Raw genomic sequence first — 144,179 nt, forward strand, 5'->3', positions numbered from 1 at the left:
GAATTCAAAAAGCTCCACCTGGAGATCCGCTTCCCACTGAAGTTGCATTTTAGACTTGGGTGAGTCATTTTGCATTTGTAAGATATTACGCCAAGTAGTTATGCTAGCTCTATTGCTCCCCTTCGTCAGTTTAGAGTAGTACAATACAGGGGGCGGGCCAATTGGTAGATCCCTAAGTGGCGGAGTTGCTAGCCAATATCTAATTTGTAAATATTTATAGAAGTCTCCTCTAGGTAGTTGATATAAGTCACAAAGGTGAGTAAAAGAGGGGAGATTCCCCACTTCAAATAAGTGACCCAGTGTCTGGATTCCTCTAGCTGTCCAAGTCGACAAGTTCAAATCTACAATCTGTTTAACCAATCCCTCAGTATCCCTACACAGTCGGTCCCATATTGTTAGGGCATCTCTAGTGAGAACCGGCAAGCTGTTAGCAGAGGGTCTCCATTCCCTGGGCACCCACAGGAGATCTACCAGGGGGAAATCAGTATTGCAATCTGACTCCAGGTCCATCCATGGCTTCTCACACCTAGGAAGATACCAATCTATCACCTGGGATAGCAGACATGCTTCATGATAATTTCTCAGGTTGGGAAGAGCCAAACCCCCTTGAAATTTCCCACGGGTCATACGTTGCATTGCCATACGTGGAGGCTTAGCTCTCCATATATACGACTTCATAATAGAAATTGGCTTACTCATCAGGCACCCAGGAAGGCAGAACGGCAACATGAGGAACAGGTACATTAGTTTTGTGAGGAGCTTCATTTTGAATGCTGAGATTCTGCCCAACCAGGAGACTTCGTAGCACATCCATGTAGTTGTTAGTGATATCAGTTGGGCTTGAAGTAAAGAGAATTTTTTTTTATCAATGACTGTATCCAACTGTGGAGTTAACTGAATACCGAGGTACGATAGCTCAGTAGCTTTCCATGTGTACTTAAATTTTTCTTTCAAGCTCTGCAATCTATCAATATTAATTGGAAGTGACTCTGTTTTAGAGGTGTTACGTTTATAAAAAGAGGCCCTGCTAAACTGGGAAAATACATTATGAATCACTGGCAGTGAGGTCTCCAGGTCTGTAACAAACAACACGACGTCGTCAGCAAACAGACATAATTTATGAGCCACTCCGCCAAAACCACACCTCTACATTTCTGCTCCGACCTCACCCACGCAGCCAATGGTTCTATCACTAGGAGGTATATTAGGGGGGACAGGGGGCACCCCTGACGTGTACCATCAGAGATGCAAAAATTTGAGACAGGAACCAATCACTAAATACCCTTGCTGTAGGATTAGAATAAGGTGCCAAAATGGCTTTCAGAACATCCCCCAATAAACCCAAACTGTTCGAGAACCACTTTCATATAAGGCCAATGCAGTCTGCCGAACGCTTTTTCAGTGTCCAATGAAAGCAAGAGCATAGCTTCTTTAGTTTTATGGGTCTGTTCTAGAAGATGAAAAATACATCTCAAATTGTCCAGGGCCTGTCTGCCTATTACGAAACCCATTTGATCCATATGGATCAATTTAGGTATAACCAACGAAAGCCTATTAGCTATGAGTTTCGCAAAAATCTTACCATCTGTATTTAATAAGGCTATGGGCCGGTAGTTCTTACAATCCAAGGGGTCTTTCCCAGGTTTAGGAATTATTATAAATGTGAGATTCCAACATCTCGGATGGAAAACTTCCCAGTTCAGTGCCAGTATAGTTAAGTTTTTCTAGTATGGGTAACAGTTCCTCATGAAAGGAACTAAAAACTTTATTTATGGAACCATCTGGACCTGGCGCTTTAACCCTGGGGAGCTGTTTAATAACCTGTCTAATTTCTTCCTGGAACCATGGGGCATTCAATACTTCTCTAGTGGCGGGGTCTATAGAAGGGAAGGGGAGTCCCTCCAGAAAGGAGAAAGCATCACCCATACTCAGATAGTGTATAGAAGGATCAGCCTGCAAATTATATAAGCTTGCATAAAAGGACGGAAAGATGTCTACTATCCCCTTCGGGTTGGAGCATTCGGAACCCTTAGGGTCTATAATTGATTTAATCCGGTTGCGAGCCTGCACTCCCCTTAATTTCCTTGCCAACAGCCCAACTGCTCTGTTCCCCGCCACATAAAACTTTTGGCGTAGTTTTGAAAGAGCAACAAAGGTGCGAACCATAAACAATTTTTGCAGTTCTGCTTTAACTAAGGAGATCTCAGTGCTCATAGTCTTAGAAGGGTTCTTTTTGTTCTCAGTTTGCAAAATTTTAAGCTTCGATTCTAACTCCAATTGCTGATGCAAGTTTGCTCTGCGCAATCTGGAGGCCATCTGGATTATCGTCCCCCTAACTATTGCTTTGAGAGCACACCAATATGTGAAGATAGAGGTATTTTTAGGATCATTAGTTTGTACATATGAGCAAAGAGACTCTTTAATTGCCAGCTTCAATTGTAAAGAAGACAGCAGATGGTCAGGCAAACGCCATGGTCTTAACGGAGGAGGCGGGCCAGTGGGCCTCCACGTCCAACCACTGGTGAATGGTCCGACCATATCATGGGAAGGATTTTAACTCTATGAGTGTTCTGTAATACCCACTTATCTGCAAGAATAAGGTCGATCCGGGAATATGTATTGTGGACTGATGAAAAGTAAGTAAAATCTCTTGCGTTAGGATTAGCAACCCTCCATATATCATGCAAACCATGCTCTGCCAAGAGTTCTTCCAAAGATCAATGAGGAATGGGCAAATAAATAAGGCAATGTACTAGATTTAACTGATTTATGAAAACCTTGGATCAACCACTAGGTTAAAATCTCCCATTATGATTACGCTACCTCTTTTGACTTTATCGACTATGGCCAGTGTGTATTTCAGGAACAGTATCTGTCTAGAGTTGGGGGCATATAATGACACCAGTGTGACCCACTTCCCTTCCAATTGGCCAATAACAATCAGGAATCTACCATTCTTGTCTTCCACTTTCGTGGAGAATTGGAAGGGCATTTAGAGCTGTACCCCACATTTTTTATGAGGACCATTATCGGTAACAATTAGGATATTGGTAATTTCTAAAAACTGGGGGGGGGGGCTTTAGAAGCAAAATGGATTTCTTGGAGGGCCACAGTGTCAGCCTTGGGCTTATGAAAGGAGGTTAATGCCATTCTCCGCTTGTTGGGGGAATTTAGGCCTCTGGCGTTCAATGATAAGAAGTTAACCATCTTTAAAGAGTGAGGACCAAATATGACTCAGAGTATTACAGGTTAAATGCCTACAAGAGACAAAAAAAATACATAGAGCTAGAGATGTTGTGTTACAGGGAAAGGGGGGGGAGGCAATAAAGGGAGGGGAGGAGGGGCACCTGTGGCTCCCCTCCAGGGGTAGGGAAACAAAAATAACCCTATATATAGGCTTAAAGCTTTTGCCGGAAAGAACAAGAGTCGGCAAAATACCTAAAGCGGGGTGCATGGCCAGGGCCACCCCACAAGACAACCCACATGCAAACTCTCAGAAACCAAAACTAAGATAAACATGAGTACAGAACTTGAATGAAAACCTGTAAAGGCAAAACGTTTTCAACCCATTTTAATGGCAGTAAAATTGGCCAATACGAGAAAGTCCCCATAGTAGCCAATTAACAGAACCACAAGATGTGACCTGAATAACCTGATGAACCCAAATCAGCTTAATTTAACAACCAGCAGCCTGGTAACCAAACCCAGACTGGCTTAATATATGCAGACTTAACCACGACCGATGAATAACCCTCTCCTGTGCCTCAATATATAGAAAACAGATACATACATGCATCCTCCAGATTATGTCGATAAAACCTTTTAACAAGACAAATGAAATATCTAAACAAATAATTGTATACATTCTTTTCCTGGGATCAGCTTAAACAGTGTGAAGCGCTGAAGAGGAACAGAGGGAGTAAAAGGAGGGGAAGGGGAAAGGGGATTGGAAAGGGAAAAGAGGTACAGCAGTGTACAAGACTCCTCGGAAACCAAATAATGCGAACTATATAACTTTCCACATAAGTTCAGCAAGTCTTAAATGAGACAGCAAATCATATCCAAACTGGGTATATGGTGGTTCATACTTGCAACTTTTCATAGCAGTAACTCAGAGGAATGTAGAAGAGTGAAAGTAGAGACCTTGAAAGTTATGCGGTAGTAGCCTTGCCTTTATGCAGACTGTGTTTCCTGGATGAAGAGTCAGTCAGGACCAAAGCCAGTCGTAACTTGTGAATCCAAGCCTCTCATACTAAGATGTCGCCTCTCGGATTTCGGAACTTCCCTGTGTAGACCAGTCCTTCTTAATATGAGCTCTAGATTTGGGGTCAGGTTTAGGGGTCTGGATACTCCAGGTCACCAGAAGCTTAGTACCTGCTTCCACCAAAGAAATGACACGTAGAACACTGTTCCGATGGACAAGAAGCTTTACTGGGAAACCCCATCTATACGGGATATTGTTATCTCTCAAAAGCTTTGTTACCGGATGAAATGAGCGGCGTTTTGTGACTGTAGCTTGAGAAAGGTCTGGTAACAGTTGATAACCCTGTAAAGGGCCTGAGTCGTCCGTCTCTCTAGCCGCCCGCAGGATGCGTTCTTTAATGTGGAAGAAATGGATGCGTAATAAAGTATCTAGGTAGGGTATCAGACGTGTTCCTTCCCCTGGGTAAACGATGAATGCGATCAATAAGTAGCTCCTTCATAGATGCTGCTGGTAGAAGCTTCTGGAAAAGATTGGTAGCAAAAGAGTAAAGTTCTGCATTCGAAACTTGATCTGGGATTCCCCGAATTTTAAATTTTTTTAGGCGAGATCTGTCTTCTAAATCTGTCATTTTAACTCTAGGGCTGCATCTTAAAACAAAAGCATTGGGGCCATCTCCTACAGATAGGAGGTTATAGTGGAGTGATAAAATGGCCTCCTCAGGACGACTGGAGAAAGCAGGTAGGTAACGTAGGGGCTGTATCCAACCCACCACATATAGTGGTCCTCCTGCACTGACCTGGCTCCTTTGTGCCTGATGGTAAAAGCCACTCCGATTTCCCCCCTGACACTTGCTCCGGCAGTCCGCTGCGTGTGGGTAGTGATGGCCGGAAGTTCGGCCAGACTGTCGGCCCAGCACTTCCAGTTTAGCACTTTACAGTATCCGCGATGTTTCAACTCACCAGCCGATCAAGCATTGCAGGGGGTCTCCTGCGTATCAAGTAGGCAGTGGAGGTGATCGTCGGGTCTTCACGGGCCCGGTCCCGACAGTTATCCACGCTCCGGCAATTAGATTACCAGTTCCTATTCCTTCTTCGGGCGCAGACCACTCACACCACCGTGAGTAGTGTGCCCTCTATTTCAGTGCTGTTTCAGAGCCCTCAAAAAGATTTTAAGTCTCGATGGCCGCCAATAATACAGCCGTACGTGTAGAGCAGCCAGAATCTCCGTCCTGCTTGAATGGCTGCCAGATCACGCCCCCCAAACACTACAATTTTTTTTATTGTATGTTACAATATGTATTTAAAGTATAAACATGTTATGCTAGTAATAAGAAGTTATTTTAGAGCCCACCCATCACTACCTTTTCTAGTAGGCTCCTTATACCCCCTCTGATACTGGGTTTGAGTGGTTTGCAAATTATAAACCAGAAGGATGTCATATCTTTATGACATATTTTCACTTTTTCATGAAAATTTTATTACGTGTGAACTAACAAGCAGTATCTTGTTACTTTTTTCCTTCTGTGTCACCTTAAATAAGCTACCAATTTGAGCTTTCCAGTGGATACTTTTCCGATTTTTCTGTATTTGTATCCTGCTCTATTTGTATCCAGACAGGAGTTCTTCACAAAACAAAAACATGTTAGACAATTTATTAAAAGTATGCCATCACTAAAATAAGTCACATACATCTAAGTAATCATGCTTTACTGTCCTGTTTTACTTTGTAAGAGTAGCTATAAAAAAAAAAAACATATGTTACTCAAAAAACCCAGAAATTGCCAACTCACATATGTCACTATGATTTGGGACCATGTCACACAGACCCCAGTGAAGGATGGTCATCATTTAGCAAGCTCCCCCTCACTGAGCAAAAAAAAAATACAGTACACAGAGACAGGTGCCACTGCAACAGAGAAGTAATGTCATTGCTAGAATCTAAGTTTTTTGCTCCAAGTAAACACTAGCAAATCTGAGTTCACTAGAAAAATAAATCTTTGGATGAACCAGTACTCTACAACAGCAGCCTCTGTCAGTGCCTCTCTAACGTTTAATTCTCCTATCATCAATGGCAGGAGAATTCTAAAATACAGCGCTTCCAAGGCATATGGGCTTGTAATGTGACCAGAGAACTGACCAATTTTTGATCTGGACACATAATAAGCTGCTAAGTACATAAGATCTAAGAAGTTTGGGAGCACCCGGCTGGGGGCCGTAAGAGAAGGCTCGACAGGCCGCCTGTTGCCGACTGCTTGTCTTGGGAGTAGGACCACTGCTGGTCTCAAATCTGGGATGTGGGAAGGAGTTTGTTATTATAAAGTGTTTTGGCTGACATCAATTTTAATTGAGAACATATATTTCATTTTGTCCATGGACTATTCAACTAAAGGTCATCAGTATGAATTTTAGAGTGTAATACAGTAGGGCCACTGGAGATTAGAAGTTGATTTTGGTATAAGCAATATTTTAGCATTAAACACAGCTAGAAAACAAAGCACTGTCCTTTCAACTACAGGAAACCAAATGACTGGATATCCTCTGTACACACCACAAAAAATACAAAGTAATAAATGATAAAGACTTAAACAGAATGAATATGGTTATGAATATAAAAATAGCAGTCCAGAAGCAATACAGTGAGTAATGGCATACAATCAAGTGTTTAAGGAAACAACTTTAGAGCCAGACAAGTATGGCTCAAAGATATAGGAGAGTAGATGATAAAGCCTAGGTAGTGTTGCATAAAGAAGCAACCACAGTATGCCAGTAAAGGGCGTGTCATGCAGGTAAAAAGTAAATACAAAGTTCATTGCCATTAGGTGTTCCAGTCAGCTAAGTATTGAGCCCTAGGTAGGTAGTACAAGTAACTGCTGCCATCTAGTGACAACAGAAAATAATGCAGAATCCTGACAGGCAACAGGACACTGTATTATGAAAGACTGCTGAAAAGGCGGTTTCATGTATACCACAGAAGAAAAAACAGTTATCAAAACAAGATGTCAGGGAGACGAGATCCACAGAGAATGGCACTGAACAAATAAGCAGGTATGACAAGTGTCAGCACTGACGGAGGGTGTATTGGTAATAGGTGGAGATACCACCTGGTCCATACACCCAGAACTTGACATCTAATGAGGTATGGAAGTGAAGAGGGGCAAATAAGAGCAGAGGAGTGAAAAACGTTAGCCATAACAAAGGAGTGTGGACGGGGGTGGAGTGAGTAATGCAAGGGGTAGGGCACACAAGGCAAGTACTGGAAGGTGCAGTGGTCAAACTGAGTAGAAAGTAGAGATGAGCGGGTCCAGATTTGGCAAATCAGAACACCCCCGAACAGTGCCGATCCGAGCCTGATCCGAGCACTGTTCGGGTATTCCCGCCGATCGCAAAACTCAGAACGAGGCAAAACCTCATCATCCCGCCGTCGGATCTCGCGAGATCCGGATTCATATTATTCCCCCGCTTGCCGCCTCCATCTTCACTCGGGCATTGGAGGGAAGAGGGAGGGTGTGTTAGTGGTGTCCTCTGTCCTGCTCATTAGTGGTGCTGTCCTGTGCTCTGTCCTGCTCAGTCCAGTGGTGGTGTCCTGTGCTCTGTCCTGCTCAGCCCAGTGGTGCTGTCCTGTGCTCTGTCCTGCTCAGTCCAGTGGTGCTGTCCTGCTCAGTCCAGTGGTGCTGTCCTGCTCAGTCCAGTGGTGCTGTCCTGTGCTCTGTCCTGCTCAGTCCAGTGGTGGTGTCCTGTGCTCTGTCCTGCTCAGTCCTGTGCTCTGTCCTGCTCAGTCCAGTGGTGGTGCTGCCGTAATTCCAGTGGTGCTGTCCTGTGTCCAGTCCAGTGGTACAGCCATTTAAATCCAGTGGTGCTGTCCTGTGCTGTGCTGCTGTATAAGTCCACTGATCCTGCCGTATAAGTCCAGTGGTACTGCTATATAAGTTCACTGATCCTGCCGTATAAGTCCAGTGGTACTGCTATATAAGTCCACTGATCCTGCCGTATAAGTCCAGTGGTACTGATGTTTAAGTCCACTGATCCTGCCGAATAAGTCCAGTGGTACTGCTATATAAGTTCACTGATCCTGCCGTATAAGTCCAGTGGTACTGCTGTTTAAGTCCACTGATCCTGCCATATAAGTCCAGTGGTACTGCTGTTTAAGTCCACTGATCCTGCCGTATAAGTCCAGTGGTACTGCTGTATAACTCCAGTCCAGTGGTACTCTCCTGTGCCGCATATAATTTTTAAAGCCTTTGCCGAGTGTGTGTGGTTTAGGGGTACGCTCTCTTGTGCTGCATAAAATGGAGAACAAAAATTTGGAGGATAAAGTAGGGAAAGATCAAGAACCACTTCCTCCTAATGCTGAAGCTGCTGCCACTAGTCATGACATAGACGATGAAATGGCATCAACGTCGTCTGCCAAGGCTGATGCCCAATGTGATAGTAGAGGGCATGTAAAATCCAAAAAGCCAAAGTTCACTAAAATGATCAAAAAAAAGAAATTAAATCTGAGGAGAAACGTAAACTTGCCAATAATAGCGTAGGAGTGAAAAAAAAAAAAAAATCTGGATTTTTGCAGTTTTTATGCTTTTTTTAAAAAAAAATCAGAACCCAAAACCTTGAGGGGGGTGTTTTGGCAAAACCCATTAGAACCCAAAACCTGAAGGTAATCAGAACCCAAAACCCAAAACGTAAAAAAGTGGCCGGTGCACATCCCTAGTAGAAAGGCACAGACTACCTCTTTGCAAACGTAAGAGGCATAGGGGCACATTTATCAACAGCCACATAAAATGAAAAATAGTTTTCAATCCTTATCGCATTGATAAGAATTTAACTATTTCTCAAATTTATTAAAAAATCTCCACAGGAGCAGCAGTCACGAAAAAATGCTGTTCCTGTTAAGTTAAAAACTTGCCTTTTCACTGTCTCATTCCCAAAGCTGCTGTGCGATCCATAGAAGTCTTGTGCGCATGCTCCGTCTGAAAACTTCTCTGCACTTCACTGTTGCAGAGAGCGGTGTGTGACAGGAAGGGATCCATGTGATCCCTCTACACATGCGCTGTAAAGCTCTGCTCTTTGGACATCAGTCTGAGCTGGCGCACATTACCGTATGTGTTAAACCATTTCTATTCATTGTTAAATTGCATAGACATCTATGGGGACTGCTATGTATTACGAAAAAAAAAGTGCAAAGCACTGTTGATAGATGAGGCAAATACTTCAATTGGCGTCTATTGCCCGAAAACTGCTGGTTTCAGGGAATAGACGCCAATTGAAGGTTTAATAAATAGGCCCCATAATGAGCCAATACAGGCCTCTTAGTTAAACTATATGGTGATATGTGGCTATATTGTGGCATTTTATGTCTGGGCATGGTGAAGTACTGTACCATTTTATGCACAGTATTTACTTTTTTGACATATCTCACTAGTTAAACGTTAATGACTGGAGGAGTTTCCCCACAATGACTAGACCACTTTTACATTAAAGATGCATGGCTTTTACTGGTAATAAATGTTCTACTTTTTAATCTATTCAAGCTCATTTTATAATAATTCTCAGGAACAAATAGGGTTCTTTTCAGAACATATTGCAATAAATATATTCAGATTTTAGGGACTATATAAAAATTGACAAAAAATGAATTTCTTATAACGTACTAAATGTATGATAGAGTGCGTCTATATATTATTATAGTATGTGCTATAGAACTTTGTAGTATTTACAGCTGTGTATAGTAAGGTGCGTTTTTATAATATGTATTGGAAAATCTGCATAAGGTGCATAGCAGTACTAGTGAACAGAAGGCTATTTGATCTTTCCTAACAAAATCTAAGTGTTTCTCTTTGTCAATAGACAAAATTAGAAGGTATAGCTACAGCAGTAAGTGTCATGGAACACCTGGGACTTCATATTAATTTCAAGCCTTAAACTTTTGGGATATTATTTTTAGTTGTCGAAATCTTCAGTATAAAAGGTAGCACATAGAACAGTGATGGCTAACCTGTGACACTCCAGGTGTTGTGAAACTACAAGCCCCAGCATGCTTTATCAGTAGATAACTAGCTGATAACTGGCAAAACATGCTAGGGGCTAGATTTACTAAGCTGCGGGTTTGAAAAAGTGGGGATGTTGCCTATAGCAACCAATCAGATTCTAGCTGTCATTTTGTAGACGGTACTAAATAAATGAAAGCTAGAATCTGATTGGTTGCTATAGGCAAAATCCCCACTTTTTCAAACCCGCAGCTTAGTAAATCTAGCCCTAGGTCTTGTAGTTTTAGAACACCTGGAGTGTCACAGGTTAGCCATCACTGACATAGCATGTATGTGTATCATTTTGTTAATGATCTAATTAATTTGCTAAATGTCCAATTCTGCAAAACATGTAGGCATCATTGGGCTTGTTAATGCAGTCAGAAAACAATAGCGTACACACAGGCGGATAGTGGTCACCTGCCGACTGTATTTACCAACATGGCCAATAATGATCCAATCAATTTTAGGCATAGCAGTTGTCTTTAACCCTCGTCTCAGTGATGGGAATGCATGTCTAACATGGTGATTTCAATTGCTTTACATACAATTTCCCTAATGGGATAAAACAGGGAAAGTAGATATGTGCCATATTTCCACATATGCAAATATCTTGTTTTATGTCAAACTAAAAATACCCCCCATCTACAACCTGCTGCCCATACACTTTTGTTTCCTTCCATTGCATCTTTTTTTATCATCTATTCCTTCAATTATCTATATTTATTTCATCAGTAATTATTTTTATTTAATAGAAAAGAAAATGATCAAAAAAAAATGTGCAGAAAACAATTCAGTAGTAAAGGTCACTACTTGGATAGGAATTCCGAAGGAAAAGTATAACTAAAAGTGGCCAAGTGGACTAAAATTCAGGTCTCCTGTCAGATAATAAAGTCTAATGTTGAATACCCAACAGGCCTAAAATGATATTATCACTTTATCTGCACATATATGCATATATATAGTCAAATATAACCAAATATCTCTAAATGAAAAATAAATAGTGGTATTGCTAAATAAACATGAAGTCTAGCTAAATGTATTACATGCACAATGAATTGCCATCTATCAGATGACACCCCCAAATGCATGTACATTTATTTCACCTCACTGGTTTTAAGGCCAATCCACTCTCTTCTAACTACAAGGCTGAATCTGAAAATACTTCTACTAGCACCAGACACTTAGCCAACCAGTCTCATGCCATAAACTCCACAGAACTCATAGATGTCCCATCTTGTCCATCACCCTCATAGAGAAGGTTATCTATCGCAGTCCTTCGGGTGACCAATCACAGCTCTTCTCTCATATTCCGTTGCAGTCTAAGAGGCTAGCAGCTGCGATACGATTGGTGGGTTGGCCGTGTGGGAGGTGGAGTCTATCAGTAGTGGAAGTGTTGGTGCCCTACTTCCGGTATAGCACAGGTCCTGAGCCGGCTCTTACTCACAGGTATGCGGCGCCCACACTCAGTGTCTGTGCTTATTATGTGCTAGTATCACTCTACATAGCATGGCTGGAAGGCTGCTGGTAAGGGAAAATGCAGGGAGCATCAGGCTCAAGCAATATCTGCCTACAGCATGTGCCACAGTCATGTGTTATCATAAGTCCTGCTCACTGGTATATGGCAGCGGCATCTGTCTGTTACACATTAAACTCAATGTTTTGGATGTGTAATGTGTATATTATAGTCAGAGCCGTAACTAGGGTGGTGCGGGCGGTGCCGTCGCCCAGGGCGCAAGCCCGAGAGGGCGCAGCAGCCGCCCGCTACTCTCCCCTTTGTGGCACATTAAAAGGGAAAAAAAAAATAATATTTTTTTTTGGCCCCTCCCCCGACTCGCGGCACCCCCCCGCGACTCGTGCGGGGGGGGGGGGGGTGTAGAGTAAGAAGGGAGGGAGGTTGGCACTTGAGCGGGGGGGGGGTAGGTGGTGATGGAAGGATCAAATCCTATTGCTGACTGGGAGAGAGCTATGCGTCCATCTGTGATGACATCACCGCAGCTGCAGATCCAATGTGACAGCGCAGGGGGGTGGGATGAGTGGAGGACAGCTCCTCTGACTTCCTGACTGACTCACATGAAGAAGTTGTGCAGTAAATAGCAGGTATTTTAACACTCACAGAATCACATATTCACTAGCACCATATGTACACTATAAATGCAGATTATATACAAACCTCTACTTCCTCTCTGAATATCCAGTGTCAGCCTAAGTAATCACTTGATAAGTGAAGAAAAAAAAAACCCCCAATATTGTCACTACACAAACTGTTGCAGATACAGACTTTTATGCTCTCTCTACCTCAATAAAATAATTGTTAGTCCTGTACTTCAACATATAGTTGATGAGTAAACACACAGGGCGCACTCATACAGGGGCAGACACACAGGGCGCACTCATACAGGGGCAGACACACAGGGCGCACTCATACAGGGGCAGACACACAGGGCGGCACTCATACAGGGGCAGACACACAGGGCGGCACTCATACAGGGGCAGACACACAGGGCGCACTCATACAGGGGCAGACACACAGGGCGGCACTCATACAGGGGCAGACACACAGGGCGGCACTCATACAGGGGCAGACACACAGGGCGCACTCATACAGGGGCAGACACACAGGGCGGCACTCATACAGGGGCAGACACACAGGGCGGCACTCATACAGGGGCAGACACACAGGGGGCACTCATACAGGGGCAGACACACAGGGCGGCACTCATACAGGGGCAGACACACAGGGCGCACTCATACAGGGGCAGACACACAGGGCGCACTCATACAGGGGCAGACACACAGGGCGCACTCATACAGGGGCAGACACACAGGGCGCACTCATACAGGGGCAGACACACAGGGCGCACTCATACAGGGGCAGACACACAGGGCGCACTCATACAGGGGCAGACACACAGGGCGGCACTCATACCAGGGGCAGACACACAGGGCGGCACTCATACAGGGGCAGACACACAGGGCGGCACTCATACAGGGGCAGACACACAGGGCGGCACTCATACCAGGGGCAGACACACAGGGCACTTTATATAGTGTCATTAAGATGCTCTCTGTATTGCAGACACAAGAATGCCCTCTGCATTGTATGGCTGACATAAGAATGCTCTCTCTATTGCATGACGTTTGCTAGTATACTCTTTGCATTGTATGATGGTCACTAGAATTCACTTATGTATTGTATGGCGGTCACTAGGATGCTCTTTGTATTGTATGGCGATCCCTAGGATGATGTTTATTTTGTATGGCGGTCACTAGGAGGCTGTTTATATTGTATTTGTATCACTAATACTGGCTAAATTATCATGCAGAACAGTATAAACCTTGCAATTCAATATGTATGATGCATCCATGGGAGTATTTTAATTTAATCTGAAAAAGAAAAATGTTTTAATTGTTCATGCTTGTGTGTATAAGTAATCACAGTTTTATTTAAAAGTATGTGGTTTTTATCTTTGAAATCCCTAACTCCAAGAAGAGGGGATTGGGAGGAATAGAGGACATTGGGAGGTTGGAACCTCTTCTTCGGGGTTAAGGCACACACCAGCATGGTTTCGACATGCTACAGTTTTGCATACAGGTATGCAGAAGCAGTGTGATTTACTTTTTATTTTCTTTAATTTGATATTGTTACTGAGACTTTTTGATCCGGTGGGTGACCCAACTATTATTACATTAATGCTAACCCTGTGAACTCCCTGCTGCTGGATTAAGCTGCTCCACTTACATAACTAATGTGTATACACCATCCACTGGTGTGTTGACTGTCTACTTGTGACTGCTCCACCTACATGTGCAATGCTTTGCCTACTTGTGTGTTAGCTTCGTCAACTGTGATAGACGGACTCTGCTTACCATAGCGTATTGCATTTGCCTTGTATAAAAACCAATGTGGCTCGAGCTAATGGAGTGCTAACTCCGCCTACAATTTGCCCCGCCTACCATTTATTGGTCCCGCCTACATGAGGCCACTTTCAGAATTTTTCCAGGGCCACTTTAAGTTCCCAATCCGCCCCTGGTATTATGTGTGTGTGAGGGGCCACTGTGTGTGTGTGTGTGTGTATTATGTGTGTGTGAGGGGCCACTGTGTGTGTGTGTATTATGTGTATGTGAGGGGCCACTGTGTGTGTGTGTGAGGGGCCACTGTGTGTGTGAAGGGGGGGGGGCAAACCAATATCTTGCCTAGGGCCCCATGAGGTGTAAATCCGGCTCTGATAGATATATATATCATGCATTTGCAAATATGTGTAGCAGAATTCTTTAAAGTGCTAGCCACACCCCCACATTAGGTTGGCCACACCCACTTGGCAAATGTCACTCCCACTTTGATGGGGGGCGCCGGTGCCCTGTCTCGCCCAGGGCACTGAAATGTCTAGTTACGGCACTGATTATAGTATACTGTACAGAAAGTAACTGTTATATGTGAAATGTTGATCAATGACAGTTGATGATTTTATTGTTGCATTTCTGAATATATTTGTCAATACTGAATAGGTTTCTCTTGCTCTAACTTGTAGGCATTTGAGGAACACTGGGATTTAGTAAACAGTTGGGGAAAATCCTCAAAGTATATTCGACTCCCATTTTGACTACATGACAGGGTTAATTGGGTGACACCCAGTTTGCATAGGACCATTTAAATTCATGTTGTATATGGAATCAATTATCATGTGGCTGGGTACCTTTCATTTCAGAATGGTCTTTATTATAGATTTTTTTTATGTCATTATAATCGGCAGAATTATTTTCACTTTGTTTAAGAAAAAGCAAAAGGTAAGATTATTAAACTAATGTTGGTATGTGATTTACACAAACATGATATTTTCAACTTGTATTGTGATTAATTTCACGTTTACAAAGCTAATGGGCCTTACACAAAGTTTCAGAGTTATCTTAATAGCTCTTATATCATAATATAAGGCCTTTTCTGACAATTACTACAGTTTAATCAAAACATTTACTTTAGCCATCATTGTCCTTGTTTACATTTTTCTCCTCACATTTAGGATTAAAAGGGTGGAGATTTGAAAGTAGGAACTCGGGAGGAGGTGAAAATAAAAATAGTGTGCAATATAGTGTAGACAGGTAACTGGGCTTAGTCTAGGGAAATGGGGGGTACGTTTGAAGAGGTAATATATCTAATGTATAGTAACAGATGCTAGATGTCATCCTGAGAAAAAGACGAACTAGAATGATGTTGGAAGAAAAACTATTAGGTATAGCTGAGACTTGCCTGGATGAAAATCATGACTGGTTAATGAATTTCGAAGGATATAGCATGTTAAGGAAACATAGAAGGGATGAGATTGATGAAGATTATGATAATTTGGAGTCCTTGTTTGCTATAGGTTGCCTAATTGTACTGTTCAATTATTATTGCTAATTCATCATCACCATTTATTTATATAGCTCCAACATTACCACAACGTTGTACAATTGAAAGAGCAGCAAAGAAAACTGTGGTTCTACACATGCGTGATTTGTAACTGTTTATATTTAAACTAGGACCATAAAACTCGGAAAGGAAACTAATTATATCTATTTTAAAACTACCTTTCATAACTAATTGAAGAACCAAGAGAAGGAAGTCTGCTGGCTAGGTTTTATCTAAAATAACATATATGATATCTAATAAATAGGTGAGGCCAATGTTCTCATATGAAAATTTTGGCATTAAGAATTACCCGGGTGGGAACAGTTGTAGTATTTTGCAATAATATTGAAACATTTTGGCGGTTATTGCCCACACCTGCCAGGACTGGTGGTCAGTGGTCTAACACACACTGCTGGCTGCAGTGCTCACATAGTGCCTGTCCTAGTAGGAGAAACAATGCTTTAGTCTATTTTAATAGACTCCCAAGAGCCGGGTGGAAAGTAAAACCAGCCGGGTGGAGCACCTGGGAAATAGTTGCTGGGGAGAACACTGGAGGCGTTTAGAAAATGTCGATCACAACATGGTAACTTTTGACTTGAGTTTAAATCAAATATTTTTAAAATGAACTGCATAATTAATACAATTCAGAAAGGCAAAGCTTAATCAGCTGGGAAAAACATTGACAGTTGTAGACTGATAAACCAAACCACAGAGACCTAATGGGGAATGTTTAAAAATATACTGGAGCAAATACATTCCATGTGGGAACAACATTTCTAAGAATAAAATGCAACCAATACGCTTAAATAAGAAAGAATTGGAGGTATTAAGAAAAAAGAGAGGACATTTAAAACATGTCATTAATACATGGATATGCAAAATATAAAAAAAAAAAAAGGAAATCATGTTAGCAAATATTGAAACTGATAACAGATTGGTAAAGATATTTATTTTTTATTTTTTTTACTTTACTTTTATTTTCTATTCCGACGATTGAAATAGTAGCATGCATTGGATGTGTAACATTTAAACACAGGACAGTCAACATAACAAGATGGTGAGATTGCAGGTCCAATGCAATCAACAGGTACCTAAGAGTGCAAAAGGTATAAGAAAATGCTGGTGTGCATTGAAAGTGAGAACAAAAGGTTAATAATGAGGGAGATGAGGAAAAGGGAACTGAGACCACTGCCCAGGACCCCAGCTAGGCCAGGAAGGAGAAACGCAATAATAGGTGCAAGTTACCATTTTGTTCGCCTGGTGGTGTGGGGGGGGCCTTTTTCGACTGATTTGCTATTAACCATCTAGCCGCACTGAGGATCTGGTGGCCAGTTTGTCAGAGGATTTATCCAGGCCATCAATCTGTAGGCCCAAGAGGAAGGACTATGGGTCTTTAGTGATGTTAGAGTAACATTGGATATGACAGTTGCTATATTGTCCCAAATTTTGGCAATTATTGTCCCAAATTTTGGCAAATTTTTCGACCAGACATGAAGGCAGGAACCCAGTTCACCACAATGCCGCTAACACAGACGTGCCACCCATCCTCTGGAGTCTGGATCATCATCAGCTATTTATAAAGCACCACTAATTCCACATTGCTGTACATTGTACTAAATGCCACCAATAGTACATTTTACAGGGATTTCCTTTGATATGGTTCCTCCTTCCTTGACTGCTAACCATGCATCTTTGTCTGGAGGCCTGCCCAAATACCTTACCCAGCTAATTTCATGTTTAGTGATAGGAGGCTGTTTAGTGTTGTAAAGAGAAATCATATCTTTTGCAAGGGGAGCTTGATAGCAATAAGACTCAAGTAGAGTCAGGGTCTAGCAATGTGTGTCTTGGGAAGGGCCTGAGTCATTAAGGAGAGCAAAGCATAAAAAAGCAGTAACTTTGCAGCTGGTTAAAAACCATATTAGAAGGGGTGGTAAATTTAAAATGCAGGCATAGATTTATAGTTGAAATAGGGCATGTCCTAGATCAACATTACATTTCAGTGTAAAAATAAAGCTATCAAGTATTTGTGTGCTACATTAAAAAGCAGCCAGTATTTAACTTATGTGCATAATAATAAACTAATTTGTACCCTATGGTTTGTCCAGGAACAAACTTACTCCTTTTTTTTTTGCTCTCCTTAATGACTCATCTCCAACAGAGTGCAATTGCCATTGTACCGTTTTGGACCAATGAAAGAAATAGAAAGATTGGCTTGGCTTGCACTTGAAATTGTCCCACAGTCTGTTAAGAGAAGAAGGTGCCGAGATGGTGCTAAAGTTTTTCGTTTGCTTTTTTTTTTTTACAGTGTTCCCAAATTTGCCAGGAAAAGATAACTGTTGGGCCTTTCTCTAGCTAGGACAACCGTGCTTAAGTAGGCGGCCTCCAAAGATATCCATCTGGGAGCAAGATTGGTTGCAAACCAGGTTATTGTCCGGCTCATGTAGGACTTCGGATAGTAAAGGCAGATATCTGGATAGCTTGTCCATTTCAAGTTTATAAAGCTGGCTATCTGGGGTTAATGAATTGGATGAATTATTTGTGTAGTTGGATCAAGATGCATCTGAGCACTTCAATGGGGAGGGTCCTGAAGAGGTAAAGTAGTCAAGGCAGAATATTAACTTTAAGGGCCACAATTTTGTCAAGTCAGGAGATAAACAGCTTCTGCCTTCTGAATACGTCCCATTTAATGGATCTTGAGGGAAATTCTCCTTGTATTGACTGTAATAAATGTGGGTGTAGTATACCCTTAGATTTTTTATTTTATTATGCTTTCATGAACAATTGTAGTTAAGGAGTTCAAGGGTAGGAGGGAGGGAGTTTAGGGGGAGAGCTTCTCTTCTGGAGTAATTCATTTTATACCGATAGGTGGCTATGTAAAGATCAGATCTAGAAAAGGTTAGGGATTTATGTGTGTGATGATGTTAAGGTGAGTAGGACTTCATCAAAAACAAGGGAATTTTGTATTCTTTCAAGCCCACCGAGATACTTTTAATGGCTGGGGACATACAGATTCTTGTAAGCAGGGGCTCAATAACAAGCATGAAAATCAGGTGTGAAAGAGGACACTCCTGTCCTGTGCCAATAGTAATATCAGAGAGTTCTGAACGAACATCATTCGCTGAGACCCTGGCCAAGGTAGAAAAGAGGTCGGATAACCTGCAGGAAGTCTCCCCTGAAGCCGAATTGACGCAAAGTGTTTAGCATAAAGGGACGGCTAATTCTACTGAATACTTTCTCCATGCCGAGAGAAAGCACTAGTATTTTGAGTCTGATTGTGAATATGACTGACAACCTGTCTGCTGCTGTTGTGAACCTGCCTACTGGGGACAAAATCCACCTGGTTGCAGTGTACTAATTTGGGAAGTATTCTTTTCAGCAGTCCACTAGAATTTTTGCATATATTTTATGTGTTCAACCATGAGATTGGGCGGTAGTGGACACAGTTAGATGGGTCTTTGCCCTCTTTTGGAATTACATTTTTGTGAGGCTCTTATGGAAAAGGGTTACCTTTTAAGATACTGTTGGACAAGGAGGTCAGGTAAGGGGTATTTATTTGTTTTATAATTTTTTATGGCATCTGACACTTCTTTTTCTGTGATCTTGGCACCCAGCACTTACAGTAAGCCTGCTGTGAGCTTAGGTAAATGGCATATTAGGTAAATATAACATTCATTAGCATGAATAGCCCACGGAGTTGGAACCAGGGAGGGGAATGGCAAAGACACCAAAAGTGTCAGAGACTGGTCAAATCCACCAGGAGGAGGTAATGTGGAACTGACATCTGCCACGTCAGATAATTACTAGAATTAAGGGGCCAATGTACATTGTGTATGGGTGAACATCTTTGTGTAGGTATAAAAAAAAAAGTATATGTTTAGTAGTGTGGAGCATTAGCTTAGGTAGATAAAAGAATATATTTTGTGTGTGCAATTGAGGGCAAAGGAGTCATTAAATATGATGTCAACCCATTTCAAACATATCATATACAAGTTGCCTCATAGAGGTAGGTGCCCATGATGTGGTAACAGATTCATAAGCCAATTTCTTGAATTGGGGCCCATCAACGGCAGGCCACGCCTGGACAAAGATCTAGAAATAGAGGGAGAGAACATGCAAAAAAAAAAAAAAAATTAATACTTGTATGTTGGCTAAGTTCAGGAAACCTAGCTGTAGGCTGCACTTGTGGCTGTGACATGAGGTGCAAGTCCACATTTGCTGTGATGTAAGAATGAATACTGGAATGTGCCAAAAAGTTCTAAGATGGATTTAAACAAGGGGAACTTAATGTTCAAAGATTCCTTAAGGAGTCTACTTATAAAAACATGTATAGGACATACCAGGAACTGGACTTCTGCCTTGAAAACAGTAGGTAGGGCAACCGAGACTCCAGGGTGGGTGGTGGGCAGATTTGTGGGGCTCTGAAAATTTAGTTTCCCAAGCATGGAAAGAGCCTCGTCAGCGGTTTTTGCCTTCAACATATTGCCCTTTGCTTGAATTTGGAGGGAAAAGGGGAATACCAGTCTATAATTTATTTTATTTTCATGCAGAGTTTGTGTTTTATCCTTCGTCTCTCTCCATTTTAGTAAGGTCGCAGAAGCCAGAGCTCAGCACGCCCACTTACCTTTCCTTTGTAGTAAAGTAGGCTGTATTTGTTCCTATTCTTTGTAGTAAGGTAGGCACATGATTACATCCCTTGGAACCTTTGAATCCTGGGGTCTAGGCAGAAGGGGACAATGGACTCTAATAAGGATTAGCATATTATCCGAAAATTGTTGGCGCTTGTAGATGAAAAAACAGTAGGAGTTAGTCCTCCAACTGGGAGCCTTCACCTGTATCTGGTATATTGAGGATCCTGAGGTTATTTTGCCTACACCGGTTCTATGCATCCTCTTGTTTATTAACCAGTGACTGGAGAAAATTGTTGCAACTTGATGATTTCGTCCTGCAAGTTCTCATGCACATCAAAACTGTTTCCAATATTAACAATACTTCTGTAGATAGGCCGGATACCACTTTGGCTACTTCATATTTGATGATTTGCTTCATGTTTTTCATTTTCCAAGAGTATAGTAGTGTGAAGATCCCGGGTTTATCTGGCGCAAATCTACCCACTTCACACTGGCTGGACACCCACGGGTGTCTTATTATGCCAGGGAAGCCTACCCAGTACCTTCTAGGGTTCGTATAGTCACTCAGGAAAATGCAGTTAGATAAGTACAACAGTACATTTATTGTAATAAAAATAATCACTAGAATATTATATACACGCACAGTAAATAAATGCCAGGCAGGTTCACCACATACTAGCTTAAGGAGTTACAGTCACCTGGCTGTCCTGAATTGCAGAATCCAAATCCATGGATCTCTCTCAGCTGCATATATAGTCTGGTAGAGAAAGGCAACTCTACACCAGACCTTGCACCTTCCAGGAATCAAATCACAGAATGAACATCACCTCCCCCCTGGAGTGGATCCTTATCTAGGGTCAAATTTCCACAGTATTTTCCCTTCCCTGGCAAACCCCTGGGTCTCTCCTTCTTAACCATTGGTGGGTGCTGGACTAGGGGGTTGGAGATGAGCTGTTATTCCACAGTAGCGCCCCTGCGGTTTCGCAGACAGAATGTCTCAGGAAGTCCCGTGGAGGACAGTGTGTTTTAATTGGCCTTCCCACCTCCAAATATCAGATAACAGTTAACCCCTCCTGAATTTAACCCCTTACACTACTACTGTAATGACATAGGGTCCCCAGCTGTTCCATGCTTCCTGTAGAGAAAGAAGGGGGGGGGGGGAGAATGAATGCAACTCCAGCCCCCTGTATCCTGGACACTACCTGATCCTTACCCATAACCCCCCTGGCTTCACTTTAAGGACAATGAATAATGGCTTCACTGCAATATCAACAAAAAGTATACATATTTGCAATGAGCTATAATGTCCCCTTATCCACATGTAATTAGACACTGCTGTTGTACTCTGTTGGCCTGGGGAATAAAGGCAAGGGCTATAAAAAGTACATGCTATAATACACTTTTTGTGAGAAACGAGAGACAGGCTGGTCAAGGTGTTATCAAACGCGTTACATCACAAGTCGCAACATCGTCTTTAGTTGAGATTCGACCCCTAGGGGTGAAACCAGCTGTGCTTTTTGAGATTAATTCGGCTGACCTGATGTAAGGTATCTCACCAATGTCTGTGTGCTAGTTCTTCTTTTTTTTTTTGCACATTTTTGCAGGCTGTGAAGAGAGAGTAGGGTAGAAGGCACAATATCTATGCTAGGTAATATTCCAGGAACAGATGGTGCACACACAGAACTAGAAGAAGAGAATTACATTGTCTTAAAAATTCACAGCAAAGTAGCAGAAATTATTTTTTTTACGTCTGAAAGGTACGTATGAGCTGGTCAGTTCAGGAAGCAGATTATGCAGGAAACGGTCAGAAAATGAGTAGAACACGCATATATAGCTGCAATGTTCTTCACAACGTTGTTGCTGTGTATGTTTTCTGGTACTATGGTACCTTAGCATCGCAGATTTCTCCTCGCACCCCTATAGGGGTCAAAGAGAAATCTGCAATTTTATATCCCTGCGGAGTTCCTTTGCAACCATTGCGGAGGCACTCTGCGGCTAACTGAATATGCCACTAAGATTGATTCAGTGATGTGATGTAGAACAGGCAGATGTTACTTTTGTCCAAAGGGGTGCTGTATTACCACAGATGAACACCTGGTGTTAGCAAAGTCACAGTTGCTCACTCAATAGAACCTGTAGCTACATGGCATCCTAATAGTGGAAGTTAACTGCAATGGATGGGGATTTAAGAATTCAACTCGCAGAGCTCAGTGATATGCGACTGTCGCCAATGGCTGCCAGGCCACTACTCCAACCAAACCCTCCCCCACCACAAAAGAGTTTTATTTTTGTTGTTGTATTGATAGTATTGTTCCACTAAATTATAAGCAGGGAACAGTGGTTGTACAAGATGAAGAATAAAGCTGATCTTTTAAATATGTTTTTTGTCTGTATTCACAAAGTAAGAAAACATACCAGTAAATAGGTTGTGTAGTAATAGCCTATACACAACATTAAGGGGCAGATTCAATTAGGCACGATGTCCAGAGGAAACTCGCGGTTGTGCAGTTTCACCGTTTATATGGTAAAGAGTACCACTCACTTTTGCTTGCCCCTCTTTGGGGCACGAGCAAAAATGAGCGATACTTTCACTAAAAAAATGTTTTTTTTTCAGAATTGAATCTGCCCCTATATATTACTTGTCTAACAGGAAGAAGATATGGTTACTCCTAGACTAAAATCAAGACAAAGACCCAGATGACATTCACCTACGTATGCTAAAGGAACTAGGTTAATTCCTTGATTAACCACTGTTTTTTTAATATTATTAGTCAGTGCTTAAAGATTGTCGTAAAACAGATGTGGTACCAGTCTTTAAAGAAGGAATTACTGAAATAAATTGTAGAAAATATTTTGATAACCATGATAGGATCGTTTCATTAAGCACTCACTACTTTTTTATGAAGTTTTACATTTTTGACTGGCTCTTGATTGTGCAATTGATGTAATCTATTTAGATTTTGTGATCGTACTCAATTTCGTTCCACATTAGCCTAGTGAGGGTACTAGGTCTATAGAAAAAGTATGTACATGGGTAGGGAACCGGTGGAGGCATAGAACACAGATGGTAGTTATAAGTAGAGATGCTCGGTTTTCTGAAAACCGAACCCACCCAGACTTAGGGATTCCGAGTAGGCACGCGGGCCGGTTCGGTACTTCCGCACGTCTTCGGATTTGAATCAAGGCAAAATGTCATAGTTGCGTTGTCGGATCTCGCGAGTTTTGGATTCCATAAGTACCTCCCTCCCCAGGAGATCCAGCGCCATTGCTCATACAGAAATAGGGATAGCAATGTTCTTGTCACTTGACAAAAATTGACTGGAAATTAATGTTATTGAGGTTAATAATAATGTAGGAACAAAACAAAAGTCATTAAGGAGAGCAAAGCATAAAAAAGCAGTAACTTTGCAGCTGGTTAAAAACCATATTAGAAGGGGTGGTAAATTTAAAATGCAGGCATAGATTTATAGTTGAAATAGGGCATGTCCTAGATCAACATTACATTTCAGTGTAAAAATAAAGCTATCAAGTATTTGTGTGCTACATTAAAAAGCAGCCAGTATTTAACTTATGTGCATAATAATAAACTAATTTGTACCCTATGGTTTGTCCAGGAACAAACTTACTCCTTTTTTTTTTGCTCTCCTTAATGACTCATCTCCAACAGAGTGCAATTGCCATTGTACCGTTTTGGACCAATGAAAGAAATAGAAAGATTGGCTTGGTTTGCACTTGAAATTGTCCCACAGTCTGTTAAGAGAAGAAGGTGCCGAGATGGTGCTAAAGTTTTTCGTTTGCTTTTTTTTTTTTTACAGTGTTCCCAAATTTACCAGGAAAAGATAACTGTTGGGCCTTTCTCTAGCTAGGACAACCGTGCTTAAGTAGGCGGCCTCCAAAGATATCCATCTGGGAGCAAGATTGGTTGCAAACCAGGTTATTGTCCGGCTCATGTAGGACTTCGGATAGTAAAGGCAGATATCTGGATAGCTTGTCCATTTCAAGTTTATAAAGCTGGCTATCTGGGGTTAATGAATTGGATGAATTATTTGTGTAGTTGGATCAAGATGCATCTGAGCACTTCAATGGGGAGGGTCCTGAAGAGGTAAAGTAGTCAAGGCAGAATATTAACTTTAAGGGCCACAATTTTGTCAAGTCAGGAGATAAACAGCTTCTGCCTTCTGAATACGTTCCATTTAATGGATCTTGAGGGAAATTCTCCTTGTATTGACTGTAATAAATGTGGGTGTAGTATACCCTTAGATTTTTTATTTTATTATGCTTTCATGAACAATTGTAGTTAAGGAGTTCAAGGGTAGGAGGGAGGGAGTTTAGGGGGAGAGCTTCTCTTCTGGAGTAATTCATTTTATACCGATAGGTGGCTATGTAAAGATCAGATCTAGAAAAGGTTCGGGATTTATGTGTGTGATGATGTTAAGGTGAGTAGGACTTCATCAAAAACAAGGGAATTTTGTATTCTTTCAAGCCCACCGAGATACTTTTAATGGCTGGGGACATACAGATTCTTGTAAGCAGGGGCTCAATAACAAGCATGAAAATCAGGTGTGAAAGAGGACACTCCTGTCCTGTGCCAATAGTAATATCAGAGAGTTCTGAACGAACATCATTCGCTGAGACCCTGGCCAAGGTAGAAAAGAGGTCGGATAACCTGCAGGAAGTCTCCCCTGAAGCCGAATTGACGCAAAGTGTTTAGCATAAAGGGACAGCTAATTCTACTGAATACTTTATCTGCGCCGAGAGAAAGCACTAGTATTATGAGTCTGATTGTGAATATGACTGACAACCTGTCTGCTGCTGTTGTGAACCTGCCTGCTGGGGACAAAATCCACCTGGTTGCAGTGTATTAATTTGGGAAGTATTCTTTTCAGCAGTCCACTAGAATTTTTGCATAGATTTTATGTGTTCAACCATGAGATTGGGCGGTAGTGGACACAGTTAGATGGGTCTTTGCCCTCTTTTGGAATTACATTTTTGTGAGGCTCTTTTGGAAAAGGGTTACCTTTTAAGATACTGTTGGACAAGGAGGTCAGGTAAGGGGTATTTATTTGTTTTATAATTTTTTATGGCATCTGACACTTCTTTTTCTGTGATCTTGGCACCCAGCACTTACAGTAAGCCTGCTGTGAGCTTAGGTAAATGGCATATTAGGTAAATATAACATTCATTAGCATGAATAGCCCACGGAGTTGGAACCAGGGAGGGGAATGGCAAAGACACCAAAAGTGTCAGAGACTGGTCAAATCCACCAGGAGGAGGTAATGTGGAACTGACATCTGCCACGTCAGATAATTACTAGAATTAAGGGGCCAATGTACATTGTGTATGGGTGAACATCTTTGTGTAGGTATAAAAAAAAAAGTATATGTTTAGTAGTGTGGAGCATTAGCTTAGGTAGATAAAAGAATATATTTTGTGTGTGCAATTGAGGGCAAAGGAGTCATTAAATATGATGTCAACCCATTTCAAACATATCATATACAAGTTGCCTCATAGAGGTAGGTGCCCATGATGTGGTAACAGATTCATAAGCCAATTTCTTGAATTGGGGCCCATCAACGGCAGGCCACGCCTGGACAAAGATCTAGAAATAGAGGGAGAGAACATGCAAAAAAAAAAAAAAAATTAATACTTGTATGTTGGCTAAGTTCAGGAAACCTAGCTGTAGGCTGCACTTGTGACTGTGACATGAGGTGCAAGTCCACATTTGCTGTGATGTAAGAATGAATACTGGAATGTGCCAAAAAGTTCTAAGATGGATTTAAACAAGGGGAACTTAATGTTCAAAGATTCCTTAAGGAGTCTACTTATAAAAACATGTATAGGACATACCAGGAACTGGACTTCTGCCTTGAAAACAGTAGGTAGGGCAACCGAGACTCCAGGGTGGGTGGTGGGCAGATTTGTGGGGCTCTGAAAATTTAGTTTCCCAAGCATGGAAAGAGCCTCGTCAGCGGTTTTTGCCTTCAACATATTGCCCTTTGCTTGAATTTGGAGGGAAAAGGGGAATACCAGTCTATAATTTATTTTATTTTCATGCAGAGTTTGTGTTTTATCCTTCGTCTCTCTCCATTTTAGTAAGGTCGCAGAAGCCAGAGCTCAGCACGCCCACTTACCTTTCCTTTGTAGTAAAGTAGGCTGTATTTGTTCCTATTCTTTGTAGTAAGGTAGGCACATGATTACATCCCTTGGAACCTTTGAATCCTGGGGTCTAGGCAGAAGGGGACAATGGACTCTAATAAGGATTAGCATATTATCCGAAAATTGTTGGCGCTTGTAGATGAAAAAACAGTAGGAGTTAGTCCTCCAACTGGGAGCCTTCACCTGTATCTGGTATATTGAGGATCCTGAGGTTATTTTGCCTACACCGGTTCTATGCATCCTCTTGTTTATTAACCAGTGACTGGAGAAAATTGTTGAAACTTGATGATTTCGTCCTGCAAGTTCTCATGCACATCAAAACTGTTTCCAATATTAACAATACTTCTGTAGATAGGCCGGATACCACTTTGGCTACTTCATATTTGATGATTTGCTTCATGTTTTTCATTTTCCAAGAGTATAGTAGTGTGAAGATCCCGGGTTTATCTGGCGCAAATCTACCCACTTCACACTGGCTGGACACCCACGGGTGTCTTATTATGCCAGGGAAGCCTACCCAGTACCTTCTAGGGTTCGTATAGTCACTCAGGAAAATGCAGTTAGATAAGTACAACAGTACATTTATTGTAATAAAAATAATCACTAGAATATTATATACACGCACAGTAAATAAATGCCAGGCAGGTTCACCACATACTAGCTTAAGGAGTTACAGTCACCTGGCTGTCCTGAATTGCAGAATCCAAATCCATGGATCTCTCTCAGCTGCATATATAGTCTGGTAGAGAAAGGCAACTCTACACCAGACCTTGCACCTTCCAGGAATCAAATCACAGAATGAACATCACCTCCCCCCTGGAGTGGATCCTTATCTAGGGTCAAATTTCCACAGTATTTTCCCTTCCCTGGCAAACCCCTGGGTCTCTCCTTCTTAACCATTGGTGGGTGCTGGACTAGGGGGTTGGAGATGAGCTGTTATTCCACAGTAGCGCCCCTGCGGTTTCGCAGACAGAATGTCTCAGGAAGTCCCGTGGAGGACAGTGTGTTTTAATTGGCCTTCCCACCTCCAAATATCAGATAACAGTTAACCCCTCCTGAATTTAACCCCTTACACTACTACTGTAATGACATAGGGTCCCCAGCTGTTCCATGCTTCCTGTAGAGAAAGAAGGGGGGGGGGGGGAGAATGAATGCAACTCCAGCCCCCTGTATCCTGGACACTACCTGATCCTTACCCATAACCCCCCTGGCTTCACTTTAAGGACAATGAATAATGGCTTCACTGCAATATCAACAAAAATTATACATATTTGCAATGAGCTATAATGTCCCCTTATCCACATGTAATTAGACACTGCTGTTGTACTCTGTTGGCCTGGGGAATAAAGGCAAGGGCTATAAAAAGTACATGCTATAATACACTTTTTGTGAGAAACGAGAGACAGGCTGGTCAAGGTGTTATCAAACGCGTTACATCACAAGTCGCAACATCGTCTTTAGTTGAGATTCGACCCCTAGGGGTGAAACCAGCTGTGCTTTTTGAGATTAATTCGGCTGACCTGATGTAAGGTATCTCACCAATGTCTGTGTGCTAGTTCTTCTTTTTTTTTTTGCACATTTTTGCAGGCTGTGAAGAGAGAGTAGGGTAGAAGGCACAATATCTATGCTAGGTAATATTCCAGGAACAGATGGTGCACACACAGAACTAGAAGAAGAGAATTACATTGTCTTAAAAATTCACAGCAAAGTAGCAGAAATTATTTTTTTTACGTCTGAAAGGTACGTATGAGCTGGTCAGTTCAGGAAGCAGATTATGCAGGAAACGGTCAGAAAATGAGTAGAACACGCATATATAGCTGCAATGTTCTTCACAACGTTGTTGCTGTGTATGTTTTCTGGTACTATGGTACCTTAGCATCGCAGATTTCTCCTCGCACCCCTATAGGGGTCAAAGAGAAATCTGCAATTTTATATCCCTGCGGAGTTCCTTTGCAACCATTGCGGAGGCACTCTGCGGCTAACTGAATATGCCACTAAGATTGATTCAGTGATGTGATGTAGAACAGGCAGATGTTACTTTTGTCCAAAGGGGTGCTGTATTACCACAGATGAACACCTGGTGTTAGCAAAGTCACAGTTGCTCACTCAATAGAACCTGTAGCTACATGGCATCCTAATAGTGGAAGTTAACTGCAATGGATGGGGATTTAAGAATTCAACTCGCAGAGCTCAGTGATATGCGACTGTCGCCAATGGCTGCCAGGCCACTACTCCAACCAAACCCTCCCCCACCACAAAAGAGTTTTATTTTTGTTGTTGTATTGATAGTATTGTTCCACTAAATTATAAGCAGGGAACAGTGGTTGTACAAGATGAAGAATAAAGCTGATCTTTTAAATATGTTTTTTGTCTGTATTCACAAAGTAAGAAAACATACCAGTAAATAGGTTGTGTAGTAATAGCCTATACACAACATTAAGGGGCAGATTCAATTAGGCACGATGTCCAGAGGAAACTCGCGGTTGTGCAGTTTCACCGTTTATATGGTAAAGAGTACCACTCACTTTTGCTTGCCCCTCTTTGGGACACGAGCAAAAATGAGCGATACTTTCACTTAAAAAATGTTTTTTTTCAGAATTGAATCTGCCCCTATATATTACTTGTCTAATAGGAAGAAGATATGGTTACACCTAGACTAAAATCAAGACAAAGACCCAGGTGACATCCACCTACGTATGCTAAAGGAACTAGGTTAATTCATTGATAAACCACTGTTTTCTTATATTATGAGTCCGTGCTTAAAGATTGTCGTAAAACAGATGTGGTACCAGTCTTTAAAGAAGGAATTACTGAAATAAATTGTAGAAAATATTTTGATAACCATGATAGGATCGTTTCATTAAGCACTCACTACTTTTTATGAAGTTTTACATTTTTGACTGGCTCTTGATTGTGCAATTGATGTAATCTATTTAGATTTTGTGATCGTACTCAATTTCGTTCCACATTAGTCTAGTGAGGGTACTAGGTCTATAGAAAAAGTATGTACATGGGTAGGGAACCGGTGGAGGCATAGAACACAGATGGTAGTTATAAGTAGAGATGCTCGGTTTTCTGAAAACCGAACCCACCCAGACTTAGGGATTCCGAGTAGGCACGCGGGCCGGTTCGGTACTTCCGCACGTCTTCGGATTTGAATCAAGGCAAAATGTCATAGTTGCGTTGTCGGATCTCGCGGGTTTTGGATTCCATAAGTACCTCCCTCCCCAGGAGATCCAGCGCCATTGCTCACACAGAAACAGGGATAGCAATGTTCTTGTCACATGACAAAAATTGACTGGAAATTAATGTTATTGAGGTTAATAATAATGTAGGAACAAAACAAGAGTCTAATTATGATTTTAGCAAAAAAAATAAAATAGGGATTTTAGGAAAAACTAAAATAAAAAAATGCGCGAGGGCGGTTTTGCCAAAACACGAAGTTAATCCAGATCCATAACCAAAACACGGGGGTCAGTGAACATCTCTAGTTATAAGCAGAACATAGTCTGACTGGGATTACTATTGGACCTTGTCCTTTTCAAGATTATTATTAAATAAATTGTAAAAGCTCTTTAAATTAAGGTATTTCATCTTTGCTTATGACGCTAAGTTAGACAAAATGGCAAACTGCAAGAAATTAAAAAGGATTTAGGATATTAATAGACAGAAAGCTTAGTAGCAGCACACTGTGCCAGGCTGCAACTGCAAAGGCAAATACTATTCTGGGATAAATCAACATGTTGCAAATACAGAATTACCATTGTATGAGTCAATAGTTAGACCACAACTTAAATGTGGTGTAGAGTTGTGGGCATCTCGCTGTAAGTTTTACAATGCTTGGGAACAGCAGGCAGTGTTACTCTGCAATTGAAATTTAGGATTTTTAGTCGCCGTATAGAGCATGTAAAGCTTTGTGTGGAAGATCATCTTGCTTCTGCATAATTTATCAATTCACAAAATGAAACCGATTTAAAAACAACACGAAACTTGAAAGGCCCTCATTTGTAAAGCTGACATGTTTGCCAAGTGTGTCTTTAGGTAGAGCGCTCGAGGATGTTTCTTGCTGTACCTTTTCCCTGAGGAAGCTATTGCATTACTTTTCTGTGCTTCATTACCATTGGCATGATCAGTGCTTCTACAATGTACTTGGATATGTGGATTTGTTTATTACATCACAGTACCACTCTCTCATTTCTTTCATTCTCAAGCTGCTGAAAATGGTCCCTGTACATTTTATTGTAATTTGTGCTTTGTTTTTGCCACTGCTAGAACAATAAGTTTGAACCACAATTTGATAAAGGGGTAGTGATTATTATAATCTCATACATCTAAATTTTTTAAGTTGGGTAATCTGACCAGCATGCTTGTGCCACCACTGTGCATGGTGTACGCCCTAGACAGGGGAATAGTAAGCACTTCCCAAAGCGCTGGGCTGTCCACTGGTCCATTCACTTCCCCATAAAATACTCCTTAAATGCCACGTGCACTACTAGACATACCTCACAGCCCCCCGGCACGTGGGACAGTGCTGTCAAAATCAGTAAAGTGGGACGCAGTCCTCAAGTCAGGACTGTCTCACGTAAATCGGGGCATTTGTGGGGTATGTCTGAACTGCCAAAAAGGGGGAGCAAATTCATAATGTCATGTTTATGACTTGAATTATAAATCCAACGCTTTGGCTTAATGGACGTTTGTCACATTTTTTTGTGTAGGTACCTGTCTTCACGCAAGTCATCATTCTCTTTAAAGAATCTGACAGTCAATACAATAAACTTCATGACCGGGTCTAGTTAGAGGCGATGGATAGACCGATTAATGAAAGTGACGCGTACAGATAAAATTGGGGGCTTGCATAGTGCTTAGTTAAAACTATACCAGTTGAGATAGCAAGCAATGTATTGTCTGAGCATTTGAAAACCTGTAGACACAATCATAAATGGCAGAATTCTTTTTTTTTTACCTAGAAACCGGATCTGTATCTGCTAATTTCAGATATTATGCACGGATACGTCAATGTCTACTATTTGGTATATTTGATTATTTAATGTATTTAAGTATAGACGTTTAACTAGTTTTCAATAAATGTATCAATTTTTTTTACCAAACTGTTTTTGTTTCTGAGCATTACTACAAAGCAGTCTGCCATAGTTAGACCATTTCAAAATATTTTAATTTGTTTCATGGCAGTATTTGTTGAGACTTTAACGCTGTATAGTCTTTTTTTATACATATTACAAAGATGTTGAGGACCAACAGGCAAAGTACAAGACATTCAAGAAGCATAATACTGTACATAGACAAGGTGTATAACAAACAAGTGTTATGAAAAAACATGCAAGAGGCATCATTATTGGTTGTTTGTAAGTGGCCACAAAACTCTGCAGCGCCAGACATCATACAAATACAAATCATACATAAACGAAGTTGACATAGGAGGTGCAGAAGTGAAGACAAAGGATAGAGAGGGCCGTGCTCATGAGAGCTTAGAGGGTGAGGGCAATGTTGAGACAATAAGAGCTAGAGGGCCTCACAGTGGACATGGGACTGGACCTGGTAGAGCATGCAGAAGGAGTAGTATCAGGTGTGGCCAAGATTTAGTGATATCTATATGAAGAGGTGGGTTTTGATAGGGTGGTTGAAAGTCTGGTCAGGCAGTGTATGGAGTGCCATAATTGGGGAGCAGCACAGGAGAAGTCTTGGAGGCGGGAGTGAGAGGTGCTTACCAGCAAGGAGGAGAGGAATAGGTCAGAGATTGACCAAAGAGGGCATGAGGGAGTGTATTTTGTGACAAGGTCAGAGATGTAGGACGGGGGTGAGTTGGTGAGGGTGAGAATTGAATTCTGGAAGAAATGGGGAGTCAATGCAGGGATTTGCAGAGTTGTGTGAGTTCTTTCCTGCTACACGGAGACCAGTCTGCACAAAAGGTAATCACCCAAGGTGCTGACAAAATGTTAAGTGCCAGGGCCCTGCTAATTACAGCATAAGCTAGAGACACCTCCTCTGTGACTTTTATTGGGATGAAAGGGGATTTAGTAAAACTCATACTTAAAATGGAAAGACAGATATAATTTAAGTTCAGATTCCATTTTATGCAAAAAGAATTTTGTATTTTAGTGACACAGTTTTGGTTGGCTTGCTTATTATCATATTTGCACAGACAGTAACCATTAGTAATTAGTGTAATATGTGTTTTGATAGTGTAGCTCACATATTTTTACTATCTGGTAAGCACACCTAGCAGAGCTTTGCGAAATCCCCCAAGGTCAATGTCTGAGTTAGGGGAAAGATATCTTATCTTATTTCTGAAGATTGACATCAAAACTAGTTAAAACAACAACTTCTTATTCTGACATAACACACCCCATGTCTGGCCAGAGAATCAAGAAGTGTAAAGATGGTTTCTTTCTCATTTGCCCTATGTTACAGCCTTGATATAAATAATAATACATGCAATTTAGACATCAAATTATTTTGTGGATATCGTGTTGTGAACAGCATGTGTATTTGAATATGCATAGTTTTATTAATTTATATATTTTTTGTTGGTATATAATGAATATCTTGCCTAATTGAATGACATATCAGAAACGTTTTCTTCCTTACCCAATAACCTGGCAAACCCAGTTCCCACACATATAAAGCTCTCTCTGTTGCCACAGTAGAACTGTCTGGCTTTCATTCAGTGCACTCACCACACTGGAACACAGTGAATCAAGCCATCTAGTAAAATACACAGTCAATGTATATTAAGCAGTGGTAAATCTGTCTACTGTAAAACAAAAAAGTTTCTACTGTGTAACATAAATATCCTTGTTTACTCATTTCTGTTGCCTGGTTTTGCATTCTAATTATTTCTATTTACATTTGTTGTAAATGAAAAGTTATTTTTTTACCATGTAATTTTCAAACCCAAAAGTGTCTCCCATTTGGAACATTTTAAGACTAACTGTATATTATCTCAACTCTCGCTCACAATCTATCCAGTTTATATGATGTTGCAGAAACATGATGGGGTAGAATCGTTTTAAAATGTTATTCCCAATCTCCTGACTCAGTTAAATGACTTGTTCTATTGCAGGTCTGCTGTCCTTATTACCTGGAACACAATGGTATGTCTAAATTCTATATATATGTATATATTCTATTGTAAGTAATATACTTCTCTGTATCCACTTTGAAAGAACTGTCCATCGACATTAAACATTTGTATTGCAGTGATGGCAGGATAATAATTTATTGCATATGCACTGTTTTTGGGTTAGTATCTTCCAAATATCAGGTACCCTAAACTATTGTGCTGGTTGGAATTGGAAGACTAACCTTAATATCTTTACCTAAGTCAACCATAATCTAGGTAAGTGCAACCCAAGCTTTTGTGGAAAGTACACTATGAGGTATATTTACGAAACTGCGAGATTGAAAAAGCGGAGATGTTGCCTACAGCAACCAATCAGAATCTAGCTGTCATTTTGTAGAATGTACTAAATAAATGATAACTAGAATCTGATTGGTCGCTATAGGCAACATCTCCACTTTTTCAAACTCGCAGTTTTATAAATTTAGCCTTATGTCTTGTAAAATAGGGTTGTCCATTTAGCAGGCCACATTTCCATAATAGGCTTTTATAAGTGAATAGGATTCAGCCAATGAGAACTTTGAACATCTGCGTTATTATTACACGCTTTTGTGCTGTATCCTACGCGGCAGATTATGTCCTCAAGGACCATTTGAAAATCTTGGAGAGCTCTTGGTTGCATTGACCTAGTGTATGTGTTTAGGAATGGAATATGATCATGTAAACAGTGATCCTTGTGCTAACAGTATCTGATCTTTTACCTTCAGCATGGGCGGGTTAAAGTTAAGACTACTTTGGAACAACAAGAAGTAAAGCGCAAGGAGAGAGAAAAAAAGCTACAATTGTATGTGAGTGTCACACAGACTGCATTGCATAAGGTAAGAACAATTTTAAATCCCTAGTTTTTTCTTTGGTTTCACCACTCCAACCCTAGTGAAATGCTATCCTCAAAATATCTATCATGAGTTTTAGGTGAATTATTACAGAATCATTCAGCGGCTATTATTCCTATACAGTGACTATGTACCTCTCATGCTACCCTCTAGGATATGGAAGAGGGACAGCCGTTTCACACTGTCAGCCTTGCAAACTGTACACATGAAGATGAGGACAGTGTTTCTTTGTGAAGCCCTGCCTATTCATGAGGGTGGGGTGCAGGAATAGGATACATGATTTAGCATTGGGGGCTTAAATAAAAAGTGTAAATTTATGTTTAGTGACTCATCAGACAACCTAGTACCTGAACGAAGCACAAACTGCCATCTTAGTTCTGCATTACCACCTAAATTGATGAACATGTTTGTTTGGTACTTTAAAATATCTCCAGGGTGTGGTGTGAACGGGAGACCAATTAAATGTCCTTTATTTCAGCTTCACGTTGGTCCTCGCGCTCATACAGCCCTGGTTTTCAGCTGGGCTGTGAGACTAAACATGGAGCCCATGTAAGTTAGCTGCATTGAGTATTCTCACAGGCACTAGTGAGGGGGTGGAGCTATAATGCTCTGGTCCTTTTCTGACCAGAATGGCGATGGCTGCAAAGTGTAGCCTTTTTACAGGGCTATGGGATGTTTTGGAGATTAGAAGGGTATGATTGGTAGGGGGCGGTCACAACTGAAAATGCATGGCTTGTAATTGAACCTCTCTCTCATTTTAAAGTGGCAAACAAAATTGAATTGCTAGTTCTGTATTATAAAATCTTCTGTGTGATATTTAAAGACTGCCTCCACCCAAAACAGTGCAGGTAACAGTCTGTGCAGGAGATCTCCATCCTGCTCTAGCGGGCCTTGTTTGATGTTGTGAATGCCCCTCCCTTTTGCAGTAAATAAAAACTTATGAGCTCAACGACTCCTCTATTCCATTCAACTTGAGGCTTGCCCACACATCTCAAAGTTGAAAGCAAACCCTACATATGTTGATGCACTATTTATCATCTCTGGTCACCAAATGAGCTTCTTGTTTTTGTTTTGATTTTTTTTTTCCCTCTTATTTATCTTTTTACTCTTATTTCCTTGTTTCTTCCAGCGTGAAGTAGGGGAGCTGGATAAAGAAGCCCTGGAATTGACTACCCAAATATTAGCATTAAACCCAGATTTCGCTTCCTTATGGAACATGAGGCGGGAAGTTTTTCTTGCACTTGGGGCTGACAGGTGAATTTTTCTAGCAAATATATCATTTTCATGCAAGAAAAGAGGTTTGGGTTTGTTTTGTATTTTTTTAGAGAACAAAAATGTTTCTTTAAAATTTAGGTTCTGTATGATTCTAGTTTTGGGGAAAAATGCTTCTACAAATGAAGTCCCGTGCCATTATGAGGACTAAATGAGTATCATTTATTTATAAGGCGCCACAAAACTGCATTGGACAGTCTTTGTACTAAATCTTACAAAAAGAAAATCTGCATATAAACAGAACAAGGACGTTTGAGGTTGTCCGAGAGGGCCCTGCTAATGAGAGCTTACAATCTATTATGTGTAAAAATTTGAATCACACCTTCTTTGAAATAAGCTTTAGAAATGTGCCTTGCTAATGTCGATCTCTCACTCACTGAGACTATGCCTTTTGCCAAATGCTCAAACACCAACAAAGAGGTATGAGTTAGATTTTCTTTTTTTCCTACTCGAGGTCAGATGAGGAGATGCGGCCCCTGTATTTGGGGGAGCTCTCCTTCCTAGAGAGCTGCTTACGTGTTAACCCAAAGTCTTACGGGACCTGGTATCATCGTTGTTGGACCATGCAGCACATGCCAGAACCAGATTGGTCAAGGGAATTGACACTATGTAATCGTTTTCTGGAGCTTGATGAAAGGAACTGTAAGTAATAATTGACAGTGAAATCGTCTCCTTAAACTTTATAAAGTAACTCCTAATATTCTCTTGTGCCGCTAGCCATATCTGTCTTGTTTTAACTACTGCAGTTCACTGCTGGGATTACCGAAGATTTGTAACTCAGACATCACGTGTTAAGCTCACAGATGAACTTGAATTTACTAGCAGCCTTATCGCCAAAAACTTCTCCAACTACTCCTCTTGGCATTATCGCAGCAAACTTCTCCCAGAAATCCACCCTGACCCACTGCGGCTTGGCAGAGTGACTGAAAATGTTCTATTATCTGGTGAGACAAGCATTTTTTTGTCTTAGCAGCATATGTGAGAAAAGAGTGATGTTATAATCAATGTTCTATTCAGTTGTAATGCAGGATAATTTATCTACATAGATACATAATCACTCCTATAATTAAATATAATATAGGACCAATGACAACCTAAATAATGATGGTTTTCATTTTGAGAAACGTTGGAACTTTGTGTTGGCATGTTAACATGCACCAGAATAACGATTGACACTCTCCTGAACACTAATCCTCTCCACTTATGACCATGTCTCCTGCCTCTCGTTCAAGGGTGTTAATTTGCCAGTAGCAAATAACGCAGAGTTCAGTTTGTGATTGTTGCCTACCTTTTTAATAGCCTGTCCCACTGATATGTGTGTTGCTTACAGACCATAACATATTAAACGCAGAGGACTAAATATCCCTGAAAAGATCCAATCCCCTCGGAGCCTTACGGCCCGATAAAGGCCGTGAAACTAATTTCAAACACTGGATCTTGTCCCCTACATTAAGCAGCCACTATTATCCCAATGGGTTTTACAGCAATAATTTCCAAGGAAAGCGATAAGGGGTAGCTGTTCTATTCGCCATACACCTCCCATTACCAGACATCATGACCCACAGGTAAGAAGTAGGTAGGCCTCTTGGTAAAATGTAAAATTTATGACCACCAGTTCGCAATTGTCAACCTTTACACCCCAAATCAAGGTCAACCTGCCTTCTATACGAATATGTTGGAGCAAGTGGAACATCTGCTTGACGACCTCATGATAGGAGGCAATCTAATTTGGTCCCTTGACCCCATTCATCATACATCTAATAGAGCTCATAAACACCCTGATAGAAAACATCGGAGGGTGAGACGTACCTTTCATGAGCACCAGTTGGTTGACTCCTTCAGACTCTTGCACAAACTTATGTTTGCGATTACACATTTTACTCGCATCCACACAGCATGTATTCCAGAATAGACTATATTTTTATCAGCACAGGCATAAACACTAACTCTTTCAGAGGGCTGAGATAAGTTCAGTAATTTAGTCTGATCATGCCACCACTTTTGTCACCATTCAGTTACCTCACCCTTCCTTTGAATAGTGGACCTAGAGACCCAACGAATGTTTATAACAAGATAACTATTGTAAAACGCGCATGGAGTCCTCTCTTGAGGAATATGTAGACAACAATGATACATCACTTGCCTTTTATTTTCTTTCTGGGAAGTTCACAGAAGTGTAATTAGAGGTAAATGCATTCAGCTAAGGGCGTTTGTCACGATTGTCCAGGCTGTCCCAATCTGAACAACTGGCTGTGACTGGTCTCACCTTAGTCACTTAGCGATTAATACAACTTTTCTGCCACCACAAAGGATTTATTACGGTGTCCGTACGTTCACCAAAACCACTTATTAATGTTTCACACTTAAATCACATACACGTGTAGCATGAGCCTCCCTGGGCTTCGCAAACTCACAAAGAATCACAGAGAACACACTAGATTAAATGTATTTAATCTGAAAAATGTTTCCAAGGCATAGTTACAAAAAGTTAATAACAAGACATACAATAAGTTGCAGAAATAAGTTTCCGTAACAAAATAGGAAATATAACCAGAGTCACTACTTACTAGTTAAGACTTGGTGTGTGTGAGGGAACACAAGTGAGAAAAATAAGACATTTCAATCTTGATAGACCCCATCATGAAAATGGATACGTTATTGTCTAAGGCAGAAGACTTTAACCTTTCTCCACATAGTTCTCATCCCCACCCTTTGGAGTTTAGCTGTCAATAAGGACAGATTGATCTCCCAAATGTCACAGGGCTTTCGAAGTGAGCTAGGGATGTCCTGGGTTCTGGAATGTTCACAGGGCCTGAGTTCTCGCCTCTGATCGTTCGGCTTGGCTGGTCAGGTCGACATCCTCTCCATACCAAAAAAACTCCTCAGAGATGCTTATCTATCTCTTTCTAGCTAATTTCAAAAGATTATTGAGACTTGCATATGTTCAGACTTGTGTCATTTAGCAAAGCACACCTTGAGATTACATTACATTACAAGGTTACATACAATATACATTGCTTTTTCAGAAACTCTGTGACTATTATGTATTATTGTTATTTTTCCTTAATAATCAGGTATGACAGAGACAAGCACAGAGAGATGCCTTACTACAATATATACCACTATAAATCTATTAGAAACAAACTACAAGACCTCCCTATCCAGAGATCTCTGTACTAAACTGGTGGAAGCCAGAACGGCATTGAACACTTTAATGAACAATAAAATAAAACTAACATATTGTAAATGCCGTAACAGCTTCGTCCAATGGGTAATAAAATGCTCGTCAGGGCCTTGCATGCACAGAGAATTACCTCATATATAAAATCTATAAAGGCAATACGCATTTTGAAACTGGGGGCATAGCATCCACATTCCGATCTTATTACTCTAAACTTTACAACATTGCCGGACATCCTGGAGTGGGATAAACGGGGAGATAGCCAGCTATCTGCAGTCAATTGACTTTCCTGGTCTTTCAGCGGATGATAAAGATTTCTTAGAATAGCCCTTTATACCTGGTGCAAGCAATATCCCCAGCTCCTTCTGGTAAAAGCCAGATTTGCAGTGGCTTTGCCATCTCCTATTTTAAAGATAAACTTGTCCTTCTACTTCTCCAGGCGTTTAATGCAGTTTCCAATAAGACAAAATTCGATAAACAAGCCCTAGAAGCTCAAGTTATAATTTTCCCTAAAGAGGGAAAGGACCCCTCCCTATGCCCAATTATAGGCCCATCTCACTTTTGAACATACATTAATCTGTATGCTAAATTGATTGCTAACCGCTTCAATATTTTTCTTCCTGAGCTAATCCATGGTGATCCAAGTCTGCTTTGTCATTGGATGTGAAGCATGTGACAACACAACCAAATTGATTAATCGGATCCCACTTATCTTGCAGCAAGATATCTAATCGATTTTGTTGTCAACTGATGCTGAGAAGGCCTTCAACAGTGTTGATTGGGATTTTATGTCGGGCCTTCTGAGACACATGGGATTACGGCCAAAACGTCTCCATAGAATTTTGGCTCTTTGATTCTCCCTCAGCTAAGATGAAGGTCAACAGTTCCCTGTTTGAGCCTTTCAACATTATGAATGCCACCAGACAGGGCTGTCCACTATAACCGTTGATTTTTGTTTAATATGTGGAAGCCCTTGCACTGTCCATTAGAGCTAACTCTAATATAATGGGGATAAAGGTGGGTGACCAGGTATTCAAGTTGGCCCTATTCGACTATGATTTACTGGTGACTATCTCCCACCGTGTTAATTTTGCTCCCCAGCTTGGTAGCGGAGTTTTAAAAAAATTGGGAGACTTTCAAACTTCTAAATAAACTATTCACAATTTATAGCTTTGAACATCACTACACCTCCCTTTATAGTTGACGGCCTATGGCACGGGTTCCCCTTTGAGTGACACCCCTCCCAACTCCTATATCTAATAGTTCTAGGGATCTCTCAAAGCTCTTTCAAGCTAATTTTGAAACTATATTATCCACTCTGAGTGGACTACAAGAATTAGCTTTATAAGCATTTATCATAGATTGGGAAGAGTCATTGTGATCAAAATGAACACACTACCTAAGATTCTTTACATTGCCAATACATATTCCTCCTAGATGGCTCCAAGATGTCAAGGAGTGATAAGACGATTTATCTGGGGTAAGACTGGATATTCTTTATAGGCGTAAACATTTAGGTGGTCTCCAGCTTCACCTAATTGCTAGCTACTCCCAGGCTATAATGTTGCATAGAAATTTAGAATGAACGTGACCTAAAGACAGTAAACAGTGGGTCTCTATTGAACAATTTGTTCAACTCCCCTCAGAGAATGATCCTTGGTTGCTGATGATCTCACCTACCCTGTTTGCTGAAAAAATCAAGAGTAGTATCCTATATTTTTTATGGTTTATATATCTATAACCTATATCTATGGTTTCCTCCTCATACCTCTTTCTTAACTAATCCAGAATTTTCTCCGGGAACTTGCCCCACCCAGAATTTTCAAAATACTTGCAGATTTGACACTTTCTGAGGTCCGTTTACCGAACTCAGGTGGTCCAGCAAAAATAGGCATTTAAATGCATATCTGGTGGGATTGCCCAAAAATAAAATTATTCTAGACAAAGGTAGTCCGAATCACTAAAATGATCTAAAACTTAGAGGTTCGTATGGACTATGGTTTTTGGAATTTAAACTTGTTTAAAATTCCCTTCAGCAAATACAAAAAATCCTTATTAAGTCACTAAGTAATGCTGCAAAGTCTTTAATTCCACTACGCTGGAAATGTCCGTCTCCCTTCAATTATGGATTGGTATACTCTGATAGCGTATTACTTGACTATGGACGAGTAATTACTTCTGCAAATGACAACTCATCAGAATTTATAGCCACATGGCTTCAATGGTTAGAATTCAAAGATACAGACTGCTACAAAGAAAACACTTGACTCTCTGTAAACTCTAAGCCCCCATTCCCCATTCTATCCCTCATATTTTCCTTATTGACCCCATATGTTCAAACATGCTCTTCTTTTATTGTGATGTTGTGAATATACTGGAAATTCTGTGTAAGTTTGTCAATGTTTCTGACCCTGTTTTCCTTTACATACCCTCAATAAAAACAGTTTAAACAAAATAACACCCATGAAATGCACAGCTCAGGGATACTTACTTCCACCATATATGCCTTGTTTATCTGTGCTAGAACTGGAACTTGTACAGAATGCTTTCTTCACTGACCCAAATGACCAGAGTGCCTGGTTTTATCATCGTTGGCTTCTCGGGAGAGGTGAGCATTTTGGAATTGGTTAGATTCTGCTATCAGTCCTATCACATTCCTTAAAATGCTTATTATTTTACGTTCCAGCGGATCACCCTCTTTCCATCCGATGTCTCACAATTCATATGAATGGACCTTCAATGTCGGTAACTGTTTCTCATCCAGTTCTGGTAAGGTAACATAATTGAAATTAGACATATATTTTGAAAATCAAGATAAATAATTTAATTTTTACTCCTTTAGTTACGTCACTTGTCATGCTGATAAACTTAGGGCATATAGGAATCAATGGTAGAGTTCACATCACTGGTTTGTTAAAACTTAATGCTGTATTTAAGGTTTCAGTAAACAGCATGCACTAATGCAGATTACCAATACAGTTAAATCTATTGACAAAATCACACCGCATGAAAAGCACAGAAAAAAATGCACATATATTTTTATACATTTTCAACTGAACGAGCATTGCAGTGTCATTATAATAACATACAAAAACATGTGGCACTACAAAAAAAAATTTTTATTTAGAGAGGCAACACTCTTACGTACTGGAATAATACTGCAAATTGGAGAAGAATGTATCCATAATCATGCACTTTTAACATTGATTGTTATAAGTATATTACTGAGATGTACTCTGATTTTGCTGGCAGTATATAAACGTTTTGATCTTTTTAGACTAGTAACACATGGACTTTTCAAACCATCATTTCCAGAGGGAGATAACCAGCTTAGGCTGGTAAATTTCCATTGGCTGCCAACGTTTCAGTGTCAAAAATTGTGGGTGGGCAGTGGCACTAATGAATCCTTCTCCTGAAGGGTTTGTTTGGTTCTCCCTGCTGGCCATGGATTGATGACATGTGGTTACATGACTGCTCAGGCTGCCAGTCAGGAAAAGAGTGGAAACAGCAGCCCATTTCATAGTGTCCCGTCAGAGGATTGAAATTCCAAGAAGATCTGGAAGGGAATGAGAGTCACACTCCATTCAAATTTACTTGGAACATTCAAATACTTCCTTATGTCTATAGAGCAATGGTTTCTAAGGTGGGGGACCTGTGATAGATCTGAACAGAATAGTTTTTAAGTTGAGGGTAAGGCAAGTTTAAAGCGAGCAAAATAAACTCCACTTCTTATAAAATAATAGCAATAAAATATAGTAATAGGCTTCTTAAACAGAAGATATTCAAAAAATAGGACTCACAAAAGTCAATGAGGGACTTAAACCAGCCATTTCTGAGGGCACAGATGACCAGAAGGAACATTTATAGCTTATGGGTATCCTTCGCCAAATTGCAATATTTATCACAAAATTGGCCGGGTGTCTCTGCAGCATTGGGGTGTATTTGTCCAAAAAGGGTAAAAAATATTGCTATATGGGCGCAATTTGTATGTCTTCAATACGAATTACATTTTTAATTTTGTGGTTTTGTGATGAATAACAGGGGCATGCAAATTTCTTTTGTGTGTTTTTTAAGTTATTGTCATTAATATGAACATTACACCTAACGTAGAAAACCAGTCTGCCACTCTCTTCTCTAAATTAGAAACCACTTGAGAGGCTGGCAGTGCATGTGTTGCCTTATCACTTTATGTATAGAGTGGAAAGATTGCCAGGCACCTTTGGAAAGAAATGTGCGTTAAGTGATTGTCATGAAAGAAGATAGTCAGGACTGACAGTTTGCAGTTTTTACTGTTGGCACTGGATGAGCTGTCAAAGTATTAAATGTGCATACCACAGGCGCAAAAAATGTCACATACAGTTGGAACCAAATTGAACATGCTTGCACCAATAATCATGTAAGGCGTACTTAACAAGTCCTTATTCCTATTTAGTCCTTTTTCATGTTCTTTTTCTGTTCCACAAATCCTGTTCTCTTCTGAAATATGCAGCTGTCATATATGTTAGGAATAAACAAAACTGGATGAGCTGTGTCATCGTACACAGAAGGAAGGTTTTTCTCCATAGTTGGACATTCCACAACAACCTTGCACAGCGTTTTCCTCCTCCGTTTTTTTTTTTTTTTTTACATTTGTTGTGTGAAATATCGGTTTGCAATTTAATTATTCACCTTTTTTGTGATACAAACTAAAAAGACCCATTATTGCCGTTGTTGTTTTGCCTGTCTTTCTATAGTAGTAGCTATAATCATTTATGCTTTCTCTTGCGTTACTGCATTTAGCTGTGGACAAAAAGGGCACAGAAATAAAAAGCACTTATGTATCCATTAATCTTTAATGGTTTGTCTGTTATTCAAAAGTAATACATCTGTAAATGTTTCACTAACATGTTAGAGATAAATACATTTGGGATATAGGATGTAATTCACGGGGGAATTGTTTTTTTGTTTTTTTTTGTCTTCTTGTAAACACATCCGATATCCTGGCTGCATGTTTAATGGAGAACAAATGATATTGCTGAAAAACCAGCTTGGGCTCATAAAAATTATCACGGCACATGCAAGTTTAAAATGTTAATTAAGTTGATTATGTGAAATATTAGATTACATGTGCAGGGAAATATTGCATTAAAGTTGGGCAACCCTCTCTCTATGGGTTGTGGTCACATATCTGACACTGTTGACATGAAAATGTCGGCAGATTAAATGCAGACACTTCCATTCTGGGGACAGCTTGAAATTCTCGACCGTGTGATTGTTGACATTCACTACCCGCCTGCATTGGTCCTTTACTGTCTGCATTGTGATTGTCGCCACTTTCCCCTTAGTGGAGCCCCAGAAACAGCTGTTCAAGGGCAACACATTTCTGTAGTACAGTATTGGCAAAAGCAGGTGCTGCATACTCTGTCTGTGGGGGGTGAGATAACATTGTTCAATAGGTCTGTGGGGTCACACCTCCACCTGGCAAACATTTCACAGAAACAAAAGGATCTCTGGGAATAACTACTTCATTGTCCAGTTCCCAGGGCTAAGGTAAGGGGAAGAAGCAGCTCCATTAAACTTTAATGTTAACTGTGAGTGCTTCTTTAACGTGAATTTTAGTGCCATTGTTCATAAATTTAAACTTGTTTTGTGGATGAAACCAATTTCACTTGTACAAAATATACCTGTATGAGTCGGGTACATTTTTAAATTTAGCTCTTTCTGTTCCGTGTTTTAGGTTGAAGACGATTTGATACTGTTTATTAATGATAAACCAATTATGGTCACCTGGAAAACTCCTGATGGAAAACAAAAGCCAAGTTTACTCTGGGTACTCCAAGCATCCATTATCTTACGCACTATGTCACTCTGTTTATCTCTTGTTTGCTTATCTTTCATTTCCTATGTCTGTGCTACCCTGTTAAATTTCTGTCATGTCGTATGACTGCGCTTTTAGCATGTTCTTTGTTCAACTTTTTTTAAAATTCTATTTATTTTTGTGTCTTTGTCATTGTGTGATCTATGTTGTTTTCGATCTCATTGTCAGGTCTGTGATATCCCCAAGCACCATTTAAGTGACCATTGTCAACATAACTTCAAGGTTATCTGGAAGGATGGAGAAGCCCAGAAGGAGTGTCTCTTGTATCCAAGTGAGTGATATTGGATGTTTTTTGATGGGTAAAAAATACTTTACCTCTAAAGTGAATATTTCTCCATTGTAGAATTTTTTTTATCTATCTAGGGAGAAAAGAGAGCTGGCATCGAGATTCTGCATTAGAAGATAAATTCTTCAGGTAGTTATTATGTGTGTTTGCTACTTTTGCTGTTGGGGACGAGATCAGGGGCATCTGTGTCAATTCATTGCTGCAAGATGCCTGTTTTATGTTCTGCAAAATATGCTGCAATTACTGCATTATAGGTATAGCTAGCTCTGTGAGTTTGTCAAAAAAATCTGGAATTGAAATGTGTCTACAAACTGTTTTCTCTTCTAGTTTGGAGCTGTCGGAGGGCAAGAGCAGTGTATTACAGAGGGAGCTACAGTCTTGCAAGGAGCTGCAGGAGCTGGAGCCTGATAATAAGTGTAAGTTTGTGCACTAAACTTCTATGATTAATCACTAGTAAAATAAATATATCCCAGCAGTATTTCATTACCCCAACAGGTCATGTTTTCAAGATTTTTATCTGTGGGATAAATTAATGACCCATCCACTTAGAGTAACATGATTAAGAAAATCCTCAAAAGATGTCCTGTTGGGGTTACTTGCGGACTGGGGTTCAGAAACCCTGGCTTAAATGTTAGCAAATGTAAGTTAAACATGAACACAATGGCAAGGCTGAACAGGTAGAAGCTGGACAGTATTGAAATTGGTTGGTAGGAAACTTTCCATAAACTGTAATTTCCCTGGAAAGAAATAGAATCATATTATGTGTACAGTGTATGTTTCATTCTTCCATTAACCCTATGTTCATCAATAACAAGTCATAGTTTGGCTTGGTCTGCCATTAGGCTATACAAAGGGTATTGCTAAGGTCAGTCCTTACTCGCAACAGCCAATCACCTGTCCATAGTTTCCAACACAATACTGTCATGCTTTTTTCTACAAATGAGTTTGTATATACACTATTACAATGTACTGCAGTAACTTGTCCAAGGCTCACACATAGTATGTTCTTTGCCTGTACTTCCAGGCAGATTTCCTATGCACTGCATGTGTTACCTTCCTTTGCAGCTCCCCTTTCAGGGGAGCTGCAGAATGTGCCATGCACATTCTATTAGTGCAAACTGGTGCAAATAATGCTGACAGGTAAGAAAATACATTCCTACGATTATTTTACCAAAATGATTTGGTGATTTAATATGAACAACTGGTAACCGTCCAAGACTCCATAGTTATAGATTTATAGATTTTAAAGCCGACAAAAAGGTGACATATCTCACGTAGATATCTAGTATTCTAGGACCCAACCCACCTGCGCACTCGTACCTGTGTAAATGTATATAGCCCAGGAATTTATGACCTAATAAATACTTGTGATCCTAGGTTTTCAGGTGAATGATCCACAAAGCTGACTATGTACTTTCAAGGGTGAAGGAAATAGTTTGTGTTTGCGTGACATAAGTCTGTGTCTCATGAGCAGCCTGTATAGCTGTGCTTCACACAGTTTTCCAGGGTGCCTCTGTACCCCCCTCCCTGAAGCCAGGCTCCTAATGATAGCCAGGTGTTCGGGTTATGGAGCCAGGTACCATTTAACGTGGTTCCTGACATCTGATCCTTTGACTTTTATAGTTCAGCTCCTTTCAAGACAGATTTGTATTAACAAACAACAAACAAAATTGTTGGCTATTAAAAGTAGAAGATGCACTGGTAAGAAATAGCTTCAAAAATATCCTTTTTAAATATGTAATTTAAGAAAATACACCTTATAATTTCTCATAAACATTTGTAAAGTAAACCTTTTTGGTTTTCAAAGAAAAAGTAAAAATAACTGAATACATTTTGGTGCACCTGTTTGGAAATGCACTAATTATATGAAAATAGTCATGGCTACAATTACATTTTTGTCCTTTTTCCCACTATGCGTGCCACATAAAATTTGTTAGCATTTATTCCACAATGCTTCCCAAAGAATGCCATCTGTCCCCCAGATACAAAAATATAAATATTTATATGTGAAAATGAATTTGTAAAAGGATGAAATACCTGATTCCACAACTCATTGAAAATCATACCAACGGCAAAAAAAAACCAAAGCATTGTGCTTTATAGATGTGACCCATCAAAGTTTCAGTCCTGCCACAGTGATCTTTCTCAAGATTTAAGACATAAAGTCCCAATTGTAAAGCATTACGGAATATGCTGGGCGCTATATAAATAAAGGGTAGGTCATGGTAGTAGGGCTGAAACCTCACACAGCCACCTTCTAACAAAAATTAAGAATTGTTTAGTTGAGGCATAGCAAAAATGGGAAAGTATACTTATATTTCCCTGGTCATTAAAAGGTTAATTATTTTAAAAAAAATATTGCAGCTTTTATTAGAAAAGAAACAGCTCTGATTGTATTTTATGCCCTGTTTCAGTAGTACAGTCTAATAACCTGCAGATGTCGCCATCAATAAAGAAGTATAGTCAATTGCGTGTAATATCTTGCAGCAAGCACTTTTAAAGTTTGTGTGCGTGTGTGTGTGCGCGCTCAACAGAGCTTGGAAAAATGTCTACCTACTTTTAGTGGACTTTATTGTTTTACATACAATATTACTAAATTAGATGCTCAGTTGGATTCACAGTTACAGGACCTTGCTATGTTTAATATAGCACTCAAAACCCAAAAAATGACCCTTTCTGTTTGGTTCAGCCATGGATGACCACACTCAGCTTGCTGTCTGTCCCTACCTGCAAGCCTCCTGCACCACACCAGAATTTTGTCACTGGTTAAGAATTGGAGCAGGGTGAAGGCAGTGGGCTTGATTTAGCATGTTAACTTTTCATGCAAGCCTTAAAGAGATTTAATGGAGATTAAAGTATAACAGAGTACTAATAGAGATACAAATCCAGATAAGTCACTGATCCTAAGGTAATACAAGAAATATATGAGTGACTTGACTGTGATATTAGTAGGCCAGTTTGTCATTTTTACAACCTATGTATGGTATGTTATTGACTACTGGCAGAGACATCTAGATCAGAATATCACTTGAGGGGAACATAAAATAAAATTAAGATGCAATAACTCTTCATTTCTGACCTAAAATGATTATAATTAATTGATCGGAGTTCACACACAGCAATAATAGAGTCGCACAAAAAATATTTTATTCACCTTATCACTTACACATTTCGCTGCTTTTAATGCAAAATAATTTTAATTATAACAATCAATAAAAGTTATATTTTACTTAACTTTGGGCTACATGCAAAACACAGAGTAACATATTTCAGTAAGGACTGTTTGAGCATCAGATTTTAAATCTGCTTCTTTCTCTCTTTTCTTCTTTATTATTTAGCATCTTAGGGTTGATTTTAGATTGCTTAAATAACCTGATGGGCATGCTAATCGCTGGAGCCACTGAGCCTCTCTGTGCTCGCCCCACACCAAAGACGACATGAGCTGATTAATTACAAAACGGAGAGGAGGGCAGAAAAATTGGTGCCTGCTGCAAATCATACAGAAGCTTAGGCTGTATGATCATTTTTACCAGATTTATTCTCCCTTACACTGAAAGAGGTAGTTTCCGCTAGGTGTGAACTTTAGATTTCAGAAAGTCAATTTGGGGTTTAATGTTCAGAGGCACATAATCCCATACATAATTAGAGATCCAAATACCTAAATATTTAAATCTGAAGGTACACTTTAGGGGAAAACAGCTATGGGGAAATTTCGGACAGGGACGTTCCAATGGAAAAGTACTTGATTTGCCCCAGTTGATCTTCAGACTGGTGGAATAGGAGCCAAGTATATTTACAACTTATAGTCCAGAAGACTATCTATGGAGCCATGTATGTCAGATTGGAAAAGCAACATATTCAAGTAAAGAGCTACCATGTCCTCTCTAGCAGTAGTCCCAAGACCCTAGTGGAGGCAGCGTGACAAATTGAACAGGCAAGAGGTTCGATAGCCAGAGCAAATAAGGTAGGGAAAAGAGGATGCCTTACCGGGTTCTCCTGCCTAGTTTGAAAGACCTGGACGCATGCACGTTAACTCAGACTCTGGTGACCGGGTTAGAATAGCGGAACTTAGCCAAGTTTACGTAAACAGGGCCCATTCCAAATCTTTTCATCACTTCCCATAAATAAGACTACTCAACTCAATCATGGGAAACTAACACTGATTCCTGGACACTCAAATCAGTCACCTGCATGAGAGTAAATAAGCTCTGTAAATTTAGACAGGTGGACTTTCAGAGCATAAAGCCCGTTTGATCTGGATCGATCAGTTTCAAAATGATTATGTTAAGTCTAAGGGCCAACAATTTAGATATAATCTATAGGCCTATATGAATCTGGATATACAGGACCATGACCAGCGCCTCAGCCATTGATTGAGACAAAATACCAGAGTCAAATAGAGCATTAAAGATCTCCAGTAACTTAGGGACTAAAAAAGCTCTGTGTTATTTATAAAGTTCAATAAGGAGATCGTCCATGCCCAGAACCTTCCAATCAGGGAAGGACATAATGGCATCGTCCACCTCTTCCACTGTGTTTTTGAATTCTCCATTTAATCTACTGTCTTCTGATAGAGTAGGAAGACAGATTGTGTCTCAATAGCAAGCTAGATCCCTCTCAGTGTAACGTGCCCAAGATGTATACACCTCCTGGTAGAAATCATGAAAGATTCCACCAAAATTAGGTATTATTAGCACCCTCCATGTGTGCCAAATATGCCAGAAAGCTCTCAGTCCAGTCTGCCTCCACATAATTGCCATGTTTGCTGAAACGCAGCTTACACTTGGATCAGTCCACTCTTTTTGAGCAGAAAGCCATTAGTGATGGGTATCAGTGGAGCAATCTACCAAATAGACAGATTCCTAGTCCCTACAAGTCTGTTCTAATTCTTGTTCTTTATCTCTAGAAACATTTTTAAGAGCTGCAACTCTATTTACCAAAGTACCCCTGAGATGAGCTTTAAAGGAGTCCCAAACAACTTGGGGTCTTGTCGTGTGAATGTTTACAGCAAAAAAGCCTTTCCACAGAGCAACCAGCTCAGATCCAGCCCCCATGAGATACATCCAAAACGGGTTGTATTTCCAGAGGGCTTGACCCTTGGTAATATTATATGTAATAGAATAGGGGAGTGGTCAGGAATCCCTCACAGCTTATATTCTGCCACACGCACAGCAGACTTAAAAGAAGTGCTAAATTGATTATGGAGAACGCATTGTCTCAAATGCCACACATTAAGATCCATTTCGGTGACCAGGTCCTTAAAGGTCAAGATACCAAGGAGGTAAAAGTACGGGACCTACCGCAATCTGTCACAGTTTTTGTCCATTGCGTTATTGAAGTTACCTATGCAAACAGCAGGGGAGTCGAGAATAATGCCATAAACTCACCACAGTATTTCAGGACATCACCACTATATGGGGAGGTATATATACAGCTAAAAGCAGTAAAGGAGCAGAATTGTGTCTTTTAAAAACCCAAATCTGCCATGATGATCGATGGACTTTGTTTAATACAGAAGGGAGACTCCTATGTATAAGAATAGAGACACCTCTGGAGTTGGTAATATGAGTAGCATGATATTCTTGACCAATCCAAGGCGTTTTCAGCAAGAGAATCTTACTTCCCTCCAAATGCATTTCCAGAAAACAGACAATATCATATATTACCTAAACACCAGCGATCACTTTATTTTATTATTTAACACTCTAATATTCCAGGATACAAGACAGAGGTCCTTAGTTACAGTGTGTCCTGTTACCATTGTGAAAGGGATAGAGATTGTAATGGGAGCTAAGCGAACAGCCCTCGAGCTGACCTAGAAGATAAAGGACCCACGTGCACCCAAGAAACATAATTATGATGTGGCTCATAAACAATGCAAATGAATGTGATGCACTAACATACATGGGGAAAAACATTCCCATCCCCCACACTCAAACACAACCAAGTCATACCTGAAACCCAAACATTTACTAAATAACACCTTCACTAAAAGCTTTCACGGGGCCAGTCGACTTATATAAACAACAAAACACTAGTACTATAATAAATAACTAAAGAAGAGAGGAAGGAAATGTATTTGGTCTTGGCATTATGGTCTTTCCATCCATAGATGGAAGACAGTGAGTAGGATGATATGGAGCAAGGAATCCCAGTGAAAACAATGGGTCTGGCATTACTAAACAAAAACAGGGAATAGCAGCGGCTAGCAGTGAGCATAGAACAAGGTTACATAAATTATTCACATTCTCTTGGGAGCAAGTGAGCATAAGGCAGTCCAGATCAGGATCAACAATGGGCATTGTGATTAGAGAGTCTTGAGCAGCAGGGTTCTTCATCATCATCTTCATTTATTTATATAGCGCCACTAATTCCGCAGCGCTGTACAGAGAACTCGCTCACATCGGTTCCTGCCCCATTGAGTCTAAATTCCCTAACACACACAAAGGCAGACACAAACTAGGGTCAATTTGTTAGCAGCCAATTAACCTACCAGTATGTTTTTGGAGTGTGGGAGGAAACCGAAACACCTGGAGGAAACCCACGCAAACACGGGGAGAACATACAAACTCCTTACAGATCAGGCCATGGTTGGGAATTGAACTCATGACCACAGTGCTGTAAGACAGAAGTGCAAACAACTACACCACCGTGCTGCCCTTGGCAGTTTTCAGTCCAGTTGGGCAGCGAGATTAATGAAAGAGAAAGAGGAGGGCTGGCAGTGTTCTTAAAAGTCTGCAGTGACATTCTACTGTGCCATAGCTCGCTCACCCAGAAACAGGAGAGGTTGCAGCTTTCAGTGCTGAAACAGAAATAATAGGGCTGGCAGTGTTCTTTAAAGTTTACAGTCACGTTGTACTGTCATCAAAATTGATTTATATCAGTCCACAGAAAACCAGAAGTACCAAGCGGCTGCTGGCACCAGTCATGATGCTAGTAATCCCACTACGTCATCTGCTAAAGCCTATGTTAAAGTGCATAGTGTTTTTAAGTCAGGTAAACGAAAATATAAAAAAACACATTTTACCTTGGTCAATAAAAAACACCGGTAATCAAGGCAAAGTTAACTGCAGAAACAAATAAAATTGTCAAAATGCCATTCTACACATGCAGTGCAAGGAAAGAATCAGGCCTTCGCCTTTCTCTGAGTGCTAATTCTACAACTGTCAGTGAGGCATCTTCTTGTGAGGTCAGTCATGATGATGCAAGATCTTGTCATTATCACTCAAAAAGTGGTGCCCAAATACTTTTACGTGTAAAAGCCGAGCTTTAAGAAAACAGTAAGGCATTAGAAGAAACTGTGTATTCAGATTCAGGAATAACACAAATCCCTGAGGAGAGTCTATCCCCGAGTACTATGTGTAAACATGACCTTTCTGATACTGTACTCGTAAAAAAAGCCTCCTTCCAGCATTTCTGCACATGTGTGGATGAGCAGCCCAAGTGTAGCCGAATTGCAACAGGATGAGGGGGATATTTGTGTAGTTGATGACGATGACGTTGATTGTGTGAGTTCTGCACCTGTGGAAGCAGTTCTTGCCAGTGATGAGAAGAAGGCCATTGTCATGCCTTGGCATAAGACCAAATAATCCACCTCTCGTGTGGAATTATTTTTACCCAAATCCTGACAACTGTTGTCTAGCCATTTGTAGCGTTTGTGAACATCATCCATGTTGCACCATTTGAAGTGAGTTCATGGCAAGCTGTTGGTAAAATCTGAAACTTATGCTAAAAAAAATAACAAGCAGTCCAGAATCAGCTGGGTCCCTTCTCTTAGCTAGACCCTGGCAACTGCAATCTACACCCACAACACCTTCCTCATCAATATCCTCAGTAGCGATCGGAGTTGGTCCTGCTTCCAAGTTGCTAAGGCTAGATGACTCCTCCACTATCCAGGATTCCTCAGAAGAATTCTTGAGCGTTAGTCCTGCTGCTGCTAGGGGTGGATCTTCATCCCAGAAGCAGACCCAGAAGAAGACTACTAGTAGTTTATAACAATTGACTGTTAAACAATCCTTTGCAAGAGGAAGCAAGTATGAAAGCTGTCACCCAGTCGCAAAGCGGATCACAGGCGCCATGGCAACTATGCTAGTATTAGATCTGCGTCCAATATCCACTATTAATGCAGCTGGTTTTAGACAGTTACTTGAGGTCTTGTTGTCCCTGTTACCAAACTCCATCACAACACCATTTTACTAGGAAAGCTGTTCATCTGTACAAGAAGGTTTGTAAAAATGTAATTATTGGACTACAAAATGCCATTCTAGCTACTGTGCATTTAACCACAGATATGTGGACAAGCGGAACTCGGCAAACTAAAGATTATATTATTGTGACAGCCCACTGGGTTGGTGATTCGCCTTCATCAGCAGGAACAGCAGCAGCATGTACCCAACTATGTCACATTTTTCAGAGACAGGCTACTCTGTGTATCACTGGCTTCACGTAGAGGCATACAGCTGACAATCTGTTACAAAAACTAAGGGATGTCATTGCAACATGGCTTATCCCGCTTGGACTCTCCTGAGGATATATCATTTCTGATAACGCCATCAATATTGGGAGAGCATTACAGCGGGGTGAATTCCATCTCATTCTTTGTTTTGCTCACACAATAAACTTGGTGGTGCAGAGCTTCTTGAAAAATGACAGGGATGTGCAGACAATGCTGTCTGTGGCCCGTAAAATATCTGGACATCATCTGACATTCTGCAACAGCATGTAGGAGATTGCAGCAACTACAAGGACAATTTAATTTTCCCTGGTAGAGTACGTTAAAACATCACTGGTAACCCCGACATTGTTTTAAACGACAGGGGAATCACGATGGCTCTAATCCCTACAGTACTGAAATTCCTACTTACCAGATGTTAGACCTGCAGTTTTTCCGGACTTTGAAATCGTCGTCCAGTGTGCAATCCGAATGAGCTAAACATCTACACTATGAAATTACGTCTTTTACTATGGACAGACTGAAAATGATGGTTTTAAAGTGCCAATATCCGGACCCCACAACTGGATAATATAATACAGACGTGTAGTATGTTGTGTAGTCAAGAATATTTATTTATTTTCATAAACAATATAATATGCAAGTTTCTAAAAACATCAAACTAATGAACAATTTATATAACCATGTATAGATGTCCAAATGATTAAATCAAAGAAATCACTTGACATAAATTGATGGATTTATCACAGCTGACTCTGAGGACTCCAAAATGATACAGTATAAAACCGTTGAATAGCTCTTCACTAGTTTCAAACAGTTCTGTGTCTTTCCAAATCTTTTATACACCTTAGTTGTCTTATAGAAACTAAAAAAGTGGGTGGCCAGTCCACTTTTATGGAGAAATAAGCATATATTGTATATGTTACTTAGCATTCAAGTCTTGTTCCGTATTTTGCAATTTCTAAATGAGCACTATGCATCTGTGTTGTTAGCTCGTTTTGAAGATGTTAGTCTGAATCAATCTCATCCAATGGAGCATGGTGGCTGTTAGGGAAAACCTCCCCCTCCTGAACTCTGTGCAGCCTGTGTTTGTTCCACAGTCCAAATCACTTAGTGGTATGCTTTGCGGTTAACAAGCACTTCTAAAACAGACAGAGCTCCAGAATGTTGGTATTCCAGTGATCTTTGAAACTCGGCTTGAAAGAAAAAGGTTCTCTGCTGGTCCTGCAGCTAAATGACCACTGTCAAATGTGAAGCAATCTGACTAGTTTTGTCAGTGAAATCCTGATTATTTTTTTTTTGACCATATACATACACTCCTCCATACTTTGTCCGAAAGTGGATGAAAATAATATTGTGATCTGTGAGGTGGTCAAAATTGACTGGAGATTAATGTTATTGAGGTTAATAATGATGTAGGAACAGAAAAAGAGCAAAATTATGCAATTTTTTATTTTTTTTTTAGCTTATTTAAGCAATTTTTCAAAACTATACAGGTTATACCAAAACATGAACTTAATCCAGATCCAAAACCAAAACACGGGGGTCAGTGAACATCACTAATTGTGATCCAGCCAGGTAATAGACTAATTGCCACACCCGAATGTTTGTTCATTTTAGACAATTTGTTTTACTATTTTGGCCCATATCTGCCCACATGTATGCAGCTTGCTTCTGTCCATTTTCACAGTCTGAGTCTCCTTGCGTTAACTGTCTTGAAAGTGAAATGTTAAAGTACTACATAGATATTATAAGTTGTGTACATTAGGAACTTTCCATCCTTATTTTAACCTAACCTAGCAAATGTGGTCTGCTAGATGTAGTCTCAGGCCACATTTGGTTGTGGACATCCTAATGTATGAATTAAAAGCTAATAGACTTTCCAGCCCAGCCAAATTTCCATCTAGGTAAATATAGAATGTCCAATACTGATAGCAAGAAACGTCAGGATGTACATAAGTATTTTTGTATGTATTGTACAGCTCACAGTATCTGTGTATATGTTGTATAGTTCCCTAATGAAACCAATGCTGTACATAAGTTGAGGTTTGCCCAATATCTCTAATCATTTCCTGTCTCTCTTCTAGGGTGCCTACTGACTATAATTCTGTTAATGCGAGCTCTGGATCCACTACTTTATGAGACTGAGTCTCTCTGCTATTTTGACATGCTGAAGGTATGACACAATCAGTATAGACATTGCCTGTCTGAGCCTACTGGGAAATATGTATTTGTAATTATCATTTTTTGAAAGAATAGTGGGAAGGAAAAATTATTTTGTAAGTACTTTTTATTGAAACCTGTTAAAGGACCACTAAATCTCAAAGGCAGAATACTAAAATATGATACCGTAAAGGTAAAATAAGTTGTTCTGTGTCCCCCTGATGTTCATTGGCACCTCTATAAAGATAGTATTACCTCCCCATACCATTATTAGGACTGTGTCCTCATGAAAAACCACTAATTCCACAGCGCTGTACAGAGAACTCATTCACATCAGCCCCTGCCCCATTGGAGCTTACAATCTGAATTCCCTAACATACACACACAGAGAGAGAGAGAGCGAGACTAGGGTCAATTTTGATAGCAGCCAATTAACCTACTATATAATTTTCTAGCTCACTAATACACAACTGTTGGTATATATTGATATCAAATAATGGCTTTACTTCCCTCCTAAGTTTAATAATCGTATTTGCTGTTTAAATGCTTAAAACTATATCCAATTGGCAATAAAACACACACAAAAACTGACACTATTAGTCTGTCAACTAATATATTGACATGAACAATCTTATGTGTAGCAGTAAGTATCTTCTTATATTTTAGTTATAAAAATCTAATAAGTTGTATTTCATGTTGATGCCCTGTACTAAATTCACTTCCAAACCTAGGATCAAATTTGTAAAAGTTCAGGGATTCCAGTGCAGTGCACAGTGGTTGCTAATGAGGAGAGAGGTTTCAGAATACTTAGTTAAGGAACTATGTAGATCATTGGATAATTACATAAAAGGACCAATTAATCGTACTTTGTTCCCCCTTGAGAGGGAAGCATTACTAAGTGCATGGTCAAGCGGAAACAAACATTTTTCTTTCATCACAGGTAGTGGACCCAATGCGTTCTGGTTACTATGATGACCTGCGTAGCAAGTTCCAGATGGAAAATGCCATATTAAAAATGGAATATGCAGATACAAACCTGATCACTCTTTCAAATAAGGTATTTTGTGGAACCACCCCTTTAAAAGCATGGAGGGATAATTTATTGTCGTTATATAAAATATCCTATTCTTCTCTCAGGGGCTGACAAGACTATGTCACCTAGACCAGTTGGTATTGCTCAGTCATATGTGTCTTTCGAATAATCGGCTCCGCTCCCTGCCGAGTGACGTGTCCATGTTGAGATATATTGAGGTATGTGTCTATTACTGTATTTCAGGGTGGAGGCACTATTGAGAAGTATATGTATGAAGCAAGAGGAAGCAGCTTTGTTAAGAGCATGAGAGAAGGTTGTCATTTTAGGCGTGCTTATGGGGAAGGAATTTTCTAGGGCTGTGTGGGTGAATATAAATACTGCATCACAGTGAATGGTTATGAGGGGGAAGTAAAATAAAGGCCATCCCTGAGGTTTGTGCAAAAAGCAAGAGTGTTATGAACTAAAGAAAAAAAAACAGTAAGTATTGACAATAAACTCTTCTTTTGCTTGTTAAAAAATGTGCTTTTGCACTATGTGACATAAGCCACATCATATAGCAAAAAGAATCCAAAAAAAAAATAAAAAAAATATATATATATTTATATTTATAGCAGATATAAAATCCAAACCAGAACCCAGGAGTACTAACTCAACAGAGGAAGTGGTACAGAGGAAATCCCATCCAGGATCCTCAGATATTGGCAATTTTATCAGGACACCAATTGGGTAGTGAAGTGGTTGAACATGCCACCCCCCTGAGCCTAACAATTCGGAGGGGAGCTTTGTGGAAGGGAGTAAATACTTGCTTAGACAATTGATCTTTTTCTGGCCAAAACTGTCAAATTACCTGCCAGAACCATACTACAGTACATATAGGAAAGTACCTTAACAGGCCGTAACTAGGGCTGTGCAATAGGGGCAACCGCTCAGGACGCATCGCTGAAGGGGGATTCAGTTTAGGAATGTTTTAGGTTTGTTTGGTTAAAATTGAGGGCTAGGGGGCAGCACTTTTGTTTCTTGCTCAAGGCGCTAACATTTTAAGTTATAGCTCTGTATCTTAATTCCTAAAACACTTGCACCAGAATAGAATACCAATTTGAATGATTAAATAAAATAAGCTAAATTCAGGCATGAAAAACAGGTTTTGTCTGTCTTCCAATGCGAGCCTCAAACTAATTATACTTTATTATTTAAAAATATTATTTAAATAGTATTTAAAACTAAAAAATATTTTAAAATACTAATATTAACCAGAACAAGAATGACAAATTTGGGCTGCAAATTTCAAACCAAAAAAATCCCTCAATATATATTGAAGATAGTACTTGGAACATGAATGCCTGCGCCTCACCACTTTATGCACCATGATAGTGGGCACTAAACAGGACAATATGAGCATGCCAAGAACTTCTGGGGTTTTTACAAATTACAGTGTCAGATGTGTTTGCAAATGGGTCACCACTGAAGTAGCCTCATGGTTGCTTAGTCAGAAACTGACCATGTAAGGGCCCACCATGTTCACAGTAAAAGACCAGTTTGACAGCCAGCTAACAGATGAGTACAAGAGTACTAATAGAGGCATAACAGAATGGACAACACATGGGGTAAGGCAGGCAATGTCTCAGCTCCCCCACTCCCACCCGAGTTAAACAAGAAGAAGGAAAATAATTAAATAACAAGTGAACATTAGATGTGCAAAATATTGGACACACTTCCAACTGATTCATTACTCTCACTTTTTTTTTCTTTTCTTTTTAAGACCCACAAAGTTGTAACTCAATAGGCCAGAGACTTACAACCCCTATGTTGGGACACATCTTAGGCTAGATTAATTGCTAAAATTAAGGTGTGATAGATGAGGAGTCTTAAAATAAAATCTGTTTATATGCATTGAAGATGAAATGTAGTTTAAACGATAAGTAAATCATAAATGCTAAATATTACCTGCATTGTCACAAACCACCTGATCTGACCGGTCCCCCATAGTCTGTCGCAGTCAGGAAAGGTTTTCTCTCTCCCGCTGGTGCTTTTGTCAACACGTTGCCAGTATGAAGAAAGGCTGTTTTGTTGGGTGTGCGGAGGTTTGGCCTTTTAAGTTTTACTTTCTTTTTTTTTTAAACAAGTGTTTATTGACGGTCTTAAAGAGTTAACAATGCGAAATGGATACATAATATATCAAACAGAATATAATCAAAACAAAGAGTAGATAAGCAGAGCTCTCCGTGTGTTGGAAAGAAAATACGTCAGATTCTATGAGTAAGAGGACCGGTACATTTTTATGTTTGAAAGAGAAGAAAGAAAAGAGATGAAGAAGGAAGAAATAGAAAAGGATGAATGAGAAAATGAGAGATGAAGGGGGGAGATGGGGAGGTGTGGGAAAGAACACTCTTAAGTCAAAGACAATGAATTAAGAGGGGGGGGGATTACAAATAAGAAGGGGGGTATGATTAGGTGAAGGGGGAGCTGTATTGGAAGTAAGACATCCAGGGATCCCAAACCTTATTAAAAGATTTGGCATAATACTAGTCATGTATTCCATCCTATACGTTTGCCAAATCCTGTTAGTTACAGCGGAAAATGAAGGAGAGGCAACCTGTTTCCAATCTATGGCAATTTGACAAGTGGCCGCTGAAATAATGTGACGAGCAAGTTTATTTTGGTGTCTAGTGGCCATGGGAAACCCGAGGGGTAGAAGAAAAAATTTAGGGGTAAGGGAATTTGAATTAACATTTCTATCAAAGCTTTAATTTCACGCCAGAAGGGAATCAATTTCGGACAATCCCACCATATATGTAGGAAAGAGCCCGCGCTAGAGCATAGACGCCAACATCTATCGGAGGAATCAGCCAGTATCTTTTGTAATCGGGTGGGAACATAGTACCACCGAAAGAGGAGTTTGTAGACATTTTCCTTTATTCGGACACAAATTGAGCTGGAGGCAGCATTGTCTCGAATTTCCAACCACTCCTCCTCGTCAAGAGGGGAGCCCAGATCATGTTCCCATGCCAACTCATGAGGGTCACGAGGAGGAATAGAGGGAGAAACTAATTCAGAGTAGATATTAGATATTGGCGCAGGCACAATGTTTCGATTGTTGTGCGAGGACGAGATATAATACGTAATTTGGTGAAGGAATGAAAATTGCGAATTTGCAGGAATTGATAAAATATCCGTGTGGGGAGGCCAATTGTGGCTTGAATGTCCGCGAATAGGGGAAATGATATATCGCGAGTTATGTCATTTAGGAAACGTATCCCTCGGAAATGCCACGGAAGGAACGCGGAATGGTGTAGACCTGGAGGGAAGTCTGGGTTATTAAAAAGGGGGATTATTGGTGATGGATGCGGAGAGAGACCATAGAGCCTGATGGATGTGTCCCATATAGCCAGAGAGTGGGAGATTATGGGATGAGACAAAGCCTTTTTGGGGCGACGTGCCCTTGGAATCCACAGAAGGGAGGCAGGAGTAAGCATTCCCAGACTTTCAGCTTCTAATGTCACCCAGACCCTAGCAGAAGTAGGACCGTTCCATAACACACACTGAGCGATTTGGGCCGATAGGTATTATTTTTTAAAGTTAGGTATACCCAAACCACCACCCCGCGAAGACCTCTGCAAGACCCCGAGTTGTACTCGTGGATGCTTACCTGCCCAAATGAATTTAGATGACTCAAATTGAAGGAACTTAAATACATAAGGGGGAATTCGGATAGGTAAGGTTTGAAAGAGATATAGTAATCTGGGAAAGATATTCATTTTAACTGAGTTTATGCGGCCTATCCAGGAGATAAATTGGAGAGACCAGGTGTTAAAATCTTTCTTAATTTGGGAGAGGGTATGAGGAAAGTTAGCTTGGAATAGGTGGGAGAGATTTTTGGTCAGAAAGACGCCCAAGTATTTTATTTTATGGCGGTGCCAAGTAAAGGGGAATGTTTGGTCTAGAATTATCTTATCTGTTTTAGAGATATAGAAATCTAAAGTTTCAGTTTTACCGGGTTAATTTTATAGCCCGAGAAGTGCCCATATGTATCTAATTCAGAAAGGAGGGGGGGAAGGGGGAGGTAATAGGGTTGGACACGCTAATGAGGACATCATCTGCATACAAAGCAATTTTCTTTCCGTAGAACCGACTTTTATACCGGAAATGGATTGGTTGCTACGAATTCTGGCTGCTAACGGCTCGATTATAAGGGCGAAGATCAAGGGGGAGAGGGGGCATCCTTGGCGGGTGCCATTGGAGATTGTAAATGGTTTGGAGGTTAGGCCATTGGCCGATACCGTGGCAGAAGGATTTCGGTAAAGAGCCAAAATACCAGTCCGAAACCTACCAGAAAAGCACATCGATTTGAGGACCCCCCGCATAAATGTCCAAGAGATGCGGTCAAACGCCTTTTCCGCATCCAAGGCCATCATGAGGGAGGACAATTTTCCACTATGAATAGAATGGATCAAATCGATGGATCTTTTAGTGTTGTCGGGGGCCTGTCTCCCTGGGATGAAGCCTGTTTGGTCCAGGTGGACCAGTTTTGGGAGCAGGGGGTTGAGCCTGGTGGCCAAGATTTTAGCGTAAAGCTTGAGATCTATGTTAAGTAGGGAAATGGGTCTATAGCCCGCACAGTGGAGGAGGTCCTTCCCTGGTTTGGGAATTACTGCAATATTGGCAAGAGTAGTGGCAGAGTCAAAGGAAGCCCCCTCCAGAATTTGATTATAAAAGGATGTTAGATGAGGAACGAGGTCCCCAGCGAACTTCTTGTCATACTGTGCTGAGAAGCCATCCGGACCAGAGGCGGATTGAAGGGATTTTATAGCTAATTTAACTTCGTCTGCAGTGATGTTCTCATTTAAGCATTTAAGTTTTACTTTTAAATGAGAAATTTCAGTTTTGTAGGGAGGGGTTTTAATGACCCCACTGTGGTTATTTACATGTCTTGCAAAATAATTAATTCCCAGATAGTTTATGTTGGCAAGTAAACTAACCTATAGTAAACGAACTTAACTTTTTATATGTTGTGACATATGTTGTAACGTACGTCACAACCTATAAAAGTAAGTAAACCAGTGTGTTAGACAGTTGTAGGATTGCATAAATACCCTGTAAGGGCCATTTATGAACTAGAAAAAATCTGGATTCGCTGCACATAATTTTACGCATACATTCAGATTATTTAGCCTCGGACAATCTGCACTTTGTAAGTTCCTTTCATGCAGACGTCTTGAATGTCCATTTGCAGAGTTATGGTCCGTAATAAAGCCGCAAGCAGTCCTGTCTGCTATTACTTTTGGTCCATCATTAAATAATTACATTTTTTTTCATAAATACTGCCCATTGGAGTCCCATTTGTTTTTAATAAATCATGAGAATAAGCCGACATCGAGACTGTCTTTATTTTGTACCTCTTAATCTTTTAATTACATTTCTCTGCACGCAAATGAATGCCCTTTCCTGGATGGTGCAAAATGTATATTAGAAGTAATGGTTGATATCCGATCTCCAGCACGTCCAAGGATATGTAAAAAATCTAGGTGTTTTGCCATCAGTAATAGGCTTTATGTTGCAGCCAGGTAAAATGCTTACCCCTTTACATGTGTGGTCTTCGTTCTTTGAAGCTCATTTAAATGTGTTGTCCTGCAACAAAGTCTTGTGTTTGCACTTGGGCACAGTATGAGAAGCATTACTATGAATAGCCTACATTGGCCAAGAATTTTCCCAGCTCCTCTCACCAGAACAAGCTAAATGTTGCACTCCCGCAGCCGCTTATCATGTTGCTGCAATAATTCACGCACCTTACCCATATGTACCAGGTAGTTTTATAACAATAGGAGCATAGTATCCCAAAGTGTAAACTGTACGTTTTACCTCTATCTATCTTTACTATCTAACATCTCGGGTAGTGATTGATGCTCTGGCTACTTTCAACAACCATGGGCTTCTTGACGCATCCGAGGACTTGAAAATTAAAATCCAATTTTGCAAAGCAGAGGAAGGCTTCAAAAACTGTAAAGTTAGCAATTTCAACTGTAAACATTGAAAACGGAACAGCAGAATTGATAAGAACATACAGGGAATTAAAATAAATCTAATTCAAAAGATTGTTTAAAAAAAAAGTACATTTTACTCTATTTTTTTAATTATCTTTATATTTTATTCCCTCAATTGATGACTGGCAATCCTAGATCAAGTAGGATCCTGGATACAACTGCTCAAGAACTGCTAAAAAGAACACATGGATTGCTACATATTACCTCCTGAACTTTTTATCTGAAACTGAAGTAGTTACCTCTGGCTGCACAATACAGCATTGTCTAAACATAAATGAATAGCAGGACAGTTATCAGTTGAAAATCTTACAACCTTATCACAAATGTCCTTCCTGTAAAGTATGTGAAACAAAGCCTGACACTTGTTGGAACAAAGTGCTTTAATTTGTGCAAGCTAAATTTTGAATTGTTTGGTTACAATCACTCTCTGAAAAATTACCGTCCCAACATTTGAAGCTGTACTACCAACTGGAAATGTCTTTCAAATGTGTCCTTTAGCCAGCGTCCCCAGAAAATGGCTATTGCAGCACTTGCCAAAAACATTGTTATCATTTAAAGGTGTAAATACAGAACTGCCAGAGCTTCAGTAAAAAACGAATGCATGTTAGAAGGACGTAAACATATTTTGATAAGGTTGTGCAGCTTTAAACATTTGTGGACTCCTCATTTGTTGGAGTCTTGTGACAGCTAGTGACACAGGAAATATTGTGCAAGTGAAGGAATGATGCATTCATATATATAATACAAGTCAATGTGAAAACATAGAGTCTGGGGAGAGGTTGGATATTTCATTTAGACAATGTTCTAAAACACTTGTAAATCAGTCATGAAATGCTCACATGAATCTGTACAAATAGCAGCTATGCATTGAAATTTAGATAAATATGTTGTGTAATACCCTGTAGACACCATGTCAACATCTTTTCACTTAGAGTTTAGTTGAAACTATGTAGCTATTTAATCCAGAGATGCCTTAACGTTTGCAGACGACTGTATGTCAGGTAAAACAATGACCATCTCTATAGGGAATATATGTGAGAAGCATGCACATCTGGATAGACTATGTACATGAGAAAAAAAAGGTAGCTCCAGAGTGTACACATCTGCATGATGAACTGTGGAATAGGTTTGTGTATCAGTAAAGGGACAGTCAATCATTATTATCTTGATTACATCTTGTTTCCACATGTTGTTTTTGTTTTTTGTAGGTACTTGAAGCAGATAATAATGAGATTTCACATCTGAAAGGAGTGTGGAACTTACCAAGACTTGAGGAGTTATCTCTACAGTGTAATAGTATCCTTTTAGTGTATACCGTTCACCTTCAGAAGATGCCTACAACTTGGGATCTATTGATGCTGTACCATATGCCATGTATGCTGCCCATACAAACAGCATTAAGCACAGAGATGAAAGGTATAGAAAATACAGTATTGAAATATGAGGTATTGTGGTGAGCACATGACAATAGTGCAGACATTGTTTACTCGGTGGCACAGTGTTTGATTCTCGACCATGGCCTTATTTGTGTGGAGTTTGTATGTTCTCCCCGTATTTGTGTGGGTTTCCTCCCACACTCAAAACATGCTGGTATGTAATTGGTTTCTGATAAAACTGCGATAGGGAATCTGAATGCTCCAATGGGGCAGAAACTGATGAGAATGACAAATATTCTCGTAATCGGTAGCACTATATAAATTAAGGGTAATAATAATAGCCCTCAGTCACAAACATGCCATGTGTTTAGAGCTGCTTGTATGGACATCCTCTGTAGCATGGCATAAGAACCAATAAATATCAGTTTAGTTGCTTTGCATGAGTAAATGGATTGTAAAATACAAGTTCTTCCACAAAACAGAAAAGGCACACTTGTGCTGTTTTCCCCTATAACATGAAATAAAGCTTAACCAGGAACAATAGACATAATCTGTTACAAAATACATGTTTACAGTTATTTATTTTTATATGTTGGGTTGCTTAATAAACATGACAAACAGCTACTAATAACATACTTAAGCTGTTCAGTAATTTACTATTTTGAATATCACACCAAAATATGCAAACTCTCTCCTGTATCCCAGTACAGGGAAATTTAGTTAAGATGTGATTGCTGAGTCGCTGGTGTTATCATTACATTGTAACACCTAAGACTGAGGTAGAGGAAGTCACTGCCACCCAGATTTATTAAAGGTTGTTAGACATAATATAGTATTCATTACACTTGTCCTATTTCTGATCACAGAGCATATTGTGTCTAGTTTGGGAATGTTGTAAGGAGAAATATTTGTGCTCACTATAGATAAAACATTTATCACCTGAATGTGAACTTGAAGTTTGCAATATACACTTACAGGTAAATGGAAGTCTTCATATATAGTTTTTTTGACTCTTTAAACACATTACCTAAGGTTAGACCCTTCATGTTATTTAATACCTTGTGTTATACAAATGTGCTCAATTTTTCTTTCAGTGCTTATTTGTGTGTGTAATGAATCTTTAATTGGATCACTTATTTTCCCTTAGCCAAATGTTTTAGAAATAGAGAAAGTATCTGACCTCCAACCACTTTCCAGCTGCCCTCGCCTGTCAGTGTTGCGTTTACAAGGGAACCCCGTGTGTGAAAGGGCAGACGCTCATGCTCAACTGAAATCCCTTCTCCCACATGTGGGCAGTATCGAGATATGACCTATTTATGATATTATTTTTTCTTGTCACATATGAATAAACAATATCTCTTAGATTTGTGGTCTTCACTTTGTGATGTTGCTTTTGTGTGGGTGATTAAAATTGTAATTTCAAACTTCAGGAGAGATCTGTGACATTCCAAAGTAAAATTAGGACAACAGAACAAAAGGACTGGAGCAACCAATTCCAGCATTAATATTTCTCACCTTGAAAAACTACAAAAAAATTGTGACCCATATGTCTTAAAGATTAGCTTGAAAACCACGAGCCTAACACTATAAAGTTACATAACTTTTTTTTGTCATCCCATCCATATATTCTTAACTCAAACTGACATCCTCCGCGGCGGTGTTTTCCTCCATGTTGTAAATCACCTTTATCTCTCTCTCTAGGTAACACTGAGTGTCCTCAGTACTATGAACTTGTTTGGGAGTGGACCTTACAGAGATGTTTACTGGCATTTCTCCAGAATGTTCTGAGGGAAGGGTTTGTGCATATGAATGTTTATTGGGAGTAGCCGAGACTAGATATAACCCATCATTATAAGGTAATTATGCTGTGCATGGACTCATCTGAGAATGAAGAGGGTGGTGCCCCTTCTTCCTTCTCACTCCTGCACTTGTTGCACCTGTTTATAACAGGGAACTGAACACACCCAGGAAAAACTTTCTTGTGAATCAGCACTTACTCACAAGTGCTTGGCTACTTTATACAGCAAAAAATTTGCATCCGATACTTTTTAAGTTAACACTGATGTATATATGGAATAATGTACCTCGTACTGAAAATTATATATAGATAGACAGACATGTGGGCCCTCAACTGCCAAAACTGAAAGTGTAATGTATAGAAATGAGAGCAAAAGTTCAGATAATATGTAGCTGGCATCTTTAGTGGTTCAAATGTGAACAGTACCAGAAAAGAGACTAGCAGTGGTGTTCTTGATTATGTCAACATTGTAATCAGAGTTTCTTTTTTCTGCCATTGGGGGAAACTGTGACAATGGGGTATAGTTGGTGGATCGGAGTAAAGGCACTTTAATACTCCTACAACAATAAAATACAAAATATCTTTCAGCGCTTGATATGTCAGTAGTTCCGGGCTACTAATTGCAGGGGATCTGCACTCCTCACTAAGGAATAAAGAAATCTAAAAATTATAATTGCAATAGTGCTCTGAAGCTACATATAAATAGAGAAGTAATTCATGGATAATTAATTATAATTTATTAAACTCATTTTGTATCGATACACAACTAATATGAGCATATTAACATATAATATACAACAAAAAAATATATAAAATTCACAAAACCCAGTTCTGCTTACCAAAAGTGGCCCACTACTATAAGCGTATACATGATATAAAAGCCTATAGTATTAACTTCCACTACAATCCAGACCTGATCCAAATAATCAGTGTACAGTGCATCCAGAAACTATTCACAGCGCTTCACTTTTTCAACATTATGTTAGTTTTATTCCAAAATGTAATAAATTCCTTTTTCTCTGACATCCTTGGGGGACACCGGGACCTTGGGGTATAGAGTAGGGCATACGAATGCTGGCACTTTAACTTTAGTTAAACAAAGCTCTGGCTCCACCCCCTCTATACCCCACCTCCTGCTAGAGGCCAGTCTAGTTTAAGTGCCCGATGAAAAAGCTGTGTCTGGGCTGACCAGCAGCCCTCTTTTGTTACTCTTATTATGTTATGGCAGGAATATGCAGTATGCAGCGTGCGGCAAGCGCTGTATGGAGCGGGGGGGATCAGAGGTGCGGTGAGAGGTGCCTCTGTTGCCAGCCTCCCTCTCCCAACGTTTTAATACCCTCCTAGGAGCCGAGCACATTCGACTCAGGCTTTGTCCGTCCTCCTGATCTGACAGTCAGATAGACTGCAGACTCTGCGTGAGGAGGGGTGGCAGAAGGTAAGTGAACCCTCTCCCAGCACAATGCTGAGAGAGAGGGAAAGAAAATCGCAGTTTGTCCCTGAGTAGGCTGCTTCTTACTAGAAGCAAGTCATTCTATGAAAAAAAAAAAAAGAGATTCTATTTTTAGCTCAGGAGACAGGGTCAGGCAAGGGTCACTGAGATAGTGAAGCCCTGCTAGGCACTGGGTTGTTGATTGTTACCAATTCAGTGCTGGGCCCTGGGGGGAGTGGTGTTTCTTCTAATTACACTTCCTCCATGGTAGTCTCTCACTATTATGTGTGCAGACACCAGAATAAATAGCCATTTTATAGCTCCCCTTTTCTGTGTTTTGTCCCATCTGTTAACATTTCAGAAGGGGAAAAACCATGCGTGGTAAAGCTGGTGTTACATCAATGTTGAGATTCACCTGGGCTGTTACGTAAAGCTACCATCAGGTCAGTCAGGCGCGGAGGCACTGTGCGCAGCCTGCCGGCTTTCAAAGAGCATACCGTGTAATACAGCAGCTGCTGCTTTACATACGGCAACACACGCCTGAGTTCCGTCTCTCTCCAATACAGTGGCTGAACTTGCTCAGTTGTTGCTGTCACAGGCTGTGGTCGCTCCATCTTCTGATTCTGCTTGCACTGTAGCAACTGACATGGGTTCTAGTTTGCGAAGTCAAGGTTTGACTGTTTCTCCCTGGCGGAGTCTGTACAGCCTGCTTGGGTACAGGGAATTGCATCCTCTGTACAGGGTATGGTTAAGGTTTCTTCCTCTTAGGATGTTACAATCTGCGGCACCATCTTCCTCACATAAGCGTAAGAGGATGGCGCCACAACTTCAGGAAAATAAGACAGATTTTGACTGTAGTTCCCAGAATGAAGGTAATTTAGCGGTGAATTCTGACATGGATGCTCCTTCGGTTGTGGAGGAGATTCATTCGGTTCGTCAGTATGTGGAGGAATTAATACAAGCTGTGTGTCAGGTACTTTACTTTCCTAAGTAAGAGGTTCCTCATGTTGCACAAGCTCCTCTTTTTGCACAGGGAAGAGAAAAAAAATAAATAAGATTCTTTCTTTTTCCTGGCTTCTTCCCTATTGGAAGATTTGTTGTCAGAGCCTTGGACTTCCCCAGATAGCAAGTTCCAAGTATTTCAGTGACTGCAGTCGTTTTATCCTTTTCCTGCTGAAGTTTTTGCTAAATGTTAAACGCTTCCATGTGTGGATGCTGCAGTTACAATGTTAGCCAAGTTAACTACTATTCCTTTTCCTAACATTGCCACTCTTAAGGATGGTACAGACCATTAGGTTAAGGCCGTCCTTAAATTCATTTTCAGGCCTGCTTTGGCATCTGTATGGGTTAACAAAGCAGTAGAACGCTGGTCAAAACACCGTTTGTTGGCAGGCAAGCCTTCCTCTGAACGGCTTCCATTAGTGGAGGAAATTCAGAGGGCGATAGATTATTTACAAGAGGCAGCTACATACGTGGGACTGATTGGTGCACTTATTTCTGCCTCTGCAATTTCAGCTTGTCATATTCTCTGCCTTAAGTCCTGGAAGGCTGATGGGGAGTCTGAAAAGGTTCTTGAGACCATACCGTTTTCTGGGGGTCTTTTGTTTGGACCTCAGCTTGACTTCATTATCAGTCAAGCTACAGGTGGAAAGGGCATTTTTCTCCCAGTTAATGCTCCCAAACAAAGATTATCCAAATTCCAGTCCTTTCAGTCCTCAGGAAGGTTTCGGGGTTAATGTTCCTCAAACCAATCTTCTACAGGCCAGTCATCCGCCCCTAGAGGTGGTTTGCAGCGGGGACGTCAGGCCTGGTCTAGTTTTTCGATTCGGGTGGTGCAGCTGCAAAGCCTGCATGACAAGTTTTTTGCTCCTACCCTGTCGTCAGTGGTAGGAGCCCGTCTTCTGCAGTTCAGGGATCGGTGGTGTCAGTCCAGTACCGATGTCTGGATTCGGGGAGTGGTGAACCAGGGTTACAAGATCGATCTGCTCGGTCTTCCTCCCAGACGGTTCTTCTCCACAGTGCTTCCGTCTTGTCAGAGGAAACGATTGGCTTTAACAGAAGCGATTCAATCTCTTCTTTCGTCCCAGGGTGATTATTCCGGTTCCTCATTCTCAGAGGTTTGGGGTTTTATTCCAATCTTTTTCTTGTGACAAAACCAGACGGCTCCTTCAGACCGATTCTCAATCTAAATTATTTGAATACACAGGTCAGAGTGCCCAGCTTTAAGATGGAGTCTTTACTCTCGGTCATTCTCGGCATGGAACAGGGAGAGTTTATGGTGGCTCTAGACATCAAGGATGCATATCTCCATGTGCCTATTTGAAAGGGTCATCAGTCCCTGTTGAGGTTTGCAGTTCGGTCAGAGCACTTCCAATTTCAGGCTCTCCCGTTCGGTCTCGCCACAGATCATGGCGGTTATGGCTGCTCTGCTAAGGGCCAAGGGAATTACAATCATCCCTTACCTGGACGATCTACTTTTAAAGGCAGATTCTTCAGAGAAGCTTCTGTTGCATATTCAGGTAGTAATCCAGACCCTGGAGTCGCACGGTTGGATTATCAACTTAAAAAAATCCAAGTTGATCCCTTCCAAGCGGATGGTGTTTCTGGGTCTCTTATTCGATACCCGTCTGAGACGGGTGTTCTTTCCTCAGGACAAGATTCTAGCCTTGCAGAGGATGGTGAAATTCCTGTTGGTGGCAAGGAGACCTTCCATTCATTTTGCAATGAGACTTCTGGGCTAGATGGTATCGTCATTCGAAGCGTTCCAGTTTGCTCAGTTGCATGCACGACAGTTTCAATTGGATCTCCTGTCGCAATGGATCAAATCCCATCGGAATCTGGCGAGTCCGGTTTTGTCTCCGCAGATGCGTCAGTCGCTGATCTTGTGGCTACACAGGCAGAATCTCACCAGGGGACGCTTGTTCTCAATTTGGAATTGGATTCTGATGACAACAGATGTCAGCCTTCGTGGTTAGGGAGCTGTCTATCTTCAGGCTCAGTTTCAGGGGCTTTGGACTCAGAAGGAATCCAAACTTCCAATAAATGTCTTAGAACTGCGCGCTGTTATGATCTGCCTTGTTTCTTTGTGTGTATTTTTGTTATGATCTGCCCTGTTTCTTTGTGTGCATTTTACCCTGTGTTATGATATCCTTGTTACCCTGTGTGCACATTACCCTGCAGTATCTGTGATTCTCCAGAGGAGCTGCTGTCCGGCCATTCCTCTATTAGGGGTTAACTAGCCTGCTAATTAATTATCCTCACCTGTCTGTGGCCTATATATGCCTGCTTATTCCTGAATCCTTTGCTGGTCATTGATGTTCCTAGCCTGCTCATGTGTCTCTCTGTTCCTGGATTACCTGCATGTTTCTGGCTGCTACTACAAACTGGTTTCAGTTAAGTCATCTGCTGCATTTCTTTATTATTTACTGCTTGTTTGCCAAGATCTGGAAATCCATTGTTCCGTTCAGCCTGAACTGTTACTGTTTATTTTTGCCTTACCTGGACTTTACTTTACTGCAATAAACAGTCTAAACGTTTATTTCATGTGTCTGGCTCCATGGCTGTAATCAAGGAATTGGTTTTGAACAGAATCATAACAGAATGACCAGCCAAAAAAGAAAGCCTTGGAGTCATGTGGAAAAACCCTGCTTCAGATTTCACCTGGAACTCTCATTGCAATTGATTTCATTTGTTTTCTCCCTGCAAACATGTCTGCTCTACAAATGGCTGAACAGCCTCTGCTTCAGTGTCTGCAAACTGACATAATTTTGTTACGCTCTCAGCTGGCTCAATTTTCTGCTATACTTTTGGACCCACTCAGGAGACTATCAGAATCTGTTTCTCTGAAATCCAATACTGTTGATTTGCTTCAGCCAACTCTGCTGCTGAAACTGTGCTGCCAGCACATCTTAATAGTACTATGACAAATTTACATTTAACTAACAACTACAGTGTAACAGATGCCCGGTTCACAGGTGGTCCACGCCCCCACCTGACCGAAGCGGAGCGACGGCGCAGAATAACCAACAAACTGTGTCTCTACTGTGCAAGTAATATACACTTCTTACAAGCCTGTCCTCTCCGCAGACCACGACAGCCTACCAAACCATCTTCTGTTGTTACATCTCCACATTCTGGATTTGTTTATACTTCACCTATCCTGCTCCCTGGCATTAGACCCAATCTGCCAACCCCAGTTACCAGCTCTGAGGTGCCAGCCTCTGTCTCCTGTTCCGAGGTGCCAGCCTCTGTCTCCTGTTCCGAGGTGCCAGCCTCTGTCTCCTGTTCCGAGGTGCCAGCCTCTGTCTCCTGTTCCGAGGTGCCAGCCTCTGTCTCCTGTTCCGAGGTGCCAGCCTCTGTCTCCTGTTCCGAGGTGCCAGCCTCTGTCTCCTGTTCCGAGGTGCCAGCCTCTGTCTCCTGTTCCGAGGTGCCAGCCTCTGTCTCCTGTTCCGAGGTGCCAGCCTCTGTCTCCTGTCCCGAGGTGCCAGCCTCTGTCTCCTGTCCCGAGGTGCCAGCCTCTGTCTCCTGTCCCGAGGTGCCAGCCTCTGTCTCCTGTCCCGAGGTGCCAGCCTCTGTCTCCTGTCCCGAGGTGCCAGCCTCTGTCTCCTGTCCCGAGGTGCCAGCCTCTGTCTCCTGTCCCGACGTGCCAGCCTCTGTCTCCTGTCCCGACGTGCCAGCCTCTGTCTCCTGTCCCGACGTGCCAGCCTCTGTCTCCTGTCCCGAGATGCCAGCCTCTGTCTCCTGTCCCGAGGTGCCAGCCTCTGTCTCCTGTCCCGAGGTGCCAGCCTCTGTCTCCTGTCCTCCAGCTCTGAGGTCACATCATCTGCCTCCAGCTCTGAGGTCACATCATCTGCCTCCAGCTCTGAGGTCACATCATCTGCCTCCAGCTCTGAGGTCACATCATCTGCCTCCAGCTCTGAGGTCACATCATCTGCCTCCAGCTCTGAGGTCACATCATCTGCCTCCAGCTCGGAGCCTGCTGCCACTGTGTCCGGTCCTGAGCCTGCTGCCACTGTGTCCGGTCCTGAGCCTGCTGCCACTGTGTCCGGTCCTGAGCCTGCTGCCACTGTGTCCGGTCCTGAGCCTGCTGCCACTGTGTCCGGTCCTGAGCCTGCTGCCACTGTGTCCGGTCCTGAGCCTGCTGCCACTGTGTCCGGTCCTGAGCCTGCTGCCACTGTGTCCGGTCCTGAGCCTGCTGCCACTGTGTCCGGTCCTGAGCCTGCTGCCACTGTGCCCGGTCCTGAGCCTGCTGCCACTGTGCCCGGTCCTGAGCCTGCTGCCACTGTGCTGCCTCCAGTTCCGAGTCACAAGCTGCTGTCGTTGTTCCTGAGTTACAGTCCGCTCCAGAGGGGGCGCTGCCCTTACAGTCCGCTCCAGAGGGGGCGCTGCCCTTACAGTCCGCTCCAGAGGGGGCGCTGCCCTTACAGTCCGCTCCAGAGGGGGCGCTGCCCTTACAGTCCGCTCCAGAGGGGGCGCTGCCCTTACAGTCCGCTCCAGAGGGGGCGCTGCCCTTACAGTCCGCTCCAGAGGGGGCGCTGCCCTTACAGTCCGCTCCAGAGGGGGCGCTGCCCTTACAGTCCGCTCCAGAGGGGGCGCTGCCCTTACAGTCCGCTCCAGAGGGGGCGCTGCCCTTACAGTCCGCTCCAGAGGGGGCCCTGTCCCTCCAGTCCGCTCCAGAGGGGGCCCTGTCCCTCCAGTCCGCTCCAGAGGGGGCCCTGTCCCATGCGGTTCAGCCCGAGTTGCCAGTCCATGCGGTTCAGCCCGAGTTGCCAGTCCATGCGGTTCAGCCCGAGTTGCCAGTCCATGCGGTTCAGCCCGAGTTACCACTTGGTGCTGTCTGCTCTGCGGCTCCTCACAGTGCTGTCTGCTCTGCGGCTCCTCACAGTGCTGTCTGCTCTGCGGCTCCTCACAGTGCTGTCCAGTCCGAGTGGTGTGCTCAGTTTGGGCAATCCATCCAATGTGCCCAGCTTGCCGTCCCAGTGGGGGACTCATGCTCTGACGTCCCAGTCGGGGACTCCTGTTCTGCCGTCCCAGTCGGGGACTTATGCTCTGCCATCCCAGTGAGGGATTCTCCAGAGACTGCTGCTCAAGTTGAAGACTCCCCAGAGTTTCCTAGTGAGCCAGAATGCCCATATGCCTCTTCCAAGTCATCAGATCCTCCTCCAGTCTTCTTTGATGGAGACATCAAACAGTTTATTTCGGTTCTTCAGCTTACCATGAAACTGTTTCAAGACTTGCCAGATTACTTTGCCAGCCAATTTAACCAAGTGGGTTTTATGATCATGAATTTTAGAGGGGAGCCACAGACCTGGGCCTTCTCCCTTTTAAATTCTGATAACCCCATTATCCATAATACCATGGACTTTGTTAACGCTGTGTGCAAGAAGTACTCTCCATCAACAGTTGAGTTTCCTCGTCATAGTTCTTCTGTTTCCATTCCAGCCTGTGTTTCTGCACCTAAGCTTATTCACAAGTCATCGATGTCTGTTGCTTCCATTGGTCAGCCTATATCTTCAAAAAATAAAAAGAACAATCACAAACAACAAACCTTGGTTACCGGCTTCATGGGCATTTCACCATCTTCTCATAAAATAAACAGTCCTGTTCCGACTCTAGGCTGGGACTCAGACTCTGAAAGCGAATTTTTGGAGGATACTAGAGAGTTAGTGTACGAACTTGCCAATTCTTCTGCTTCTGAAGAATTGGGTCTTTTCTGTACTCCATTAGAGAAGAGCCCAATTGTGTCTCCAGGGAGATGTTATAAAAAGAAAAAGAAGAGGAGAAAAACCTGAAAGGAGCATGTATGGAGCGTCTGGAATCCGCTCCTTAAAGGGGGGGCTATGTTATGATCTGCCTTGTTTCTTTGTGTGTATTTTTGTTATGATCTGCCTTGTTTCTTTGTGTGTATTTTTGTTATGATCTGCCCTGTTTCTTTGTGTGCATTTTACCCTGAGTTATGATATCCTTGTTACCCTGTGTGCACATTACCCTGCAGTATCTGTGATTCTCCAGAGGAGCTGCTGTCCGGCCATTCCTCTATTAGGGGTTAACTAGCCTGCTAATTAATTATCCTCACCTGTCTGTGGCCTATATATGCCTGCTTATTCCTGAATCCTTTGCTGGTCATTGATGTTCCTAGCCTGCTCATGTGTCTCTCTGTTCCTGGATTACCTGCATGTTTCTGGCTGCTACTACAAACTGGTTTCAGTTAAGTCATCTGCTGCATTTCTTTATTATTTACTGCTTGTTTGCCAAGATCTGGAAATCCATTGTTCCATTCAGCCTGAACTATTACTGTTTATTTTTGCCTTACCTGGACTTTACTTTACTGCAATAAACAGTCTAAGCGTTTATTTCATGTGTCTGGCTCCATGGCTGTAATCAAGCAATTGGTTTTGAACAGAATCATAACAGTTTCATGCTCTAAGAAGTGTGCAACACTTGCTGCAGGGAAAGCCAGTAAAGATTCAATCGGACAATGTCACAGCAGTGGCATATCTCAACCATCAGGGCGGCACCAGGAGTCCCTTGGGCATGAGGGAGACTCACAGGATATTTCTGTGGGCCGAAGCTCACGTTTCGGCATTCGTGGCCAAAATAGAAAATTGGGAAGCAGACTTCCTAAGCAGGCAGACTCTGCATCCAGGAAAATGGTCTCTCCATCCGGAGGTGTTTCAACAGTTAGTGGTGAAATGGGGTCAACCGGATGTCGACATGATGGCTTCTCTGTTGAATCACAGGGTTTCCTGCTACTGTTCCCGTGCAAGAGATCCCGGGGCAGTCGCGGTAGACGCTATGTCCATCCTTTGGAGGTACCGCTTAGTGTACCTTTTTCCTCTGATAGCCATGCTTCCACGAATACTGAAAAAGGTGGAGAGAGGGTGTTCCAGTGCTTCTAGTGGCGCCAGATTGGCCTCGCAGGGCCTGGTATACTGACATGGCAGGAGGTCGGTCGTGGCGTTTGCCAATATGCCCAGACCTGCTAACCCAGGGTCCCTTCTGTCATCAAAGTTTGCAACGTTTGGCTTTAATGGCGTGGCTGTTGAGGCCAGGATCCTAAGAGCGAAGGGTTTTTCGATTCGGGTGGTGCAGACATGCTCCGTGCTCGAAAACCGGCTTCGGCAAAAATATGTCATTGTGTCTGGAGGACATATATTGGTTGGTGCGAAAAGAAGGGATATCCTACATCTTCTTTTCGTCTGGCCAGGTTACTGAGGTTCTTGCAGGCTGGCTTGGATGCAGGTTTGCGTCTTAGTTCTCTTAAGGGTCAGGTGTCAGCTTTTTCGATCTTCTTTCAAAGAAAACTTGCTGTCATACCTGATGTGCAAACTTTCATTCAAGGTGTTCTCCATGTTCAACCTTATATTCCTCCGCTTTCACCATGGGATTTGAATTTGTTGTTGAGGGCTTTACAGCATCCACCGTTTGAGCCCTTGAATACGGTGGATTTCAAATTTCTAACGTTGAAAACTTTTTATTTTGGCTATTTCTATGGCACGCAGAGTTTCAGAGCTTGCTGCTTTGTCTTGCAAGCCTCCTCTGCTAGTTTTTCATGAGGATAGGGCAGTTCTTCGAACCAAGCCCTCTTTCCTTCCTAAAGTTGTATCTAAGTTTCATTTGAATCAGGACATTGTTATTCGGGCTCTATCTGATTCCTCATCTTCTGATAACGATGAGTCTATTCGTTATCTTGATGTTGTTCGTGCCTTGAGAATTTATGTTTAAATATCTCAGAAATTACGCAAAACTGAGGATCTTTTCATTCTTTATGATGCTCACAAAAGAGGCTGGCCAGCTTCTAAGGTGACCATTGCTAAGTGGATTACGGCTGTTATCCGTCAGGCTTACAGTGGGGCTGGGGAGCCTGTCCCAGATAATCTACGAGCGCATTCTACAAGATCTGTAAGTGCTTCCTGGGCGGCCCGCCATGGTGCCTCCAGTGAACAATTGTGTAAAGCGGTCACGTGGTCTTCTGTATACACTTTCACAAAGTTTTACAGATTTAATGTGTTTGCCTCTAGGGATGCAAGTTTTGGGAGAAAGGTACTTCGGGCCGTTTCTTCTGAGTGTTCCCTCCCATGAGACAGCTTTGGGATGTCCCCAAGGTCCCGGTGTCCCCCAAGGATGTCAGAGAAAATGGGATTTTTATACTTGCGTAAAATCCGTTTCTCTTAATCCATTGGGGGACACCACCCTTAACGCTCTGGTTTCTCCTTCTGTTTGACATGTCTGGTTGTTAAGACAATGATGTGTTAAGTTTATTCTTTTTTTCTTTGGTTTCTCTCTATCTCCCTTTCTGCGGGCTTGGTTAAACATAGACTGGCCTCTAGCAGGAGGTGGGGTATAGAGGGGGGTGGAGCCAGAGCTTTTTTTTAACTAAAGTTAAAGTGTCAGTGTTCGCCTGTCCCTACTCTATACCCCAAGGTCCCGGTGTCCCCCAATGGATTAAGAGAAACGGTTTTTACGTAAGTATAAAAATCCCATTTTTCCCCTCAAAATTCTACACACAATACCCCATAATGACAATATGAAAAAAGTTTTTGAGATTTTTGCAAATTTATTAAAAATAAAAAACTAAGATGACATGTACATAGTTATTCACAGCCTTTGCTAAGTACTTTGTTGATGTACATTTGGCAGCAATTACAGCCTCAAGTCTTTTTGAATATGATGCCACAAACTTGGCACACCTATCTTTGGGCAGTTTCGCCCATTCCTCTTTGCAGCACCTCTCAAGCTCCATCAGGTTGGATGGGAAGTGCCAGTGCACAGCTATTTTCAGATCTCTCCAGAGATATTTAATCGGATTCAAGTCTGGGCTCTGGCTGGGACACTCAAGGACATTCACAGAGTTGTCCAGAAGCCACTCCTTTGATATCTTGGCTGAGTGCTTAGAGTCGTTGTGCTGCTGAAAGATGAACAGTCGCCCCAGTCTGAGGTCAAGAGCGCTCTGGAGCAGGTTTTCATCCAGGATGTCTCTGTACATTGCTACATTCATCTTTCCCTCTTTTCTGACTAGTCTCCGTGTTCCTGCCACTGAAACACATCCCACAGAATGATGCTGCCAACACCACACTGCAGGGATGGTATTGGCCTGGTGATGAGCGGTGCCTGTTTTCCTCCAAACGTGACGCCTGGCATTCACGCCAAAGAGTTCAATCTTTGTCTCATCAGACCAGAGAATTTTGTTTCTCATGGTCTGAGAGTCCTTCAGGTGCATTTTGGCAAACTTCAGGCGGCCTGCCATGCGCTTTTTACTAAGGAATGGCTTCCATCTGGCTACTTTACCATACAGGCCTGATTGGTGGATTGCTGCAGAGATGGTTTCCTTCTGGATGATTCACCTCTCTCCACAAATGAATGCTGTAGCTCTGACAGAGTGACCATTGGGTTCTTGGTCACCTTCCTGACTAGGGCCCTTCTCCCCCGATTGCTCAATTTAGACGACCGGCCAGCTCTAGGAAGAGTCCGGGTGGTTCCGAACTTCCATTTACGGATGATGGAGGCCACTGTGCTCATTGGGACCATCAAAGAAGTAGATATTTTTCTGTACCCTTCACCAGATTTGTGCCTCAAGACAATCCTGTCTCGGATGTCTACAGACAATTCCTTTGACTTCATGGTTGTTTTTTGCTCTAACATACACTATCAAGTGTGGAACCTTATATAGACAGGTGTGTCGCCTTTGCAAATCATGTCCAATCAACTGAATTTACCACAGGTGGACTCCTTAAGCTGTAGGAAGATCTCAAGGATGATCAGTGGAAACAGGATGCACTTGAGCTCAATTTTGATCTTTGTGGCAAAGGCTGTGAATACTTATGTACATGTGATTTCTTAGTTTTTTGTTTTTAATAAATTTGCAAAAATCTCAAAAATACTTTAACGTTGGCATTATGGGGTATTGTGTGTAGAATTTTGAGGGAAAAAAGGAATTTATTCCATTTTGGAATAAGGCTGTAACATAACAAAATGTAGAAAAAGTGAAGCGCTGTGAATATTTTCCGGATGCACTGTATTAATTGCTTGTGAATAAAACAATTCCAATGCAGTTAGGAGATCTCATAGCAGGAATCTTAGAGATAAATAAGAATAATCCTATCGTAAGGAAGTCAGTTAATCGTACTTACAGACGGATTGTTGGTGTGAAAATGATCAGTCATTCCCCCAATGGGGTAACGCTATGAACATTTGTATGTATGAACTTCTCAAAAGATGACTTTGTACTGTTAACATGAATATTCTGTCTTTCTCACATTGAAGTAATGCTGGATGTCCCATTCAATATTACAGCATGCAATCTTATCCGCTTGGATGGCAAAAATTAGACTCTATCAGCTGTTCACAGCGTCTCTCACTTGGAGTTTTTCCTTAAATAGTTTTCTCGCTTGCTGATGTAAAAAAAATGCTCAAACTGCTTGAGTAGCTATCTCCTCCCCTACGATGCCCCTCCCATCTGGAGCCATATTCAGTTGTAGTAAAGTTCTCTCTGGAGTAAGGCATTTTTTTAGTGGGCTTTTACCCTGTGCTCTATATTTTTATTGTTTTTTACTTTTTCTTCTTCCAGGCGTGGTTCCCATAGGGTCTGAGCTCTGGCAGATCCCAAGCCTTCAGACAAGACCACCATGTAACGGTATATTCCGTCACGATTCTGTGGTGGTAGCTCGTCTGCAGTGATTTCAGGATCAATGGCAAGCTTCGACTTTGGATGCCTGGGTTTGAAGGGTTGTGACTCCACGCTATGTCATAGACCTTGCAAACTTACCCCCGTGCTGATTCTTCACCACAGGTCTACCCTCGTTGGGAGTCTAGGCTGGCACTCCAGGGGGCTAAATGGAAGTTTCTAGTCTTGGGTGTGATTACTCCATTCCCATCTTTTGAAAGAGTTTTGGGGTTTTACTCCCAACATCTTTCTGGTCCCAATGCCAGACAGCTTGTTTTGTCTGATATTGAATCTCAAAGCCCTCAACAAGCAGTTTCATGTTCTGGGGTTTTGGATGGAGTCATTGTAATTCGAGCATGGAATAAAGGGAGTTCCTGGCATCCCTAGGTAAAAAGGATGCTTACCTGCACATCCACATAAGGGAAAGGCATCAGTGTCTCCTTTGCTTTGCAGTCCAAGAGGTGCATTATCAGTTCTGGGTTTTACTGTTTTGGTCTTGCTTCCACGCCAAGGGTTTTCACCAAAATTATGTCTGTCATGTACAGTATTCTGTACATGACAGGTTACTGTCATGTACAATGTACTATACAATTCTATAGTGTTCCCCCTCTCTCGGGGGATCACTATTGTTCCTTATTTGGATGATCTGCTGTTAAAGGAGCCATCCGAATGTGTCCTTCTCCAACACGTTCATCTGACTATCCAGTTTCTGGAATCACATGTCTAAATTCTAAATTTACCCATGTCGTCCTTGGATCCCGCTCAATGGATACAGTTCCTGGACCTGGACTTCAACACAGTGTATCAAAAGACGTTCCCGGGGTCAAGATTCTTTTGCTTCTGAACAAGACTAGGAATTGTCTCTTATCAACTGTATGAAACGTCTGGGAACCATGGTGTCTGTGTTTGTGTTTGAAGCTGTGCCCTTCACCCAATTTCGTTCTTGACCTCTCCAGAGGGATCTTCTCCAGAAATGGGCCAAATTCACACTTCATCTGGACAGGCAGATCATCTCGCTGTCCAGAGCGGCACATCGCTCCCTCACATGGTGGTTGACTAGAGCACACCTGGCAAAGGGTCAGTATTTCCAATTATGGGAATGGACCTTTATTATCACAGACGCCAGTCTGGTTTTGGCATCGTTCATCTCCGGTTCCAGGGCCTCTGGTCTCAGCAGGAATCCACCTTACCTATCACTGCTCTGGAACTCAGATAAATATTCAGGGCACATTTTCAGGGTCAATGAGTTCTGGCTGGAAGACCACTGAAGGTCCAATTGGACAAAGCTGTAGCAGTAGCCTACCTAAACCATCAAGGGGGAATGTGCAGGTGCCATGAAGATCGTCTTTATCAAGTGAGTGAAGAGCTGGGAGGCAAATTACCTCAGCCGCAACAGAATCCATCCGGCAGTGCTTCACACACAACCCTCATTTGTGCTAACAGTAGTCTCTCGTTTTCATGTAAACCAGGAGATTCTTCTAGCGGTATGTCCTAGATCTCAACTTCTGATTGGTCCTTGCATCTTCTTGATTTGGTCTGGGCACTCTGGTGGTATGTCCTCTGGACAGTTTCCGTCCAGGAGACTAATTTTATCCTGTATGATGCCCAAAAGCGTGGTTAGCCGGCATCTAAGCAATACATTGCTCGCTGGCTTAATTCCACCATTCATTTGCTTATGTTCAGGCTTCTAGACCAGTGCCGGGGGGTTAGAAGGCTCATTTTACCAGGGCTGTTGGTGCTTAGTGGGCTCTGAGTCACGGTGCACCAGCCCGGCTACTACGTAGTCGTCTGTCCACACAGTTTCAAAATTCTACAAGTTGCAGGACTTTGTATCTCCGGATGCTACCTTTTGGGCAAAGGTGTTACCCACAGCTGTTTCAGAGCAAGCCTTCTTTTTCTGACAGCTTTTTTTATGTGCCCATTGTCACTGTGTTCCCCAATGGCAGGAAAGAGAAGAGGATTGTTTTACTCACCCTAAAATACATTTTTGTTGTTGGTGTTTGCCTTTACAGCGCTTTCTTGTTACACCTAATTAGACACTCTACCAGGCTTTGTTATACAGAAACTGAATATGGCTCCAGATAGGAGAGGAGCATTGAGATGGATAATCAAATAGTTTGAGTGTTAAAGTGCCTTTACTCCAGATCTACCTATTTACTGTATCCCATTGTTGCAATGTTCCCTAAAGTCAGAGAAATGGATTTTACAGTGAATAAAAAATCCTCTTTTTGCCATAAAATAAAGGTTACTACTTTTATGTGGCAAACTTTTCTTTTAAAGTCAGGTTTCTGCAACCACATGTAAATGCTGGTTTTGGAATTGGTATAGGTTGAGTGCTAAATATATAAACATATATTTATGCAGAAGAAGTTTATAACTTAAGCTGGGTACACACTACAGAAATTTAGACCAACTTTTTATGCTGAGCGATTTTACATGCGATCGATGATCCGATCGCTCGGTCCATGGACTGCATACACACTAGCCTTGTTTAGAACGATAAAGGGAAGAGCGGACCTCACGTTAGCGACTTTTTACAGCCATGTTGTCGTGAGCAATGACTGTATTTTCATACTCACTGTGTGGATCGGTCGGCAGTTTATACACACTACACAGCAGAAACGAGATTGGAACGAAAATATTAAACGGTACGACCAACCAAATGAGGCGACAATCGTCCATTTGGGCAGACTTTCGACCATCGTGTCACTGCACACACTGATCCGACTTTTGAATGAGCGGTCGTATGTCGGCTGATTTAGCCGATTATTGGTTGAAAACTGTGTAGTATGTACCAAGCTTTACACCTTTTTACTTAAAGCTGATTTAATCTATTTAATGCATACATAGGAAATATGCACTACTGTAATTTTTTACAGAATATTTGAGAATTAAGTGTTTAGGAGATGATTCAGTTGAAATTATATTTAAATATATTTGTAAATTGTAAAATATGTGTCAATATTATGAGAAGAATAACAAAACCATTCCACTTTTAAGAACATAACTTTTTCTTATTCAATGTTTCGATCAGAGCCTACTGTCCATAATTATACTTACAGTAAGGTTGTACCTTGAGGAATTCAATGGGAAGTAACAAGTTGATTCATCATAATGATATTGTAAATATTCAAATATTACAATGCACGGATTCCTGCTCTTGAGCACTTGTTGTAAAACAGGTAACCTTATTTTATATAGACTATTAAACTGCTATAACACAAACTGGTCAGCATTTTGCATAAAGTAGTCATCAGAGTTCTGTTAAAAAAACAAAACCGTTTAAATATTTTTGATGCTGAATACAACACTGCCCCAGGAAAACCTGAAACCTTTATGTAATCTTCCCATTGTACACACAAAATGGCAGACCCCACAGCTTGCAGGAGCAGGGTCCTCCAACATCACTGTATGTGACTTCTGCCTGCCTTAATTCCCCTCCTCATATCATGACACATGACCTGTCACTCCCTTCCACCGCCTACTCCTGAAATAATGTGTGTTGATATTGGAATCCACTTCAAAACTGGGTTCTTAATAGATGACATTGAGGGAAAAATAGAGAAAATGGGAAATGTTATAAAATTAAAGTACACATTAGAACTTAGATGTTTTATGCAGAAATATAATTACTGATTACTGATGTCTGACAGTCATAATTGCTGAGGACATTTGACCCAGTAATGTGTTATTATACTATTATACTGCTTGACTGGTTCAGAGGCAACTTTTGACCTCTACGGCTAAATGTATCAAATAACGTTTTTTGCAAGTCACCGATATCTGGCGACTTAGCATGGTAAATTTAAAGCGGCTATGGCTTTAAAGGCAAAACTTGCCTTTAAAGCTATTGCTCCTTTCAATTTACCATGCTAAGTCGCCGTATATCGGTGATTTCCAAAAATCGCTATCTGATACATTTACCCCCTGCAGTCACTTTCAAATTATTTTAGCTACTTTTTTGTACCATTTGTTTATAAAATATTGTTCTGCTGCTGTAGTGTTATCAATCAATGAGTCCTAACTGTGTGCAGTACTAGACAACAACCATTGATGGACATTACAGGAGGCTAGGCTTCATGCTTCAAGTCCGGAGGTTATTGTTTTAAAAATTGATTTGTTGGTCTTTGAATAGAGTTGTATTGAGGACCCTTGTGCTCTTAGCACCATTGTCTATTGTGTCTTTGTTAATATTTGATAATGATAAAGAGCTCTTAAACGATCAGTGAGATTTGAATGAACATGTGTTGGGGAATACTTATTTATCATGTAAACAATTTATAGAACTCTGGAATTAGGTCTCAGTGGTTAAGCAAGCACGGTGTGGGCAAGGTGTTGTATACTGATATGTAGTCTAAGTGGCAAAGCACATAAGTAATTTGCAGCACTGACTAAAATGTCAAAAACACCAAAGTTTTTACATCATGGTGTTTAACGTAAAATAAAAAAAGGACATTAGAGGCACTCTGGCAACAGTCCCTGCTACATTCACTGCAAATGTGTTTGTTTTTGTTTTTTTCTTTTAATACATTAGTTAGCTATACAATGCATGATAATTGTGGTGTGCCACTTTTTCTATCACCATGCTTACATTTTAAAGTTGACAATATGATGGTTTGCTTTGACCCTATCACTTTTTTTTTTTTTAAGTTGAAAAGCAGAGTTTAAGATTTCTTTGTAGTGCAGCCAGCGTAGGTGCACCAGTCCTGCCCTCACTGCATGGGGACATTACATGTGGCTAGCAAGAAGTGAGAGTATATTACCTGTCTGATAGCTGCTTACTTAATGCCAAAGCAGGTTTTTGTACCTAAATATGAAGATTGTTTTGTTCACACCCTTCTCTGGATAAGCCTGTCTGGCATCCTGTAGCATTGTTGTCCTGCTGATTTATTGCTGATGATTAGTTAACCCTGTGAGCTATCTGTGAAGCTGGAATCTATCCTGAAACTGGCAGCAATTCTGTTGAGTATTTCCGCTCCTCCACTGATAATGGATATATAGGTATCTATCTACTGTTGCACATTTAAGGCACATTGGGGCATTACATTGCAAGATTTTGAGGGGGCACAGGCTTTATGCCCAGGACATTACATATTTATTATAACAGATGCAAGTTTTTAATGTGTTCTTAGTAGTACATATGCACCACAACAGACTACAGCCAACAATATTGAAATGAGCATGGCATGTCACATTGGGAGCATGCCCAGCACTACCGAAGTGCTAAGCTGCTCCCAGACCCGATCCCTTCCCTTAATCCCTTTAAGGCTGCATACACCTGCCACCCCCAGCTGTCCTGGAATTAGGACAAAAGTTCTGTTCCATTGGACGGTAGTAGAGCCCTCCCAAATTAGGGCTGTCCTGCTTAAATTTGGACATATGGGAGGTATTCCACAATATCCATATTCAACCTTTCTTTTAATATTATTTATTGATGCATAAATTATGGTGTATTATGGTACCACCTTAGAGGTGACGGTAATCAATAATTTTACATTGACTTCAGCTAAATGCCTTGCTCAATCTAGGTGCATATAATGTCCAATATATAGTGGTCAAAGTGGAAATTTGGAAGTGGCGGTATGGAAAATGTAAGTGAATGGGCTTTGATAGTTTTACAATCAAAGCATCAGGAGGAGTGGCGGTATGGCATTCCATTGTATAAACCCCCACTTCAACCGCTACTAATATGTGTAAATACAAACACACAACTCTAAATACTGAAAACTCTCAGGAAATATTTACTAATTCTCTGTACCAATAACTATGTTTGATTTCCCACACTAATGCAGACCTACCTATAACGTAAATTAAGCATCAGGGGTGTTTGTTGCTGTCTGATACTGCAGGTTCTATTACATTTTATGAACAGCTTCTCAATCTCTCAGCCCTCCAGCAGTGTTATGTACTTCTTTTGAGCAGTATACAGTGTGCACTTTACAAGAACACAGATTGCTTCATAAGCATTTGTACTATTTGTCTTTGTTATTGTGAGGAATGTTCTCTGTAGTTTGGATCTGCACTGCAGCACACACTTTGCAGCCACTCCCTTTTGCTGAGCACCCCAGCTATATTTATATTACCTCATAGGGAAGCTGTAGGTATTTTGCAACCGATCCCTCCCTATTTAATCACAGCACCTCCAAACCCGTATGTTTGTTTATATAGCAACATCTTTTTGAACCCCTAAAGGGAAAACAGCTACTTGTCCTTATTCCTGTCCTTACCCCCCAGAGAGTGTCACAAAACAGACCTCACTAGACATCATGGAGATAAGAATTTAATTCTGCCAGATTGTGAAGTGCAGATGAGGAGATTTGAGTAAAAATCAATATGGGTAAAGAAGGCAAAAACCGCTGCATCAAACCACCTGAAGAGGCACTTCAGGGCATCACTAAGAATTGAATTCCCCCATCTGTTTCTTATTACTAATTATTCTGTAACTGGTGCTTTCCCTCTCTATCTACTCTTTAAGTTACTTGAAATGGTACCACTTTTCTTTTTATTTGAACCGCCTGTCAATATTTTTTTTTCTATGCTAATTGTACCGCAGCAATTTTTATTAAATAGTAGGGAATCTTTCGGTGACTGTGACCACTTGATGTTTAGGGCAAAGCCCGATCAACAGTAAAAACACACAATTTCAAGAGCGCTTTTCACCATTTGATAAATAGGCCTGTAAGCCTGTTTCCTTTACTCTAGTCACTTTCCTCTTATTTCTTATTGTGTTTTCAGTTGTTCTCTAATTATTTCTCTCCATAAAGCTATTAATTCACTTTCTCCTTGTTAAGTCTCTCAGAACCAATTCTTCAGTTTATTTCCTCTGTGCTCTCCTATCAGTCTCTCTCTCTTTTGTTCCCTCTTTATTTTATTTAGCATCACGCAGTATTTTTCCTTCAGGGGAAAAAAAAACAATTGAATTCTGTAACCTGAGATCATTTTTGTGTGTGAAAATATACATACCGGTAATTCATACTTTTTTTGCTCACAACTCCTAAAGTGGTGAAAGAAAGTTTTCAAAATGATTATGTTTTTGTCTGGAAAGGTCTTAACGAAATACAGAACATCACATCTCCTTAAATAAAAACTGTTTTTATAGACTAAAATAAAGCACATTCTAAAAATAGTTTTTGTCCCAAGGCACTTCTTTAAGCATAATAGAGAGTGTGCTGTGTTTCTTATGTGGGATAGACATTTCTGTGTGGTAAACAGATGAAACAGAGATGTGTTTGTAACCACTGAGCCACCAGGCAACACAGTGGTTATCCCTGCTGCCTCAGAGTGCTGGGGTCATGAGTTCAATTCCTGACCAGGACCTTATCTATGTGGAGTTTGTATGTTCTCCCCGTGTTTGTGTGGGTTTTCTCTGGGTGCTCCAGTTTCCTCCCACACTCCAAAAACATACTGGTAGGTTAATTGGCTGCTGACAAAATTCTCCTTAGGGTGTGTGTATTTGTCTGTCTGTGTTAGGGAATTTGGACTGTAATCTCAAATGCTGATGTGATTGAAAATATTCTCTGTACAGCGCTGCGGAAATGGTGGCGCTATGTAAATAAATGAAGATAAGGGTAGAAGTATGCAGTTTATTTGCTTATAGAATATAATATTTACTATAGACATCTTTATTGCTTTTATGTTCCTGCCAAAATAGCTGCATATGACTAATGTATGTTGGTTTTATATTGCATTGTGTACATGTATATTTTGATCTATAAATATATATTATAATATTAAATGAAAACAAAACCTATTTGTATGGTGTTTTTGCAGCATGAATGGAGGTTGCAAATTTTGTTTGCACTTTTTGACTAGCAACAAGTGTCAAGAGAAGCCACATATCTCAGTATTGTAGATTGGAGTGTCTTATTACATTAATGTTTCGCAGACTTTGAGGTACATGGGGGGGGGGGGGGGATTAATGATGTGAGGTGTGAAAAATTCTATTCATACAAATTTGTTTATGTCTATGGCAAGATACCATAAAAAACCTTGATAACAGCTTGTGTGAAGGAGGGGGGACAATTTGATAAGCAGGGGGCACAGTGAAGGAGAGAGCACAGTGTGATGATGAGGGGGCACAGTGATGGGGCAAAGTGTGAATTCCCTAGGAAAGGGAATAATAGGAACAGGGATAGATAGAGAAGCAAGAGGTGAGGCACAGGGTAGGGAGGGAGAGAGGGGGATACCTGCAATGAAGCTAGGGGCACAGAGAAAGATAAAGCAAATATATAGGGTAACATGGAATATTAAAGGGAGATACTTTGGAAAGTTTTATTATAATATTATTATGGAGCTATGAGGGAAAATGTAAGTACACAAAAGAGACCTGAGGGAGAGGTGGAGGGACACAGAGGAAAACTAATTGGACACAGGAGAGGAGGTAGACTCAGGCGGGATAGACTTGCATTGTTTAATATTGTACTATATAGTGTTAAAATGCATCTAAAACTAATTTCAGTTTATTAAAACACCTAAACCTTCCGGGGCCCCCAGCCCTTCATTTCAAAGTGGAAGTTTCCTACTAGCACTTCTATATTTCCACTTGGACCACTGATTTCTAATGTAATATGTTTACTCACAATGTTATTATTTTAAATATGTTTATATTTTTGCTATACTATATCTACATTACATATATAAAAAATAAACAGTAGATCACTAAAGTGTTTGTTTTGTTTTAAACAAAGCTTTTATTTATTTATTTTCTACTACCAGTGGAACTAGAAGCTCATACCAACGCATGCCAAATAGAGCTGGAGGATGGGTTACTTCTCACTTTGATGGAAGCTGAGTATCCCTTGGTTGCTGTGGTGACAAAAAAAAATAGTAAATTGCAGGGAAAGTAATTTTTTACAACCACCATAAAATTACATTTATTACTGCAATAAATATTATTTTCAGAAATAGGCCCTTAGTTTTGCAGGACAAAATAATGAAGGTATTAGGAAGGGTTGAAGATTGATTTTGCACATTTGCAACATTAATGGGTTAGAAACACAAATCATCTCAGAAGTGGTAAAGATCTCTACTTTTACAATACTTTTAAATGCGTTCCTTGATCATCCCTTAAGAGACTTCCCTTTGTGTGTCTCCCCGCAAATTTGCATGTATAACTTAGGGGTGAAGAGTCAGGAGTATGAGGAAGAATAATGTTGCTTAGTGAATTATAACACTTTCTATATAATATAGTTTTCTTTTTAGTATTTTTATTTATTTAATGTTTTTATGACACACCAAATTTGATTATTTTATAATAAATGGCTTATCTGACAGATGAAAAAGAGTGGGTTCTGCTGTTTTAGACTATATATTTTCCGGATGGGGTACGGAATAGTTGCCATTATTCCAACAATAGTTAATCCGACGTGGTGACCCTGAATGGCTCCTTCCCGACCTGGCTCCAGGATGACCGCTGTGACCGGCGACAGCAAGGGATCGCGACCTATGAAGAATCTGAACAGTCTTGATGACAGCACTGCCAACCGCGACGCTCTTTTCCTTGCTGTTAAGGTGAAAACGTAAGTATGCGGCCATAGGCAATGTACTTTGCTTAAAGTTGTACATTGTCGGGGTAAGTATTGTCGTGGTAGTCAGCATCGATATGCTGATAACCACCGATATTTTCCATCATCATTATCGTATAGGTCTTTCTGCCCTTGAGAAAGTCCGTAGCAGGACGAAAAGCGTTGGGTCTCCACCCATTACTATTCTATTGGCCAATAGCACTAACCGGAAGTGACGTCAATACCGGAAGTGAGTCTGCGTTCCACAGTGGAACGCACCATCAGTCGCTAACAGCAGCGGCGTGATCACCCGCTGCTGCACCCTCTCCCTTTCCATTTGGGACCAGGCTGCTTTTAAAATTGAGACAATATACTGGATTACTTGACAAGATTTGGACCTCATACTCCTGACATCAAATCGCAAGTATTATACTACCATAAGACACGGAGTCACACTTTGTTTTACTGATAGGTTACCTTGGAAAACAAGTGTACGGAACTATACAACCAGTGGGCTGATTCATTCATCAATTTTATTGATTATTAAGCGTGACAAGACTGTTTAATTCAGAAGCCTACAACCTTCATGAGAATTGTTATTTACATGGAACATATCTTTAACAGCATGCACCATCAATCTGTATGATTAGAATTGCGATTCATGTGGGATCTATTGTTAGAATTCATTTATTGATGAGAATGGTTTTTTTATCCATACAATCCTTGGATTATTAACTGCCCTTTATCTGCCATTTATCCATGTAATTAGATTTGCATTTATGTGCTTTGTTGTTAAGAACAACTGTTATTTAAGTGGATCTAATAATTCCATTTTTATTTATTTAACTATTTATTCATGGTATTACATGATTCATATCTTGTTTCATATTTTAAATAAATGTTTTAACCTTTTACATTAATTTTATATTAATATTTGAAGTTTATTTAGTCAGATATTAGGAATCTAGTTTATTAGGTCAATCATCTGATGAGCGCCCAGCACTGTAATCTATTGGTATTTTATTAAAGGGAGGGATACCCTTAGCAGGTGCAGCTCTCGCAAACCCTGGGTGGAGAGCGCGATTCCATATTGTAATAAGGTCTTTCTGCCTAGCACTTCTATACTATGCTATACTATACTCATTCACTATCCTTGCCCTGCTTTTCTACACAATAGATATTCTCGGGCAGGAGTATGCATAGTCATTCTGCTGCCTGAGATGGGATCTGAAGTGGCAACCCGCTCATCCCTTTTGCAAATGGCCATACATTGCCATTTTTAAGTATTATTACATCTATCAACAGGGTAAATACCACTTAATTATTTTTGACCCTCAAAAACTTGCTGTCTGAGGCCTCTGCCTCTTTGTAGGCAGCACCTTTTGTAAGACTAAAAATATATTGGCTTTAAACATAAGACCTTAAATTACCTGCAACAACTATGTTTCCCCATGACTGGACATAGTTGGCTCCATTATTCTTTGGTGAAATATTAGAATACAATTAAATTCTGTTTTAAATTACCTCAATCTGTATTAACAGAAAATCACAAGACAAGTCATATCCTACTTCAGGCACAGAAATATTCTGCAAATCTGTCTGTCTGTCTTTAGGTGCTTAAAGCATTGTTTGTACAGCAGCCGCCTACTGCCAGAACCACACTTCATTCTGTCTTAAGGCAACTATGTTCACATACCTTTAACATCAACAATTCAACACGTTTTCCAGGGAGTGAATGTGAGAATAAAAAATGTGGCGGACAGTTAGTATAGTGCAAAAGGAAAAACCTGAAATAGAGCACTTTTACTACAAAGACGCTTTTTGAAACATATGTAAGAATTTCTTACTTGCTGGAACCTTTGCACACCTCCAAACATTGAAAAGTGCAAAGTCAGGACAAAACATGCCTCATCCTGAGGTCTTGTTTGATCGTCTCAAAGTACAACATGGTTAATTCTATGTAACTTAACATAAAAGTATGATTGTTCACGTTTAACCCCTTCATAGTCGTAGTGTTGAGAAGTAAGCTAAATTTAAACTTTCTGTAAAAAAACGGCTTAAAGTTGTATTTGATTAGGATCTGCAAAATGTACCAGCCTTCAGCTTCTGCTCTTCCATGTGTACCCTGTTCTCTAAGTGGGTTGGGATAGAACAATCTGTAGCTAATCAGATAATCTTAGTGTTCCCAGCAGCTGATCAGTGAGCTGATCTTGCAGGAACCAGTGAACCACTTGCTTTTCTGACTTTATTAGTAAAGACAGAGCTGCATGTGACAGGGACGTGGTGTGAGGTTAGGAATGGAAATAAGCGTGACAGTGGAAGGAATAGGATCACCAATAGCACAAAATAGTGAACCTGTTATATCACGTATCATACATATTTACTTAAGTTAAAGCAGCAATCCCATGATAAAATAAGATGTGTTTTTTTTTACCATAAGTCTCAGTGGCAAACTGTAAGAAGAATCTTGGTATATATGATTTTTCCTTGGTTTGTTTCTTCAGGCTGCTATATTTTATTTTTAAATTTACACAGTGTCATGTGACTACCATGGTAACCACAGTCAGATGGCACATGATGTAGTGAACAGCAAGGCTTTGAGCTCTGTCTGCTCTGTGTAAAGCAAAATCCTGTCCGCTATGTGTGAGGGACTGGCAGCCATACTTTGCACCCTCCAAAGAAATTTTGAAAAGCAGATAATGATTTATAGGAGCACAGCTAACAAAAATTATTCATGCTTAAAATCAGATGCATGCGTAAAAGGTACTTGGCTTGCTATTTATAGCAAAAAAATAACCCTTCTAGTAGGATTTTTGTTTTAATACATTCAGCTTGTTTACTTTTCTCAAGGTTTTCTTGGTAGCCCACAAGGTAGCACGGTGGCACAGTGGCTGGCACAGTAGCTAACATTGCTGCCTTGCAGCTCTGGGGTCATGGGTTCATTAACAAACAATGTTCTATTTGTGTTGCATTTATATGTTCTTCCCTGGGTTTGCATCTGTTTTGGTTGATAAGTTAACTGCTGATAAGATGGACCCTAGTGTTTGTAGTAGGGAATTCATAATGTAAGTTTCATTGGGGCAGGTACTGATGTGAATAATGACACATTAATATCATTGGTGCTATATAAACGATAATGAAAGTATTTTTTTCTTTATGCAATTAGATAACTAAAATAAGGAGGCATTCATGGGGTTAATGCCAGGGATTGGACAGACAAAGTGTTTTATGCATGACAGGAGACTCTGATATGTCTCAGTACATTAGTCTCTGTTTTGTTTTTCTTCCTAAATTGGCTGTTTTCCACAGTATTTGACTGGTTATCTGCATTATGTTTAAATCTCCTTGTATGCACCACTTCCCACGCCCAAATATCCTTTCAGGGCCCCTGGATTGCACTCTAACCTGCCTGGGCATGGATAAATCATTGCAATGAAAATAATGTCATATTGTTTCCTGCCAAAGCCCAGTGCAAGTTCCTGTCTCACCAGTATGCCAGAAAAGGCTATGTTAGCAACCTCTCCTGCTACTTTCTTCACCTCCTTGTGCAAACTGCACACACCTAACCGAAAGTGCATACATCGTACCTCTAAACACTATCTTTATTAATCTCAAATTCTGTACATACCATCTAAAGCTTTTTGATAAGCATCTTCTCTCTTTAAACATATGACAACATTTATTTGTGAGGCACCACAAATTGTGCAGCGCCGGGCAGGCTGCATTATATATCATACATCTGCAATTTGAACTTCAAAATAGAAAAAGTAAATACAAGGTAGACGGAAAAACATGAGACAGAAGGTAAAGAGAGCTCTGCTTGTGAGAACTTACAATCTAGAGGAAGAGGGCAAAGCCAGGACAATAGGAGCTAATTGAACAGTAGTGGTTATAGCTGGTTAGGTGAAGGGAGTTTCATTAGTGGGTAGCAGCACTGGAGAAATCTTGGTGGTAGGATTTAGAGATGGTTATCAGAGGGGAACAGAGGCGTAGGTCAGAGGTAGAGTAGAGAGGGTTGAGCAGGGGTGAATCTTGTGATGTGGCCAGAGATGTAGGAAGGAGAGATGCTTGTGAGTGCTTTGTAGGTGAGGGTGAACAGCTTGAATTGAATTTTGGAGAAGATGGGAAGCCGTTATAGAGAGATACAGAGTAGAGTGTCGGGAAAGGAAGTCTAGTTTTGCACTGCATGTAGGGTGGATAAAAGAACAGAAATGTAGTTGATGGGAAGGACAGATATCAGGATATTGCAGTTGACAACGCAGGAGATGTTGAGAGAATCTATAAGGATTTTGGCAACATCCTGATTGAGAAAGGGAAGTATTATGCTAATATTCTGGAGGTGACAAGACTGTGTGAGGGACTGAATGTGTGGAGTGAAGCTGAGGGTGGAGTCAATGATGACAACTGAGCAGCATGCATGGGAGCAAGAGAGAGTGTGAGGCTATCCACCATGAATGAGAGGAGGGGAAGTGACACTAGCAGCTTTGGACATGTTGAGCTTGAGGTAGCATTGGGACATCCAGGTGGAGATGAGTGGAAGGGTCAAGAGATGGTTTCTTGAGAATAGGAAATATGGGCTTATTTTTGAAGTTGGAAGGGAAAATGCCAGTGACGTATGTCGGGATTAAAAGGTGAGCTAAGTTCTGGCAGACATTAGGGGAAATGGAGTGAAAGAGATGGGAGGGAGCATGGTCGGGGTTGAGGAGGAAGAAGACGACTTACATTTCAGTAGCGGCAGAGAAGGACCTGAGAGTGGTTGGATGAGTGGAGGAGAAGGTGTCTGTGGGTGATGGAGCAGCCGGGAAGAAAAATCTTGATGGATGGTGTAGATTTTGCCTTTGTAGTATGTGACAAATTCATAAGCATTCAGGGTAATGGTCAGGGAAGTGGGGTGAGAGCAAATAAGTGAATTCATGCCTACAAAGAGGCAGTGGGGGTTGTTAAAAAAGGGTGGATATTAGGGATCTAAAGTAGGTTTGCTTGTCAAGAAAGAGCAGTAAAATAATAAGACAGGATGAATTTGTAGAGAATCATGTTAGAATCGGAGTGTTATTTTCTCCATTAGTGCTAGGTAGAACAAGAGCATTTCTGCAGTGGCGAGTCTGTTTGGAATGCCAGGGTTGACGTTTGAATTGCTGGAGATGGTTTGTGGTGGTTGTGGCTGCTTCGTCAAGGGCTATGGAAAGTATGGGGCTATAGAATGAGACAGCAGTATTCAGGAAGGACAGAGCAGGGATAGAGGAGAAATTCAAGAGAGGCATAGATGAGGATAGGGTCAAGGCCATTTAGATGTAGCTGTATACACACGGATTTGGGTGCAGATGGGGGAACAGGAGCCAAGATGAGAGAAAAGTAAAGGAGATTATGCTTTGAGAGCAGGAAGGCTGAGTTAGAGAAGCTGGAGGGGCTGATGATGTCCACTAGGAGAGACCGTAAGAGGAAGTGAGTGTGAAGAGTTTGGAGGCGGCAGTGCTAAAAAGTTGTCAATGGGAATGGGTTGAAATCCCCAGAGCAAGAATGAGTTGGTCAATGGAAAGGAAGTGAAGGAAAGAAAGAGAAATAGGTTGTGGATGACATAGAGTTTAAGATGAAACTAGCATTTTCCTTTAAAAGAAAGGAGATTGCTATAGGTTTAATGTACACTTGCTTGTTTTTGTTTTTATCAGGGAGTGGGTGCCGATAGCTAGAAACTGATTGGTGGCTATGGGCAAAACCTTCACTTTAGTAGTAGATTTAGTAAATCTACCTCCTAGTCTATTTCTCTTCTTTCCCTGTAGAAGAATTTTTCCATATATTGGTAGTTGATATTTGGAGAGTATTTGCTTGTCAACATTAACATCCTTCTTCCTAAAGTGTGCATTATGCCCCTTGATATGAATACTGAAGTCTGAATGTGGGAGGGGGGTACTCTTAAAATGAACTAGCTTCCCAAGAAACTATTTCCATTATCTTTTCATACACCTATCTCGGTATCAAGGTTTATATTACCATGCAACCAGCATCGTACGATTGCCCTTTAGTACCTTCACAATAAGGTGTAATGCAGGGCTTACTCTTAGACACTTCCAATCCTTTTTAATACCCTATAATCTCACATGTACATTTTCTCCAGTCTGTCACACCCAAGATTATGTCCGTATTACTCCTTTGAAACTATTTATATTTGTAAGTTGTTTCAGGTCTTGCCTTTGAGGGGAAGAGGTGAACAACTTGGCAGATTTGTGGAAGTTAGTGATTCTTTAAAAACACCCACCAACATTTTCTTAAAGTTTTGGGCCCTTAGCACCTTGGTTCCATCTCTCAAATGGATAATGGGCAGCACAAATCTTGAAAGTATTATAAATATTACCAATAGTACAAGTGTAAAAAGCTGTCAATGGATCCAGTATGAACACCCCCAATGGCTTGACAAGCCCTTTCTCTCACCATAGTACTTATTTAAAGTTGAACATACGTTGCACTATATGCATCTGCACACTTGCATTTTAAGGTCTGTATTTTGAGTAGCACACATCTTATCTTTAGATACGTGCAACATTAAATTTAGTGCCTAGATGTGTCCAGAGCATAGACACCGATCATTATCATTAATTCCAAAACCTGTACCTGGTTAATAAAGTTGCCTTGTAACATATTTCAAGATATGTGTAAACCACTAAAAGATGAATCTCAAAGGGCAAGCTTAACTTGAATCTGCATCCCCTACTGTACTCCACCTACATGTTACAATCTTCCACCACCTGTTTAGTTTGTTAATTCGGACACATTTTGATACTTTTTATTATTATTATTACATTGTGATTAGTTGACATCACTCCTTTTTTTTTGTTTTTCTCTTCTCTCTTTTTATCTTGTGATTTACTTGTTTTCAATACTTTCACATTTCTCCACTTGGAGCATATCCATTTGTCCGGAAACCATTCAGTAAAATTTAAATAGCAAATTTATGGACTTTGAAGGTCAACTTTAGAATTCTAGCTCTTTACCATACCCCAGCTAGCTCAATCTCTGTCAATGGCTTCTGGACCCTACCAAGCCAGAGCCATCCATACTGACACTCATCATGGCTGCCTGCTGTCTCCCCTTATATTTGACATTGTCATTGTCATAGAGCATCAGACTGCCAGGATTAGACTAAATAAAAACATCTAATATGTTGTGGTGAATCTTTGCAAGCACAAGATCACATTATACGCAGACAAAGTTCTTCTGACTGTCTGTTATCCAGGGACATCCTTCCCCAGTCTCTTAGCTGAAATCAGGCCAACCTTGATAATGGTTTTTGTGTCACATCTGAGACCGCTCTTGCAAAGTTTCACCTGCTCCCTGGCAATCCCAGATTTTTCCCTCTAGAACAACCCTCAGTTTCACTTGGGTATGACTTCCTCAGTCTTTTCCATTCATAGACCTCAAGAAACGATAGGTTTCTAAATGACCTTGCTATCCTGGAAGCCCTCTCTGATTTCTTTAAAGTACATGTACCAGAGTTATTCTTATTACACCTATTGGTGCCAACCTCTTTGAAACACAACAATAAACTAATCCATTGCCTATTCATTGTAGCAAATTTTTACCTAGGTGCTTCCTGCTAAATCCCCCCAAACTTGTTTCAATAATCCACAGAATTTAGCACAAATACAACATGGGGTATATTTACAGTATCTGGGACTCCTTTTCCTCATTTCTCATAATGTGGCATCCATGGATGAACCACTGTTTAGTGCCCTTCCTAATTTGGTTTAACATGTCATCACTCGGCTACAAATTTTCCCTATCCCCTTCCTACCCTCTCCCCTCTGACAGTCCTACATATGACCACTGTATCCGCCAATCTAGTTTGTTGTGACATCTACCTGAATCACTACTTATGAACATATATGTATCTCTATAACACTTGTAAAATGCTCTTTTGTTGGGCTCAATAAAAGAGTTTCAATAAAAAAAAGAAAATAGTAAAAAAACACATTTTTCTGAGGATGTGAGCCATTCAGTAAGTTTCCCTACAGCTTGTGCAAAATATTGTTGTTTAAAGTGTCAAAGGTGATATCAACCTGATGTTTTTAAAAGTAAAGCTAGATAAACACTGCAGGTTTTTCAAACAATTATTGTGCCAATCACACGACTGTTGGTCTGATTGTTGGTCTGTTGGTCTTTACCGTACCAAAGCACATTGTATCATTTGATTTTATAAACTGACTAAAAATCTCTTTTAACAATAGAACATTGTCGGGCACATGTGTAAGTGTGTACGCGCTCACGACCAGCAGATCTCTATAGGCCGATCTCTATAGAGTGTGCAGAGTCACAATCTTTTCAGCAGATGGTTATGACAGATGAAGAGCACAGATCGAAGGTAAATTGTGTATGTGTGCACACAAATCTGCATGCTCATTATCCCCATTTCAGTTGTTGGTAAAATCATTACAGAAATTGCATCTGCAGTTATTTTTTGTAGTGTTTACTCAACTATAATCTAGACAGGAAAATGGTACATTAAAACTTTCTCTATGTAGATGTACTTTTTAATTGTAGTTTCTATCTTTGAATCTTTGTTTCTATTTTACTGTGCAACAATAAACATAGATACATTCACTATTTTATTTTTTTCATCTTACAAGGAAATCCAAACGAGTAAGAAGTAAGTACAGAGTTTATACCTTCAAATCATGACAGTGTGAGGAACACAATGGAGAGCTACAACTAATTGTGAAAGCCCGGGGAACAACAAGTTTTATACAGTGTATCTGTAGTTATTTGTTTACAATATCTAGATCGCAGAGGCGGAACTAGCGATCTGTGGGCCCCGTTGCAGGGAAGTGGGGAGAAGGGAACCAGGGCCCACAGCTCGCTAGTTCCCCATGTAGTGGGCCCCATTATCTCCATGGGCCACTGCTAGATCGTATGTCTAATATGCAGAATGACATGAGTAAATAATCCATCTACACTTCATTCTTTACATGCGCGTGTTCTGCCCAAATCCCCCACCATCTATGTACCTCCTCATATACTAGAGATTTCTACCAGAGGGTGCCCACTGGGCATCATCTGCAGCAGACAAATAGTATGAAAATGTACTCACAACTCCCGATCAGACAGTTTCAGCACCAGTTACCAGTTTAACCATAACTGCTCTGCATCATTAGTGGATCCTATGATGAAAGATTGCTGAACACATGAAAATGTGAATTATGCTCAAATATCCCATCCAATTGTACAGAGACCCCTCTACTGCACAGAAGCCACTCTCCCCACCTCCTTGCTTAGCCATACACCACTTATCTATTGTAGTTATGTGGCACCATCAGGACCCTTTCAGATCTATGACAAACCCTTTGGGGTATTATTTTACTAAACGCCATGTTTGAAAATGTGGAGATGTTGCCTATAGCACCCACTACTCCCTAAGACACAAAATGTTGATCTCTACATTAATGTTGACATATCCTATGAACTTCTCACATATGTTTCTTTTGTTGTTGTTTCACTCTTTAGTTTTATTTCTTTGGTGAGTTATCTTATGAAAGAAAAATGTTTTCTTGGTGACACTTCCTGAAAATAAGCGTTAAATAATTTATTTTTTAACAAAAAAATATGGGCCTGATTCAAGTCCAAACACAACTTAGACGCAAGTTGCTTTTTTCACAAAGAGCACAGAACTCGTACGTAGTTCTGACCAACTCCAAGATTATCACTTTTTGTTTTGAATCTGGGTGTAACTACGCACTGCCTAAACGGTAGTTGCCATAAGTAGACAGAAGAGACTGCAAAATACGCACGAGAGTATGTACAAAACAAGATCGCAGCAGAGCACTTAAAAATAAACTGTATTAAAAAATAAGATAACTCTTAACAGTGTAATCATTAATAGAAATATGTATTTTAAAACAATTGTTTTACATTAAATACATAAAGACGTGCTGTACATGTAATACGTTTTTATAGTCTATCTTACTTGCGTAGACATGTTCTGTGCTACATAGTGGCACACATGTGTAGTTTTGAAAACATAAACTATGCTGTGTCAGTCATCACTATCAGTCGGCATTTACGCCTACCGTGTAGTGGGTGCATATAATAGGACTGAAAATAAACGCACTTATGAAAAACTCTGGAATTAAAGTGGCCACATCTGCTTTGGAACACTGTTACTGTACATTGTCTATGTTAGTCAGCCCCTTCCTTTGCCGGTTACGACTCTCAAGTCGTAGACCGTAGTAAGTGTTATTTCCAATTGGACATGAGTTGCATGCAATTGCGTTCATTACAGTTATGTCTGTTTCTGAGCATATACTAAGCTAATTAAGCTGCGAACTGAAATCCAGCGAGTAAATTACCGTATTAATGGTTTTCCCGCGCAGGATTACCATATTAACGGTAATATTCTTTGAGCGCGGGATTTTCGGCGATCCCGCCGTCAATTGAATACCCCCCATAGTGCCAGCAGTGTGCATAAAGTATCTACATTGTCACTGAATGCAGAAAATTCCTAGAAATTTTATGGGCCAATGACAGCATTTCCTGCACCAACCTGTCAAGATTATTATTTTTACAATATTCGCTCTGTTATCAGCAATGAGGATTCTCGCGGGGTAAGCCATTTTGATAAGATATTTCTGAGTTTTTCCAACTGATTGACATCGGTATGTTTCTTAGTCAAACCTGTGATACAAAGAGTAGCTTGCCTGTGAATGATCTGGCATTGTGTGCTAACACTACTGTGCTAAAGGATGAGGAGGATAATGGTACAGGCGCAGATGGTGATACACCTACTCAGTGGGCTGTCACGGTCATGTAGACTTTTGGTTGACCAGTACCACTTGTCCACATATCCGTAGTTAAGTGTATACTCGGTACAAATGGTATTTTCTTGGGTCTTAATTACTTTTTGTTTAACCACCCGGTACTACTGAGGAATTGCTATTAGGGAGAAGTGGAATTTGGTAGCAATTTGGTAGCATGGACACTTGACCTCAACTAATCAGCTAAAACTTGATGCATTGATGGCAGAAATTGGATGCACTTCCAATGCTAACATAGTGTGCAACAGGATGCTGACACATACTTGGTTCCTATTTCAAACGCTTGCTTCACAAACAATTGTTTAAACAAAACTTACTCTTCTTGGTCATCTTCTGTATACCTGTATCACCCCCAGCAGCAGCAGCTGTAGCGTGGAAGGATGTCTCTTGCGAATCATTGATTGTACTGAAAAATTACTTGAATGAGATCACTGCAAGTTACGTAATAGGGAGGAGGTGCCTAGATGATCAACAGCCCTCTACTTATTGTAGCGTCACAAAGGCTACAGATACCTTGACAAATGTCTGGATTGGGATAGAAATACTTCCAAACATGAGGTGCTTTCTATTGGTCTTATGCCCTTGCATGGCAATTCACTTATCATGGGCATGAGGTGGTACCATTGGTAGCTGCCTTCAACACAATCATCATCCGTCTCATTATCTTGTAGAAGTACAACATGTTCATTTACAGATCCACAATTATCCCCCTCATCCTCTTGCACATTTGCAATTTCCAAAGTAGCATTTTCAATATTTATGTCTAAATCATCATCATTCCTACTCATCCTCACATTTCCAAATGATTGAGAAATTTGGGAAGTATTGGGGGCCGTTGGCACCGCCGCGACTCACTTCCTCCTGTTCCTGGCATGACGACCAGGACGTCACTTCCTGTTCTCAGCCCGACTGTTGCTAAGGCAAAGTCACAGCCATTGCTTGACATATAAATTGCCCCTTTCTCCCTGTCCAACCCTCTACAAGCCATTTTCTGATCACGGATTTGCAGCCACCCTCCTCCCCAATTGCTATAACTTCTAAAGTGGCAGAAGAGAACGGGAGGGAGGGCCTTATATAAAACATATCAATCCGAAACTCGCAAGGTCAGACTTTTTACTGGAAATGGTGTTTTGCATCGTTTTCAGATACCAATTTGGAGATTTAGAAGTAGCGGTATGAAAAATGTAACAGGAATTTAAGTGAATGGAATTTAATCATTTTAAAATGAAGGCAGTTGGATAAGTGGCGGTATGGTGTATCACCATATATACCTCCACTTGGCAGCTTTCGGATTTCACAGAATCTGAACCACTCATCTCTAAAATATAAATATATCTAACTATATAGGAAGGGAAGGGGATAGGCGCTTGATGGTGCAGTATTATTTAAAACACCATACGTCCAAACAGAGGTATTAGGTATTATGCGTACCAGACAGTAGTAGGTATAAATGCATATCAAGTGATCAATCACTCAGGTATACTTGGAGTTCTTTGAATAATTCTTGTTGTCTCAAAGAAAACAAAATAGAGACCAATAATAGTGCAGTATCAGTGACTGAGGTAAAACCCGTCACCACACCATACAAACCACAAGTGTTTGTGCGTACCGAATAAACAACACAACTAGCTTATCTGTAACCTTCAATGCTGTTCAGTCATCCTTGATGATCTGTACCTCTTTCAAGCAAAGCAAAGAAGCCACAAATGGTGTAGTATTTCAAAAGAAGTATACATTTTTAATAACATACAAAAATGCACTCATATTGTCACAAATAAAATCAGCTTATCTGTATATGAAGTAGTATGCCAGAAGCATCCCTCTCAGCCAGCGTTTCCACTGTTCCAAAGACAGGGTACTGAGATGTTCCATAGTATATCCATGAATTCCAAATAGGCTCAGATAGTTACAAAAACGTTCTCAAATAACTCATCAATAGTTCATGAAAGGTTCTCAACGCGTTTCGTCTATATCTGTAGACTTCATCAGGAGATAAACTTAAGTGATATCAAGCGCCGTTTATATAGTATGGGCGCCATCTTGCGCATGCGCATTGTGCGCATGCTCGATCTCGCGATAACCGCAAGATTTTCTCTATCTAACGTGACCTTCATGTATATTATTTAACAGGAAGTACGTCCCGTTGCCTAGCAATGGGATGGGGAGCTGCACGGAGAGAGAGTTGTCCGTCCCCGGCATGTATGTACCGTGCGTGGACGGCGCCTTACAGCTGCAAAGATTTGTATCAATTCAGCCCCAGGAGCATCAGTGAAGTTAGGCACTGATGATGGGTGATAAAGCCTGGCTCCAAGACGTCATTCCAGTTCATCCCAAAGGTGTTTGATAGGGTTGAGGTCAGGGCTTTGTGCAGGCCAAGGTCAAGTTCTCATACACCAAACTCAGGAAACCAATTTTTGATAGACCTTGCTTTATGCATGGGAGCACTGTTGCCACAAAGTTGGAAGCACACGATTCTCTCAAATGTCATTGTATGCTGTAGCATTTAGATTTCCCTTCACGGAAACTAAGGGGCCTAGGCCAAACCTGAAAAACAGCCCTAGACCATTATTCCTCCTCCACCAAATTTTGCAGGTGGCACTAAGAATTCAGGAAGGAAGCATTCTGGCATATGCTAAACCCAGTTTCATCCATTAGACTGCCAGATGGTGAAGCATGATTTATCACTCCAGATAAGGCATTTCCACTGTTTCAGTCCAATGGCGGTGTGCTTTATACCATTCCAGTCAACGTTTGCATTGCACATGGTGATCTGAGGCTTGTGTGCATTTCCACGGCCATGGAAACCCAGTCCATGAAGTTCCAGACAAACAGTTTTGGTGTTGACTTTGTTTCCTGAGGCAATTTGGAATATTTTAACTGAAGACAGATAATTTTTACGGGGTACGTGCTTCAGCACTTGGCGGTCCTGTTCTGTATGCCCTGTGTGGCCTTCCGCTCCGTGGCTGAGCTGCTCCTAGATATTTCCACTTCACAATAACAGCACTTACAGTTGACCAGGGCAGCTCTAGCAGGGCAGAAACTTGACAATCTAACTTGTTGGAAAGGTGACATCCTATGACAGTGCCACATGGAAAGTCACTAAGCTCATCAGTACAACCCATTCTACTGCTAGTGTTTGACTATTAAGATTGTATGGCTGTAGTCTGTATGTATCTGTTAGCAATGTGTGTGGCTGAAATACCAAACAAACTAATTAGAAGGGATCTTCATATAAGTTTGGCCATGTAGTGTATCTTATATAGTATGAAGAGGATGGACTTCCGCACTCCCTTTTGAGTGTGGAAAGGATAGATATTTCTGCCAGGGGGACACAAAGCAAAAAGGGTAGTCCTGTCAGGAACCCCTCCAACCAATACAACACCACCCGGAGTCTACTCTGATAGTCAGGTGTTCGCTGGAGCCCCTAGTGGTGGGGACAGACTTGGCTGCAGACTACAGAGGGTCGTGTGGCGTGTACCAGCTGCGGGGAACCCAGGAGCAGAGGATAATGGCAGACAGCAATTCCAAAGGACAGGCCGATGTCAGGGGTCACTTGCTAGGAAGAATCGTCAGGAAACAAGCCAAGGGTCGAGGTCACGGGCAAATCGGCAGAAACGGTGGTACAGGCCAGAAGGTCAAGGGCACAGGCAAAAGGCAAATCCAGTAAACAGGCAGGGGTCATACACGGTAGGCAACAATACAAAGGTTAACACCAGGAGTACAGCAGCAGGCAGCAACACAGGGATCTGGAAGCTATAACCGGCAGGGAGGCTAAGCCCTCCCTGCCTTAAATATACAGAGTGACCAATCAGAGCCTAGCTCTGAAACTGCCCCCAGACTGTGCCTACAACATTAATTAGCAAGATTAATTAGCCCACAGGCTATTGCAGAATAGCGCACGCGCCCGGCTGCCCACAGAGCTGGGACGCGGTGCTAACTACTTAGCGTCTGGCCGTTGCTACGGCAACGGTCGGCCTGGCCCCGGAAGTGACGTCACGGTCGCCATAGCGACGGCCGGGACAGAGGTAGGAGAGTCGCAGCGGCTGGGCACCGCCGCGGCTCGTAACAAGTCCCTGCCCTTTAAAATAGATCAATAGTAGAAGATATGGGTCCTCTGAGGCGCAGAGAAAGTAGGTAGGTAAAGGTATGTTAAGTAATGTAGTAGGGTGGATGGTATTCATCCAAAAGTATATCGCTCACCATATAACAGCCCTTTCTAGGTTTGATTAAACGTGGTCTTATCACTCAGAGGTATAGAGGTGTATACCGTATTTGCTCATATATTCAGCAAACCAGTGTACAACATATATAGTACATAGCAGGTACTTTGCTATTAAACTAAGCATACATATAAGTAGTGTTTAGTAAACAAATATTCCAAGGCTTGATGTAGAAATGCAGTTTCATAAACCACAGATATAGAAGGAATAGATGCTTTTTTCATAGACCACAAACATCAATACGGTAAACAATCAAGTGATACAATCAAGTAATAAACCGCCCGGTATTCAGATATAAACACCACAATCAGACAAACCAGAGTAAACGTCCATAAGGATAGAGTCTTTCAAATGTCCCTAGGGCAAAGGTAATGGGCCCTGTTTATAGGTACATAGATTCCTTAAGCATTCAATTCCCATCCGATTGGAGCAGGTGTAGCCAGTCCAGGAGGGCAGGTTCGTGGTGTGTAAGATAAGGGCTTACCCTTCTTAGGGGGGTTGTAGGAGTCCCTTCCAGAGTATAGCTGCACCTGCAGCATATACAGCGTTGAGGCGGTGAAGAGCGGTGAGTATAACCGGAGAAGTCGCAGCCGCGACTGTATCCAACTGCGCATGCACATGCGGCAGTGAAAGAAGAATTCTCCGTGTGGCAGAACAGACAGCACGAACGGAAGAATAAGTGATGTATAGCGTGTATCCAACGTGTTTCGCCCACAGGCTTCTTCAGGGATGAGGTAAGTGGCCCATGGGGAAGAGGTACACTTTATAAAGGGCGCCCTCCTCTATGATTGGTGGATTTCTATGAGGCTTCTATTGGTCCGGGCGGAAGTAAACAAAGCCAGTCGTCCAATCGTGTTATAGTTCTTCCTTTTTTTAGGCAGTGAATTCCACAGGTACCAATCATTTATCCTGATATTTGATAGATGGTCACTGCAGCCAATCACGGGTGACCAGCAGGTAAACATAAACCCGTAGGGGTTTTAAATGGAATTTCAAGTGTGAATAATGCTGGGATAAATACGTGGCTGGAGTATTACAAACAAATAAAGGGTAGGTAAAGGCAAAAAAACACAAGGCAGTAAGGCAAAGAGATATATGAATAGCGATGCTGGTCATAGAAATTGCTCCAGCTCAAAATCAATGTTAAGACCCTGTGGTGTAAGGGACATCATGCAGTAGATACATTCAGACTCTTTCTGAAAGATGATTTTAATATAATCACCACCCCTCCAGGGTCTAACGATTTTCCTAATAGCCATAAATTGGAGCAGGGAAGGATCTTTTGGCGTGGTGGGTTGCAAACTGTGCTGACACGCTGTGTGTTTCCAAACCCTTTTTAATGTTTCTCTGATATTCAGAAATCCTAACCCTAAGTTTCCTGATCGTTCTGCCTATATATTGTAAGCCGCAGGAGCATTTCAAGAGGTAAATGACCCCTGTTGTGTCACATGTAAGTCTGCTTTTGAAAGTGAATTCCTCTCCAGAGACAATGGATTGGAATGTAGTGATAGGTTTAGTACTCAGAACATGGCTAGTTTTACATGCAGAGCACCAGTGGCAATAGTAGAAACACTCCTCTGTATCTTTGAGCCATGTACCTAACGGGGGGGCTTGAAAAACCGCCAGGTAGACCCATTGTCTCCGGTTTTATGTCCCTCACCACTCATCTGTCAAGTTATATTGACTCTTTTCTGCAGCCCTTAGTCCTCAAACAGAGAAGCTACATCAGGGACACAGGACATGTGTTAGAATTACTGAAAGATGTCAAATGGGAGGATGGATACCATTTGGCCACATGCGACGTCACCTCCCTGTACACCATTATTGACCACCAAGTAGGATGTACCCATGTCAGGAATATACTCACACAAGAATCTGATCTACCAGGCCTACAAATTGACTTCATTATGGAAGGGATCTCTCATATTCTCCACCACAACTATTTTTAGTCAGAAGGACACTACTACAGACAGGTTCGCGTAACCGCTATGGGCGCAAAATTTGCGCCCAGTTACGCGAACATGTCTGTGGCGGCTTGGGAAAATGATCCCATCTGGAATAATAATCCTTATGCCCCCCCCACATCCTCTTTTGGCATCGGTACATTGATGACGTCCTCTTCATTTGGACAGGCCCCAAGAGGGATTTGGATCTTTTTCTAGGGTACATCAACCATAATGACCTTAATCTGCATTTCACAGCCAACACTGATGAAAAAATGGTCCAGTTTCTAGATCTAGAAATTTACATTGAGAATGCCCAGATTGAGACAAGAACTTTCATTAAAGAAGTTGATTCTAACTCTTACATCCCCTACAATAGCAATCATCACACTAACTGGATTCGCAACATTCCAAAGGGACAGTTCACCAGAATATGACGAAATTGCTCCAAACCAGAACAGTTTGCCCTACAAGCTAACATTCTTAAAGATCGGTTCCTTGAGAGGAAATACCAACCCCGACTAGTGGCACACTCTCTGGAGTCTGTAAAACACACCAGCAGGGAACACCTGCTTGCCACTAATGACAAAAAACCTGAATCCATGTCCATTCCGTTCATCACCAAATTCAGCTGTGATTCTAAGAAAATTGAACAAATAATCAAAAAGCACTAGAATATACTTTTGGGGGATACCACATTGAAAGATATTCTCCCAATTAAACCCAGATTCATTTACACGAAAGCGAACAACTTAAGAAAACAACTGGTTAACAGTACTATTCCACCTGAGACAGCCCCCCCATTAGGTACATGGCTCAAAGATACAGAGAAGTGTTTCTACTATTGCCACCGGTGCTCTGCATGTAAAACTAACCGTGTTCTGAGTACTAAACCTATCACTACGTTCCAATCCAATGTCTCTGGAGAGGAATTAACTTTCAAAAGTAGACTTACATGTGACACAACAGGGGTCATTTACCTCTTGAAATGCTCCTGCGGCTTACAATATATAGACAGAACGATCAGGAAACTTAGGGTTAGGATTTCTGAATATCAGAGAAACATTAAAAAGGGTTAGGAAACACACAGCGTGTCAGCACACTTTGCAACCCACCATGCCAAAGATCCTTCCCTGCTCCAATTTATGGCTATTGGGAAAATAGATAGACCCTGGAAGGGTGGTGATTATATTAAAATCATCTCTCAGAAAGAGTCTGAAGGGATCTACTGCATGAAGTCCCTTACACTACAGGGTCTTAACATTGATTTTGAGCTGGGACAATTTCTATGACCAGCCTCGCTATTCATATATCTCTTTGCCTTACTGCCTTGTGTTTTTTTGCCTTTACCTACCCTTTATTTGTTTGTATTACTACAGCCACGTATATATATCCCAACATTATTCACACTTGAAATTCCATTTAAAACCCCTATGTGTTTATGTTTACCTGCTGGTCACCCGTGATTGGCTGCAGTGACCATTTATCAAATATCAGGATAAATGACTGGTACCTGTGGAATTCACCGCCCAAAAAAGGAAGAACTATAACACCATTGGACGACTGGCTTTGTTTACTTCTGCCAGGACCAATAGGAGCCTCATAGAAATCCACCAATCATAGAGGAGGGCGCCCTTTATAAAGTGTACCTCTTCCCCATGGGCCACTTACCTCATCCCTGAAGAAGCATGCCGGCGAAACGCGTTGGGTACATGCTATACATCACTTATTCTTCTGTTCGTGCTGTCTGTTCTGCCACACGGAGAATTCTTCTTTCACCGCCGCATGTGCATGAGCTGTTGGATACAGTCGCGGCTGCGACTTCTCCGCTTATACTCGCCACTCTTCACCGCCTCATTGCTGTATATGCTGCAGGTGCAGCTATACTCTGGAAGGGACTCCTACAACCCCCCCTAAGAAGGGTAAGCCCTTATCTTACACACCACGAACCTGCCCTCCTGGACTGGCTACACCTGCTCCAATCGGATGGGAATTGAATGCTTAAGGAATCTATGCACCTATAAACAGGGCCCATTACCTTTGCCCCAAGGACATTTGAAAGACTCTATCCTTATGGACGTTTACTCTGGTTTGTCTGATTGTGGTGTTTATATCTGAATACCGGGCAGTTTATTACTTAATTGTATCACTTTATTGTTTACCGTATTGATGTTTGTGGTCTATGAAAAAAGCATCTATTCCTTCTAGATCTGTGGTTTATGAAACTGCATTTCTCCATCAAGTGTTGGAATATTTGTTTACTAAACACTACTTATATGTATGCTTAGTTTAATAGCAAGGTACCTGCTATGTACTATATATGTTGTACACTGGTTTGCTGAATATATGAGCAAATAAATACTGTTTTTACTGAACTTTATACACCTCTATACCTCTGAGTGATAAGACCACGTTTAATCAAACCTAGAAAGGGCTGTTATATGGTGAGCGATATACTTTTGGATGAATACCATCCACCCTACTACATTACTTAACATACCTTTACCTACCCACTTTCTCTGCGCCTCAGGGGACCCATATCCTCTACATGTAGTGTATCTTAATATATGTGCAATTCAAAAATATGCATGTTAAACCTCAATTTTGTGGCTGTGGGCTTACGCCCTCTCTATATCAGGCCCTATTTCTGTAACTAGTTTTGTTTTGCCTTCCAACTGTTATTATGCACAATGATCTTGGATGTTCTTAGCACATCACCCGAGGTCAGTTCTTTCCTTACATGGGAAATATAGAATCAGTAGTAATGAGCAAAATGCTGTTGTGAAAACTGCTGCTAAAATAAGACACTATTGGGCAATAAAAAAGTCAAAAAGTCAGAGAGCATTTGTTTTCTATGGAATTTATATTTTCTCAAACTTGCATGAGTCATATTTCAACTTTTATCTCATTTACTTGCTTAAAAGTCACCAAACTTCCATGGCTTTATTTATAAGGCAAAACGGAATCTACATGGCAGTACAAACAATAAAATATAAACAAAACCAAATAGAAATAAGTAGGAGGAAAAAGAAACAATAAAATCAGCAAAATCAACACAAGAAGAAACGAGAGAAAGCAACTACATTAGAAGACACAATTAGATCAAAGAAAACCTTAGAAAGATGACAAAGAATTAGGAGGTAGAGAGGGCCAAGTGGTTGAAAAATGCCCCTAAGGGGGCATTCAGTAGAGGTGTTGGAAACTGTGCCAACATAATCATCTAGTTAAAAAACTTTCCCTCATTAACTACAAATTTCTAGACAAAGGATATAATGAGCTATAACTTAAAGAATAGAAACTGACAAGAAAATAGAGAGGAATGGTACCCTAATACTAAAAAGAATGCACACTGCTGATCCTACAAAACACTGTATACCGCTTGGATGAAAAACCTCAAAAAATATTGGAAGATTTTACAAAAAGATCCCATAATAAATTCCAAAATTCCATCCTCCTAAAGTACTCAATTTCATCTTTAAAAAAACAACCAAGTCATATAAAGATTACTCTGGCAATCCATTTAATCAAAAATATTGCTTGAGAATTCTGTGCCTAATTACCTCCCAAACCTTAGGGAATCGAGAAATGCTCTCATTGCACCATTTGTCAATTTATTAACACTCCAAAATAAGATACTCTCACATGAACAAGAACAAAAAAAATAGACCATATTACAAAGTTTATTAACTATAACATCATGCAGGAAATCTGTTCAATGAAGTGTCTGTAAATGGCAATATATAGGAACGTAAGAGCAGGATAAAGAACACATAAGGAACATCACCAATGTATGTGAAATACTAAGTGGGCCTGAGTCATTAAGGAGAGCAAAGCATAAAAATGCAGTAACTTTGCAACTGGGCAAAACCATGTTGCAACGGAGGGGAAGTGAATTTAAAATGTGGGGACAGATTTATAGTAGGGATAGGGCATGACTTAAATCAACTTTAAATTTCAGTGTAAAAATAAAGCTATCAAGTATTTGTGTGCTACATGAAAAAACAGACAGTATTTAACTTATGTGCAAAATAATAAACTAATTTGCACCCATTGCATTGCAACATGGTTTATTCTGGAGAACATTTACTTGTTATTTTGCCTTACTTTCCTTAGTGACTCAGCCCCATTGTTTGTAATCATTTTTCGATCCGTCAAGCCTTAACATAGGGGGTATCAAGAAGAAACCCTCAAACACAGGAAGTGGTAGCAAATGTAACACTGTAACACCTTATGCCAGAGTGAATTATATTGGATCCTCACACTAAACACTTAACATTCTCTAGGTGTTAATAATGGCCTCATCGTCAAACCCTTTTTATTTAAGATTAATATTAATCTAGTTATTAGCAATATGCAAATATTGTGTCACTCTCACTATTTATCGGATATATATATATATATATATATATATATATATATATATATAGAACAGGACAATTTAAGGAAGGAAAGAGACATAGGGAGGGGTGAGGAATAGAGGGGAAGGAGAGAGAAAGAAAAAAATGTTTCTCCTTTCCTATGCTATGAAGCAAATATTTTATGAATGTGTTTTATATATACGCTTTATGAATCCTGACATCAAAATTTTAATAACTAGTTTTATACTTTGCATTGATTTACTACTAAAATGTTACTTGATATTCATGTAGTTCATGCTTTTATACACAAAAAGAGAGATACACTACTTACAAAGGTTGCAACATCGTTTACATAATTTTATTGATACTTATTAGAGTACTGTAATATGTTTTTCTATATTTTTTTAGGTATGTACAACTTTATACAACTTTATATTCAAACCTAGTAAACCTTAGTATATTTACTAAACTGCGGGTTTGAAAAGGTGGAGATGTTGCCTATAGCAACCAATCAGATTCTAGCTGTCATCTATTTAGTACATTCCACAAAATGACAGCTAGAATCTGATTGATTGCTATAGGCAACATCTCCACTTTTTCAAACCCGCAGCTTAGTAAATATACTACTTAGAATGCTAATTGCTTCTTAAATTTACTCGTTCAGAATCGTCAATGGACACTATATTAAGAGGGCTATCATACTGCATTGGTGCTCCCTGAGGAAGTCCTTCCAGCAAAATTAATTGGAAGAAAGCCAGCCCTGGTGTTTTGACCTTGGTGAAAGTCAAATGCAGCTTGATATGACTTCTGTCAGCATAGGAGAGCCGCTCAGGATCACTGACCCCAAAAACCTCGCCCTTAATGGACTTTCACCTCCCTCACTTATATATGATTTTATTGTTATATGGATCTTAATAACCATTATTTTACTATAATTCTCTGCTAGCTTCTCAGATGACTGAGCTTCTGCACTGACTGAACAGCCTGCATTAGATGGCAGCACAGGAGTGGAGAAAAGGCGTAACAAACCTACACTACAAATCCCAGCATTCAGCCTCTGAATCAATAGATACCGCTATAACAATTCTTATACATTTATGGAGCTTCTTCCATCTTCCACTATCTTTAGTGGATACATTATACCTACTGTGCATTGATTCACTACGCTGTATGTTGCTACACTTTTTCATTATGTGATTGCCACAGAGTGTTTCTTGTTTTGTAATTGTTAAAAAATTCCTGAAGCAAAGATCGGAGGGTATATTTACTAAACTGCAGGTTTGAAAAGGTATAGACGTTGCCTATAGCAACCAATTAAATTCTAGCTGTCATTTTGTAGAATGCACTAAATCAGGCCTGTCCAACCTGCGGCCCTCCAGATCTTGTGAAACTACAAGTCCCAGCATGCTCTTCCAGCTATCAACAGGTTGCCTACTGGCAAAGCATGCTGGGGCTTGTAGTTTCACAACACCTGGAGGGCCGCAGGTTGGACAGGCCTGCACTAAATAAATGACAGCTAGAATCTGAATGGTTGCTATAGGCAACAGCTCCACTTTTCAAACCTGCAGTTTAGTAAATATACCCCCAGGACCACTAACAGCAAGATAATTAGCCAGGGAAATACAACCCCCAACACAGCACAAAAGTAGAAACCACTGACCATATAATGCAAAATATGTATACAACTCTTGGGAAGACATTTGAGTCTCCAATATAACGTGGCTGCAGAATAATTTTGTATATATTGTTTATCTAATAATCTGCTGGCTTTTCACAACCACTTTGCTCTTGAGGCTTGTACTCCATAATCCCATTTGACACAGAGGGTTGTTTATGTCCCACTAATACACCTTAGGGCTCAGTTACTAACATTGCTTATAGGTGTAGAATTCACACTAAACAATACTAAACAATCAGATTCTTGTTTTCCTGGTCTAAACTGTACTTGGTAGTTAAAGCTATTCTATCATCATCATCATTTATTTATATAGCGCCACTAATTCCGCAGCGCTGTACAGAGAACTCATTCACATCAGTCCCTGCCCCATTGGAGCTTACAGTCTAAATTCCCTACTATAGACACTCACACACAGACAGACTGAGAGGGAGAGACTAGGGTCAATTTTTTTTTTTTTTTTTATTGCAGCCAATTAACCTACCAGTATGTTTTTGGAGTGTGGGAGGAAACCAGAGCACCCGGAGGAAACCCACGCAAACACAGGGAGAACATACAAACTCCACACAGATAAGGCCATGGTCGGGAATCGAACTCATGACCCCAGTGCTGTGAGGCAGACGTGCTAACCACTAGGCCACTGTGCTACCCTATTCTATGATTGGTAACACTGTAAAATTTACACCTAAATAAACATTAGTAAATGAGCCATTACGAAGAGTTTCCTGTGTTTCTTTGTAATGTTTTCTAAGATTAAAGTATAAAACTATTTATTTTGCTCTTTGAGGCACCTGACAGTATTAATCCACTGCTAAGTGCTTGATTTTGTATTGAGTACAAGTTGGTCTGTGCAATGTAAAAATTCATTTTGCATAAACCTTATCAAACTGCGCATGCATACGTAGAGACAGCGCATTTCTTGCACTTGTAACCTCTTGCACTTGGGAGGTGGGTCGTGGGCAAGTTCAGTTAGACATGCTCCTGTGAGATGCCTCCTATTTAGGTTTAGACTATCTTAAGATGCAAGTGCAATATTTTGATGATGATGAATTGAGTATGAGACTAGATGCATCTATGTGCTCTATTAAAGGTTATACATATCTATTTTTAAAAACATGCCCCTCTGAAAGTATTCAAATAATTACCATTATTATTGGTTATGCGCATACACAACACAGGTGCAAGTAATGTGCCTATGACATCATGTAACACACATCTATGCCTCTGCCTATAAATTCCTACCTCTAAGCACATACAGATGCACACACTCCTGTGCTGCAACATCACATTATTTGATAAAAGATGCATCCTATATGCTGCAGGGATGTCATACATGTTGTAATATGCTTACTTAATAGCACACAGAATAATTACATGATAAGTATGATGCATGTCTTCAACATAGGTTCTCTGCAGTAAAGTGAAGTTATATTCATATTTTAGAGCTATTAAAAATTAAGTATTCTTTTCAGATGCGACCTGAATAATCTAATTCTACATACAAGGCTACTGAGAATATTCTCGGACCAAGGTGCGGCTGCTTCTTGTGCCCCCACCCATTCTCTGGAACTATCATCTTAATCATGCTGACTTCCCCCCAGGCTATCTGTGCAGCTTCGGCAAAAGCAGGTACTGCATGTACAGCTTAAGGCCAAGACTCAGTTGTAGGGAGCAACACTACAGGCTACACCTAAGCCTCTTAGGGATGTGTGACATAGAGGTGATAAACCAGTTACGGCTTCTTCCTCGTGCCATCCTGAAAACTCTTCAAACTAAACTGAGAGACCTTGAGCTCTTAATAATCATTTGGTAGCCAGAATCACCACTGACTACATTTCCGTGCGTCTGGGTCAGCTGTGGTGACAGGCATGTGACTGACTGCTTTTAGTCAGGTACTGAAGCAGGTCATAAATGCATTCCTGTGTAGCCCCTGCACCACCGGGTACCTCAGCTTATCTGGAGAGGGTGGTCATTTCAACGGCTAGGTGCCTCCACCCGATTTAATTTTCTTTCCTCCATGGTTGCAGATGTTGTCAAGTTCTACCAGGGGTTGACTTAGGAAACCCCTGTCCAACTCTCCATAAATGACTGGTGGTAACCAACGCACAAACTAGGAAAGAGGTAAAAGCCATTTGGCATTTTTATTAAATGGCCGTGTAACTTAAACTCATTTAACTTGATAAATAAAGGGTAAAGGCTAAAAGGTTTTGCCCCCAGTAAAGTTAAAGTGGTTGAGATCAATGTAACCATGAAATGTAAAAGGCATGCTATGGCAATGATACAATTTTAATGCAATGGCTACACTGATAAATGGCATTCGACAATGGCACTGAACAATGACAATCAACGATGGCAATATATTGCATAACAGCTCAGATAGCATTGTACATTTTGTCCACTAGAAGTGCAGGATGACTTATCCATGTGAATATTTTCAACTGATTTGCTGTATCTGCTCCCAAATCTAAATCACCCAAAACAATTTACTAAACCACTTTATAAAATCTGACATTTTGCAAGATGTATGCTTACAGCTTATTACACATAAACTTTACCAAAATCATTAAGGTACATATGGACAAGCAGTTTTGTCCTTAGAGCGTTGTGTGTTATAGTTTATCTGGGACAGACTTGTGCTTTGCATCAGAACTGATTTTGAAAAAGCACTTTAATTAGCAATGTTGAAAGACAGATCACAAATGCATATGATGCAAATAAAAAAAATCAAAATCATCTTTTCTAATACACAGATACTTTTGAAACAGTGCTAGAAAAACTCGATGGGGTGCAACGGTTCCAGGGGCACTTCTACGGCACATCGCGAACAATTGAATTCCCCCCTGTGACAGGATGGACCACCTATGCCATCCTGTCTGTTGTGTTGCTGGGGACTAGCTGGGCTTGCCTTGTCACTGTCCTCTTTCTTTATTCCAAATTGGGCACCGCCTGTTGCAGTAGGAGGAGCCTGCTGCCAGCACTCGTCACCTATACCGGCGCCTAGAACCGCTTCCTTCTGGATAACTTTTGCTGCTGGTGTACCCCCTCACTGGGCAACTGGACTGGTATCTGTGCCTGGATCACTGATAAATAACTTTTGGTATAAATTTAGTTAAAGGAAATTATTATTTATATAATTGCACGTGCACTTATTTTTGATATTGTGCATATTGTGAGATAGGAAATCGTTATCTATGAGACCAGCGTAGAAAATGTGTTTTTTCTGTTTAGCCTCTCTAAATGAAATGTATTCATGTCTAAGGTATATGTTTGATTTCTTATAAGCATTTGTAAGCCTGTTGTGTAGTCTAGAGGATGTCCTTAAACAATTACACTAGTTTGAGGTGCTAGTGATATCCAGAAGTACAGATGGTATAATGATATATCACATGGTCAAACTGTACTTTTTTTATACAGTTTTGGACACAGCCTGGCAGGGGGTAAACCAGACCCCTTTTCTGATCAGGCCCTGAAACTTCTGATTTACATCAGATAATTAACATCAGGATGTGATATTTCTCTAGACGTGGAGTTAACGCAATTTAACTTAAAATTTAACTTAAAATTCACAGCACTCTGTGATATCCTACTTTACTTGAATCCTGAGTCTACATTGTTCAGACAGGTTCCTGTCTCCCTAACATGACATGACAACAGGTAACGACCTCTTGCTGGGCCTTTGGCTAAAGCAGGTTTTTGTCACTTCTGCGATGAAAAGACTTACTTAGCATTTCCTGCTTTAAGCAAAACACACCTCCTCCGACCTGGCATAACACATTAGAAATCAATACATTTTCCTATATCGAAATACACACAATATAAAAAAAAATCTACATCTCTAATACACAGTATCAAAAATGAGTTAATTTGCAATTATATAAATTCTCGCACTGCTCTAATAATTTAAATATATTTATACAATAAGTTATTTAAAAGTGATCCAGCCACACCCCCCATATCATACATATATACTGGACAGGAGGAGGAAGCATGGACACACCTGGAAGAGGAGCATGCTTGTAAACCAGATAAGAATGTATCTCATAGATGTCCCATACTCTAGAACAATTCTCAAATACCATACATAAGCGGGTCTCTCTAGATTACCTTGTTTTTAATACAATAAGCTATATGTTTTTAATTGGGTTTGTTATTGGTATTCTTTGTTATTCACAAGGGGGCCTGGTGATGCATAAAAACAGAAATAAATCACAATATATGGTGGTCATAATAACATTTAAATTCGTGTAAGAGAATACTTGGGATTTATAGATTTATTATTTAAAATACTACACTATATCAATATTTTCTCCTGTTTTTCCATGTATGTACTATCTTTGGGAGATTGCCTGACAAACTATTTTGGAAATTTGCCATATGAAAAAGTTACTTCATGTACTGATGTGAATGTGTTCTCTGTACAGCGCCGCGGAATTATTGGCGCTATATAAATAGCTGATGATGATTTTAAAAAAATCCAAAAGCTGCATATGTGTTCTAGTGCATGATTTAAATGCTGTCAATACTGTGAATTGTCATAGATGGTTTGCGCATTATTTACATTCTATACCTTGCGTATAGAATTACCAATCTATTGATATGTCTCATTGTAAGAAGGGTAAAGTGGCACTCAGTGGAAATTGGCAGCATTTCATTGCAAGCTTTTATAAGGATTATCATTGTATACCTTGAGTTACATATGTTTGTATTAGCCATATTAACTTTGATATTGATTGGATTTGGTTTATTTATAGAATATGCATATATTTGACTGTATGGTAATTTATTTTTTTAATATTAACTTTTGAGCAATATACCTCTACCTGCATTTGTATAATATCTTGATCATATGCTTATATGTTTTATAGTCAATGAATTTCATGTTGCTTAAGTCCATTGCTGGACTCCTACAAGATGTTGTATTCAAATACTTTGATCACAGTGTAGCATAGTTGCTATAGCAACCAGTGGAACATGTTCACTTCATCATCATCATCATCATCGTTTACTTAAAGGGCACTACAAATTACGTGGCACCACAGAATCATCATACAGATATAAAATATATTAATACAATGTAAATAATAACAGATACACAAATATAATTAAGCATCATAACACAAACATTGCTAATCATGAACTAACAATTACAGCCGGCACAGATAGAGGTACAAATTCCATGATTGTGACTAAACACAGTCAAAAAATTCTACATAAAATATGATATCAGAGACTTACTAGGTAGAGTGGACCTGCCCATGAGAGCTTACATTCTAGAGCAGCTATTCCATTGCCTGCACCAAGAATGTGTCAGAAATATTTTTGAATACATTTGGCACTTGTTTTCACTCTTACAAGTCCTTTTGCGTGCCAGTTATTTACACATATATACCAATTCCCTATTCTAGGGCTTTGGTGCATGGGGCACATGAGTTCTGATTTTCTGAAGTGTCAACCTTTTTGTACACCTTTCTAGTTCTGGGTAGGGCCTCACTCTGTCCCCAGAACAGCCTGAATTATTTGTGGCATTGCACCCACTAGGTGCTGAAAACATTCCATAAAGTTTCTGATCCATATTGACATGTTGGTCCTATGTTGGCAGATTTTTCAGCTGCACATGCTGCAAATCTCCCATTTTACCGCATCCCAAAGGTGCTCTATTAGATTGAGATCTGGTGACTGTGGAGGCCATCATAGTACACTGAATTCATTGTCGTGTTCGTGGAACCAGCTTGAGATGACTTGTGCTATGTGACAAGGCCCATTATCCTGCTAGAAGTAGCCATTAGAAGATGGGTAGACTGTGGTCATAAAGGGGATGCACATGGCCAGAAACAATAGTCAGGTAGGCTCTGGCATTTAAATGATGTTCAGTTGGTAATAAGAGGCCTAAAGTGGGCCAAGAAAACATTTCTTACACCATTAAACCACCACCAGCCTGAACTGTTTACACAGGCAGGGTGGACCCATGGATTCATGATGTTTACACTAAATTCTGATCCTACCATCTGTATGTCATAGCAGATATTGAGATTCATCAGACCAACTGCCCTGTTTTGGTGAGCGTGTGCCCACTGTAGCCTCAGCTTCCTGTACTTAACTAACAGGAGTGGAATCCAGTGTGGTCTTCTACTGCTGTAGTCCATCCACTACAAAGAGAAATTATGACAGGAGGTACAGGATAATATACAGTTTAAAATAGATTAAAAAAAATGTACATATATTGTGGCATCACATGGTATTAAAAATAATAAAGAAATTCTCTGGAATCATTATTGTTACATTTAGAAGGTGTATGCTGCATAATTGGCTATACTTAGAAGTGCTTTTAATGTATGTTAATAAATATAATTAATCTTTTAATTAGTTTTATGTCAATGATTTATGCAGATATATTGTGATACAAAGTTTATATAGTTGTATATTTTGTAAGCTCATTGCATAGGGGTGTATATATTGTAACAAAAGGAGGCATTTAGCTGGCAATATGCAGAGAAAGCAGGGAAGTAGAGTAAAACATTGGCACAGTTATGTACCTAGGTGGAGATTAAACCAGGTAAAAACATATGTGTAGTTTAAAATTGGTTTACTTACATGATTTAAGAGCTGCTTCCTCTCAGCAAACAGACAGGGTGGGTCTGATAGTCTAAACAGAGCCAGGGATGGGCGTTTCCTTTTAAAGAGAAGGTGGGTGTGTCACCTGTCCATCAAGCTAGGCCTGTGGGAGGAGTGTCAGGTATAAAACCCTGCTTGTTTCATTGTTCAGGGAAATCAACTCTGGGCTAGCTGGCTGATCTGGACAGAGAGCTGGACTATGTATAGTAAGCGTTGAGGGTCTCCATAATTGCTGTGCAAGTATACGGTGTCAAAACATTATTACCATCCTGACAATAAAGAACCATAAAAAGGAAGAAGTTGTACGTGTGTGCTTCTGCAGTAGCGGGCTCTTGTCACAAGTGGTGTCAGGAGTGGGATTCTCCGGGAACCAAGTTTCCGCTACCCAACCCGCGCAGATGTCAACATGGAGGAAGTACTGAGAACCCTCGTGAATGTGGCCGCTGCGCAGCAACAGCAGCAAGCTCAGATGCTACAAGTCGCCGAGGCACAGGTGGAAAACACAAGGCTCTTAAGAGAAGAGTTAAGCCAGGTGAGGCATGACAGAAATGAACCACCTGGTCCTGTTCTCCAGAAAATGTCACCAGCTGATGACGTAGAAGCATATCTGGTGTCTTTTGAGAGACTTGCAAAAAGGGCCAAATGGCCTCCTAAAGATTGGGCTGAGAGACTGGCGCCATATCTGACTGGTGAAGCTCAGCGAGCTTATATGGATCTAGATGAGGAACGGGCCTCTGATTATCTGTGTCTAAAGTCTGAGATATTGGCTCGCATTGGAGTTTCCGGGCCAGGCCGAGCCCGGCGCTATCACCAATGGCGCTATGATAAAGAAAAACCGGTCAGAGCGCAAGTGGCTGAGCTTTCAAAAATTTTAAAGAAATGGCTGCAGTCTGAGGAGAATTCGCCTTCTCGGATTATTGAAGTTCTGGCGTTAGATCACTGCATCCAGGAGCTGAACCACGATTTGCAAAGGTGGGTTCTGCAATCAGACCCACAAACTTATGAAGAGCTTGCCACCGTGGTAGAAAGGTTTTGTGCACTACAGCAAATGACTAAAGAACCTGCATTTGTGCCAAAGCCGCTGCCACGCCAAAAGCCAGGTTTGACAATCCTTGCCACAGCGCCCAATGGCAAAACTGCTATGGACAGAGGGCCAGGTGCAAAGCTGTCTCATCTGAAGTGTTTTGAATGTGGTGAGCCAGGCCACTTTAAGGCAGAGTGTCCTAAACTACAGGAACCCATGGACTGTTCTGTAGCACATATTGGACCTTGATTTCCAAGCTGTTTTACCATGAGTCCCACATCAGGAAGTCCTTGTTTGTTCCGGGTGACTGTGCTAATCAACCAAAACCTTGTTCTGGCCTTGGTTGACTCGGGGAGTGAACTCTCATTGGTTTCCTGCTCTGCTTTACCCGAAACGATAACTTCTCGGTTGCCCAAAGTGAAAGTTCTTTGCGTACATGGCACAACAGAGGAGTATGAAAGAACAATACAACCAGTCACACTCAAAGGGCGAGACTTTCCACTGTTTAATGATGTCCTCGGTGAGCGGATCCGGCCGGACATGCTGGCAACTGATGCAACAGTCGGAAGCCCGGTCTTAAAGGAACCGCCTAAGAATCCACAACATCTGGACATCGATCTTTGGGAACCGCCAAACCGGAATGCCATCCTGGGAGTCACAGCAGGAGTTCCACAAAAGCATCCAACTGTGGGGAAACATGGACAGTCCAAACTAGCATTGGTCGGTGATGTCGCAGATGAGCCCACCCCGCCTGTCAGTGAGGATACGGACTGGTCCGCAATACCAATTTTGTTTCCTTTGCAGGACTTTGCTCGAGACCAACTTAATGATGCCACTTTGGAACATGCCTTTAAAAGTGTGACTGAGGTAAATGGGGTAGCGAAAGCCGCCCAGCCTGCAGAAGGTATTCCATATTTTATTGTTAAAAATAATTTCCTGTATAGAGTTGCTAATGTACAGGGGGAAAAAGTAGAACAATTAATGGTTCCTCAGGTCCATGTAACCCTAGTGTTAAAAGCAGCACATACACATGTCTGTGGAGGACACCTAGGGGAGGATAAAACACGGGAACGAGTTCTGCTTAGGTTTTACTGGCCCGGTGTACACATGGCAGTGAAAAAGTATTGCCGGTCCTGTCCCATTTGTCAGAGAACCTGTCCCAAACCCATGTACAGGGCACCTCTCATTCCAATACCAATAGTACAAGTTCACTTTGAACGGATAGCTATGGACCTTGTGGGGCCCCTGGAAAAATCCGCACGTGGGCACCAATATATACTAGTGGTGCTTGACTATGCAACCAGGTATCCAGAGGCAATTCCCCTACGAAACATAAAGTCCAGCACCATAGCTAAAGAACTTGTATTGATGTTTACACGCTTGGGAATACCCAAAGAAATTCTCACAGACCAGGGTACTCCATTCATGTCTAAACTGATGAAGGACATTTGCCAGTTGCTAGGGGTTACGGCGCTTCACACCTCTGTATACCATCCACAAACAGATGGCTTGGTTCAACGCTTTAACCGCACATTAAAGCCCATGCTCAGGAAAGCAGTGGCTCAAGAGAAAAAAGATTGGGACACTCTTATTCCCTATTTGATGTTTGCCATCCGTGAGGTACCTCAAGCTTCAACAGGGTTTAGTCCCTTTGAGTTATTGTTTGGGAGACAGCCCAGGGGTATCATGGATATGTTAAAAGAAGGGTGGGAGCAGCAAGGTCCCAGGGAGCCAAATCTGGTACAATTTGTGTCCCAAATGTATGAGAGGCTAGGAAAGATAGGGCCCATTGTGCAGCAACATGTAAAAGAGGCTCAGGAACGACAGAAGAAAAGTTATGACAAAAGTGCTGTTGTTCGATCTTTCAAGCCTGGGGACAAGGTCCTAGTCCTGGTTCCTACCCAGGAAAGCAAACTTTTCGCCCATTGGCAGGTCACAGTTAAGAACCTTTTTAGGCTTAGTAGGTTACTACAGGCGGTTTGTAAGCCACTTCGCCACTAGAGCTGCTCCACTTACGGACATGTTAAAAAAAAGTTGTCCAGATAGATTAACCTGGTCTGACTCTGCAGAAACCGCCTGGTCTGATCTTCGGTTAGCTCTTTGTTCCTCTCCAGTTCTACAAGCACCAGATTTTACCCGGAGGTTCTTCCTCCAAACTGATGCTTCTGGTGTTGGCTTAGGTGCAGTCTTGTCACAGGAGAAGAATGGAGTAGAAAATCCTGTCCTGTACCTAAGTCGTAAGTTGCTTCCAAGGGAACAAAAATATGGCACTGTGGAGAAAGAGTGTCTCGCCATAAAATGGGCTACAGAAGCTCTGCGCTATTATCTCCTAGGCAAAGAGTTCACCCTAATAACAGACCATGCACCATTAAGATGGATGCAGAACAACCGGGAGGTAAATGCCAAGGTAATCCACTGGTTCTTGGCACTACAACCTTTCAAGTTCTCAGTAGAACATAGGCCTGGGATTCTACACAAAAATGCAGATGCGTTGTCAAGAAAATATGCGCTCCTCACGAAGTCCGCGTCCCCCTACTTGGAGACGCTAGGGGGAGGGATATGTAACAAAAGGAGGCATTAAGCTGGCAATATGCATAGAAAGCAGGGAAGTAGAGTAAAACATTGGCCTAGTTATGTACCTAGGTGGAGATTAAACCATATGTGTAGTTTAAAATTGGATTACTTACATGATTTAAAAGCTGCTTCCTCTCAGCAAACAGACAGGGTGGGTCTGATAGTCTAAACAGAGCCAAGGGATGGGCGTTTCCTTTTAAAGAGAAGGTGGGTGTGTCACCTGTCGATCAAGCTAGGCCTGTGGGAGGAGTGTCAGGTATAAAACCCTGCTTGTTTCATTGTTCAGGGTGATCAACGCTGGGCTAGCTGGCTGATCTGGACAGAGAGCTGGACTATGTATAGTAAGCGTTGAGGGTCTCCATAATTGCTGTGCAAGTATACGGTGTCAAAACATTATTACCATCCTGACAATAAAGAACCATAAAAAGGAAGAAGTTGTACGCGTGTGCCTCTGCAGTAGCGGGCTCTTGCCACAATATAGATATATATATATATATATATATATATATATATATATATATATATATATATATATATATATATATATATATATATGTATATATAATTTTAATTCGTTTGGGTTACAATAAATTGACTGCACGGACCACAGTGTGCAATTCCCCTGACAAAGTCTCAGTGATGAAACATGTTGGAAAAATCTAAGGATCATGCATGCACAGTTAGCCAGACAAAAATGAGGCTTAGGTGCAACTAGGAAGCAAAGAACTGGTGAGAGATGCCGAAAGAAAACCATTAACTTCATAGAGTACCAAAGTGACAATTAGCCAGTTACTGTGAGCCTCCAATATGTGGTTTAAAATGAAACTGTTAATTACAAATGTTAATATACTAGAGATGCTCACTGTCCCCCGTGAAGTGGTTTTGGTTTTGGATCTGGATTAGCTTTGTGTTTTGGTTTTGGCAAAACCATCCTCGTGTGTTTTAGTTTTGGATCTATATTTTTTTAGAAAAATTGCTAAAATATGCTAAAACCATTCTGCTCTTTTTTTTATCCTAAATTATTATTAACCTCACTAACGCTAATTTAAAGTCATTTGCAGTCAATTTTGACCACCTCACAGGTCACAATATTATTTTCATACACTTTCAAACAAAGATTGCAGCAGTTCTTGCCAGTGATAACAAAAAAGGCCATTGTCATGCCTGGGCATAAGACCAAAAATCCACTTCTTATGGGTGCAATTATTTTTACCCAAATCCTGACAACAGTTGTCTAGCCATTTGTAGCGTTTGTAAAGCCACAGTCAGTAGAGGTAGGGACCTTAACCATCTAGGATCCTCATCCATGTTTCGCCATTTGAAGCCAGTTCATGGAAAGCTGTTGGGAAAATCAGAAACGTATGTTAAAAGAATAACAACAAGCAGTCCATCATCATCTACCTCCCTTCTCTCATCTAGATCCCAGCACCTGCAATCTACACCCCCAACACCTTCATCATCAATATCCTCACAAGTGATGGGAGTTAGTCCTGCATCCAAGTTGCTAAGGCTAGATGATTCCTCCACTAACCATGATTCCTCTGAAGATTTATTGACCGTTAGTCCCGCTGCTGCTGCTGCTGCTGGGGGTCGATCTTCAACCCAGAAGAATACTACAAGAATACTACCGCTAGTCAACCTAAGTACCTGCCTAGGGCCTAGCGGCTCTCGGGGGGCACAGCTGGGGGGGACAGGAGCAATTTTTTTTAAAAATAAAAATAAAATTTCGGCCCCTCCCCCGACTCGCGGGGGCGGGTGCTGCGAGTCGGGAGAGGGGGGGTCGGGTGCCGTGAATCGGGGGAGGGGGGTCAGGTGCCGCGAATTGGGTCCCGGCAGCCTCTTCTCCTCTCAGTGTCTCAGTGATAGAGAGAGGAGGAGAGGCTGCCGGGACCCGACGAGCGATCACGTGACTCTCTTTTTTTTTTTAAAATATGTTGGGACTGACCGAGGAGGAGCAGCGCGCCGGAGAAGAAAGGCAATAGAAAGGTAAGTAAAACAACGGAGGGACAGAGGTGGTGATGGTGAAGGGGCACAGAAGTGGTGATGGTGAAGAGGCACAGAGGTGGTAATGGTGATGGGCACAGAGGTGGTGATGGTCAGGGCCGTCTCTTCCATTGGGCACGATGGGCAGGTGCCCGGGGGCCCTGCAGGCAAGGGGGGCCCGTCCAAATCTTAAAAAAAAATAAAAAAAGAAAAAAATTTAAAAAAAAAATAAAAAATACTTACCTTGCGGTCACATCAGCGGTGATCCGGCTCCCTCCCTGGTCCCCTCTTCCATACGTGATGTCACGCCCAGCATTCACTGCAACCACAGCACGGAAGAGGGCAGAAGAGACTCAGCGGCGCGGAAAAAAGAAGAGGATCGGACTTAAGGTAAGTTAACTTTTTAAAAAAATGACAATGACATGCAGGAGATGCTGTCTGCGTCCCGAAAAATTTAGGGTCATTTTCGGGATTCTGCTACAGCATGTAGGAGAATGCAGCAGCTGCAAGAAGACTAGAATTTGAGGGGAATGTACTTTAGTCCAGCGAAGTAGTCACCTGTGAAGTGAGTGCAGACATGGTTAGCTTGAGTCAAGTGATTGCCTTAATTATACTTTTTGAGAAGCAGCTAGAGAAATTGAAGGTTAAAATTAAACTAATCAAATCCGCTAACTATATTGTAATTGTAGATCTAGGACTTAATTCGCTTTGCCAGGATCCAAGAGCTATCAACATTTTGTAATGACGTCTTCTCCTTCAGTTTCTCTGGCAACTGCTTTTCGGAAAAAACTTAGCTTTCCCAAGACACCCAGTGGAGATGCAGATGAGTCAGCACAACATTTTGACATTTGCTCTGCTCTAAAGGAATTGCCCAAAAATCGTGGCAGCCCTGCCATAAAATGAACTACAAATTCCATGAGGAAGGCCATTATCAGCAATTACATCAAAGTACACAGACTTCTGTGGTGGTGGATTCCAGCGGGGATGAATTAGTATTGTTTGAGGAAGATGTACACAATTATGAGGGTGAATATAATGAAAGTGTAGATTGCAGGTCCTGAAATCTAGCTAAGAGGAGGGAGCAACCTGATGCTGGTATGCCTGGTAATATTTTGGGTAGAATGGTATCTTGTCAATTTTATGTTTTTCTACAGTAAACTTTCACCTTTTTTAGAGAGGGGTTTTTTTTTTTTAAAAGGTACAAGGTTTTTATTTACATTTTTGTTTCCCTGACTTAAAAACACTATTCATTTGAACATAGGCTTTAGCACATGAGGTAGAGGGATTAGTATCATCATGACTGAGATTGGAGAGTGACAACAACGGCACCCCTCCTGCTCCTGTATGAGCTATGGCACAATACAATGGTACTGGAGACTTTGAAGAACACTGACAGCCCTATTATTACAATTTCTGTTTCAGCGCTGAACCCTGCCACCTCTCCTGTTTCTGAGTGAGCTATGGTACAGTAAAATGTAACTGCAGATTTAGGCCAAGCCAGCCAGCCCTATAATTTCTATTTCAGCAATGACAATTAGCAATGGAGCTCTTGTCTTTTGGTGTATATAACACCCTACACTTTTTGGTGCAAATTCAGAAGAAAAGCCTGCAAGGACTAGAATATTTGTATTTCAGCAATGACAATTAGCAATGGAGCTTTCTTTAACACTGCTACCATCCTCCTCTTTCAATTCTGTAAGTTTGCTTGCCCAACTGCTCTACATACTCTGTATCCCTCTCTCAAATGGCGCTAGATCGTCGTGGAGGGCGGTATTTATAGATTCCAAAACTAGTGAGATCCGACGATGTCACATTGACGTTTTGCCTCGTTTTGGAATCCGAAAAAGCTAAGTTCGGGTGTGCTCGGTTTCCGAGGAACCGAGCCTGAGCATCTCTATAATATACTATCCTGAGACCTTTTCCCCTCTTTGTATTTCTGTTTTAAATGTTTAACCACAGACGCTGGGTTGTCAAAGTGGAGCAGAGGACCTTTAATAAAATGACTTTGTATTAATTAAGCTATCTGTAATATTGGATTTGCTATTGTTTTAGGAAAGTGGCTAAAACAATAACAATTGTGCATCTGTTATTCCCATACATTATAAATGTTGTGGTCTCATATTGATCTGTATATCAGCGTTAAAGGGCTAACTCTATGTTAGGCCAACCCCCAACCCTTGCCCTTCCCCTTCAGAAATATTGGAAATGCAGTGGGCACCACTGTTAGGTGTAAGTAGCTCCCCCTTCCCAAGCAGAACAATGAGGTTGGACTAAGTCCTAACAGCTTGGGACAGTCCAACAGAATTGTAAAGGTTGGCAGCTTGTGCTGCTCTCTCCAACCTGTTTTGCAGCTTTGATGGTCTGGTGCATCTACTAGTGTCTTCAGGTCAGGTGCTGCTTGACTGGATCCTGGAATATTGGGGTTTTGTTTGGAAAAGAGATAGGTACTATTCACCTCCTGAAAAGAAAAGCAATGAGTAAACACTAAGGGGTAAATTTATCAAATCTTCAAAAAGATAGAGAGGTGTTGCCCATAGCAACCATTAGGATACTAGCTATCATTTTCTTGAACTTACCAGATAAATGATAGCTAGAATCTGATTGGATGCCATGGGCAACACTTCCACTTTTGCTCCTTAGAAGGATTGATATAATTACCCGTAGGTCTCACATGCACCCTCCACAACCAGCCTGACATTACATCAGTAGGACCTGCATTTAATAATTTGAGCCCTGTCCCAAACTGCCCAACATTAAATTAACATAATTCATATATAATAAATATACCTCCCCCTCCCCTTGCCAGCAGCCCCAACATTAAATGAATAGCTTTCCAGTTTAACTAAAACAACTATATCCCCCACCACCACCGCTGACATTAAATAAATGGAACTCACATTTGATAAACAGAACTATTTCCCCTCCTCCTGCCCCAATATTAAATTAATTTTATTATCATGTAATAAATAGACATATCCCTCACCAGTCCCAACATTAAATTAATAGCTTTCCTGTTTAATAAATAGGCTATTACCCCCAATCAGCCCCAATATTAAGTTAGTAGCATTCAAATTTCCCCTATTGAACCCTGACATTAATTTATTAGAGACCGCACATTGCATTAATATCCCCCCAACTCCACATTACATTAATAGCCGTGGGGATGGGCACCCTCTCTCACCGGTAATGAGCGTCCCGTTGCCTAGCAACAGGATGTATACTTGGTTCCAGAGTATTGGGTCGCTCCTCTAGTAAACTAGTGTGGTTACAAGTGCTTCTAAGCTCCTCTGTCCTCTGTACTCCTAGGTTCTGTTGGATATCCTGGTTCTGACACTGCCTGTTTCCAATTATTATGCTGCCTCATGCATTTATGCTGTTTGGATCTCCTGGTTCTGACTCGGCCTGTTCCTATTACCTGCCTCACATATTGGTACTATTTGCTATCCTAGTTCTGATTCAGCTTGTTCCTGACTATTCTTTTGCTTCACGTTTTGATTCTGTTTTCTGTTTTGACCTTGGCTACTCAGTCTACCTTTCCAATCACACCTTGGTACTTCTATTGTCCACTACACTCTACTGTGATTACAGCTACCTCGCTAGCAAATGGCTTCGAGAGCCACAACTTGCATGTTCCATGCAGCAATAATCAAATGTTCTTGCGGTGGTCCCTGGTGAACTCAGGGGGCGTGTTAGGCGCCGCCTCTCATTGTCTAGTTGCATCAACTGCTGCATGTAAATGTCCATCCTTCCTAGTGTGTTGTGACACAAAGAGGGCAATATTTAGGGGTAAATAATGATGAGAGTGCTAGACGGTCGCGGCGGCCGCAGGCACCGTGCGACTCATTGTGGCTCCGCCTGGCGTCCCCGCCGTTGCTATGACGACCGGGATGTCACTTCCGGGATTCGGGCCGACCGTTGCCAGGGCAACGGCCAGACGCCGAAAGTAAGTTTTATGCGCTCCGGCAGGCTGTGTAGCCGGGCGCATGCTCAGTGTGTTTCACAGCCTGTGGGCTGATTAAGCAGGGCATATTATTGATTAGCCTACACCTGAGTGTAGGTCTAGGGGCAAGCCCTGATTGGTCTGTCTGTGTATTTAAGGCAGTGAGGTCTGCAGCCTCACTGCCGGTTATAGCGTCCTGTTTTCAGTGCTGCTGCCTGCTACCTTGTTCCTGTGGTGGTGTTTCTACCTCTGATTGATTACCCGTGTATGACCCTTGCCTGTTCCTGGACTCTGAACCTGTGCTTCTGAGCCTGATCTACTGCCTGGACTCTTATGCTGCTGTTTCGCCTGTGACCTCTGACCTCGGCTTGTTTACTGGTTTCGCTGTCTGCTGCCGGCCCTCGATCCTTGCTTGGATTCACTTTGCTGTTTGCTCCTACACTCTATCGCTGGGTTCTCCCCAGTCAGTGCACATCTCACGACCCTCTGTTTGTCTGCGGCCAAGTCTGTCCCCGCCACTAGGGGCTCCAGTGAACACCAGACTTTCAGAGCAGACTCCGGGTTTTGTTGCACTGGCTGGAGGGGTTCCTAACAGAGAGATAGAGAAATAGGTGCTGGAGAGAGGAGTTTGCAGAGAAGTGTGGTGAAAGTGAATAGGAGAAATAGAGAAAGTAAATTGAGTAGATGCATGGTGAAGTGATGTACAAAATGTGGATGAATGTGGATTGGTTGGTAGGTATTGAGAGAGTGGGGAGGAGCAGTTAATCCAGGTTACTTAAGGCAGTGGAGGAGGTGGAGGTTACTTTTCCATCACCCTGGTTGGGATAATGGCTTATGCACTTGGACACGGTTCTAAGAAGAGGTGTTGAGTTGAGCTCAGTGGGTCAAGCAGCTGAACAGAGATGGCAACAGCAATGGTACTTGAGCACCATATGTCCAGCTGCGGAGCAGAAATGGTTGTCCAGTAGATCCTTGAAACTCGTTTTTATTGTGATGACACCCATCAACTCTACCATGTAATTTATCAGCAATTTCCACAAATTTTAGGTACTTTATGTTTGTGAGAATAAGTGCATTCATCTGTGGGTGAGCACTAAAGTATGATCACCAAAGAGACATTCCAAATGCTTAATAATCTCATGTATGTTTCTTCAGTGTACAGTTGGTATTAACATCACTGATATTTTTGCAACACTTCCTAATAAGCTAAGAGCTAAATCAGTTTTGGTATGCTATGTAGATGCATGTGGCAGGGTGAGAAACTGCCACATCTGAGGAATGGGTTAACCTCCTAGGAGTCTGGAGGAAGTCCCACCCATTCCTCATAGGGTAGGGATTTGGGTCCATTTAAGGGATTATATTCAGTTTAGTCTTGGCTGGTGCCTGGGGTGGGTGGAAGTCTTACATCTCTCCACTGAAGGGCCTGTGAGGGCATGGATTCTCCGAGTCATGATTTATCAAATTATCACCTCTAATATATCAAGAAACTTCTCCTCGCTAACTTTAAAGTGTCACAAACTACATTCAGCGCACTCATTACTTGGAAGTTACTTTAAAGGGCTGCATGGAATTCCAGCACTCAAACTTACACTCACCTATACCGTAGGCTACAGATGTAACTGACACTCACTCCATATACACCTATAGATGCCACCATCTACTGTTTAAGGCCAATAGAAGCCTGTAACTTTATTAATTAACTCTGCATTGATAAGTAAAGGAGTTAAACACTCCCACACATGCATTTAAAGGGTTAACACATCTAAGCAATCTATCCCTTCTAAACAGAATATGGATTTGTCTTGAGTAATACATTGAAATTGTATATATGAAATAAAGGTACAATGCTTACAGAATCTAAAAACAGTTCATTAAGATGACATACAACATACAGAAAAAACAATTATAAAATAAAAGTAGAAAATATAAACTTACATACGAGTAACATATGCGTGATTGGGACTGGCAGGAAATGTCATTGTGTACCCAAATTACTAAAGCTGGATAGACACTAAAGGTTTTTCATCCAATTATCATGCCGATCACACGATAAACGACCATTTGGTAAGATGTCGCATTAGTGTGTACGCTTCCACGATCATGTTTTCTCGTACCAAAGCACTTGGTTTTATAAACTTCCTAAAAATAACGATCAATGATGGAACAATGTCTGGCACATGTGAAAGTGTGTATGTACTAATCACCAGCAGTGTAGGTAGATCTTTATAGAGTATGCAGAGAGGCAATCTTTTCAGCAGATGACTATGAGAGATGAAGAACACGTATCTGAAGGTAAATCGTATGTACACATAAATTTGCATGCTCATCAGACCTTTCAGTCGTTGGTAAAATCGTTACAGAAACCGCATTTGCAGTAATTTTCTGTAATGTGTATCCAGCTTAACCCTAATTTTTATGTGAACAAGTTATTTAAAGACTGCTTATAGCTTTCTTCCCCTCTGCTGGTGTAATGGTCTGTGATTGGGCAGCTAGACTAATGACAGAATGTTACAACCTCAACTTTACAACTCACTTTTAATCCCCAATGCTTATAAATAGCATTGTGAGTGTGATACCCACCCAAGTTTATCATAAATCAATCTAGTATAAATTTACCAATGCATAGACACCAAATAAGGCTAAGAAAGTTGATCAGTTGATCCAGTACTTATTTCCTTCCATTCCCTGCATGACAGACAGCTTTATTTGACATATGGGTTGCCAATTATATTCCTATTTATGAATATGTGCTCGATCACTATTAATATCAATTATAGGATGTAAATTTAGGAGGAATTAGATATTTATTATATGGTTTATATGGGGCAACAATGTGCTCCCAGACTAAATGTCCTGTCAGGCACTGTCCCCGTAGTGCTCCCGTGGTGCAGGGATGGTTGCCAGTCAGTTTCGGCCGGGGGCATACTGTTGCTAAGCAACAGGCACACAGCATCCCCGGCCATCCTCATACAGTCAGATACATGTGCAATAGAGCTTCCCGATGCTAGGCAACGGGACGCTATCATTAGTTTTGACGTTCAGCATGTCTGACCGCCCACTCCTTTCCTCCAATCAGGGTCACAATTCCGCTACTCTAGCACCATTAGGGTGCCAGAGTATCAGGTATCCTGTCTCCAGCATTGTTGTTTGTTTGATTGCTACTTCTTTGGTTTGACTCGGCTTCCCTTGACTACTCTTCTCGATTGTACCTGCTTCTGCTTTCTGTTGTGAACTCAGCTCCCTGACCATTTTCCTGGATTGTGTTTACTCTCGCCTGCTTGTTGTGACCTCGGCTAGTCTGACTGCTCTTTGGATCATCCCTCGGTTTTGCCTCCTCCTGATTTGGCTAGACCCGGACCGTCCTGACCTCTCTTATCCAACACTACACTGGTAACTGTCTTGGAGAACACCATATCCTGAACCTTCTGCACTGCTTTGGTTTGCTGTTCACGTGTATTGCTGTGGATCCTAAAGCTCCTGTTTGACCCAGGCTCAAGACTTTGTCTGGTGACTTGTTAACCCACCACAATGGACAATAAGTTTTACTTGTTCAATTCATTCTTAAGGTGATGATGATGATGATGATGGTGGTGGCATTGTCAAATTACAAGGTACTGGGAAACTCCTCCCAAAGGGAAGTGCCATAGTACCCATGTGATTGGTCTGACTACCATTTCTTGAATGCATAAATATAATTTAGTTACAATTTATAGGAAGGTACCCTGCAAAATAATGGGATCATTGTCTTAACCAAATCCTCCTCCCTCTAAAACTTGTTTGATCAGATTTCATTTATTAATAAACAATCACATTAAAATAAAATATATAACGTAGGTGTAATTTTTGCGTTATTTTAAATAAAACAAATATTCAACAAATACAATATATGTAAACTATATATTTCCCTACTTCCTAATCTATACATGTGTAATTTACTGCCCAATACATTCATTTAATTCATACATAATAAGTTAATACTCTGTTACAAATAAAGACCAACTTATATTATATCCTTCACACAGATGTAGCTTCACTCAGCAGAATAACTATAATCAACAGAGTCTCAATGTTCTTGATCAGGTTTTTCAACTATTCCTTTCAGACTACCTCTCTTACAACTGTTATGCATGAATGTTGTTTCATACAGAAGTATTATTGACACGACAATCAACATGCATCACTACATTGCACTGTTGGACGCTACAAGTCCAATCTCTTACATTACCTCGCTATCTCTTTGCTTATCTCAAAATAGCTTCCAACCAGATCTCTCTGCCCAAGATCTGTAACTTTCATTTATACTCATCGCTTGCTCCCAAGTCTTGGTTATAGGCATTTTTCAGGCTGCACCCATTCTCTGGTATTAACTCCCTCAAACAACAATACTTTCCCTAGGCCTCCTAACCTTCAAGCATTCCCTGAAAACATACCACTCTAGACAAGCCTGTCAGATGTCCACACCACCTTCTTTACCTACGCCATTCTACCTAATTACAACCTCTCAACACAGTTCACACAAAACATAAATGTATTCTGTTTCAATACTCAACCCTCTGGTCCCCAACTGATATTGTTGTGTGGCTTGATCACATAGCCCCACATGGCAGTTAATAACATTGCAATCCAGTGGGACCTACATGCAATATGTGGTACTTATCAAACTTCTATTTTACTATAGATTGTAAGTTAGCGAGCAGAGACTTCTTACCTCTTTCTGGTTGGTAATACATAGTCTTGTTTTATTAGTGTTTATTTTTACCATATTTATCTATCTTTAATATCTTTCTCATATCTGTCACGAAAGCCGGATAATGGGAATGGTCCTGATTGCTGCTGGAGGGACAACTTACCCCCATAGAGGTGCGGAGTCAAACGGTGGAAAGGTGTTCACAAGGGATTCCCGCAAGGGAATATGGTCTTGGCTGCTCTCCACCGCAGGTCGTGGTCCTCTAGGGGGCGCTGAGCAGTGAATGCACAGAACCACCGAGTAGCTGTTAGCCAGAACAATAGTAGAGGTGAAGAAATGCACGGCAGAGCGCTGGAGCACTGCAGTCCATACAGGTGTATAACCCTGGAACGGAACCAATGATGAGCGATGCTCTGTGGTGAATCTGCAGGTCTTGATTGTGAGGGAGGCTGAACCAATATGGCGGTGAAGCGATGAGCTGCAGAGAGCAATAGCACTGAAATCCACATAGGTGTTATAATGCTGGAACAGGACCAATGATGAGCGATGCTCTGCAGAGAAGCCACAGGTCTTGACTGTGAGATAGGCTGAGCCAATATGGTGGTGAAGCGATGAGCTGCAGAGGTACTACTGGGAAGCAGTAGGCAGCACAGGTATTGCTGAGTAGTGATGAGCTGCACAAGTAGTTGCTGAGAAGCAGTAGGTAGCACAGGTATTCAGAGCTGCACAGGTAATGCTGAGGAGTGGTGAGCTGCACAGGTGTTGCTGAGTAGTGATGAGCTGCACAGGTAGTTGCTGAGAAGCAGGGAGCAGCACAGGACTTCTGAGTAGCAATAAGCTGCACCATTCACGATGTCAGTAACAACAGGAGTCAGAGGGAATGCTTCCTATCGGGTAGAGAGACCTGATGATCTGACACCCACTAAAGGGAGGAGGACCCTTATAAAGGGAACTGGCTGCAGATGAACCAAACACTGCAGAGCAGAGGTTTTGAAGGTTCCCAGGGAAACGCATGCGCAGACCACTAGGCAAGATGGCATCCGTTGACCAAGGGAAACCAAAGCACACAGTGAACCACACGGGGCGAAACTGGTGAGCTGCGTGATAATATCTATCCATTCCACGTTTATTTATCTATAATACCATGGGTGGAATACAATAACACCCCATAGCAAAATTTTAGGGTACCTTTGCACATGCTCTGAGATCTATCTATCTACCTACCTATCAGGCAAAAGACAAAAAATGCTTTCCTCTCAGAATCTTATCTCAAATTGCTGAAATAACTAGGCAATGACCTTATACTTTCACATATATAGAGAAAAATCGCCCAGCACACTGCTATACACAGCAAAGGAGTTGCTATTTCTACATAAAAATGTAGACTTCTCATTTGCACACATTTTCCACGTCAAGGCGCTTCTCCTAATTGGGTGGTCCTAACTCTAAACATTGAAGGTCCCTATATTTGGGCCATACATATATGTGTTTTTAAATTGAGAGCTAACTTACCAAGCAGTACCTCAAAAAGCCTCCAAATGGCAATACAGCACCAGCACTCCCCATTAGCTACTGATGCCAACAAGCCTTTCAATACAGAAATGGAAGTTGCTCAATCAATTTATAGGTTCATGACAGGTGCTTGAAAGTGTGGGGTTATCCAGAAGGAACAAATACAGTGAAAAAGCCAGCACACTGCTATAACCAGCAAAGGAGTTGCTATTTCTACTTGTACATAAAAATGCAGAATTCTCAGTTGCACACATTTGCAAATGTATAGCAAGCCACTTTCACATATATATCTGTCAATAGTTTCTAGTAGTTAGCTTGAAAAGAGGTTAGCTTGTAAAAAGATAATTAGCTACTTACTTATTCTGTACAATCAGATTCTATATGGATTTAAATATAACAATAATCATGTATCTTGATCTAGGAATTAATATTAGTATACACCAAGGATAAGTTTTCTTGCTCCTATTCAAGTTTAGGTGGACAATTTCAAATGATGTGGCTACAAGTCTATATCCTAATATGAATGAGTTACCTGCAGGAAATTAGCAGCTTACTGAAGAATTATATCATCTAGGGGTTCAGGTCTGTGCAGAATTAAAGATCTGTTGGCCCCTATGATGTAACATGGTTATCATTTTAGACAAATTTTAGACAAATACATAGGCAATACTATGTGCAATACTGTTCACATACCTCCCAGCTGTCCTTGCAGTTGGACCAAGTCCTGAATGCGGCTGGATACACAATACAGAAAATTTCTCCTGATGCGATATCATTAACGATTTTACCAAGAACTGAAAGTCCCGATCATGCCGATTCATGAAATGCAGAAAATGCGAACCATCCCCGTTGTTAAGACAATAGCACCCATGTTGTCAGGCGCCACCTCCGCACTGACATTAGGTGCGAGAGGCGGCCGCCTATGATGCTCCGATCGCCGCATCCCGTTGCCTAGCAACTGGCCACTTCCTGTTGTCTTCGGCACGCTGCGCACACATGCGCAGCATGCCGAGACACCATTCTAGCTTCAGGTCGGCGAGCAGCGTCTCTGACCACTGATCATCCGCCCATCTATCAAGGCTTTTCTCAGAGAATAAATAGGAGCCTCTGGCACCATTAGGGTGCCAGAGTATTGGTTTCACTCAGCTCCAGCACTTTGTTGGTATTCTGATCCAGTTCCAGTTTTGACCCGGCTATCTCCTCTGACTGTCCTTTTGAATTACGCTTTGCACCTTGCTGCTAGTTCTCGTTTCCTGATTCCTGGCCTGCCTCTGACTATTCTTCGGATCTCCCTTTGTACCTTGCTGCCCGTTGGTTCTGACTGGATTGATTGAATATGCTTTGTCCACTCTGTTATTACGGTGATGGCTGTCTCGGAGAACCGCAACCTGCACACGCTCTTGCAGCACCAACTCCCTTGCGGGGGTCCATGGTGAACACCGGGTGTGCATTAGACTCTGCGCCACCTTGCTCAGCTGCGCTAATACCAGCTGGTAACTTCCTCACAGATCGTGACACATGTCTAATAATTAGGCTTCCTCCAGCCCCAACATTAAAATAATAGTATTCATATTTGATAAATAAGGGCCTGATTCATTAATGTGCTACATGAAAAAACAGTCAGTAATTAACTTATGTGCAAAACAGAAAACTCATTTGCACCCCTTGCATTGTAACATGGTTTTGTCCAGGAGACTGAAATAAGAAACTTCTTAACCTAAGATCCTTAATGAATCAGGCCCTAGATCTATCTCCTCCCCCCAAACAGCACTAGCAATAAATTAATAGCATTTCCATTTATTTCCATAAATATAACCATTTCCAACAACCATCCCTGGTTAAATAATTTATATTCACATTTAATAAATAGTCCTCATCCCCAAACTCAGCCCCACATTCAATCAATAGCCCAAAACGACCACAGAGTTAAATTAAATATCCCATCACCTCACCTTAAATTAATAGACCCCACTAATAAATTAAATAGCCCCACCATCACTCCACAAATAAATTAATAGCACACACCATTAAATAATTAATGTCGACCCACAGTCCACCATTAAATTAATAGTCAAATCCCACCTAAATTACAGCAGAGACCCCCACCCAGCCGGCAATAAATTAATAGCATTGACATTTACTAAATATACCTATCTCCTGCAACCATCACTGCCATTAAATAATTCATATTCACATTTAATAAATATATCTCATTCTCTCCAAATAGCCCCACATTCAAATAATAGATTCCAAAACTTCCCAGCATTAAATTAAAGGTCCCATCACCCCATCTTATTTAATAGGCCCCACTATTAAATGAAATATTTCAACCAATAAATTAAATTGCTCCAGCATCACCCCACAAATAAATAGCACCCATTAAATAATTAGCCTCCACCTACACTCCACCATTAAATTAATAGCCTATCTCCTACCCACATTATATTGAGATACCCTCCCTTCCCTCACACATAATATTAACACTCCCCCCAACTCCCTGCCCTTACACATAATATTAAGACTCCCCTTTCTCTCACACATTATATTAACATACCTCTTGGAGGTGGCTAATCCCGGAGAAGGGGCCAGCCACCAACTACCACACTGGCTCCTGGTTCGGCGGGCTATGACGAGATATATATATATATATATATATATAAAATGACTGATTGTTATTTTCTGTTGAAGTCATGTATAACAATGTATATTTTATGTAACCTCTCAAAGTATGCTTTGCTGACTGACCTAGGTGCCCTGTGCAATTAACACAGAGGGCTAGATTTACTAAGCTGCGGGTTTGAAAAAGTGGGGATGTTGCCTATAGCAACCAATCAGATTCTAGCTTTCGTTTATTTAGTACCCTCTACAAAATGACAGCTAGAATCTAATTGGTTGCTATAGGCAACATCCTCACTTTTTCAAACCCGCAGCTTAGTAAATCTAGCCCAGAGTCTTTTGAAACTAACCAGATAGATAAGGATCTCGGGGGAGTTTGAAACTTTGAAGTTGTAAACCATCTAGCCACTCAAGCAGAGCAGAGGTGTTAGATTCTCTGAGGTGCCCAAACATATATCTTAGTGATAAATAATTTACTTCAGAAAGCTCTGTCATTTTGGAAATCAATCTGGCTTAATTGAAAGTGTAAATACCTAAGGTGGAGGTGAAGAGCCTGTAAGAAGGGTTTAAAAATCTTCTGCCTTAGACATCAAATTGTCCATTTCTTTGAGGAGGTTCTACCAAGACGGAAATGTGTCATTCTTCTCAATGTATACTCCACGCACGCTAATTCCTGAACTTGTAAGTAGGGATTCTGGTTTTATTTCCTATTTTATTTTCTGAAACTTATTTGTGCAACCTAATGTATGTCTGTTTATTACCTTTTTATAAATAAGCCCTGGAATCATTTTTCAGATTAAACATATTTTATCTAGTGCATTCTTTGTGAACATGCGAAGCCCAGGGAGGCTCATGCTACATATGTATGTGATTTAAGTGTGAAACATTAATAAGTGGTTCTGGTGAACATAAGTATTACACCATAATAAATTCTTCTTGGTGGCAGAAAAGGTGTATTCATTGTTAATTAACTAAGGTAATACCAGTCACTGCCAACTGTTCAGATTGCTGTATCTGGGACAGGCTGGGTGTTCGTGACAGGGGCCCATTGACAGAGGGGGCCTAGGAACGTGCCCCCGTTGCTTCCCCCTCCTTAATCTGGCTCTGGTTTAGGTAGCATTGGACGTACTTCTATTTTATTTCAATAATATCTTACTGGACATGTGCAGGTTTTTGGAAAGCATAGGTAGTAACAGCAATTTGGATTTGGACGCAGACACAGATACACCAGTCTGGAGGTGTATATCTTAGGGATGTCGGAGGGCTATAGATGCAATGATGATGATGTTGATCAGAAGCTCTAGTTCCAGCTCTAGTGGCTGCTAGGTTTTATGTGGTCTCTGACGTTTACTCGCATTATTTAATTGATATTTCCATTGGACTGCAGCAGGAAAGAAGATTTCTATTTGAAAGGGGAAAACACCAGATATTTGTATTTAATTACATTTTGTTTGGTAAATTTAACTCTAGCATTTATTATTAACTGTAAAGACATTGTTCATTACATTACATTATTATATTTTGTACAAATAGGGTAATGTGAAAGTCACATTTATTACTAACACTGTCAAGGCTCATGTCTTTTCTATGTTATTGTGGTGCGTAAGTATGCACACTTATTATTACTGACGTAAACATGGCGACTTTTTTATGCGAGTGTAATTTTCTCCATATAGTTGTGGTGCAAATGTGTCCAACTCCGGATAAGCCTCCTAGTGTCACCTATGATTCAATTAGTTTAATGCAGAGTGATTCGTTGTGCTTTGTGTTGGTGCAGGAAACTACAGATATGCTAAATATACTTTATTTTATTTTTACTATTAAAAGAAATCAGTTACTGTTGCCATATTGTATATACAATACTACATGCACATAGGGTGTGTAATTAAAAGAGAAGTGAACAATCCTTCTTTGATACTGAAAAAGAGATATGAGTGTACAATATAATTCTAGTCTATTAAGTTATGTTGCTATACATTAGTCTAGTGACACAGTCGTAGTCATTAGTCATACCATGCAGCAATCACAGCATACGTCATACTGTTGTGTATATAGACACAGAGCTCTGATGTTACAGCACTGAAAGAATGACGACTATTTTTCTATCTTATGACACATCACCTCAGCAAACCCTTCTCGCACATCACACCAAATTGTTGAGAAAACATTATGTGTGTCAATCACAAGACAAAGCAGCCGGAAATACATGATTAAACTCTGCACTCCATGAGTCACACATACAGTACCATTTTTGCAAACTGTCCTCTTAATTCCACTGTATGAAACTTATGTAAAAATATATAATTAGTGATTTAGTTGCTTCACAAGTCTTCACAACTCTCCAGTCACTAGAGCTTCCTCTTTTGTCTTACATGGAATCAAACCTTTAAAATTAAAGATTTGCTCAAGCACTTGATTATATACTGACAAATGAGCCTGGCTGCTCTGTGCTATTGATATGCGGTAATGATATAAAATACCCTTTGCAGTGTAACTTACTTCACCTATTTTTTCTTTCTTGGTAAATGAGTACTTTAATGATACAAAGCAGGGATAGGCAACCTATGGCTCTTCAGCGCTTGTAGAACTACAAGTCCCAGCATTCTGGGTACTGTAGTTTTCTAACAGTTGCAGAGCCTCAAGTTGCATACTGTTCATAAAATGTGTGGTCAAAAGTAATGGTGCAAAATCTGGAGTTACTCATGGGAACCACGCACTTCTATGGATCTATATCATTTTTTACTATAAAAATACATTAAGACAATTCCCCCTCCTAAACAATAGCAAAAAGCAAAAATAGCTTTCACCAGCAGCCTAAAGCTGTAACGAAAGAAGGAATTGATCCGAAGGTCTAACATGAGCATAGTCATGGGATCCACCGAGAGATCTTGGAAGCCTCTCCGGAGTCACAGGAAACAAAAAAGGTAAAAAGGTAAGCTAACGCTATCCTAAAATGTCATTAGTTTTTAAATGCTGGCGGTGAAAAGCAAACCTTTATTTAGCTTGTAAAATTGAGTCAGATCACAGTCCCCATCCATGGAGGCCTATGGTGACTGCAGTAAGTAGCTGAAAATAGCCAGGATAAATCAGAGCTAAAGCCATTAAGGAACTCCTTGATAAATTGAGAGAAGAGCTGCGATAGCCATTCTTGGCTTGAATTTTTGGCTCATCACAGCATCATAAATAAACCCCTTTGTGTCTGAAAGTAGATGTGAATGTAAAAAATAAGCAAATGACATAGAACTGCAATACAGTATAAGCTTATTAATCAACTAAAAAATAAACAGCTTTAGTTTCAGAACAATGCAGTCCACCCTTGTCAGGACATTTACTCACAGTGTGTGTCAATCACAGGACAAAGCAACCGGATACCATATCTTACACACCCAGTGGTTGAAGAGGAAATTTAGAAGTGGCGGTATGAAAAATGTAAGTGAATGGAATTTGATAGATTTACCTTCAAGTCAGTAGGAGAAGTGGCGGTATACGCATCCACTTCGACCATCGCTTACACCCTCAGTACCATACATGTCAAATGTTTGTCTTGGGAATTTTTTGCATCCCTAAGCCACTTGTTAGCAATTCAATTAAACAAAACCTCCAAACTGATCAATCTTTGTATGGCCTATATCACCAACTCATTTTGCTTAGAGACTCTAATAATATTTTCTGGTGGTTTTACTTAGAATTGGGATTGAAAATATAGTAAATGCCAGTAATCTAAACAATAAGTCGGAGTAATAAGAGAGTTGCTAAAATAGTGTAACAACATCTTTGAACAGCATCACTCCCATGTGTTTTTCCCACTCAATTTGGTTCTGTAAAAGGGTTTCTAGGGTGTCTGGGGTTGTAATATGCCTAATATTCTGGCAAATGTATAGATGACCATTTAATGACGTTATTTATGACTATTACCGTCAACTCCTCGCAAAGGTAATTCTGATTTAGCCTAAGAAATATAATTCTTATTTCCCTTAAATCCACAGGAACAATATTCATATAACTTCTGCTCATATCTTCAAGAAAAACTACACACAAAGTATAGCTTCATTTAAAACGTTTTGTATTATTAACATTCTAATTGTAAAACTTATGTATATATTATAAAACAGTATACAATGTAACAATATTTTACACAAGGTATAGATTTTGGGACAATACATTACATTCATTACCTGTTATATAAATATATAAGTCATTGTGTGTGTGTTTTGACTACCTATTGTCTAAAGGTGTGTGTGTATGTGTAGGGGGAGGAGGGAGGAGACCTGTGTGTGATGGGGTGGGGGGGGGGGGGGCTCACAGACAAGACTCCATTCATCTCACATATGTACAGTTACCATTTATTCTCCTATTATTTCATTTAATTTATCTCAAAGTCCAAAGCTATTATTCACTATCCACATTCCCTTCACATGAGAGTTTCTAGATCACCTCCATGTTGCCATATTAACTATTTCAATTTATTCAGCAATAAACCGCATTATTTCAAAGTTTTCCATTAGAAACTGCCTTTTAACAATCTAACCACTTCCTGAACAATACTATAACTGAGCGGGGCTCAGTTCTTAAACCTCTAATAATATACTTGTAAATTCAATACAAATGTCTATTTTACACAAAAGACATCTATTCCAAATATCTTTTGCAACAGTCACAAATGCTACCATTTAAACCAGGGTTGTCCGCATGCGGCCCAGCACGCCTGTAAATGTGGCCCAGAAGGAGTTTTGGTTGTGGCAAGGGGGCAGCACTGTTAATGGAAAAAAAAAATCCTGCAAAAAAAAGAAAAGAAAATACTTACCTTGCGGTCACGCGGTCACGTCAGCTGGTACTCCGGCTCCCTCCCTTGTCTCCTCCTCCGTGAAGTGCTCGCAGTGAATGTCGGGCATGATGTCATCACGCCCAACATCCATTGCGGAGCGCAGCACAGAGGAGTCACCCGCGCAAGAAGAACAATCAGCAGCACAGAATTGGAGAAAAGAAGAGAAGAGCACAGGAGAACAAGCCGATTAAAAGGTAAGTTAAGGGGGATTTTTTTTTATTATTTCAAGGGACGCTGACCAGTGAATAAAAGTCACCTGGTCCTGGAGCATCATGGACCTTATCTCCCTGCTACATACTTCTACTTGTAATACTAATGGGGCATTATATATTATTCTCTTTGGCCCATTATAAGTTGTTATCCCTTAACTAACATAGTGGTGTAATTAGCAAAACAGGTCACAATTTGGGATCACAGTGAAGTATATGTCAGGTACCGCAGGCCTGGTCAGGGCACCCTGATATACAATGCCTGGCTTAAATGCACTTTATTGATATTGCTTCGAAACAATACAAAAAGTGATTATAGTATAATAACTAGAGAGGATTTTTTGAACAGGGCGATTGAAAGGTAAGTATAGGGGGATTTGAAAAAAAGTGATATATCTATATATATCTATATCTATATCTACATCTATATCTATATATAGATATATCACTTTTTTCTCTCATATATATATATATGTTAACTATGTTTTCTATGGTTTTTTGGATGATCAGCTATTGTTAGTGTATCTTATGTGCGGCCCAAACCAACTCGTCATCTTCCAATGTGGCCCAGGGAAGCTAAAAGGTAGGACACCCCTGATTTAAACCAACAATCCATCCTAAATATAACAGGAACTCCAGAAATTGTACAGCATTACAGGAGTCAACACATTGTCAGCTATCTTAATCACATGTGCTTGTAATGGCCTAATTTACTGCCAATGCAACTCTCATAGCAACAGGGCCCAGTTCTTATTATAAGACATAATCACATACAAATCAGACTAACGCCATACCATTACCTATGTTATATCTACACAGCATTGCAACATTATTACAAGGAATGCATTTATGTAACACTATCCAGACCAAACCAAAGTCTAACTTTTAAAACCAACACAAGCTCCAAATAACTCCTGCACTAACATTTTATCTGAACTCAGACAATTCCATTCACATTTACCATCTGTATACAAACTTCCATATCTCAGCTATATTCTAACCAAATACAAATGATAATTCATTCTCACATACGCTACCACATATGCATCTAGATTTGACCGCCTTCCATTCAAAAACACATTACCAACTATGGGGTAAATGTATTAATATCCGGATTCTTCAACTCCGGCGTGTTCAGCGTCTTCGGCGATTAAATTTAAAGCGGCGCTGCATTGTAAAGGGAAACTTCCCTTTACAATGCAGCGCCGCTTTAAATTTAATCGCCGAAGACGCTGAACACGCCGTAGTTGAAGAATCCGGACATTAATACATTTACCCCCATAGGTTTCCATATTCACTCACCTTCCATTTATTTCATTCAAAACTCCATTATAACATTTTCCTGCTAGCCAGGGCCTCCCCAGGCCCCAAGCAACTTACTATCCAGAATGTCCAGTAAGGAGCTGTGTCTGCATGTCTTATCAGGCTGGGAGCAGGGCACCAAGAGACCCTTTGTGCTCTTTGCAACATAACATAATACCTTTCTACTGGGCGGAGTTTACCTTTCCACAGGAAAGGGATCACAGCCTTTGACATGTTAATTTTGACCAACTGACTTACACAAACATACTGTTTCTAGTGGGGGGAGGAGAGTTTTGTTCAGACCAACTTCTAATTCAATTGTGGCTGATTCTGTTCTTATGTTATAAAATTAAATATAAAATAATAGATTATTTATATACTCTTCATCAGGTCCACAGTGTCATTAGTGTTTGACAAGCCTGCTTATTACCAGCACCAAAGCTTAACCCATCGCACATTACAGGTCATTTACAAAAGAGCAAAACTGCGGACCGGCAGCACAGATGATATTTTGAGATGTCATATGTCTGTTTTTGCATGATTGCACTCATTTTCATTGAAAGTGCTGAGGACCAAAGTGGCATCTGCAGAGGGTGGAACATTGTGTATATATGCTGTTGGAACTAGCTGGACAGATCAGGACATTTTTTGCAGACTGAAGGTTACCTGTCTGGTATTATGCCCACATGCAAAAACTAAATTTTGTTTTACAGGACTAGATACCAAAACTACCATATTTCCCTATGTATAAGACGCACCTTTTTCCCAAAAATTGTGGGTTTAAAACCTGGGTGCGTCTTATACAGGGGTAGCGGGGATGCAGGGGAGGGGGGGCAGCATTACAGGGGCAGCAGAGGGGTAGCGGGGCACCGTTACAGTGGCAGCGGGGGGGGGGGATCCAGGAGGAGGGGGACAGGCAGAGAGTGGTAGCGGGGATCCAGCAGGAGGGGGACAAGCAAAGAGTGGCAGCGGGGATCCAGCAGGTGGGGGACAGGCCGAGAGTGGCAGCAGGGATCCAGCAGGAGGGGGATAGGCAAAGAGTGGCAGCGGGGATCCAGCAGTTGAGGGACAGGCAGAGTGGCAGCGGGGATCCAGCAGGTGGGGGACAGGCAGAGTGGCAGCGGGGATCCAGGAGGAGGGGGACAGAGGCACAGTGGCAGCGGGAGGGGGAGGGGGGGGGGGGTGATTGCAGGGAGAGTGTGCTGATCACAATCAGAGCAGCCGGCCATTACACTCTTCCTGCCTTTTTGGACAGCTCCCGTAATATTTTTTTTTTAACATTTCGGGGACAAAATGAAGGTACGTCTTATACATGGGAGCGCCTTATACATGGGGAAATACGGTATATGGTGAAAGGTAATAACACTGAATTTCACAACCATGGCTATTGATCAATGGGCTGATTCAGGGATGAAAACTAAACCAGTCCGTGTACCTGTCACTTAATTGAGATATATCGATGTGTCAGTGGTTTAATAGTTAA

At 41.0% G+C, this 144,179-nt stretch overlaps 1 protein-coding gene across 2 annotated transcripts; it reads left to right on the top strand.

Moving 5' to 3' along the window:
- The first annotated feature begins 11,571 nt into the window (after positions 1 to 11,571).
- RABGGTA (Rab geranylgeranyltransferase subunit alpha) lies at positions 11,572 to 65,389 on the top strand. 2 transcript variants are annotated; one of them, XM_075211150.1, is made up of 17 exons: positions 11,572 to 11,672; positions 33,478 to 33,508; positions 34,242 to 34,352; positions 35,497 to 35,621; positions 36,094 to 36,281; positions 36,386 to 36,583; positions 41,345 to 41,428; positions 41,507 to 41,589; positions 44,537 to 44,629; positions 44,846 to 44,948; positions 45,041 to 45,092; positions 45,291 to 45,379; positions 55,503 to 55,591; positions 56,519 to 56,635; positions 56,716 to 56,829; positions 63,858 to 63,945; positions 65,186 to 65,389. In XM_075211150.1, the coding sequence occupies exons 2-17, from the start codon at positions 33,506 to 33,508 to the stop codon at positions 65,332 to 65,334; spliced, it is 1,686 nt and encodes a 561-aa protein (XP_075067251.1). In that variant the 5' UTR covers positions 11,572 to 11,672; positions 33,478 to 33,505; the 3' UTR covers positions 65,335 to 65,389. The 2 variants fall into 2 exon arrangements, with proteins under 2 accessions (XP_075067251.1, XP_075067250.1); XM_075211149.1 differs by lacking the exon at positions 11,572 to 11,672 and adding an exon at positions 24,279 to 24,342.
- The last annotated feature ends 78,790 nt before the right edge of the window (positions 65,390 to 144,179 follow it).

Source organism: Mixophyes fleayi, chromosome 1, assembly GCF_038048845.1.
Source record: "Mixophyes fleayi isolate aMixFle1 chromosome 1, aMixFle1.hap1, whole genome shotgun sequence".
NCBI classification, from domain to species: domain Eukaryota; kingdom Metazoa; phylum Chordata; class Amphibia; order Anura; family Limnodynastidae; genus Mixophyes; species Mixophyes fleayi.

Coding starts and splice junctions, on each gene's coding strand:
- RABGGTA (XM_075211149.1), top strand. CDS start 24,305: ATGCATCTGAGCACTTCAATGGGGAGGGTCCTGAAGAG. Junction 56,636..56,715: donor TGATCACTCTTTCAAATAAG/GTATTTTGTGGA, acceptor TTCTTCTCTCAG/GGGCTGACAAGACTATGTCA. Junction 63,946..65,185: donor GTTATCTCTACAGTGTAATA/GTATCCTTTTAG, acceptor CAAATGTTTTAG/AAATAGAGAAAGTATCTGAC.